A 144179-nucleotide genomic window follows, 5' to 3' on the forward strand; every position below is an offset into this window, starting at 1 on the left:
GGTTTCCTCGATGGCAACCTGTTGTTGCCCCTGGGCTGTCTCCAAGGCCGACAGTTGCACCCTGGTGGATTACTGCAGAGCCCTGGTAGATTCCTGCTGAGCTCTGGTAGATTCCTGCTGAGCTGCTGTAGCTTGGAGCAAGGCTTTAATAATGTCCTCCATTTTGTCCTGGGGTGTAGGTTGGAAGCTGAACCTTGCCTCTCTGAGCATGGGCTGACGCCTCCTCTATGGGACTCCAAGGACACAGCGTTATTTCCACACTCACAAATTGGGTGTCTGTCCCTTTAATTTTTAAACGGAAAGTTTTCCTCTTGCTGCAACTTCAGTGTGTGTGGGTTGCCCGCATTCTCCACCATATTGTGACACAGTCAGATTAGGGGTCCCTCTCCTGGGTAGCGGTCTCCTTCCTTACACACACACACAGCAGCAGGGAAGCAGCACACCAGTCTGGATGCGAGTACAAGCTGGTCGGCGTCAGTCTTTATTGTACAATGTCAGAAATAACATAAAGAAAACATAAACATAAATCCTAGCCCTGTCGGGGAACTAACTTCACAGGTGGTTCCCTCACTACCAGAACCTGGCAGGGCCTAATGCCCTCACCAGCAACAAAGGCACAGCACAACACTCACGGTTAGGTTTTCAAGTGTCTTTGAGCAAACTCCCTGCCTGCTCTCCCAGGTGAGACAATCAGCCCTCAACACACTAGGCTTATATTGGCCACTCTCAGGTGGAAACCCTAACAAGCCTTGCATTGTAGTTTAAAAAAACATATGTTGGAGGGGTATGATATATGTGTATGTATGTGTATATATATATATATATAAAATCCATCATAGATAGACGCACATGCATAACAGCGCACATTATGCACAGTTGCGCTGTTTCACTCTACAAATAAACGCACCACGCATATTAGCAACTTTATGCAATATTCTCTTACACTTACACATACACAAATTACATGAAAGGTTCCCTAGTACTAAGTGTAATATTCAAGGTTTATTCAGGGATTATTAATGTTGTGTAATAAAAGGTTATTTGATATCTAAGGTTTAGAACATGGTAAGCAGACCGTATCTGGTGTACTGATCCACTGTGTCTCCACAGATTCCCGATACCATCGGTGAGAAGATCGGAACCTGCGTCTGCAAACTATGGACTATACAGAGTTAAAACATTAAAAATGTACTCTGTAATGTTAGCAGCTTAGATTTGCATGCAGGGGGAAAAAGGAGACAAAAGGCTGTTGGAGGCTGACCTGTGTCCATTTGAAGTGACCTGTTAAATGTCCTGTAACAGAAGCACCGTGACGGAGAACCAATGGAATCATGCCAAACTTGCCTATTGTATTGCCTATCTCTGTAAGGGTATATATGTGCGCTCTGACCCCAATCGAAAGTCTTCTTGCTGATGCTGTTGACGGAGGTTTCTTGATGATGCCGGTATCTGGGCCAGAGCGCGTGCGTATATAACAACTGTACCTTGGGTCTGTATGATATATGTGCGCTAATTGTCTTTAGATCACAGTGTGTAACCTACTGTTTTTATGTTGAATAATAACCTTTTGTGCATTGGAAACACATTCAAAGTCTGAAGGCATTTATTTACTGTATGACTCATTAGGCTAATAGCGACAATTTTAGAAGGTATCGGCAGGATTTAGAAGGTATAGGCAGGATTGTACCAAGGTTTAATCATGATATTACAGATGGGACTCTGCTGAGTGAATCACACTATCTGATACATGGTAACACTCGGTCAGTTGTCTCTCAGCAAAAGGGTGGAGGCGCCATAACAGGAGACGCATTTAGCCATCGTCTGTTACCATTTTGTTGCTGAGAGCGCACTGCTGGTTATTGTGTAAAAGGAGTGCTGATTAGAATCCAGGGACGGGGAAGGAAAAAGTTTGTTTTCCTTCGTCGATAGGTTTTTTTTTCCGTTTTTGTTTTGTGTATTAAAAAAGGGGAAGTCGCATTATTGCGTACGCAGCTAAGTTGTAATATAGCGTAAGAGTCATAATGCGGTTGTGTAGTAGTCGCATTATTGTGTATGCGACTAGTCGCACAATAGCGTATACGTATTTCCGGTCTTGCTGCCACATGTTTGAAACAAAGCCTTTGAGATTACATTATCAGTTGTTGCCAATAACTGGGTTAACGTGTATTTTTCTGCGCAGGAAAAAAGTGTGTAACTGTAAGTATTTGTTTAGGGTATAACACGGGTCCTAAATGTTAAGGGTATCGTAGGACCCTTAAGTGCTAGGCGTAACGAGCGGCCTAGTGACTCGGTAGCAGCTTACCATTTACTTTACACAAGGCAGGTGTATGGGTTGTTATTTTTGTTAGGGTTCGGCTCTCAGTGTGATTACAGTATTCAGTAATCAGTTAGGCTTATTTGAGCACTGTAATTGAACCGCATAGTTTTGGGCTAAACTGTGATTGTGAACTGGTGAGAAGGTGGACGAAATCAACTGGAAAACAAAGGGTATTTATTGCCCCCTAGCAGTTGAAAGTAGATAAAAAGGGAATTCTGCGTGGGAGCAGCTTTTCTTCCATAGGTGAGTGGAGGCGTCTAGAGGTCTTCCATAGGGTTTGTGGATACGCCCTTTTTCAAAGACGTCCACAAGTAAGTGAAAGTATCTTGACTGTCTTTCACCAGTTTAAATTTTTATTGAAAAACTTAGGGGTTGTCCTAGGATGGGAGCCACGCAAACAATAGAGGTGTTAGACAATGATGTGCTGCTAATGGAAGCGCCGCTTGGATTGTCACACCGTATTATGCATACTAAGTACATTGCTTATGCAATTAGGTACTGTGATGTATGGTTTAAGATGATGATAAAGAGTGTTAGACCGTTTCTCAGACTTGGTAGCTTTGATAAGGATGTATTGAACAATGTCCGAGATCACATCAGTCTGATGCGTTCTCGAGTGAAAAAGGTAAAATATAATGAATGTTTAAAATTATGGCAGCATGAAGGGGATGTGTGGCTTAAAGGTGTGCAAGCAATGCAAACTAGCGTCGCGAACACGTTACCAGAAAGTACACCCGCAGAGCTGAATTGCAATGCGTGCGAGCCATGAAATGGTGCGCACGTACAGCAAGGTAGCATTGTGGAAGGTATTGCCAGTGGTTCACGTGCACCACCACCGCCTTATGTTGACGATGATGCAGGTACAGTTGTTGAAAAAACCCATAACAATTTAACAAGTAATTTGTACCCTCTCTTAAGTAACCATAAAGAAAATGTTTATGATGTGGATGATGAGCCTATTGTTATGTCTGCCATTTCCCATGCTGTACACATGTTAGATGCTCCACCACTGCAATCATAAGTGGTGCCACCATCTCCATCAGTGATAGTACAGGAAGTGTTAGCATCCACTGCACCCATAGAGGAAGTTGTTAACCCTATACGATGCAGTAATAGACTAAACCTCCAGCCAGGTAATAAGGCCAAATTAGCAGTGCGGCTGGTCTGCATCCCATCCGGACAATAACTGTTCCGAATGGGAATGCGGATGCGAACGGAGTAGTGCCTACAAGGGAAGTAGCAATGCATTGTTCTTGGACAAGAGCGGAGCTAAATTCCATAATGAATGATTTCCCCGATCCAAAAAAGGAATTAGCTAAATGTCAAAGATTTTTGAAAAATTTGGGTAGTTCTCACGATCCAACCAATAAAGATTTTCGAGTGGTGTTAAGGGCCTGTCTTCCATGCAATACCGACGTGACAAAATTTATCACAGATTGTGTATTGGATGGAGATGTTCCCTTAACAGACGAAGTCAATCAAGGTAACATTTCCCGCATTGTAACTCAATTGGGTGTATATTTTCCAGTAGTAGTTAACTGTAGCAAAATGTTCACCATAAAACAAAAAGAGAGTGAATCTGCAGAAGATTATTGTAACCAGGCTCTGCAGGCAATCACACAGTACACTGGGTTAGAAGATATTAAAGATAGCACTCACCACAGGGGAATGATTGTCACTGTACTCATGGATGGTCTTAAAGAGAACCTAAAGACCCGGGTTCAGACCTCACAGCCTGGCTGGAGGGGAGTCACTGTAGACACCCTCATAGAATCCGCAATTGAACATGACAAAAACATCTCTAAAAAGAGAGAGACCCAGAGCGAGAAACTAATGGCTGTTAGTATCCAAGCTCTAGAAAGAATGACTGTAACATCACAGTGAGCAGACACACCTGAACCTGAACAACTACATGCCCTCACAAATCCCACTCAGCCACAAACACAACCCTATCCCACTTATCACACACAGCCACAAAACCCACACTACCCTCAAAGTCTTTATCCACAGCCACCACATTATCCTCAAAATCTTTATCCTCAACCACAATCTTTCCCAACCTCTCAACCCACACAACAACTTTTTCACTCATCCCACTCACAAAGGTGCTATAACTGCAACCAAGTGGGACACATAAATAAGAGATGTAGAGTACAGAGGGTAGGACTCCCAAACCAGGGAGTACCTGTATATCCTCATAGAGGTTATACACAGAATACAGGAAAATCCCAACAGTCACCAGCTCCAATAGTAGCCTTAAATGCTGTATTGGAGAATGAAAGCCAGCGCTAGGGGTCAGGTCATACCTGTAGTCTTATCATACACAGCCACAAATATCTTCAGCCACCGTATTACCCTCAAAATCTTTATCTTCATCCACAATCTTTCCCTACTGCTCCAACCACACAACAGCGATTACCCCAGGGTTACATAGACAGCCCCAGTATCTTCTCTCAGGCCTTACACGACTGTTTACAATCCTTTTAACCTGCCAATGGATTTGTTCTAATACAATATGTAGATGATTTATTGCTATGTTCTGATTCATTTATGTCATGTTTAAATGATACTAAACTTTTGTTGCTTCATCTCTCACAAACAGGACACAAGGTTGCTAAGGACAAACTACAGCCATGCTGGTCCAGAGTTAAATACTTGGGACATTGCCTAACCCAGGGATTAAGACATCTGACTATTGATCAAACCCAAGCCATACAAAACATGACACTGCCACGCAACCAGCAGCAAATCTGTACCTTTTTGTATTGTATGGAAGCTGATGGGCGTGCAACAGGTGTCCTCACACAAAAAACACATGGTGATGCCAGTAGGCCTGTAGCATACTACAGTGCTCAATTGGATACTGTGGCAAGATCACTCCCAAAGTGTTTAAGAAGTGTAGCAGTGACTGCTCTATTGGTGAGTAAAAGTGGGGATGTGGTATTGGGCCATGATATGATTGTCTATACACCCCATGCTGTATCTGCTGTCGAAGCTGGTTTAGTGGCTGAGACAGAGTCAGTGTAAAATTAGCTTGGAGCAATGCCATTTTGCGAATGGCCGTCCAGCGCCATTTTAGAGAAACTCACACTTAAGTACATACAGCGATGCTATTATTAGCATCATGCGATCGCATATTTCACCATACCCCATACACACATTACAAATACGCACATTAGCGAATGCATAATATCCTGCATGCGAATGCTGTTTATTAGCTGCATGCGTACACATCTGCCCCAAGTTAAAAGTCCTCACTACATAAATCAACTAGCATCTTTTCCCAAACCCCTAATACTTACACACTGCACACTCACATAAAAGGTTCCATAGCTTCAAAGTGTAGTACTCAAAGTTTATTAATTTATTATTAACGTTGTGGAATAAAGATTATTTAATATCTAAGGTTTAGTATATGATAAGTAAACCGTGTTTAGTGTTGTACTGATCTACTCTGTCTCAAGAGCTTTCTGGTGTCATCGGTGAGAAGATCGCAACATGCATTCGCAACTTATGGACTGTAGAGAGTTAAAATACTAAAATGTACTTTGTAATGTTAGCAGCTTAGATTTGCATGCAGCCGGAAAAAGGAGACAAAAAGGCTTTTGGAGGCTGACCTGTGTCCATTTGAAGTAACCTGTTTAGCATTTGTATCACACTGTTGGGATAGGAGTTTCAAGGTGGGGGTTTGGGAGGCCCTTTTCACAGGTGAGGGGAGGAGTATGGCATTCTGAGAACACACATGCTGGCAGACACACTTGGAGCAGGGAATTGAGAGAGAGAGGTCTTCCTATCACAAGACAATCAAAAATGGGATTTTGTACCCCTGGAATATGGTTAAGTATATTGTTGTTAAACTGTACAGTAGTTAGTCTATTTGGGTCTCTGTAGCTAGTTGTGTGTTTTTATCTGTAATGTAGCTTATAAAGATTGTATATAACAAGTTTGTAGTTAAAGGAATTCATAAGTCTGTGTTAGCATACCGTGGATGATATAGCTAGCCTGTAAGATTATCATCCACGCTGCAGTGTATAATTGTTTTTGTAGTGTGTGAAACAGAACTATGGTATTTGTAATGATTGGTGTTGGTTGATAAAATTGTTTGAGATCCGCTGGTGAGCTGTGTTAGGACCTGGAACCAAGTACTTGATTCATTGGAATGGTGAATTATTAGTAGTGTGATTATGGCAATAAGACTGGCATAGGTTTGGTGTTATTTCAGTGTTATGATAGAATTGTGTATTTTGAGTACTGGTATTTTGGCCACTATATGGTACTTACTATCTGAATAAGTTTGTATAGTATCATGAATGTAATCATAGGCTGGTATCAGTGTTATATCATGGAAGTTTAATTAATAACAGCTTTGAATGGTACAAGTAATAACCATGTGTAAGGTAGTTAAAGATGGCTGCCAGCAAGTGGGTTAGACAATGGCATTACATGTGATACTCCCCTCCCCCCCCCCCATTGAAACATGTGCTTGATTCATGGAAGTTGTGAATTAATAGTCTTGTAATTATAGTTATAATTCTACTCAGTTTTGTTGTTGTATAGTAAAAAATAGGTTGTTGTAGTTATTATAATTGTGATCATTAATGGATATATGATTTACAGAGTTACAACATTATGTGAGTTTTCAAAGTGGAGTTTGTCTAGAGACCATGCGGTTTGGACAATAGGGCATGGGTTATTCCCAACCCCGACACACACAACCCCCCCCACACACACCCCCTCACCAGCCATCTTGGACATGTGCTCTCTCTCTCTCTCTTGAAGTTTAATCACTGTTTTATGCATATGTATAACTGGTACTTGGGTCAGTATAATTTCTTTGTGCTAAATTGACTTTAGATCACAGCGTGTAACCTACTGTTTTTTGTGTTGAATAATATACTTTGTGCTTTGGAAACACATTTTCAAGGTCTGAAGGCTTTTATTTTACTGTATGACTGCGTAAGCAAATAGCGTCAATTTTAGAAGGTATAGGCAGGACTTAGAAGGTATAGGAAGGATTGTACCAGAGGTTTAAGTACGATATAACAGATGGGGGCTCAGAGTGAGGTCACTTACCAATTCACACGATAAAAATACGGTTATCAATCTCTCACCAAAGGGTGGAGTGGCCACGCGCAGTTTACCTGCAACCACTTGATCCTGAGAGATCACTATCCATCATCATGTGAGTCAAGGTACGCTGACTAGAATCCAGGGACAAGAAAGGAAAAAGTTTGTTTTCCTTTGTTGATAGAATTGCATGCTAAAAGGGGGTGCCGCAGTATTGCGTACACGGCTGGGTCACATTGTTGTGTATGCAGCAGAGATGCATTTTTGCATACGCAGCTAAGGGTCATATGGATGTGTAGTAGTCGCACTATTGTGTATGCGACTAGTCGCACAATAGCGTATACGTATTTCCGGTCTTGCTGCCACATGTTTTAAACAAAGCCATTGAGATTACTTTATCAATTGTTGCCAATAACTGTGTTAACGTGTATTTTTATGCGCAGGAAAAAACTGTGTAACATTGAGTATTTGTTGGCTTAGGGTGTAACCCTGGCCCTAAATGTTACTGGTATTGTATGATCCTTAAGGGTTAGGTGCAGGAGTTAGCCTAGCTGCTCGGTAGTAGCTACCGTTCTATACACATCAGCAGGTATACATGTCGTCTTTGTTGTAGGGACCGGCTCTCAGTGTGATTGCAGTGTTTAGTAATTAGGTTGGGTTACTTGAGCATTGTAATTGTACTGCACTGGAAACTTGTGATTGTAAACTGAGAGATAATAGGTGAGTGGAGGCATCTAGAAATTTCTTCCTTAGGTGAGTTGAGGCATCTGAAAATTTCTTCCATAGGTGAGTGGGAGCATCTAGAAATTTCTTCCATAGGTGAGTGGAGGCATCTAGAAATTTCTTCCATAGGTGAGTGGGAGCATCTAGAAATTTCTTCCATAGGTGAGTGGAGGCATCTAGAAATAACTTCCATAGGTAAGTGAGAGTATTTAGACTGTCTTTCACCAGTTTAAATCTTTATTGAAAAACTTAGGGTTCTCCAAGGATGGGGCCAAACAAACGGTAGAGATGTTAGATGATTTGCTGCTGTTGGAAGAGCCGCTTGGGTCGGCAAGACATATTATGCATACTAAGTATGGTGCTAATGCAACCAGGTATTGTGATTTATGGTTTAATATGACGAGGAAAAATGTTAGACCGTTTCCCAGAATTGGTTGTTAAAAGGTGCGGTGAGATACCTGAGCTAAAGAATGTGTAGATCAGTGCTTTCAGCAATGGAGTGGTCTGCTGTGGTCATAGTAGTTCTTTTTTCCAGAGTTTCTGTCATGATGATCTGTTTGGGGATATCCAGTTTCTGTGATGGAGGACAGAGGACGGAGAGGGGAGCTGATAGTGATATCAATGAAGTGGAGTCGAGAGGAGGAGTACTATGCTAAATCAGGGGAGTGTCTGACCAATCCTAGTACCATAATTGTTATGTTATTTGGGAAGAATACTTCCAGAAATTATGACCCTTACACATGGTGAAATGCTTGGTATTCATAAAAACACACCATCACCATATGTTCACACACAGTATGAACACAGAGGCAAAAGAAATATGATACCTGGTGATGTGCATAAAGCCACACAGTTAATTAGTGAGACAACTGGCTTTCAAGTTTTAGTAGCATTGGATCCAACCAGGATCGCTCGGGGTACACTAAATTTTAGATATATCCAAGATCTTGCTAAATTGATAGATAATATCACCGAGATGTATGATGACACCTTCACATATACAGGTAGGGAATTGCAAGCGTACAAGAAAGAACTGGTACAACACAGACTAGTGCTAAATTACTTAACAGCTGTCACCGGAGGGTATTGCGTAACTTTGGCCACTCAGTTTGGAGTAAAGTGTTGCACTTATATCACAAACAATACCAGCGACCCAAAAGAGGTAATACACCACTAGATGGCTGAAATTCTGCAGTTAAAATGGGAATTTTGGAAGAACCACAATGCTTCAGTGGCTGAAGTAGAGGAGAAGGTAGAAGAATGGGTTTCATGGTTGAACCCAGCGAAGTGGTTCTCAGGTCTAGGGGAGTGGGTCCAGGAAATGATCGCAAGCATAGGTAAACTCCTGATCCTTATACTGGTTGTCATCATAGTAATTGACATATGTGTCAAGCGTGTTCCTAATGTGTTGAAGTGTGGAAAATGTAAAAATAAGGTAAACCGGAAGAATGCAATTATGATGGTGGATAGTAGTGACCATATGAATACTGAGGTAAATGTAGAACTGCATTACAACCCTGAATTAGAAAATACCATCATATAATGTATTATATTTAGAAATGCGTAAAATGTATTAATAAAATTTTATTTTTTTCTCATTTAAACATGCATCCCCAAATCTTTCCCATGATCTCCCAAGATCAGCGGTGTGCATATAATGGTAGTTTTATGTTCCCTCCTAGAGACTCATTATAGATGGATTGAAACCACCTTGTGCCATCCCATAAAAATAACGTTAAATAATATCCCATATGCAAGTCTAAAATTAATTTTAAAATCAGACTATGATAGCATGTTGTTTGCTATCAAAGGGTGGACTGTCGAAGCTGGTTTAGTGGCTGAGACAGAATCAGTGTAAAATTAGCTTGGAGCAACACCATCTTGCAAATGGCAACCAGACTCCATCTTAAAAATAAGAATCGGCATGAAGCCATTTTGTGAATGGCCGTCCAGCACCATTTTAGAGAAACTCACACTTAAGTATATACAGCGATGCTATTATTAGCATCATGCGATCGCATATTTCACCATACCCCATACACACATTACAAATATGCACATTAGTGAATGCATAATATCCTGCATGCGCATGCTGTTAATTAGCTGCATGCGTACGCATCTGCCCCAAGTTAAAAGTCCTCACTACATAAATCTAACTAGCATCTTTTCCCAACCCCTAATACTTACACACTGCACACTCACATAAAAGGTTCCATAGCTTCAAAGTGTAATATTCAAAGTTTATTCATTTATTATTAACGTTGTGGAACAAAGATTATTTAATATCTAAGGTTTAGTATATGATAAGTAAACCGTGTTTAGTGTTGTACTGATCTACTCTATCTCAACAGCTTTCCGGTGTCATCTGTGAGAAGATCGCAACATGCGTTTGCAACTTATGGACTGTAGAGAGTTAAAATACTAAAATGTACTTTATAATGTTAGCAGCTTAGATTTGCATGCAGCCGGAAAAAGGAGACAAAAAGGCTTTTGGAGGCTGACCTGTGTCCATTTGAAGTGACCTGTTTAGCATTTGTATCACACTGTTGGGATAGGAGTTTCAAGGTGGAGGTTTGGGAGGCCCTTTTCACAGGTGAGGGGAGGAGGAGTATGGCATTCTGAGAACACACATGCTGGCAGACACACTTGGAGCAGGGAATTGAGAGAGAGATATTCCTATCACAAGACAATCAAAAATGGGACTTTGTACCCCTGGAATATGGTTAAGTATATTGTTGTTAAACTGTACAGTAGTTAGTCTATTTGGGTCTCTGTAGCTAGTTGTGTGTTTTTATCTGTAATGTAGCTTAGACTGGCATAGGTTTGGTGTTATTTCAGTGTTATGATAGAACTGTGTATTGTGAGTACTGGTATTTTGGCCACTATATGGTACTTACTATCTGAATAAGTTTGTATAGTATCATGAATGTAATCATATGCTGGTATCAGTGTTATATCTTGGAAGTTTAATTAATAACAGCTTTGAATGATACAAGTAATAACCGTGTGTAAGGTAGTTAAAGATGGCTGCCAGCAAGTGGGTTAGACAATGGCATTACATGTGATACTCCCCTTCCCCCCCCCCCATTGAAACATGTGCTTGATTCATGGAAGTTGTGAATTAATAGTCTTGTAATTATAGTTATAATTCTACTCGGTTTTGTTGTTGTATAGTATAAATAGGTTGTTGTAGTTATTATAATTGTGATCATTAATGGATATATGATTTACAGAGTTACAACATTATGTGAGTTTTCAAAATGGAGTTTGTCTAGAGACCATGCGGTTTGGACAATAGGGCATGGGTCATTCCCAACCCCCCACACACACACACCCTCACCAGCCATCTTGGACATGTGCTCTCTCTCTCTCTTTCTCTCTCTCTCTCCCTCTCTCTTGAAGTTTAATCACTGTTTTATGCATATGTATAACTGTACCTTGGGTCTGTATAATTTCTTTGCGCTAAATTGTCTTTAGATCACAGCGTGTAACCTACTGTTTTTTATGCTGAATAATATACTTTGTTCTTTGGAAACACATTTTCAAGGTCTGAAGGCTTTTATTTTACTGTATGACTGCGTATGCAAATAGCGTAAATTTTAGAAGGTATAGGCAGGACTTAGAAGGTATAGGAAGGATTGTAGCAGAGGTTTAAGTACGATATAACACTGCCCTGCTGAACTCTGCCTAAACCAGACACGTCTCTTCAGCTAGGTCCACTAAGTAGGAACTAGCTCTAACAGCACCTGCAAACATCACTGTTGAACAATGCAGTACGTTAAAACCAGCAACATTTTTACCATATGTGCAACGTGATGCACAAAGGGTGGAAGGAGACGAGTGGCTGGTGGGAAGTGAGTTCAGTGGGCATATTGATGCACATGATTGTATGGATTATCTGAACCAGACCCTTACTGCAAGACCTGACATACACACTTTTAGAGAATTGACATTCGTTTTTTCACACGGACGGGAGTTGTCATAGACAAACTGACGCTGGAGAGTTGTAAATGATGAGGACATCATAGAAGGTAACCCCTTGTCCAGGGCATGTGTAAGTTGATGGGTAATAAAATTATGGCAGAGACTGGACTGGGGTCCGCAGGAAGATCTTAAAGGTAACAATGAGGTCACTGTAAAGTATCTTATAACAATGAGTAAGCAGTTAAACAGCTTGTTGTCACCTGATATGCTAGAAACAGACTGTCATGATGTCAAACCTGGAGAATTTGTTATGATCCAAAATTTCTTACGCTCAGGTTGTCTGGTACATCGGTGGGAAGGTCTGTATCAGGTGTTGCTGATGAGTACCACATCCTTGAAGGTGGTCGAGAGAGATACCTGGGTCCATTCCACTCACTGCAGAAAGGTCAACCAACCAGTGGAGATACAGGGCGGCGTAGGGGCAGATAACGAGGACCTGACGATCACGAGCCTGTTCCAGTAATGTTGAATGGTGTGGTGAGATATCTGAGCTAAAGAAATGTGTAGATCTTTGCTTCCAGCAATGGAATGGTCTGCTGTGGTCATCCTAGTCCTTTCTTCCAGAGTTTCTGTCATGATGATCTGTTTGTGGATATCCAGTTTCTGTGATGGAGGACGGATAACAGAGAGGGGAGGTGATGACAACATTTATGGAGTGGAGTCTGGAGAAGGGCGGTATCTGACCAATCTTAGTAAAGTCATTGTTAAGAGATCTGTAATGTCTGAAACTCGGCGACAGTGTGAAGGTTTATCGTCTGAAGATTCCTGTATTTGTGAACTTTGTGGGTCCCTAGTTGATGAGAAATGTATCCAACGGTGCCAGCCTAAATATAACCCATACTGGGGTGGGTATCCATTAGAGGATTATCATAGCATGGTAGGCAAAGTTATAAATCAGACTGATTTGTTGGGTGTGCTCACACGTGCTACAGGTACAGCATAATGTAGGGTTGGTGCCATTTCCGCTGAATATTACGGAAATTTTAGAATTGCAAAAAAGGAAAAACGTTGGATGGAAAATTCCTCTCATCCAAACCACCTCATTTCAAACTCCATCAATTCCAAGTAGATAGATCACTTTTGTGTTTAAACATAACCAACCCCAATAAACCAGGGAGTTGGGAAGTGATGGGGAATAACCAGACGATGACCTTCTCACTGAGAGCTGATAATGAGCCTATGAATTATCATCTGTTATGCACAATTAGATCTAATGGGAGACACTTTAGGTATCGGTATACGCTTAGTGATACCAAAGAAATGGTTGGCAGGGTACCAGAAGGGTACTGTGCCAGAGTTATACAACCGGAAACATGTATTGACCAGATGGGAGAACCTGAAATAGGATTATATGGAAGAGAAATGTGTTTAATGACTATGATGTTTTCAATCCCATATGTCCTCCCTGATGACATATACTTTATATGTGGAAGAAAAGCGTATAAGTGGCTCTCCCTGAGTTCAGAAGGTCTATGTTACCTGGGAAGAATACTCCCAGAAGTTATGACCCTTACACATGGTGAAATGCTTGGTATCCAATAATGATAAAAAAAAAAACCACTTCATCCCCACATCATTATACTCTTGTGGAGGTGAAAGAAATGTACTAGGGCGAACTGAGAAATTGAGATGGTGGTGGTAAGTGATAGAGATATGGATACCAAGGTCAAGGAAGAACTGCATTACAATCCTGAGTTAGAGTGTATTGTATGACAATGTAACCTAAATTCGTGTGGTTGTGCATAAATATATCGTTTATGTTATTTTAAGCCATCTTGGGTAACGCAGTCCCAATCCCCCTTTCAAAACTTCCTTTATAGGTGAGATGAGTTCCCACATCCTGCCAATGGTCCCATGAGGATCCGCAAATGGCGTATAAGGGTTGACTTACCCTCCTGGAGATGCATTATCTAAATGGTTCAAATGACCAAACCATGTCATACCATATATGACATTAAACGGTATATTCTCATGCATGGCTAAACAGATTCAACATAGGTTGTAATAGCGTTTGATTGGCTATCAAAGGGTGGAACTGTCAAAGGCGAATAATCGGCTGAGACAGAATCTGTTTACAATCAGAATCTGCAAGACTCCATTTTGCGACTGATCACCCAGCGCCATTTTAAGTTACAACTCACAAGCTAAGTACATATGGCGATGTTTCAATAATCCTTTCAGAAATCATACCCTGGTGTATACAAGCCCATTCTAAGGACAACCTTGCATAAAAAATACCATAACAAACAGTATTCACGCAGGGTGTAGTAAAACAGCTTCCTGAGAAAAGTAATTAGAAAAACAATCCACCAGGATACTGTGGGTGTTTTTGCATGTAAATGGAGAGACCCCACATGTGGACAGGTGTAGCTGTGGCAATTGAAATATGGCCCAGACATTGAAAAGAAATCAGCTTGAAAAGAACTGACACAGGTTTCCTAAATAGGGAGAAGAAATCCTTTGAATTCACTGTCAGACAGGATGGCAAGAGCAGTCAGCTGGGGGTCTCCATCCTGTTTGAGAGTGAAACTCACTGCTCATAACACCTTGCATTGTAGTTTAAAAAAATATATGTTGGAGTGGTATGATATATATGTGTATGTATGTGTATATATATATATATATATATATATATTAAATCCATCATAGATAGACACACATGCATAAACACCGCACATTACGCACAGTTGTGCTGTTTCACTTTACAAATAAACGCACCACGCATATTAGCAACTTTATGCAATATTCTCTTACACTTACACATACACAAATTACATGAAAGGTTCCCTTGTACTAAGTGTAATATTCAAGGTTTATTCAGGGATTATTAATGTTGTGTAATACAGGTCATTTGATATCTAAGGTTTAGAACATGGTAAGCAGACCGTATCTGGTGTTGTACTCATCCACTGTGTCTTCACAGATTCCCGGTACCATCGGTGAGAAGATCGGAACCTGTGTCTGCAAACTATGGACTATAGAGAGTTAAAACATTAAAAATGTACTCTGTAATGTTAGCAGCTTAGATTTGCATGCAGGGGGAAAAAGGAGACAAAAAGTTGTTGGAGGCTGACCTGTGTCCATTTGAAGTGACCTGTTAAATGTCCTGTAACAGAAGCACCGTGACGGAGAACCAATATAATCATGCCAAACTTGCCTATTGTATTGCCTATCTCTGTAAGGGTATATATGTGCGCTCTGAACCCAATCGGGAGTCTTCTTGCTGATGCTGTTGACGGAGGTTTCTTGCTGATGCCGGTATCTGGGCCAGAGCGCGTGCGTATATAACAACTGTACCTTGGGTCTGTATGATTTATTTGCGCCAAATTGTCTTTAGATCACAGCATGTAACCTACTGTTTTTATGTTGAATAATAACCTTTTGTGCATTGGAAACACATTCAAAGTCTGAAGGCATTTATTTACTGTATGACTCATTACACTAATAGCGACAATTTTAGAAGGTATAGGCAGGATTGTACCAAGGTTTAATCACGATATTACACTATATATATATATATATATATATATACATATTGATGAAGTCTCTGTTATGAGATGAAACGGTTTGGGACTACCTCTATGGACAGATAAGCTCACTTTTATTTTCACTTTTGTACGTGTGCTACCTACCATTTGTTTGGTTCCTGGATTAAATAAATATATTATGTTTTAAGATAATGTGGAGTCTCTTTACCCTTGGGACCTAAGTGTTCCTAGTAAATATATATATGTTTATATGCGAATATCATTTACTCCACTGGACACATCTATATGGTACATGCTATGTGTAATTTTTATGCTTTTCTTTTACATATATACTGAACTTACTTGATGGTCAGGTGACTGAAGATCATTCCTTTTTTCAAGATAGGTCTCTGGATCTGCTTGTATTCTCATGCACTTTATTTGGCATTTTATAATTGTTTTTACACTAGTAGGCGCTCTATTATCTTTATTTATTGAATTTTATGCATATGTGTTTCACCTATACATGTTTTATTGTAGAAAGCTGGCACTCATGATTTGAGGAGTGTTTTTTCTGCATATTGTATGCTTTGCTTGTTTTTTTGCACACATCCTTAGATTAAAGGTCAAATAAGTTCACTTGTATTTTTAGCACCCTTCTTCTCTTGCACTTTAAACATACATATATATGTATGTGGAGTTTGTGGAGAGCTTAAACCTTTTACCGGGTTCGATTAGATTTACGTGTAAATATAGCCCAGAAAAAATTGATTATCTTGATGTCTGCGTTAATATCAAGAATGGTTCCTTTTCGACATCTGTCTATATTAGGGGTGTGCACCGGCCACTTTTCGTGTTTTGTGTTTTGGTTTTGGATCTGGATCTTTCTTCGTGTTTTGGATCTGGATTGGTTTTGCCAAAACCACCCTTCCGTGTTTTGGGTTCTGGGTTTTGTGTTTTGGATCTGTATTTTTTTGAAAAAAAGCATAAAAACAGCTAAAATCACAGAATTTGTAGGTTTTTCTGCTCCTATGCTATTATTAACCTCAATAACCTTAATTTCCACTCATTTCCAGTCTATTCTGAACACCTCACACCTCACAATAGTGTTTTTATGTCCAAAAGGTTGCACCGAGGTAGCTGGATGACTATGCTAAGCGACACGAGTGGGCGGCACAAACACGTGACCCATCTAGGCGTGATACTGCAGTGGCAGACAGGATGGCAGTTTGAAAAACTAGGCCCCAAACTGTACATAATGCAAAGAAAAAAAAGAGGTGCAAGATGGAATTGTCCTTGGGCCCTCCCACCCACCCTTATGTTGTATAAACAGGACATGCACACTTTAACAAACCAATCATTTCAGCGCCAGGGTCTGCCACACAACTGTGGCTGAAATGATTGGTTCGTTTGGGCCCCCACAAAACAAGCTGGCAATTAATGTGTCCCTGCACAAACTGGCTCTACGGAGGCAAGATGTCATCCTCATCCTCCTCATCCACCGATTCCTCACCCTCTTCAGTGTGTACATCCTCATCCTCACAAAGTATTAACTCGTCCCCACTTGAATCCACCACCACAGGTCCCTCTGTACGTTCTGGAGGCTGGTCTCCCTGGAAGAGCTGATAATTCATTTTGATGAACATCATCTTCTCCACATTCTGTGGAAGCAACCTCCTACGCCTTTCGCTGACAAGGTTCCCGGCTGCACTAAACACTCTTTCGGAGTACACACTGGAGGGGGGGGCAACTCAGGTAAAATAGAGCCAGTTTGTACAGGGGCCTCCAAATTGCCTCTTTTTCCTGCCAGTACAGGTATGGACTGTCTGACATGCCTACTTGGATGCTGTCACCGATGTAATCCTCCACCATTCTGTCAATGGTGACAGTATCATATGCAGTGACAGTAGACATGTCAGAAATTGTTGCCAGGTCCTTCAGTCCGGACCAGATGTCCAAACTTGGTCCTGCCTGCCCTGCATCACCGCCAGCGGGTTGCTTAGGATACCTAAGTTTTTTCCTGGCAGCCCCAGTTGCGGGAGAAAATGAAGAAGGAGCTGTTGACGTGTCACGTTCCGCTTCAGCTGACAGTGTGTTCACCAGCAGGTCTTTGCACCTCTGCAGGCTTGTGTCAGCCGGAAAGAGAGACACCACATAGGCTTTAAACCTAGGATCGAGCACGGTGGCCAAAATGTAGTGGTCTGATTTCAACAGATTGACCACCCTGGAATCCTGGCAAAGCGAATGAAGGGCTTCATCCACAAGTCCCACATGCCGAGCGGAATCGCTCCGTCTTAGCTCCTCCTTCACTTTCTCCAGCTGCTTCTGCAAAAGCCTGATGAGGGGAATGACCTGACTCAAGCTGGCAGTGTCTGAACTGACTTCACGTGTGGCAAGTTCGAAGGGCTGGAGAACCTTGCACAACACGGAAATCATTCTCCACTGCGCTTGAGTCAGGTGCATACCCCCTCCTTTGCCTATGTCATAGGTGGATGTATAGGCTTGAATGGCCTTTTGCTGCTCCTCCATCCTCTGAAGCATATAGAGGGTTGAGTTCCACCGCGTCACAACCTCTTGCTTCAGGTGATGGCGGGGCAGGTTCAAGAGTGTTTGCTGGCGCTCCAGTCTTCGGCACGCAGTCGCTGAATGGCGAAAGTGGCCGGAAATTTTTCGGGCCACCCAAAGCGTCTCCTGCACGCCCCTGTCGCTTTTCAGAAAATTCTGCACCACCAAGTTTATTGTGTGAGCAAAACATGGGACGTGCTGGAATTTGCCCAGATGTAATGCCCGCACAATATTGGTGGCGTTGTCAGATATCACAAATCCCCAGGAGAGTCTAAGTGGGGTAAGCCACTGGGCGATGATTTCCCTCAGTTTCTCTAAGAGGTTGTCGGCGGTGTGCCTCTTACTGAAACCGGTGATACACAGCGTAGCCTGCCTTGGAACGAGCTGGCGTTTCTGAGATGCTGCGACTGGTGACGCTGCTGCTGTTGCTGCGTAAGGTGATACATCTACCCAGTGGGCTGTCACAGTCATATAGTCCTTAGTCTGCCTTGTTCCACTTGTCCACATGTCCGTGGTTAAGTGGACATTGGGTACAACGGCATTTTTCAGGACACTGAGGACACTTTTTCTGACGTTTCTGTACAGTCTCGGTATCGCCTGCCTAGTGAAGTGGAATCTAGACGGGATTTGAACCGGGGACACACTACCTCCAGGAATTGTCTAAATCCCACTGCACTAATGGCGGATACCGGACGCATGTCTAACACCAACATAGCAGTCAAGGCCTCAGTTATACGTTTTGCTTCAGGATGACTGCTGTCATACTTCATCCTCCTCGCTAAGGACTGTTGGAGGGTCAATTGTTTAGTAAAAGTAGTGGTGTTCCTACTTCCTCTCTGGGATGATGAACGACTCCCAGCAGCAGCAACAGCAGCAGCAGCAGCAGCAGCAGGAGGCGTAGCAATGCAGGATCCTCCGGAGGAATCCCGGATAGGAGAGTCAGTCATGCCAGTGACATGGCCTGCAGGACTACTTCTGATCCTGACTAAGGAGGAAATTGACGAGGAGGGAGTTGACGGTGTGGTTTGCAGGCGCTTGGATACAACAGGACAACGGGATTTAGGTGTCCCTGGACTGCTTACGGTCTTAGCCAAAGTTTCTGAACTTGACAGTAACTTATTATGAACGCGCTGCAGGTGCCGTATAAGGGAGGATGTTCCTAGGTGGTTAACGTCCCCTACCCCTACTTATTCCACCTTTACATAAGGTACATATGGCAAGACAGTTGTTGTCCGGATTTGGATAGAAATACTGCCAGACCAAAGAGGTGGAATGTTTGGTCTTCTGCCCAGGCATGACCGTGATGGGCTTTTTCATCCCACGGACAACAACTGTCTCCCCCGGAGCCTGATTTAAACAAACCACATCACCATCAGAATCCTCCTCGCCAACTTCCTCCTCAGCGCCAGCTACACCAGTATCCTCATCCTGTTGTACTTCAACAGTGACATCTTCAATTTGCATATCAGCAAGTGGACTGTGGGTGCTCCTTTCAGCACTTGCAGGGGGTGTGCAAATGGTGGAAAAAGCCACCTCTTCCCGTCCAGTGCTGGGAAGGTCAGGCATCGCAACCACCACCACACTTGGACTCTCCTTGGGGATTTGTGATATCTTCTTAGAAAGCACAATTCTTCACTGTGCTTTTGCCAGCTTAACTCTTTTGATTTTTTTAGTGGGAGGAGGGCTTCCATCGTCATGTGAAGCTGAACCACTAGTCATGAACATACTAGGGATCGTCCTTAGCCATTCCTTGCCACTCCGTGTCGTAAATGGCATATTGGCAAGTTTACGTTTCTCTTCAGATGATTTAAATGTCTTTTTCAAGGTCATTTTCCTGAACTTTGTCATTTGGGATTGTATGTGCCCTCTATTATGACATTGGGCATCGGCCTTGGCAGACGACGTTGATGGCATGTTATCGTCTATGTCATGACTAGTGGCAGCAGCTTCAGCACTAGTAGGAAGTGGTTCTTGATCTTTCTCTATTTTATTTTTATCGGAGAAAGTTTGGTCCTCCATTTATGTTATATCGATTTGATATATACGTGCGGCTAAACACAGAAAATATTTTTTTATTTTTGCTGGAGAGTAGTGCACTTTGTGGGTTACACCAGCCTTTAAGAAATGAGTCAGCCGGCTCTTTACTTATGGGACACAGGCGCATGCTTGGCGCTGCTCCTTTGTTGATGCACGTGCGGCTACTGCGCACACAATTCACAAACACAGAAAATAATTTTTTTTTTGGTTTGGTTTGGAGTGTACTTTGGGGGTGACAGCACCCTTTAACGGTCAAGCCAGCCGGCCCTTTACTTATGACACAGGCGCACGCTTGGCACTACTTTGTTGATGCACGTGCGGCTACTGCGCACACAATTCACAAACACAGAAAATAATTATTTTTTTGGTTTGGACTGGAGTGTACTTTGGGGGTTACAGCACCCTTTAACGGTGAAGCCAGCCGGCCCTTTACTTATGACACAGGCGCACGCTTGGCACTACTTTGTTGATGCACGTGCGGCTACTGCGCACACAATTCACAAACACAGAAAATATATATTTTTTTGGTTTGGACTGGAGTGTACTTTGGGGGTTACAGCACCCTTTAACGGTCAAGCCAGCCGGCCCTTTACTTATGACACAGGCGCACGCTTGGCACTACTTTGTTGATGCATGTGCGGCTACTGCGCACACAATTCACAAACACAGAAAATAATATTTTTTTTGGTTTGGACTGGAGTGTACTTTGGGGGTTACAGCACCCTTTAACGGTGAAGCCAGCCGGCCCTTTACTTATGACACAGGCGCACGCTTGGCACTACTTTGTTGATGCACGTGCGGCTACTGCGCACACAATTCACAAACACAGAAAATATATATTTTTTTGGTTTGGACTGGAGTGTACTTTGGGGGTTACAGCACCCTTTAACGGTCAAGCCAGCCGGCCCTTTACTTATGACACAGGCGCACGCTTGGCACTACTTTGTTGATGCACGTGCGGCTACTGCGCACACAATTCACAAACACAGAAAATAATTTTTTTTTTGGTTTGGACTGGAGTGTACTTTGGGGGTTACAGCACCCTTTAACGGTGAAGCCAGCCGGCCCTTTACTTATGACACAGGCGCACGCTTGGCACTACTTTGTTGATGCACGTGCGGCTACTGCGCACACAATTCACAAACACAGAAAATAATTTTTTTTTTGGTTTGGACTGGAGTGTACTTTGGGGGTTACAGCACCCTTTAACGGTCAAGCCAGCCGGCCCTTTACTTATGACACAGGCGCACGCTTGGCACTACTTTGTTGATGCATGTGCGGCTACTGCGCACACAATTCACAAACACACAAAAAATATTATTTTTTTAGCACTTGGGGGGAGCACCCCTGATGGACAGAGCACCCCCTGGACAACACTACAGCACCCCTTTAGGACTGGGACACTGCACAGGACTTTGGAGTGGACACAGCCCCTATGGAGAACTGACTGCACAACACAGTCCAGCCAGCCCCTATGGACTTTGAAGTAGTGGACACAGCCCCTATTAACAACAGCAGCACAGCACAACACAGCCAGCCCCTATGGACTTTGAAGTAGTGGACAACAGCAGCGCAGCGCAGCACAGCACAGCACAACACTACTCTGCACTACACTACACTACACTACACAGCCCAGCCAGCCCTAACTCCCACCCTCCCTTTTCACTGTCCACAGCCGAGTGAGAAAATGGCGCCGACGCGGGTACCTTATATAGGTTCCAAAACCCGTGAGACTCGGAAGGCGGGATGATGACGTTTTGCCTCGATTTCAGATCCGAGTCAGGCGGGAAAAGTCGAGCCTGACTCGGATCTGCCTCGGATCGGGGGGGCTCGGGGGGGTTCGGATTTCAGAAATCCAAACCCGCTCACCCCTAGTCTATACTAAACCGACAGATAAGAACACCTTGCTTGAGGCATCTAGCTTTCATCCGTCACCCCTTAAAAGGGGATTACCATTTTCACAGCTCCTAAGAGTAACTCGCATCACCTCGGATAAGGAGGATCTAGAGCAAGAATTGAGGACTGTGGGTGATACATTTATTCAGCATGGTTATTGCAGTAAGGAGGTTGAATGTTCTATACAAAAATGTCTGACGTTAAATCGACATGACCTCTTAACGACTAAATCAGTTAAAAGACATGAACATAGGATGATGTTCGCGAGTACATATTCAATCACCTCAGGGATCATAAAACAAGCTATTTTGAGGCATTGGCATATACTACAGACGGATCCTATCCTTAAAGATGCCTGTAGTCAGAGGCCGCTTTTCTGCTTCAAGAGAAGCAGAAATTTGAAAGAAAAAATATCAAGTGCCGACATTAGCTCCCGTCCCGCCAGCTCTGCAACTTGGTTAACTCCTTCTAAAGGTGCATTCAGATGTACAGGTTGTGTGAACTGTAGCTTTATGAGAATCGGCAATAGTTTCACACACCCAATTGATGGAACTATATATCATTTACAACATAGGATGTGTTGTGAAACCAAGTTTGTGACATATTTAATTATATGTCCTTGCAATAAAATATACGTAGGAAAAACAATCCGTATGTTGAAAGAACGTATATCAATGCATAGATCATCGATCAAAAAAGCCTTTAAACAACTAGAAGGCAATACCCCTCCAGTGGCGAGACATTTTGTTCAAGCAGGGCACTCTATTCTGGACTTTAGTTATATGCCCTTTGACCATATACCTCCTCTCAAAAGAGGTGGAGATAGACACAAATTGTTGTTAAAGCAAGAAAGTCGTTGGATTTACAAGCTTAGGACCATGCCCCATGGACTAAACGAGGAATTCACGTTTTCAGCCTCTCTTTGAGATAGTTAACGCAGAGATAGTTTGCACTGATTCAATTTTGATTAGTTAGGTTATGCTCTCCACTCTCTTGATGCGCTCCTATTTATTTTGAATTTTATGCTTTATTTAGAGATAATATACATTCTGTCAGTCTATTGGCTGGTACCTCATAAGGGTTTACTAGCTTTTTTTGTAAAACTCTCATATCCAGATTAGTTATTTTAAATAATGATATGCAACATGAGTGTTTGCTATATGTCATTATAGACATCTAGATTGTATATCTATATGTCAATATGGTTGTTTGTTTAATTTTACACTTATGTATTTGATTGTTTTATAGCGTTTCCCCCTGAGATCCGTTGTGCGTGCCGCGCTGTCCGCCGGATGTTGGGGCCCGTTATGGTCACGGCGTTCGCTGTTCCCTTGGTTACATGGGCTGCATCACTATTGGTGCGGCGCATGTCACGTGGGTGCGCCGCGTCTGACCGTGCGCGTGCAGCTGCATTCATGGAGGACACCGCTGTTCGCTGAACGGATCCAGGTGAGTTCACTTTAGGTGTCAGTGTGCCAATTTTGGCAGGTATTTATACTGGCTATCACACAGTAGACATTAAGGGCCTGATTCAGAGCTGAACGCTCTGACCAGATCGCTCGCTCTGAATCAGGGCCCTCCTACCTTTTTTTGGAGCGTCCTCATGGACGCTCGCATAGCTGTGGGTTACCACCCACAGCTATAGCGAGCGTCCATGATGATCCAGGGTCTCCGTCGCGACCATCGGGCTTGCGACGGAGACCCTGCTGTAGGGTCTCGCTGCCGCATGCCCGGGAGTGATTTCGGCTCTATTAGAGCCAAAATCACTCCCACTGACATCACTAGTGATGTCAGTGGGGCCGGCTTGAGACGGTAGGCGTTCCCATGGGAACGCCTCCATCTGGCAGGCACGCCCCCGGCACGCCCACCAAAGGGGGCGTGCTGTCAATCAACATCGACAGCATGCCCCCTTTGGTGCGAGACCCGGAGCGATGGAGAGCCCGTCGCTCTCCGGGTCTCGCGCATGCACACGACGGAGCTCCCTCCGTCGTGCGCATGCGCAGTGGGGGACATCGACCCGCTTGCGAGTGTACTGCCGCTCACGAGCGGGTCTGAATGACCCCCTAAGTCCCTTGATGAAGGTAGACACGAAACGGCTGTCGGGGCTACCCAGGTTCTGAGCTCCGCTCCCTGGCTTGATTCTTATTGCAATATGTGCCAAAGTTGATAAGTATTGCCTCATTATGCTGCATAGCTTGTTTATGATTCCCTTGTGAGCATTTATGAACTTTGTCCTCTTCATGCGCTATTTCAAGCATTAAAATATTTTATGGTGATTGAATATGACGATGTGTGCTGGTCTGGTCCCTTGTTAGCGTGCTATTTGGGACCTTTTTTTGATATATATATATAGATATATATATATATATATATATATATACACACACACATATCTACTTTTCTATATAGATTCTATATTATATTTTATTTTACATTATTTATATATTGTATGTAGCTATATTTACTTACAGTGGCGTAACTAGGGCAGGGCGAGCGGGGTGCGTGCCCTGGGCGCCTTTGGACCGGCGGCGCAGGGGGGGGTGCCGCCGGCCACGGTACCGGCCCGCCCTAGTTAGCCAGTGTAGCGCTGACCGCAATGAGTGCGGTCAGCGCTACACATTTACACAGGACCGGCGCTAGGCTTCCAGCGCTGGTCCTGTGCTGTACACCTGAGCCAGTTCCCTCCCCCTGAGCGCTTGCCCAATAGCGCCAGGAGGCGGGCTCAGGCTGTGCATAACACACGCATCGCCGCCAGCGCTGGCGGCGATGCGTGTGTTAAACAGCAGCCAATGAGAGCCAGATAGACTCTCATTGACTGCTGCAGCACCCACTGCAAGAGCCGGTCTTCTGTCCGGCTCCTGCAGTGGGTAATAGGACTGACATCATGACATCATGACGTCTGTCCCATAAAAATAACCGAAGTTCGGATAGATCTGAGGGCATATAAACACCTAGGCAGGGATACGTGGAGTTAATAAATTATGTAGGAAGGTTAGCTTAATGATTGACAGGTTGTCACTGTGTACGGATTGGTGAGTGCTGTTTTAAGGGGTGTGGTTAGTAGGAGTGTGGGTAGGTCTGTAGAGTTAATCTGCCTCTTTTGAACTTGATCTGCGTGTTGTTCGGACGCAGGTCGTATGGTTCTGTGTTTGAGAGCTTTTGTTTTACTTACATTCTTCTAATTCTTTCCCTCTCTATTCTCACATCTTAACTTCTTCCTTCTTCCCATCTAACCTCCTATGCTTTTCTTTCCCTGTCTAATCTAACTATGTCTCGCCCCCAGCGTGCCCAATCTGTCCCCGCCCGGCAGGCTGATGCTGCCGGGCTGGGGCTCATGCCGCTGATTCCTTCGCCTGCCCCCAACATTAGTCACCCCCGCCGGTCCTCCCGCAGATCTGGAGGTGCCGACGGGGAAGGTGCGGGTGGCACCGCTCAGACCCGCGCGCGCCGCTCTCACAGGCGTGCGCGGCGTCCACTCCATGATGCCGCCGGCCACCCCGGCTGAGTCCGGCTCTGGGGATTTAATTATCCGGGGGACGGAGGACGCCAGGCCTCGCGGGCACCACTCACACGGGTGCGCGCGACCCGCGCACAGCGCATGTGAAGTAATGGTCACCCCGGCTGCGTCCCACTCCGGGACACCGGCCAGCCGGGGGACCAAACGTAGACATGAGGGAGTGAGTCGGGAGCCTGCCGGGGCTCCGGCTCACTCCATAAAGGTGGGGGGGCGGAGCCAGTGGCCATCTTCGCAGGGCCGGGGTCATCAGCCATTTTACAGCGGGGGTGTGACTCACGGGCAGCCCCTGTACCGCCTTTGGTCAATAATGACATAAGACCAGCCAGCCAGGCTGGTCAGGCAGGCGCAGCAATGGATAACACTGCCATTGCTGGGCTGCTGGTGGCAGTGGTGTGCGCTCTCACGCCCCTGCTGTCTCAGCAGCATGGGGCTGCAGGAACGCCATCGGCCTCTTCAGGGGCTGCGTCGGACAATGTGCGGGCGCAGCTAGGTCCAATCATACAGCAGTTAGGTAATTTGTGCGGCCTCCCCCTCAAAGCATCACCTGTTTCCGCGGATTCATTTGCCCCAGTAGCCAATGCGGGTGATGTTTCACATGATTCTGCATCTGTTACAGCTGACAGCGGGGCGGACGCTCCCTTGGCTGCACCTACGGTGCTCACAGTCCACCCAGCTACCTCGGGTTCCCCCAGGGTTGGCGTCATCGCGGATCCTGGTTCCCGGAATGTGGTCGATGTACATGCTGGTGAGTGCGATAGTTCATCTGATATTATCTCCTCTTCCAGTTCTATGCCTTCTTCAGACGATAGTTCCTGCAGGGCTAGGCGCAGGTGATCCAAGCGATCATGACGCCATCATTCAAGGAGACATCGTCATTCCAGTGACAGATCATCAGGAAGTAGCACTAGCGTAGAGGGTGGGGCCGGTCCAGCCGACGTAGTACACTGCGCAAATACAGAAGTCACAAGGGGTTTACGGATGTTAGGAAGGGGTTAGGAAGCGCATTCATCTGGGACGCTATGTGGACATGTTCACCCTCATGGCTAAAGCTTAAAAAGAGTCCGCCGCAGCAAAAAAGAAAGGAGGCATAGGGGTGGAGGCTTATAAGTCCTATACTAACTGGTTGTCAGGCTTTTGTGTTTTTTCTGCCTGCTATTTAAAAACTAGACCGTCCGAATACCTTAATGTTATTCGATACCTTCACTTGATTCACGGTCTGTTCCAGTTATCTCAGGGTGCGGCCTGGCGTCACTATGACGAGGAATTTCGCAGGAAACAGTATAGGGTAGTTAATCTTGAGCTGGGTTGTAAAGATGTAGAAGTCTGGATGGAGGTTTCTCAGTCTGCGGGGGGTACGCCTGAATCGCCCCAAGGTCGTCAGGTGCAATCCGCGACCACGTTGCCCGCTAGGACTACTGGTAATAATCAGGCGAAAGGAAAGTGTTTCGCCTTTAACCACGGCAACTGCACGATGGGGGGTCGGTGTCGTTTTCGACACCTCTGCATCCGTTGCAACGCAGGCCACCCCAGCAAAGATTGCCCCAGAAACAGCGGGGGTCCCCCAGCAGCTGGCTCTGGGCCTGCACCTAAGTGGGTTACCTCTGGATCTTCTAAGTAAAGCTATGTCCCCAATTCGGTTGGATGCCATGACCAGGTGGCTTAATTGGTATCCATTACGCGATGATGCAGATTTTTTACGTTCAGGGTTTACAGAGGGGTTCCGCCTTCCAGTTTCGGGAGCAGTAAGTTCAGGATGTCCCAGGAATCTCTGTTCTGCCTACGATTTGCCACAAATAGTCAGAGCCAAGGTGATGAAGGAGGTCAGTCCAGGCCGCATGATTGTGCCCTTTGACTTACCTCCGGTCACGGGCCTGATTCTTTCCCCTGTAGGAGTGGTTCCCAAGAAAGCCCCAGGTAGTTACCGGCTTATACAACATCTGTCCCACCCCCCAGGAATGTCGGTCAACGATGCCATTGCCGAGGTCGATTGCTCCGTGCATTATCAATCATTTGACGCGGCTCTTGGGCTGGTTTGCGCCTCAGGCACGGGCTTGCTTTTAGCCAAAGTGGATATCGAATCCGCATTCAGGATGTTACCCTTGCATCCGGATTCTTTCCGTTTCATGGGTTTCAGGTTGGCAGACGGGTATTATTTGGATAAATGTCTCCCGATGGGTTGCTCAGCGTCATGTGCTTTCTTTGAGCGGTTTAGTTCCTTCCTCCATTGGTGCATTACCACGGGATCTGGCGAGGTGGGTCTGGCTCACTACTTTTTTATGTGTGGGTCCTTCCAATTCTGATCGTTGCGATCGCCTCCTTTTTTCGCTACAAGCTCTCTTCACGGAATTTGGAGTCCCAATCGCGCATGACAAAATGGAAGGTCCTTCCACTTGTTTAATCTTCTTAGGTATTGAGATCGATACTATTGCTGGGTGTTGTCGCCTGCCTCAGGACAAAATTTGTCGTTTGCAGGACGCCATACTTCTTGCGCTAGCATCAGGGAAGGTCACTCTCAGACAGGGTCAATCTTTGCTTGGTTTGCTGAACTTTGCTTGCAAGGTTATCCCTATGGGGAGGGTCTTCTGTCGCAAGCTACAGCGTGCTTTAGGAACTTTGCGTTTACCTCATCATTTCCTGCGTTTGTCCACAGAGCACAAACTTGATCTCGCAGTTTGGGACGTTTTTCTGTCAGGGTTCAATGGGGTGCGTATTTGGCCGTCAATTCCGCAAACGAACCGTGGCCTGGAGCTCTTCACAGACGCTGCGGGTTCCTCTGGTTTTGGGGCCTTCTTGGATGGGTCTTGGTGCTTCGCCACATGGCCAGAGGAGTGGGTAAGGTTGGGACTGACCTCAAACTTACTTCTCCTTGAACTCTTTCCCATCATTGTATCACTTGAACTCTGGGGTTGGCGCTTGCGCGACCAGTCAGTAGTGTTCTGGTGTGATAATTTGGGGGTTGTACAGGCCATCAACAACCAAAGATCCTCGTGCCTCCCGGTGCTGCGACTTCTAGCTTACATGGTGCTGCGCTCGTTGCAAATGAATATTAGCTTTACCGCTAGGCACGTCCCTGGGGTTGACAATGCTATTGCTGACGTTGCCGTCTAGGCAAGATTGGGTGAAGTTCAGGGCACTGGCTCCCACAGCAGCTTTAAGAGGTGAATCATGTCCATCTCATTGTTGCAGATTATCAAGCCGGCATGGAGGATCTCGCACTTCGGTCCGTGGCCCCTCGGACCTTGACTGCGTATCAGGCCTCGTGGCACCAATGGGAATGCTTCTTACAGAGTCGGAGATCAGCAGGTACTTCCAAACGTGCACTCATGATAGAATTTGTGTGGAGTCTGTTTGGTGAAGGCAGGTCGCGGGCTTATGTAGCCCAGAGGCTGGCCGGCATTTCCTTCTTTTTGCAACTGGCAGGAAGTAAGGATGGCACTAAGGGTCTTTTGATACAAAAGGCTCTTAGAGGCTGGTCGCACGCAAGCCCGGCGTCAGATGATCGTCGGCGCCCCATTGGTCCGGACCTATTATTACGGTTAATTGAGTGTTTGCCAGTTATATGTTCGTCCCCTTTCGATGCGTCGCTTTTCCGGCTCGCTTTTGCGATGGCCTTCCTTGGGGCTTTTCGCATCAGCGAGTTGGTTGCACAGTCTCGTTCCGCCCCTCCCCCGCTGCTGCGATCTCACGTTGTCCTTCGTGGCTCCATGCTTTGCCGTATTCAACAGTCTAAGACTGATCAGCTGGGTAGGGGTCGATGGGTGTCCCTGCAATCCCTCTCCGATGGAGGGAATTTGTCCGGTGCACCTTGCATCCCAATATATAATTTACCGCCCCGCGCTTGAAGGGGCTTGGCTCATGCATTTAGATGGTTCCCCTCTAACTAAATTTCAGTTTCGGTCGGTTTTTTATCGTTGCATACGGCACATCGGGCTTTCCACATCGGAGTTCGGTACTCATTCCTTTCAGATTGGCGCAGCGACTTTTGCAGCTTCTTCAGGTTCTTCTCCACAGGAGATCCAGGCCCTGGGACGGTGGAAGTCCGACACATTCAGAAGATATGTCCGTGTGGAGTCTTGATGTACTTTGTTTCAGGCTTGAGTGCTTCGGCCAACTCGTCACCTTTTAGGTGGGGGTCTCGGGGGATTTTGCCCTGTTTTTTGCCCTGCATTGGACAATGATTGGTTATCTACATAATAAAAATTATGAATATGATAGTCATAAAATTAAAAGATCCAGCAGGTTTTTTGTAGGTTTTTACCTCGGGTCAAGCCTTCCTTCCCCCTCTTCCCACCCCACCCACCATCTCCCTCTGCAATATTTTAGTCACAGTATCTCATGTATTTTTCTGTGTATTGCAGGTGGCATCCAGGATTGTAAGCCCATTTGGTTTGTCGGTCATTCCTATATGTTTTGGGCGGGGCAGTTCCGCTTTGCAACAGATGCTTCTGTTTTCCCTCGTTGGGATAGAGTGAGGTGGTTAGGCCACAGAGGTATGCGTTGGGGATCGTTATTGCCCTGTCTACAGACGGCAGCAGAGAATTTCGGTTCTCCTATAGTCTTGGTGATTCACCTGGGCGGGAATGATTTGTCCCAGCAGACGTCTCTCGAGTTGCGGCACGCTATTATCCGAGATTTGGGTGTTGCTCAGTCTGTGGCCTGATTGTGTGATTGTATGGTCCAACATTATTGCCAGGCTTTCCTGGATGTGCAGGTATAGTGTGGTAGGGCTGGACAAGGCCAGAAAGAGAGTGAATAGATGGGTGTCCGAGAGTTTTGCAAATGGGAGGTTTGGTTGTGCGTCACCCTCTAATTAGGGTACAAGATGCCCATCTTTTTCGTAGGGATGGGGTTCACCTCACGGAGGAGGGGCTATTTTTATTTCTTGAAGGTATAGGTTTAGTGTTAGGAGGTTTAGTTTGTTAAGTGGTATGGTGGCGTACATGTTTCATTGGGAACATGCGTGGCGGGAAAGAACGGCAGTCTATATAAAGCGTCCACCTTGCTGCAGTAATTGGCGGTGCGCCCCCCTTCAATGCACTGGTTAGGCTGATTTTACCCTACTGGGGTCAGCGGCACCTCTCGTCGGAGTGGGCTAATAATAGTGCATTGGGATGGGGGCTGGATACCGTCCAACTTGCCAGAGAGGGATATCAGCCCTTGCAAGTTGTTATATCACTCTGACACTTGAATTGGGATAGTGGCCCTTTTCAGTGAGTGCATTACATCCTTGCTTAAGTCAAGTGGGGCGTCAGATGACTTGCCGTTCTTTTTTATTCCACCATACTACAGTATGTTGTAAAAATAAATAAAGCTGACCATATGTTTTTATCGCATATACTTTGTCTGTCTCTTTATTTTAGTTAAGTTGTTATAACATGTTTATGGTTGCACACATTATCTGGCGATAGGTAGTTTATGCTGAGCGCGCCAGCCCGGGCGGGAGCGGCGTTGCGAGCAGGACCAGGAGCAGGAGCAGAGATTCAGGTAAGTATATTTTTATATATATATATATATATATATATTTTTTAAACCTATCTGCACAACGGGGGAGGGGGGTGGCTACTACTGGGGGGACCTCTACTGAGGGAGGGGTGGCTACTACTGGGGGCGCCATTGGGAGGACCTCTACTAGGGGGCGATACTCTACTGGGGACTACTACTTGGGGGGGAACTGCCACTGGGGGCATTATAAAAGGGTCTACTACTAGAGGCACTGCACTCGGGGGACCACTACAGGGGGCAATAATAGGAAGGGCCACTACAGGGGGCACTGGATAGGGGGGATCACTACAGGGTGCCTGCATAAGGGGACCACTACTGGGAAAACTGCATGGGGGGGACTACTGCTGGGGGCACTACTGCTGGGGGCACTATATAAAGGGCACTGCATAGGGGGGGGACTACTACTGGGGGCACCATATAAAGGGCACTGCATAAGGGGATACCGCTACTGGGCGCACTGCATTGTGGGGACTGCTACTGGGGGCAGTGCATAAGGGGGAACACTACGTAGGGCACTGCATTTGGGGGGCCACTACTGGGGGTACTGAGTAAGGGGAACTAATTGGGGGCTGTATAAGGGGGACCACTACTGGGGATACTGTATAAGGGGCACTACTATGGGCCTGCATAAGAGGGACCACAACTGCATACTGGGGGTACTGTATAAGGGGTACTACTGGGGTTAAGGTGCATATGGATAGGAATGTTCAGCGTGAAAATAAAGGGGTGTGTCATGTTGATACGCCCCATTTTTAAGTGACCACGCACATCTCGGGATGTTGGGGGGGAGGCCTCCCTTTTCAAATTTGCCCTGGGCTCCAAATACCCTAGTTACGCCACTGTTTACTTAAGCAATATACATGTGAAATTGCATGTTGTATTGTTCTCCCATGGATAATGAACTGATTATAAAAACCTGTGATGAAAACCAAGGATTAAAATAGCAAACAAAAGAGTTAAGTACTGGATGATACATGACTGGATGTTTGTAGTGTAAATGGGAGTTTGGAACACAGGGAGCTAATTCTGAGGAAACGGCCACAGGTAATTGACTGATTAACTCCTCCCCTTCACAGTGAGGATTTTGGAATCCATTTCTCCAGCACGTTGGGAGTCTTGATTGCTGCACCTCCGCTAGCATGAAATGCCCGCACCAGCTGACTGAGCTGCCGGCTAAGCTCAGCACACTAGCGAGGAACTGCATATAGGAGTGGGAGGAACCGCAGCTCATTGAAACCAAGTGCTTACTGGGGGGCACAAACTGCAGCTAACAAGTGACACTGGTAGGAGAAACCTTGTCAGATGGACACGCGTGGCATTTAAGGCACTTAGGGCTCTATTTATTAACATTATTTTTACTAAAATAAAGTGCAAAAGGTTGTTTTCACACCCTTTTCACATTATTTTAGTTTCATCTAAATTTACTGAAGGTCAATTGGAGTAGAATTTGTAAAATTCTACTCCAAGCCCTAATTATCACATATCTTTAGTAAACAGATTGCATTTACCATAATTGTAATGGGAAATGCGATATGCCTGAGATTTACTAAAAATAAAATGTGAAAAAATACCGGGGGAAGCACTGTGATAATAACGCCACCTGGAGGTGGCATTATCCAGGCTTTTCCCTGGTTACCGAACTCCTGCTCTGCTTTAATAGGCAGAGCAGAGCCCGCAGCTGGCCCCAGTGATCAGCTGTGTGGTCTAAATCACAAGCTGATCACTGCAAAAAAAAAAAGTTAAAGAAAAAAATCTTACCTGAGTCCAGGGCCAGTGATCAGTGCTCCGGTGATGTCCTCCCACTGGTCAGCTGGTCTACCGACTCCTGTACTGTGACCCTGGTCAGCTGCTGCATTAAACAGATGACTGGGTCACAGTGCAGGATGGGAGACCAGCTGAACAGAGCCTCGGAGCTGAACAGAGCAGGATGGGAGACCAGCTGAACAGAGTCTACTTACCTCCAGTCAAGTGATGACTTGACCGGAGGTAAGTAAAAGTAAGGAGGGGGGTGGGGGCACGAGGGAGGAGGGGCGGCTGGTCGGCTGATGCGCGGAACCTTGTCACTGTAAATTTTTCCAAAAAATACAGTTATAAGGCTGCAGAAGGGAATAGCAGGGACAGAGCTTTAACGCAAGCTCTCTCCCTGCAAGAGATTTTTAATAAATCCCTGTGATATTGTCTGATTTCACAATGCGAATTCAGTCGGAAATATCACACTACAATCTGCATTTTAATTAGGGGTGAGTGGGTTCGGATTTCTGAAATCCGAACCCCCCTGAACCCCCCCGATCTGAGGCCGATCCCAGTCAGGCTCGACTTTTCCCGCCTGACTCGGATCTGAAATCGAGGCAAAACGTCATCATCCCGCCTTCCGGGTCTCGCGGGTTTTGGATCCTATATAAGGTACCCGCGTCGGCGCCATTTTCTCACTCGGCTGTGGACAGTGAAGAGGGAGGGTGGGAGTTAGGGCTGGCTGGGCTGTGTAGTGTAGTGTAGTGTAGTGCAGAGTAGTGTTGTGCTGTGCTGTGCTGCGCTGTGCTGCTGTTGTCCATAGGGGCTGTGTCCACTACTTCAAAGTCCATAGGGGTTGGCTGTGTTGTGCTGTGTTGCTGTTGTCCATGGGGGCTGTGTCCACTACTTCAAAGTCCATAGGGGCTGGCTGGACTGTGTTGTGCAGTCAGTTGTCCATAGGGGCTGTGTCCACTCCAAAGTCCTGTGCAGTGTCCCAGTCCTAAAGGGGTGCTGTAGTGTTGTCCAGGGGGTGCTCTGTCCATCAGGGGTGCTCCCCCCAAGTGCTAAAAAAAAATAATTTTTTCTGTGTTTGTGAATTGTGTGCGCAGTAGCCGCACGTGCATCAACAAAGTAGTGCCAAGCATGCGCCTGTGTCATAAGTAAAGGGCCGGCTGGCTTGACCATTAAAGGGTGCTGTAACCCCCAAAGTACACTCCAAACCAAATAAAAAAATATTTTCTGTGTTTGTGAATTGTGTGCGCAGTAGCCGCACGTGCATCAACAAAGTAGTGCCAAGCGTGCGCCTGTGTCATAAGTAAAGGGCCGGCTGGCTTGACCATTAAAGGGTGCTGTAACCCCCAAATTACACTCCAAACCAAATAAAGAAATATTTCCTGTGTTTGTGAATTGTGTGCGCAGTAGCCGCATGTGCATCAACAAAGTAGTGCCAAGCGTGCGCCTGTGTCATAAGTAAAGGGCCGGCTGGCTTGACCATTAAAGGGTGCTGTAACCCCCAAAGTACACTCCAAACCAAATAAAGAAATATTTCCTGTGTTTGTGAATTGTGTGCGCAGTAGCCGCACGTGCATCAACAAAGTAGTGCCAAGCGTGCACCTGTGTCATAAGTAAAGGGCCGGCTGGCTTGACTGTTAAAGGGTGCTGTAACCCCCAAAGTACACTCCAAACCAAATAAAAAAATATTTTCTGTGTTTGTGAATTGTGTGCGCAGTAGCCGCACGTGCATCAACAAAGTAGTGCCAAGCGTGCACCTGTGTCATAAGTAAAGGGCCGGCTGGCTTGACCGTTAAAGGGTGCTGTAACCCCCAAATTACACTCCAAACCAAATAAAGAAATATTTTCTGTGTTTGTGAATTGTGTGCGCAGTAGCCGCACGTGCATCAACAAAGTAGTGCCAAGCATGCACCTGTGTCATAAGTAAAGGGCCGGCTGGCTTGACTGTTAAAGGGTGCTGTAACCCCCAAAGTACACTCCAAACCAAATAAAAAAATATATTCTGTGTTTGTGAATTGTGTGCGCAGTAGCCGCACGTGCATCAACAAAGAAGTGCCAAGCGTGCGCCTGTGTCATAAGTAAAGGGCCGGCTGGCTTGACCGTTAAAGGGTGCTGTAACCCCCAAAGTACACTCCAAACCAAATAAAAAAATATTTTCTGTTTTTGTGAATTGTGTGCGCAGTAGCCGCACGTGCATCAACAAAGTAGTGCCAAGCGTGCGCCTGTGTCATAAGTAAAGGGCCGGCTGGCTTGACCGTTAAAGGGTGCTGTAACCCCCAAAGTACACTCCAAACCAAATAAAAAAATATTTTCTGTGTTTGTGAATTGTGTGCACTGTGGCTGCACGTGCATCAACAAAGGAGCAGCGCCAAGCGTGCGCCTGTGTCCCATAAGTAAAGAGCCGGCTGGCTCATTTCTTAAAGGGTGGTGTAACCCACAAAGTGCACTACTCTCCAGCAAAAATAAAAAAATATTTTCTGTGTTTGTGTGCGCCTTAGCCGCACGTATATATCAATATAACATAAATGGAGGACCAAACTTTCTCCGATAATAATAAAATAGGGAAAGATCAAGAACCACTTCCTCCTAGTGCTGTTGCTGCTGCTGGGAGTTGTTCATCATCCCAGAGAGGAAGTAGGAACACCACTACTTTTACTAAAAAATGTACCCTCCAACAGTCCCTAGCGATGAGGATGAAGTACGACAGCAGTCATCCTGAAGCAAAACGTATAACTGAGGCCTTGACTGCTATGTTGGTGTTAGACGTGCGTCCGGTATCCGCCATTAGTGCAGTGGGATTTAGACAATTGATGGAGGTAGTGTGTCCCCGGTTCCAAATCCCGTCTAGATTCCACCTGCATCCTCAAAGCAGCAGCGACAAGCGTGCGTCTGTCTGTTAAAGAGTGGTGTAACCCTCAAAGTGCGCTCCACAAACAATAAAAAAATTATTCTTTTTTTTTCTCTTTGTGAAATGTGTGGGCTGTAGCCGCACCTGCATCCATAAAGCAGCAGCGACAAGCGTGCGTCTGTCTGTTAACGGGTGGTGTAACCCTCAAAGTGCTCCAAAATTTTTTTTATGTGTTTGTGACTTGTGTGCGATGTAGCCGTACATACATCAACACAGTAGCAGCGCCAAGCGTGCGCCTGTGTCATTAGTCAAGGGCCGGTTTGGACATCTGGTCCGGACTGAAGGACGTGCCAACAATTTCTGACAAGTCTACTGTCACTGCATATGATACTGTCCTCAAAGCAGCAACGACAAGCGTGCGTCTGTCTGTTAAAGGGTGGTGTAACCCTCAAAGTGCGCTCCACAAACAATAAAAACATTCTTTTTTTTTCTGTCTTTGTGAAATGTGTGGGCTGTAGCCGCACCTGCATCCTTAAAGCAGCAGCGACAAGCGTGCGTCTGTCTGTTAAAGGGTGTTGACATCCTCAAAGTGTGCTCCACAAACAATAAAAATATTCTTCTTTTTTTTCTGTCTTTGTGAAATGTGTGGGCTGTAGCCGCACCTGCATCCTTAAAGCAGCAGCGAGAAGCGTGCGTCTGTCTGTTAAAGGGTGGTGTAACCCTCAAAGTGCGCTCCACAAACAATAAAAAAATTCTTCTTTTTTTTTCTGTCTTTGTGAATTGTGTGGGCTGTAGCCGCACCTGCATCCTTAAAGCAGCAGCGACAAGCGTGCGTCTGTCTGTTAAAGGATTAAATCGGTGACAGCATCCAAGTAGGCATGTCAGACAGTCCGTACCTGTACTGGCAGGAAAAAGAAGCAATTTGGAGGTCCCTGTACAAACTGGCTCTATTTTACCTGAGTTGCCCCCCCCTCCAGTGTGTACTCCGAAAGAGTGTTTAGTGCAGCCGGGAACCTTGTCAGCGAAAGCCATAGGAGGTTGCTTCCACAAAATGTGGAGAAGATGATGTTCATAAAATGAATTATCAACTCTTCCAGGGAGACCAGCCTCCAGAACGTACAGAGGGACCTGTGGTTGTGGATTCCAGTGGGGACGAATTAATACTCTGTGAGGATGAGGATGTACACAACACTGAAGAGTGTGAGGAATCGGTGGATGAGGAGGATGAGGACGACATCTTGCCTCCGTAGAGCCAGTTTGTGCAGGGACAGATTAATTGCCAGCTTGTTTTGTGGGGTCCCAAACGAACCAATCATTTCAGCCACAGTCGTGTGGCAGACCCTGGCGCTGAAATGTTTGGTTTGTTAAAGTGTGCATGTCCTGTTTATACAACATAAGGGTGGGTGGGAGGGCCCAAGGACAATTCCATCTTGCATCTCTTTTTTTTCTTTGAATTATGTACAGTTTGGGGCCTAGTTTTTCAAACTGCCATCCTGTCTGCCACTGCAGTATCACGCCTAGATGGGTGACGTGTTTGTGCCGCCCACTCGTGTCGCTTAGCATAGTCATCCAGCTACCTCGGTGCAACCTTTTGGATATAAAAACACTATTGTGAGGTGTGAGGTGTTCAGAATAGACTGGAAATGAGTGGAAATTAAGGTTATTGAGGCTAATAATAGCATAGGAGCAGAAAAACCCACAAATTCTGTGATTTTAGCTGTTTTTATGCTTTTTAAAAAAAAAATACAGTTCCAAAACACAAAACCCAGAACCCAAAACACGGAAGGGTGGTTTTGGCAAAACCAATCCAGATCCAAAACACGAAGAAAGATCCAGATCCAAAACCAAAACACAAAACACGAAAAGTGGCCGGTGCACACCCCTAATTTTAATGCGGATTGTAGTAAATAGAGCCCTAAGACCTTATACGAATGTAATCTCCTGCTACCTACTAGCCTCTGCTAATGGTGAGCTGCAATTGTTTGATATATAAATAACACCCACTGAGGAAAGACTTGATTCAAAAGTCTTTGTATCTTCCTATATGCTGGCTTCTAACACTGATAACTGACACTACTGCATTGCAGATTGCAATACTAACAGGCTGTTTACTCATACTAACCAGATGGAATATTTTAACTGGTCTGTGAAAGATTGCACATATACATATTACTTTCAGCGGAGGTTTGGGGCACACCGCTGGGACCTGCTGGAAGACTCTCTGCTCTGTTGGGCACGGCTATCTTACTGGCTCTCAGCTCCGATCGGGCAGCTCAAATGGGCCTGGGAGCAGGGTTGCCGGGTAACAACAAAAATGCCCACTGGAAGAGGGCTAATGCGAATGTCCAGCCACAGCAGCTCATCCTCCCATGGGCTGTGATGGGAGAATAGTAGTGTTAATCTTCATTAAATTAATTTATATTCAAATTGGTTGGTTTTGAAAGGAAATATTAAGGAATTCATTGGAGTACAAATTTTCATATTGAATGCAACATTAAGCTTGGTGATGAGATTATCTGCTAGGAGGCACCAGCCAAAATCATGCCTAGGGCACCATATTTAGGGATCCCGCCAGCCCGGGGGCAAATCAGAGTGCTGAGGCGCGGCAGGGGATCCTGTCTTCATGACACGCCCCCAATTTGTCAAACTTGGGGGCATGCCCAGCAGTTGGAGCTGGGCTTCAAAGCTCTCCCCTTACTGTGAACAGATGCCGTGTGCATGGCGGCGATCGGTAACCACTTTTCCCACCCGTGGGATACTGCGGCCCGTGGGTGGGAACGCACAGGGCAGGCTGTTTTAGTGGGGCGCCGCTAAAAGGGCAGGCTCATTAAAATCGGGCAGGGTGCGGCGCATCGCTAAAATAGCCTAGTGGGGACACTACAAATTGTTTAGGGCCGGCTCTGTTCATGGGACTGATGTAATATGTTTCTAATAAGCTTGTTTTAACTATTGTAGGAATATGCTATATGCTTGAGGCTTCCTGAATATTTTTATTTGTTAAGATATAACACAGTCGTCATTTATTGTGTATATTATAGATTTTGTTATTGTGTGGATTATAATAAATGTTTATTTTTTTAATTAAAATTTATGATAATTTTTCCTGTGATTGGACAGTGTTCCCTTTGTTTTCTTTATCTGGTTCTGAGTTATTTTTGTTGAGGGTCAGCTCCTAAAGTTGGAGAGCAGCAGTCCTATAACAGTGAAAAAGTTTATAAACAAAGGAGTATAGAAATTCCTTATTAGCGCCTACTAGTGTGGTTTTAGATTGTCTTTTTGTTTTTATTATACTGTGATGTGGATATCTTGGGCGCAATATAAATATAAGTTAATAATAGTAATAGTAATAATAATACATTAAAAACACCTGAACAAATACAGTTACAAACCAATCGTAGATATCGCTGTATGACATTATAAGAAACCAGACTTACATATTGCCACTGTTACTGCAGAATAGAAAGAAAAGTTGTCTTTTGTTGGCACCTCAAACACAGCTGACTATACAAGTTCTTGCTGCTCAGAGCTTTATTATAACAATCACGATTGTACATATTAGTTGGGAAAGGATTTAAAGAGGAGCGTCACTGTCTACTTCAATTAAATTAAGTCCATAATTCTTTTCTGCCCCAGATACAGTCCAAAGCCAAAGAGGCCCCATAAAGTCCCAATTTCTCTGTATCAGATGGATATGAAGGGAGGGATACTGCCTTACATCTACATTGCAGGATTTAATTGTTTTTATTTTCCAGTAGTTTTGAAGGAGTATCTCCTAAATAAACTATTGTCTGAATGTTTGCTGTCCTGATAGTCATAGGATTAGCAGAAATAATCTTGTGGCCCTGAGGCTGAGGAGTCCATGAAGTGTGCTGAAGGGTCGAGGGGAAATAACCACACAGCAACAGAGTTACAGCATTGTGTAGCATATACATAACTGTACACCTTTTGTATTATTGTGTAATTTAACATGACTGTCTTTCTGTACTCTGTACAAAATAAATGCAAGGTGTGTAAGACTGATGTATGTGTGCACTGAGTGTCTTCATGCTTTAGAATGTGTGAGTAGGGTTTTCCTTTACATCTTTTCATTCTTTGCAGGTTTACACTGAGTAGGCTTATTGTTAGGTGCAACTACACATCTGTGTGAGTATACACTATGTTTACATGTTTCCTGGTACTTAAATGTTCATGTGTATTAGCTTGAACTTGTTTCTATACAAGTTTGCGTGCCCACGTGGCAGCTCTGCCTCTTTGCCTATGTATTTTAAGGCTTTCTGTCACTTTTGGATCCCTCCCAAGGCACTACTCTCCCATTACTTCTCTGGGAAAGTCTCTACGATAACTCAGGCAAAGGCTCATTAGCACAAAGGGGTGGCTGAAACATTAATGCCTGACAGATGCTTTTCTTTTTTGTTCTGGTCCCACTGATGAATAACTGGTGGGTAAATAACTCTGCCAGACAGAGACCAAGGTGATGAGTGATCTGACCTGCCACCTGGACGATAACGGGCAAGTAACCCAATCACAACAAGCAGAGAGCAGAAGGTTAATGCAGTTAGTGCTTTTTGTCCTCTATGCCTATAACTTGTGCCAGTCTCCCTAGTCCTGGCACTAGCGCAAGCCGTTCGCACTCTGCCTCCAAGAATGGCGACTCGTAGGCATACCCTACATTCCTCTCCTGGAAGTAGTCTTGTGACATTGTATGAATTTAGACCCACAGGGAGCCTTGCGCGCTCAACGCTGGCACCTGGTGTCAAGCAGCTCCAACGCAGGCTACATCCAAGTGCATTAAGAGGTGGTATCCAGGAGAGCAACAAATGACGCTCACCCACTTCTCCCACCCGCAGTTGAACGGGATCATCTCTAGCTGGGTACAGCTGGTTGACCATTAGTTGCACACTCTTGTAATCTGCTCCCACAAGATTCTGTGCTACACAGGTATATACCCCAGCATGGGCTGATGACACTACTTGTATCTCCAGTGTCCCTTCTTCTTGTACTTTATAGCCACCCCAGTCTGCAGACACTCCTAGACGCTCTCCTGAGGGTGTGACCCAATAAATTTGTGGTTCTGGTTCAGCAAGTGCTCGGCAGTGTAAAGTAATACTTTGTCCATTGGATGCCCGTACACGAGGTGAAAAACTTGGTACAGGGATAAGGGGCAGGCAGCGATCACTCATCTCACGAAAAGGAACTAATCGTAACTGTGTGCGTCTTAATTCTGGAGGTTCAGCACACAATGTGGATTGAGGCTCCATAAAACGGACATGAGGGGCAGTGGCGTTAACCCAACGGATAACACAATCACATCTTAATGGATTTCCATGCATGGCAATCTCCTGTAGGTTTGGTAGTGATTCAACAGTCTCCCTATGCAAAGAACTCAGAGCATTATTATTAAGCATTAGTGTTTCCATGCGTGGCAGTTTATGAAATGCCCTAGGGTGAATGAAAGATAGTTTTGGATTGTTGGTCACTTCTAACTTGGTCAGTTCTGGTAGGTTCACTAATGCCAGTTCATCAATAGATACTAACTCTTCCATACTGTTTAAACCTAGCTCCTTTAGCTGAGACATGTTTGCAAAGTCTTTTTGCTGGATTCTACTCAAAGGGTTCTTGTTGAGATCCAAAAACTTCAGGCTGGGAACCCTTTGCAGGGCACCCTTTGGTACTTTAATCAATTTATTGTCATACAAAGAGAGACTTTCTAAATTCAGCAATCCTTCTAGGGCAAAGTCTGATATTTCCTTCAGCCCCATACCTGCCAGAACAAGACTTCTTAAATTGAAGAGTGGCTTAAAGTTCATGTCCAGGATTGAGCTCACCTTGTTGCCACCAACCATCAACACTTCTAAGGCTGGCATTTCCTTAAACCACTGGTTATCCAGGCTTGTCAGTAAATTTGAATTCAGATGCAGTCGCAGTAAACAATGTAGTCCAGAGAAAGCTTGTGGAGATATGTCAGAAAGTTGATTGTGATTCAGGTACAATTCTTCTAGGCGCTCAAGGCCGGAAAAACTATTGTTGGGCAAGTTTTCCAGCTGGTTTTCTTCAAGGTGTAGGCTTACAAGATTTGGTAGGTGTCTAGCATCAAAATCTCTGATATGAGAGAAGCTGTTCTGAGACAAGTCCAGCTCTGTCAGATTTTCCAGGTAACCTACTTCTTGTTGCTCCAAATATGCAATATTGTTGCTCTGTAGAAGAAGTGTATGAGTGCCGGCTGGTAGAGCACTTGGAACAGCTGTGACAAAAAGGTCATTGCAGTCTACAGTATTGGCCTCTCTATAGGCCGACCTCGGAGTGTACCAAGGACGGATCTGGCAGACGCATTGTGACGGGCACTGCACCTTCCAGGGCACAGCTGGGATGCCTGCAAGAGTAGAGGATGCCCAAAATAGGATTATTTTAGTCACAAGAAGTCTCATCCTGCAGCCAGGAGAAGAATAGTTAAAGATAATCTTCCACATTGATTAATGTAGTTTACTTAGAATGATGCAGCAGATATTTCCAGAATATGTTATCATAAGCTATTTGTGTCAGCACCCCTCTTTCATCACTGTGAACACCAGCGCACTGGGCACTTTTTGTCTGTATCCCCAAAAGCATAATTTAGCCGTCCAACTGTTGATTTGATCTGTGGAGACAAAGCGTTATTGTTAGGATTGGAATGGAGAAAATCAGATTAGGTTGTATATCTTGTTTATTGTATAATTTCTCTTTTTTTATCTATTACACTGTTTCCTCTGCACATTAAGCACCTTTCTCTCTACCTGACCCTTCATTCTTTCGCTACCATTCTCCTACTCAGAACGCCTCTTTCCTTTTACTCTTTTCTCCCCCATTTCCCTTTTTCTCCATCCCTAGTGTTTTGTTTTTGAAATTAATTTCTTCATCTCCTCCTCTCTCTGCATCGCCCCCACAGGCTGAGCCTTTTCTTCCATGGCTCTTTCTTTCCAGAGAACCTCTCACTTGTCGCCATGGAAACGTACCAGCAAGCATCAGACATGTTCTATTTGGCCAGATATGCAGCTCTGGCCTCAAAAGGATAGTGTTAAGAGAAAAAAAGAGTTTGTGAGCTCTGCAAATAGCCTGGCCTTACATACTTGTTTGCTGATGAACCTCGAGTTTTAACTCCTATCACTTCACTTCAGGTTTTAATGTAATTCAGGTTGAGTCTCCCATATCCAAAATGCTTGGGAACAGAAGTATTTTGGATATCGGAATTTTCCGTATTTTGGAATATTTGCATACCATAATGAGATATCTTGGGAATGGGACCCAAATCTAAACACAGAATATTTTTTTGTTTTATATACACCTTTTACACACAGCCTGAAGGTAATTTTCTACTATATTTTTTTAAATTTTGTGCATCAAACAAATTTGTGTACATACATGAATTTCATTAATGTTTCATATGCACTTTATTCACACAGCCTGAAGATGATGTTATACAATATTTTTAATAATTTTGTGCTTTAAACAAAGTATGTTTATATTGAACCATCAAAAAGCAACAGTTTCACTATCTCAGTCATTCTCAAAAAATTCCGTATTTCGGAATATCCCGTATTTTTGAATATTTGGATATGGGAGACTCAGCCTGTATTCACAGTATAAAAATACATATACAAATTATTTGAGAAGCAATTGGACTTGCTTGGCTTCTCTTGGTTATTCTAGAAGTAGTAATAGCTATGTTGGACATGTAGTAAGTAATATATTATATAGCGATTTTCCATAGAATCACAATATAAAATACTGTGTATTTTATTTTGTGCTGTAGTATAAATAATATTGACAGTTTTACTAGTATTTATCTTCTAGTATAACAACTATTATCACTCTTCATGCCATCACTGCTCAACTTACTTTAATTAATCTCATATTGACTAAATATATACCCGCTGTGTAAAGGTCACTTTCCTTTGCAGTACAAAATCACCATCCTACATCCTTGATAAATGTGGTGAATTTATTTGAACAGACAGTTCATTTTAGAATATTTATACAGAATAATACACGGCCTGCTTGTACGTGTAAAGAAGTGGAGTACGGGCAATAGAACACGTTGAAGTAACTGCTATTCTTTCAGGATTGTATAGAAAAATAGTGGGTAATAATGATCTACTTTTGGTTATTGTCTCTGCTTTCTCATGAAAAAGTGTGTTTCAACTTTCAAGAGTAGTTAAAGTCTATTTTTTGTACAGCAATTAATAGACTACTCCATAATTAACTAGTAGAGTAGATGGACTGACAGTATATGCAAAAAAGAGTTGAAATGACATGGAAAAAGACTGCATATTTTGGATTAATATGGTTGTCTGAGGCACTAAATACTTTTTTAAAATGGTAAACTTAAGGTGCGTACACACTGGGCGATAAAGTGGACGACTGAACTATAACGATATCGTTATCGTTCAGTCGTCCACTTTATCGTCCATTTTTAACCCCAAAAAGATGAACGATGACGACGACGCACGTTCCCGCAGGTCGTTCGTCATCATCGTTCATCGGGCTGACATGCAGGCCAACCTGACGATCTCATCAGGTTGCTGCATGTCAGGGAATGGGGGAGAGAGCCTGGCGCTGAACGATATCGTTAATGATATCGTTCAGCGGCTGTGCTCAATGTCATGAACGACATTGAGCACACCCTGCCGGGGACACACTACACGATATCGCTCAGGGAGCATATCGTGTAGTGTGTACCCACCATAAGAAGGAAGTTCTCTGAATATGATAGTGTGCAGTACCCCAGTAACAGAATCTGGCATTGGTCACAATGAGAGACTGATTATAATCATACTTGCCTACTTTTGAAAGAGCATTTCAGGGAGATTGTGAAAGCAGCACCTATGAGCGCGTGTTACAGTGGGCGTGTACTGCTACATCTGAGAGGCGTGTCGTATATGTGATGGGCGTGTACTGCTACATCTGAGAGGCGTGTAGTATATGTGATGGGCGTGTACTGCTACAACTGAGAGGCGTATCCTAAACCTGACTTACATCCAAATGTAAACCAGCCCAAAAGCAGTTAGTAAGATCTGCTTGTTGATGAAAACACACTAATACTTTTCAGAAATTCATAGGGATCATTGTGCCTTATCACCAAATGCAAGGAAATGACACTAATGATCCCATTTGAATGTATATATCTCTGTTTTTTAATATAACAGCTTCATAATAGGGGTAAGGATGAAATGAGGGAGATTGCTAGACTCTTCAGGGAGACAGGGAGATTGCTACTATTTCAGGGAGTCTCCCGGACAATGAGGGAGAGCTGGCAAGTATGATTATAATGCAAATGGCGTTCAGGCAATAAGGAGTTGTTAGACAGACAGATGATTTGACTAAAATATGAATTAATATTAAAACAATATAATAAGTATTTTATTTTAAAAAGTTTGATTTTATTATAACCACAAGAAACAAGTGGTCATCACTATAAAATACACAGTACAGTGTTTACCTTTTTAAGGGAATAAAATGAATACAGCAACTGAGAAATAAGTGTAGAGGTGTGCTATAGCCTAGACAATTTTTTTTAGAATAAATATTGTGTTTTGTCTCATATAGCCAATGCTGGAGCTCTTACAATAGCATTGTCTGGTAAGAGAGCGAGGGCTCTGCATGGAAAGCCACCTCCTTCTATAGACTGAAGCATACAGCAGAGGTAATTTATAACCCCTGCAGTGTCAGCATGAGCACTTAATACCCAGAAATGAAGAGGAAGGAGAATCACCAATAAAATATGTGAGCAATAGAACAGCTGGGAGCATCAGAACGGTGTACTGGAAAGGAAAAGCGATATAGAGATATACAGGTAGAGAAAAAATTAATTCAGTAATATTGCAGAAGAGAATAATGAAAGCAACACAAGGACAGTGGAGTTTTTAAACTAATATATGAAAAGAATAGCTAGAGAAAGTAATCAGACAGGCAGAGATGCAAATGAACAAAAGAGATAGAGGACTGTGGGTTGGGATTTAGTTACAATATACTGTAGGTAAAGACATAAAAAGCTATGTAGCTATTGAAGCATTACATTCTCATTACCAAGACTTATTTATTTATTAAACTATTTACAATTTAACAAAGTAATACTCTGTTTATGACAGTTCAGAGTGTAACACATTTACAATACAATATAAGATACAGTAAACCTATGATAAGGGCAACCAAATGGGGGCATAACTATGCCTCGTTGTAATACTGGGCCCTCTTTGCATGCTGCGCCAACCTCTGAAGGGGGCATGGTCACGCCCATTCAGCTGCCTGGACTGGGTTACTATGTACCCACTACCCTGATCAGGGCTGGTGCTAGGGTGTTTCGCACCTTCCTGCAAACTATATATTTGCGCCCTTGCTCTAATTTTTCTATAAAGAGAGAGTACGCACCATAGGTGCGAGTCACAAAAAAGGGTGTGGGGGCGTGGTCACACAATAGTATCCCTAATTCAAATTATGCCACAGAGTAGCACAATCTTATTCACATTACAACACATAGTAGTGTCCCTTATTCACGTTGCGACACACAATAGTGCCCCTTATACAAAATGGCCATAGTAGTAGTGTCCCCTATACACATAATTTCCACAGTAGTAGGTCCCCTTATACAATGTCCATTGTAGTAGTGCCCCTTATGCAATGCCCACTGTAGTAGTGACCTTTATGCAATGCTTCCAGTAGTAGTGCCCCTTATGCAGTGCCCCAGTAGTGGTGACTCTTATTCAGTGCCCCCAGTAGTAGTGCTCCTTATGCAGTGCCCCCAGTAGTATTGCCCCTTATACAGTGCCCCCAGTAGTGGTGCCCCCAGTAGTAGTGCTCCTTATGCAGTGCCCACTGTAGTAGTGCCCCCAGTAGTGGTGCCCTTTACGCAGTGCTACCAGTAGTAGTGCCCCTTATGCAATGCCAGCAGTAGTGGTGTCCGTTATGCAGTGCCCCCATTAGTAGTGCCTCTTATACAGTGCCCCAGTAGTAGTGCCCCTTATGCAGTGCCAGTGCTCCCAGCAGTAGTGCCCCTTGTGCAGCGCCCACTGTAGTAGTGTCCCTTATGCAGTGCCCCAGTAGTAGTGCCCCTTATGTAGTGCCCCTTATGCAGTGCCCCTAGTAGTGGTGCCCCTTATACAGTGCCACCGGGACTAGTGCCCCTAAAACATAAAGAAACAGACAAACACTATACTTACCTGAAGCCCAGCTCCTGCGCCAGCCTCCATCCGAGGTCTGACTGCTGCTCCTCATGCAGGCACCTGCTGGTAACATCATCCATGGCGCCAGGCCAGCTGAGTGCACTGCGCCGGACCTGTGTATGATTATTATATATTATACTCTCTTTGCCCACTCTCTCTTCAGTGTTTCACCTTTCTGTTCTCTTTTTTTCTCCCCTACTTACTTCATCTCTCTCTTCCCCTTCATCTGTATATTTACTTTCTCAGCATTTGATTTTATTATGTAGATTATCCTTAGCTTTACCCTTTCTTTTAATTTTTACTATTGTACTTTTGGAGACATCCTCACTTTTTCCCCTCTATTGTGGGTTTTTCTGTATGTGACCTGTGCAGCGCTGTTTACGACATTGTAATTGTGTAGTCGTTTGTCAGTTGTGTGATGAGCCTGCACTGAACGAGCAGACGTTCAGTGCAGGGTCATCAATCATCTGGAAACATGTTGAACTTGACGATACCGTCAGGTTGACCAGCATGTTGGAGAGATCGTAGATGTCTAAACGACCAGCTGGCACGCGCATCGCTGGTCATTTTAGACATTTTTGCAAACGATTTGCAAATGATTTGCAAACGATTGAACGATCAAACGATCGTTATCGTTGAATCGTTCATAAAAATCGCTAAGTGGATACCCCCCTTTAAACATTTTTTTTTGTGGCCAATTTTGCCATTGGTTGATTTTAAGCAGTGTCTGTGTACTCATGAGGTTGTATGTGATGAGTAAATATGGGAATTAACAAGTGTATGTAGTCTGTATATGTGTGTTATGTCTGAACTCTCTAGCTGTAACATCACTGACACTGGTAGGAGGGGTCAGAGTTCATACCACCCATCGCTAAATGACAATTTGATATCATATTTATCGGCAGTCCATTTTATTATATAGATAAGGGGGGCTTGGGTTGTAATTGTCTATAAGTGTAAACAGGCTACTGGTGTCACAAAAAATAATAAAGAAAAAAGTTATCTCAGCTTACATGCAAATTTTGTCTTTGTCAGTCAACTATTAATGAAAAACAAAAAAGTGAATGATGAGGTGATATAGTTGTATGAACAATCTGGGCTCACAAATGAACACACTGTGATCACACCTCTGTTTGTAGTATAACCATATGATTGTGACCTGTTACAATTGTTTAAACCTTCTATCGGATGAGGTGTGTCATGTGTGCAAACCACTTACCCTTACTACAGTAAATAAAGACACTGAGACGTAGATTTGGCAGATAACTTGATTGCGATTTATTGGAGCAATAATTATTTACTATTTATTTAAGGCATACTTGCCTACTCTCCCGGGACTGTCGGGAGCCTCCCGAAAATCGGGTGCCACTCCCGACACCCTGCAAGAGGAGACAAGTCTCCCGCATCGTCCGCCGTCCCCCGCGACCCTCCCCGACACTGCATTTAAAAGTGGGCGGTTCGGGTGACGATGATGCGATTCACCCTAAATTGCGTCATCGTAACCCCGCCCACTGCTTTGTAATACGGGTAATATCGGCATTATAAAGCAGGGGGTGGGGCCGCGATGACTCGGACATGTTTACAGCCGCCTGCACCCTCCCTGCTGGACCGACCTGGCAGCCCCCTCCTGGAAGGGGCTGCCAGAAAGTCGGTATGTATGATTTAAGGATGTATGGTGGCAAAGAAAGTACGTCCAGAAATCAGCCAATTCTGCAATGCCCACACACAAACAACAACAGGCATAGCAGGTGTATATCGCCCAGAGTGCGTGAACATAACAACATAAACCATATAAGCAACTAAAGGTATCACTCACCCTCCACCTTGACTACCCACCTGTTTGGGTGATGATACTGCCCCCTGTTAGCTTGGTACAGCCAACTACCAGTTAACGAAGGGAGCACACCTCAACCAAATAATTGCACCCGGACTGGAGACCTGCCATTCTTTCCCGCCACCTAAGGCCAAGCCAAAACAAGAGCAGCCAAAATTTAAGGGGAGGGAGGGAGGGTGGGAAACCTGGAAACAAAGAGGCTTTGGCCCACACTTCTAGCCCCTTATATAATATCCCTTTTAAAAATCCACCCCTGCTCGCCATAGGCTACCTAAAACCAGTGATTTGCATACATGCCAGCCCCCATCCTAGAGGTATAACCCTTTATATTCACTCTTGTGAAGTCTTCTCTTGTTTGTTGACTTTGACACATATACACCTACCTCCTGGAGAGTGTTCTTGATTTGGCCAACTGTTGTGAAGGGGTTTTTCTTCACCAGGGAATTAATTCTTCTGTCATCCACCACAGTTGTTTTCCGTGGTCTTCCGGGTCTTTTGGTGATGCTGAGCTCTCCGCTGCATTCTTTCTTTTTAAGAATGTTCCAAATAGTTGATTTGGCCACACTTAATGTTTTTGCTATCTCTCTGATGGGTTTGTTTTGATTTTTCAGCCTAATGATGGCTTGCTTCACTGATAGTGACAGCTCTTTGGATCTCATATTGAGAGTCGACAGCAACTGATTCCAAATGCAAATGTCACACCTAGAATCAACTCCAGACCTTTTACCTGCTTAATTGATAATGAAATAACAAGAGAATAGCCCACACCTGTCCATGAAATAGCTTTTGAGTTGATAGTCCCATTACTTTTGGCCCCTTAAAAAGCGGGAGGCACTTATAGAAACCGTTGTAATTCCTACACCGTTCACCTGATTTGGATGTAATTACCCTCAAATTAAATCTGAAAGTCTGCAGTTAAAGCACATCTTATTTGTTAAATTTGAAAGCCATTGTGGTGGTGAATAGAGGCCAAAATATGAAAATTCTGTCAATGTCCCAATATTTATGCACCTGACTGTAGGTCCAAAACGCTGGCCGTGCATAAAGGAAAAACAGACAGACACACTTTCTCACTTATTATATAGGTTAGCGTTATTTAAAAATTATGATTAAAACTATCAATGTAATTAAAGAAAGCTTTATTTTTTATTTAACCTATATCAATTGACTCACTTATTCTTTATGGGATTTCACTATATAATATTCCAACATATGGAGGGTGGTGGCAGCTCTGAGTTACACAATATAAGATTTATGGGTCTATTTACTAAGCAGTAAATAGACCCCAATGGCAGTTGCCAGCCAATCAGCTCCCAACTGCCATTTTTCAAACACAGCCTGTGACATGCAGTTAGGAGCTGATTGGCTGGTACCTTATCACTTTTCACTCTGTCTCCTAACACTGCTTAGTAAATAGACCTCTTAACCACTTAACTGATGTGGTCATATTGGATGTGAACGTAGCCAGCTGTGCTGCAGCTGACAAGGTGCAACCGCACAGCCCCACTGTGTTTTTGTAGAGAAAATTTGCTCTGTACATGTGCAGAACAGATCTCTGCTGACTCCCCGGACTCTCCTGCGGACCCAGCAATTTCTAACCGGTTTTGCTGGAAAAATCGTCAGTTAAGTGGTTAATAGATCATTTTAAAATGGTCATTGTAAGGCATTTTTAAAGTGAACACAGACCTCTATGTGTTTCACCAAAATTGTTTAATTGCTGCCTCACACATAACAAGGCGCATGGCCACATTCTGCTTTGCAGAACTTCCCTACCAAAATCACGCTAAAGCTGAATCAGAGTTGCACCTGGATTTGGTATGGGAGGTTGACACTTACCATGTCTACATCCGGGATCCTGTGCCAGGTGTAATTCTATTTAGAGCATTTTAGACGTGCAGGTGTTATAACTTTAAACGTGTCGGTGGAGATATTGATCTGTCTGCATCCCTTGCACACATATCCATTGTGCGGTCCAATTTGTGAATTTTTGCCATGCGCATGCTTTGTATAGCTGAGCACACACAGCTTGAGGAACTATGGATGGTTTCGATTTGTACATACCTCAACCACATCTCTTGCGGCTGAGTGTGTGTAACTTAGCGCCAACTGGGCGTTCGCATGCATGTAAAGTTTAAATTTTCCTGCAAAGAGTGCTCCCCACAATATAATGATTTCCCATAAAAGAGAGGGTGTGGTGTGGTGAGAATGTAGATATGGTGAAAATGTCGACATTATCATGTCTACATGGATAGAATGTTGACCTATTGCCCTGGTGGCCCACAGTCACTTACCTGCCCCGGCAGCTGCAGCGGCTCCAGCGTCTTCTACTGGGTCCTGATGGTCACATCCCACTAGTGGCGGTTCTGGTAAGTATTATTCCCCTATCCTTGATCCCTAACCCTCCCTCTAATGCCAAATCCTAACCTCCTAATGCATCCTAACCCTAATTCCCCCCCCCCCCCCCGCATGCTTAATCCTAATCTTCCCCTGCAGCCTGGCACCTAACCCTAACCACTGACATTTCACGTGGCAACATTTCAGATGATGACGTTGTGAAAATGTAGACATTCTAAGAACGTTGACATGTTGAACCACTGCAGCAGCCAATTGTATAACAGAGACACTCCAAAACTCTGTAAGACAAATCCAATTGTAAAGCGCAACAGAATATGCTGCGCTATATAAGAAACTGTTATAATAATAACTGTTAATAATATAACGGAGGTTAGGAATAGAGCCGACGGCACATAAACTTCTAGTCAGGGATAGAGGGGTTAATAAAGTTAAAAATGTTTGTTTACAGTTATAGGCAGATGCGATAGGACGTTGGGTTAGGGGCGGAGTTAGTGAGAGTGTGTAGAGAATCTACTGTGGTAAAATCTGCCTCTTTTGAATTGATCTGCGACCAGGGAAGTGCAGTTCCTTTATTAGCAGATCTGTCTGTTGGGATAATCGTTTTTATTCATCCCTACTTTCTCTTTCCCTACTTTATATCTTTCCCTACTCTATTCTCTATACTTTCCCTATATATACACTCTTTTTTCTTATCTAACTTTTCTTTCTCTTTCTTTACCTACCTATCTTGCTTCCCTGCACTATGAGCCGCCCCCAGCGCGCGCGCTCGGTACCCGCCCGTCTGTCAGACGGTGGCGGGCCCGGCGCACTTTATTTCCCTCAGGTACTGCCCTCCCGGCGTTCGGGAGGGTCAGGTACAGCGGGCCCCTTAGCGGACAACGCTGCGGTCACGTGCACGCGGCCGCGGCGGTCCCGCGAGACGCCACAGGTGCTGCCTCCGCCTGCACCTGGTTCCCCGCGGGTCGCCAGTACTAGTGCGACTGGGGACCAGGGCGGGCGGGGATCGGGGGCGGCCAGGCATACTATAGTGCCTGCGCGAGTCGCGGGTGCGCGCTCCGGCCGCTCTCGCGGCCAGCAGCGGGCAGTCACACCGCCCGTCCCTTCTACCCCGGTGGCCGCTCAGAGGGAGCCGGCTGAAGTCCGGGGGGAAGGGCGGCGGAAGCGGCCACATAAGCGTGCAGGCCGGATGCCTGTCATGGCGCCGGCTTGCACGCAGGCCCACATTAATACAGGCGGGGGGCGGAGATGAAGGGGGCGGAGCCAACGCCTGCATAGTGACAGGCAGGTTAATCCGCCCCCTCTTCTGCTGCCCTCTGTTCATAATGATGCAGACATGGGGTCCCCCATGTCTGCAGTAGCCAGCTCCTCCAGGCCTGCGGGGGTGGCAGCTGCTCCGGCGTCTGCTATGCCTGCAGGGCCTGCGGCACCAGGGAGTGCTCCGTTGCTGGATGCTGGTGCCATAGCCGGACTGCTGGTGTTTGTGGTGGGTGCACTGACACCGCTTTTGACCCAGCAGCCTGGAAACGCTGACACTGGAGGCCCTTCTGCATCAGCGGCGTCCGCCGTGCAGACGCAGCTTGGCCCTCTGGTGCAGCATTTAGGCAGGATTTGCGGTCTTTCCCTCGCTCCCATGCCCGCAGCTCCTTCCGTTTCTTTCTCTCCCTCTGCCATCTCCCTTCCTCAGCCCAATCAGGCTACGGACACAGACAATGCGCACAATGCCGCCTCAGTCTCTTCTTTTACAGACGACAGTCTGGAGGAGTTAACAGTGGTCGCAGCCCCGACCAGAAGTGCGACGGCGGAAGTCGGAGCTAACGCGGGCGCTGGAGTTTCCAATGCCCTCGCCAGCGCTTCTGGTGAGTGTGACAGTACGTCTGACTGCGGGTCTACTTCCATTTCCTCTTCCTCTTCAAGCGATAGTTCGCGGAAGGCTAGGCGTAAAAGGGCAAGGAGGTCTCGCAGACGTCGCTCACGTCGTCACAGGCATTCTAGCGAACGGTCCTCTGGCAGTAGTACCAGTGTAGATCGCGGAGTGGGTCCGGAGGATGTTGTACACTGCGCTAATACAGCTGTCACTCGAGGTATGCGTACCAGGGTTAAGCAGCGGATCAAAAAAGGGCGCTACGTAGATATGTTCACCCTTACAGCTACGGCGAAGAAAGCTGCTGCGACCGCAAAGGCAAAAGGGGGTATTGGTCTGGAGGCCTTTAAGTCTTACACGAATTGGATATCTGGGTTCTGCGTGTTCTCAACTTGCTATCTCAAAACCAGGCCTTCCGAGTACCTTAACGTAATACGATACTTACACCTGATACATGGCCTATTCAAGGCCTCACGCAGTACGGCTTGGCGTCAATACGACGAAGAGTTTAGTCGAAAACAAGATCGGGTTAAGGTCATGGAATTGGGTTGTAAAGATGTTGAAGTGTGGATGGAGGTGACCCAGCCTACACGCGTCCTTGTTGATCAGTCCCCTGGGTGGCCAGTTCAACCCTCGTCCCCCTCGGCACCAAGGACAGCCAATGGAGGGCAAAACAAGCGGAAGTGTTACGCATACAACAATGGGAATTGTACCCTTGGTAACAGGTGTCGCTTTCGACACCAGTGCCTTCGCTGCGGCGCGGCACACCCCAGTAAGGACTGCTCCCGCGGTCCAGGAGGAGCTCAGGCCTCCTCTGCAGTACCCTCTGCCAAACGGTCAGGGGCCGGGACTTCAAAGTAAAGCGTTGACCCCCATTCATCTGGATGCCATGGCAAAATGGTTAGACTGGTATCCTGTGCGGGACGCCGCCGCCTTTTTGCGTAAGGGTTTTGCAGAAGGATTTTCGCTTCCAATAATACGGCCTGTCAGTTCCGGGTCCCCTAGGAATTTACGCTCGGCCTGCGATTTACCTCACGTACTAAAGGATAAGGTTATGAAGGAGGTAGGGCTGGGTCGCATGATTGGACCTTTCCCGCAGCCTCCGATACCCGATCTGGTCCTTTCCCCTGTGGGTGTTGTCCCCAAGAAGGCCCCCGGGAGTTACCGTTTAATTCAGCACCTGTCACATCCGTCAGGCACGTCGGTTAACGACGCCATAGATGTTGAGGTCTGCCGCGTACAGTACCAGTCATTCGAATCTGCGTTAGCCTTGGTTCGCGCAGCGGGTCCGGGTTCTTTCATGGCGAAAGTGGACATTGAGTCCGCCTTCAGATTGTTGCCCCTGCATCCTGAATCATTTCGTTTCATGGGGTTTCGGTTGACGGATGGCTATTACCTGGACAAATGTCTTCCGATGGGTTGTTCTATTTCCTGCGCGTTCTTCGAGCGTTTCAGTTCCTTTCTCCATTGGTGTGTCGCGGTGGGGTCTGGGGAGACGAGCATAGCCCATTACTTGGATGACTTCTTGTGCGTAGGTCCAGCTGGCTCGCGTCGCTGCAATCGTCTCCTTTTTTTCATTGCAAGCACTCTTCTCGGAATTTGGAGTACCTATTGCGCAAGATAAAACTGAGGGCCCAGCCACTAAGCTGGTTTTCTTGGGTATTGAAATTGATACCTTGGAGGGTCTTTGCCGGCTGCCGCCGGACAAGATTCGTCGCTTGCAGGATACTATCCTCCTAGCGTTGGCAGGAGGAAAGGTAACTCTTCGTCAAGGTCAATCCCTGCTCGGGCTGTTTAACTTCGCGTGTCGAGTTATCCCGATGGGGAAGATTTTCTGTCGGAAGCTACAGAGGGCTTTGGTAGGGCTGCGTCACCCGCACCATTTTCTGCGACTGTCGTCTGAGCTAAAGCTGGACCTGGCGGTTTGGGACGTTTTTTTGGTTGATTTTAATGGAGTGCGCGTCTGGCCTGCGGATCCTCAGCCTAATGCTTGCCTGCAGCTCTTCACGGATGCTGCTGGATCATCAGGTTTCGGATCTTTTTTGGGAGGAGATTGGTGTTTTTCAGTTTGGCCGGCGGAATGGGTGCAGGCAGGATTGACCAAGAACTTGCTCCTACTGGAGCTGTTTCCCATAGTGGTGGCATTAGAGCTATGGTGTCAGCGGTTGCGCGACCGTTCCATAGTTTTTTGGTGCGATAACCTGGGGGTAGTACATGCGATCAATAACCAAAGATCGTCGTCGCTGCCAGTGTTGCGGCTTCTTGCTTGGCTGGTTCTGCGCGCTTTGCAGTTTAACATATTGTTCACAGCTCGTCATGTGCCGGGTACTGATAATTCCATTGCTGATGCGCTCTCCAGACAGGATTGGCGACGGTTCCGCGAATTGGCCCCGTACGCGGCATTAAAAGGTGAGCTTTGTCCATTTCATTGTTGGCAGATCATCAAACCAGAATGGAAGATCTCGCACGTCGGTCCGTGGCCCCACGGACGTTGACGGCCTACCAGACATCTTGGCAACAGTGGGAGAAGTTTTTGCAAGGGCGGAGTTCGTCAGGTAAATCTAATATGGTTGCTTTTGTTTGTTTCTTGTTCGATTTCGGCAGGTCGCGGGCTTATGTTGCCCAGAGGCTTGCTGGGATTTCGTTCTTTTTGCGCCTAGCGGGGCGGAGGGACATAACTAAGGGTTTTTTAATACAAAGGGCCCTTAGGGGTTGGTCTCGCGTCAGGCCTGCCGCGGATGACCGGCGTCGTCCTATTGGTCCTGATTTGTTAGAGCGTCTAGGTGAAAGTTTGACGGGCATTTGTTCTTCGCAATTCGAGGTTCTGTTATTCCGACTCGCTTTTGCGATGGCCTTTCATGGGGCGTTTCGCATCAGCGAGCTGGTAGCGTCTTCGCGCCGCGCTCAGCCCCCTCTGCTTCGTTGTCACATTTTGCTGCGTGATACGCTGCTGTGCCGTATTCGGCGTTCCAAGACCGATCAGATGGATAGAGGTCGCTGGGTGTCCCTGAAGTCCTGTCCTGATGACGGGATTTGTCCGGTTCACTTAGCCTCCCAATATACTCTTTGCAGGCCAATGCGGCCGGGGGCTTGGCTTATGCACGAGGACGGAAGTCCTTTGACTAAATTCCAATTTAGATCGGTCTTCCATCGCTGCATGCGGCACCTCGGGCTTTCCCCTTCGGATTACGGCACCCATTCTTTTAGAATAGGTGCCGCCACTTTTGCGGCCTCCTCTGGTCCTTCTTCACAGGAGATCCAGGCTCTCGGAAGATGGAAGTCCAATGCTTACAGAAGTTATGTTCGTCTGGAATCATAAATTGTTATACTTTATTCGTTTGGACTTGAGTGCCTTGGCCAACTCGCTGCCTTTCCGGTGGGGGTCCCGAGAGATTTTGCCCTGTTTTTTGCCCTGCTTTGGACATTGATCGTTTAGCTTAAAATAATATTAATGTGAACGAATGAAATATAGAAAAGATCCAGCAGGTTTTTTGTAGGTTTTCACCTCGGGTCAAGTCTTCCTCCCCCCCTCCCACCCTCCCACTCCTCCTTCGTGATTTACATGTTGCATATATACTTATCTATTATATTTCTGTATATTTGCAGGTTTCCAGGACGCTAGGCCCATTTGGTTGATTGGTCACTCTTTTATTTTTTGGGCCGGGCAGTCGCGCTTTGCTGAAGATGCCTCCGTGTTCCCACGTTGGGAGAGTGTTAGGTGGTTGGGGCAGAGGGGCATGCTGTGGGAAGCTTTGTTGCGCAACTTGCACAGGGCAGTAGCTGAATTTGGTCCCCCTTTAGTGTTAATTATCCATCTCGGGGGCAACGATTTGGGTCAGCAAACGTCCTTAGAGTTGCGCCATGCGATTGTTCGTTACTTGAGAGAGGTGGTTCGGTTATTGCCTAACTGCCTTTTGGTGTGGTCCCCTATCATCGCCAGGCTTTCCTGGCGCTATTGCTATAATAGTGTGGCTTTGGACAGGTCCAGGAGGAAGGTTAACAAATGGGTGGCTAGGCACGTGCTGGAAATGGGAGGGCTAGTGGTGCACCATCCTTTAATTCGGATTCAGGATGCCCACCTTTTCCGCAGGGATGGAGTTCATCTTACTGAGGAGGGTAATTTTTTGTTTCTAGAAGATATTTTTGCAGTTTTTAAGGGTTTGGTTGGTTAGCATGGTGGCGGGCTGCTTCTCTCCTGAGAGCCGCTGTGGCGGGAAAGACCGGCAATATTGAAGTGTCCATCTTGCAGCAGTAATAGCGGTGCGCACCCCTTCAATGCACTGATAGGCTGATTTCACCCTATTGGGGTCAGCGGCACCTCTCGACCGAGCAGGATGAATGGTGCATTGGCATGGGTGTTAGGGCCGCATCACTTGCTCTGAAAGGGATAGTTGGCCCTTTGCAAGTTTTTAAGATCACCCTACCCTTGTCTGGGATAGTTGGCCCTCACAAGTTGTGATTTACTTCCGGCCTAAGACAAGCGGACGCGGGTTAGTTGCCGTTCTTTCTCCTGCCACCATGTCTACCTTTGTAACCAAATAAAGCTGACCAATTAATTTAAACGGCATAACTTGGTCTCCTGTGTTTATTTTAGTTAAGTTTAGTTAAGTTTATGGGTCACATCTATCATCTGACGATAGAAAGTTTAATATAACGGAGGTTAGGAATAGAGCCGACGGCACATAAACTTCTAGTCAGGGATAGAGGGGTTAATAAAGTTAAAAATGTTTGTTTACAGTTATAGGCAGATGCGATAGGACGTTGGGTTAGGGGCGGAGTTAGTGAGAGTGTGTAGAGAATCTACTGTGGTAAAATCTGCCTCTTTTGAATTGATCTCCCACCCTCCCTACCCTCTTGTGTCTTGTGTCGGCTTTATTTCATTGGCAGGGAAAGACCGGCAATATTGAAGTGTCCATCTTGCAGCAGTAATAGCGGTGCGCACCCCTTCAATGCACTGATAGGCTGATTTCACCCTATTGGGGTCAGCGGCACCTCTCGACCGAGCAGGATGAATGGTGCATTGGCATGGGTGTTGGGGCCGCATCACTTGCTCTGAAAGGGATAGTTGGCCCTTTGCAAGTTTTTAAGATCACCCTACCCTTGTCTGGGATAGTTGGCCCTCACAAGTTGTGATTTACTTCCGGCCTAAGACAAGCGGACGCGGGTTAGTTGCCGTTCTTTCTCCTGCCACCATGTCTACCTTTGTAACCAAATAAAGCTGACCAATTAATTTAAACGGCATAACTTGGTCTCCTGTGTTTATTTTAGTTAAGTTTAGTTTAAGTTTATGGGTCACATCTATCATCTGACGATAGAAAGTTTAATACAAAAAAAACAATGTATGATGATTACTGGCGATTACATACAGTTCCAAATAAGAGAATAACTTCTGTTCTTCAGTGATTCAATATTCTCAATGGGCCTTATTCAGCAAGGATCGCAACTGCTAATATGCACGCATGCAATCGGCTGATTGTTGCGTACTGCGCATTCATATGCATCGCAGTGTGCATGCACGACCCACCCACTGCGATCGGGACTGCAATTGCAGTGATTACACAGACACATCGCAGAGTGATTGACAGGAAGTGCCGTTTGTGGGTGGTGACAGGGGCGTTGCTGGAGAAACACAGGCGTGCCAGTGCGTTTGAACGCCATGGACATGCATAAATTATACACTGCGATGCTGTACACTGCCTGAGCACTCATAACGTGCGATGAAGTTAACAATTCCTGAGTAAAGTCAGGGCTTGTGCACGTGTGCGTGAGGCTGCGATGGTACTCGATTGTACCAATGGTTTTGCAGTCCTGCTAAACATTACAGATGTGTGTAATGTAAAGTGGGCGTCCTTATGTTGTGCTGCGGAGGCATAGCGATTGCAATGGATTAGCATGCTATCGCAGTGAACTGCATGTGTAAATGCTATTCCATTCGCAGTTGTGATCCATAATGAATCAGGTCCAATGTCCATAAACATGAAATGACAACAAAAACAAGAATACAACAACATAATGTACACTGTAATCAATAGATATTAACCCAATTGAAACAAAGATGGAAAACAAGGTGCATAAATATCATAATAGGAGAGATGGAGCAATGTCCCTCCTGATGAGGAAATGTGACCTCCATATTATATTTCTAAAGGTTCCTCAAAGATAGAAATCATCATCCCCAACAAGGTAATAAAATCTTATAGTATTCATGGGGCAGCAACACACTGTGACAAAGCCAATGTGGTCTAGCTTAGGTTGCCATCGACAGGCAGACATGAGCACAGAGTAAAGCTATATTAGATCTTTATATGGAATTTATACCAAGTGACTTGTTTGATTGCACTCCCCCTTACAACAATCCTGAGTATTATATACATATTTAAACATATTAGTAGTAGGGGTGAGCGGGTTCGGATTTCTGAAATCCGAACCCCCCCGAGCCCCCCCGATCCGAGTCCGATCCGAGTCAGGCTCGACTTTTCCCGCCTGACTCGGATCTGACATCGAGGCAAAACGTCATCATCCCGCCTTCCGAGTCTCGCGGGTTTTGGATCCTATATAAGGTACCCGCGTCGGCGCCATTTTCTCACTCGGCTGTGGACAGTGAAGAGGGAGGGTGGGAGTTAGTGCTGTGTAGTGTAGTGTAGTGTAGTGCTGCTGTTGTCCACTACTTCAAAGTCCATAGGGGCTGGCTGTGTTGTGCTGTGCTGCTGTTGTTAATAGGGGCTGTGTCCACTACTTCAAAGTCCATAGGGGCTGGCTGGACTGTGTTGTGCAGTCAGTTCCAAAGTCCTGTGCAGTGTCCCAGTCCTAAAGGGGTGCTGTAGTGTTGTCCAGGGGGTGCTCTGTCCATCAGGGGTGCTCCCCCCAAGTGCTAAAAAAATAATATATTTTCTGTGTTTGTGAATTGTGTGCGCAGTAGCCGCACGTGCATCAACAAAGTAGTGCCAAGCGTGCGCCTGTGTCATAAGTAAAGGGCCGGCTGGCTTGACCGTTAAGGGTGCTGTAACCCCCGAAAGTACACTCCAGTCCAAACCAAAAAAAAAATTATTTTCTGTGTTTGTGAATTGTGTGCGCAGTAGCCGCACGTGCATCAACAAAGTAGTGCCAAGCGTGCGCCTGTGTCATAAGTAAAGGGCCGGCTGGCTTGACCGTTAAGGGTGCTGTAACCCCCGAAAGTACACTCCAGTCCAAACCTAAAAAAAAATTATTTTCTGTGTTTGTGAATTGTGTGCGCAGTAGCCGCACGTGCATCAACAAAGTAGTGCCAAGCGTGCGCCTGTGTCATAAGTAAAGGGCCGGCTGGCTTGACCGTTAAAGGGTGCTGTAACCCCCGAAAGTACACTCCAGTCCAAACCAAAAAAAAATTATTTTCTGTGTTTGTGAATTGTGTGCGCAGTAGCCGCACGTGCATCAACAAAGTAGTGCCAAGCGTGCGCCTGTGTCATAAGTAAAGGGCCGGCTGGCTTGACCGTTAAAGGGTGCTGTAACCCCCGAAAGAACACTCCAGTCCAAACCTAAAAAAAAATTATTTTCTGTGTTTGTGAATTGTGTGCGCAGTAGCCGCACGTGCATCAACAAAGTAGTGCCAAGAGTGCGCCTGTGTCATAAGTAAAGGGCCGGCTGGCTTGACCGTTAAAGGGTGCTGTAACCCCCGAAAGTACACTCCAGTCCAAACCAAAAAAAAATTATTTTCTGTGTTTGTGAATTGTGTGCGCAGTAGCCGCACGTGCATCAACAAAGTAGTGCCAAGCGTGCGCCTGTGTCATAAGTAAAGGGCCGGCTGGCTTGACCGTTAAAGGGTGCTGTAACCCCTGAAAGTACACTCCAGTCCAAACCAAAAAAAAATTATTTTCTGTGTTTGTGAATTGTGTGCGCAGTAGCCGCACGTGCATCAACAAAGTAGTGCCAAGCGTGCGCCTGTGTCATAAGTAAAGGGCCGGCTGGCTTGACCGTTAAGGGTGCTGTAACTCCCGAAAGTACACTCCAGTCCAAACCAAAAAAAAAATTATTTTCTGTGTTTGTGAATTGTGTGCGCAGTAGCCGCACGTGCATCAACAAAGTAGTGCCAAGCGTGCGCCTGTGTCATAAGTAAAGGGCCGGCTGGCTTGACCGTTAAGGGTGCTGTAACCCCCGAAAGTACACTCCAGTCCAAACCAAAAAAAAAATTATTTTCTGTGTTTGTGAATTGTGTGCGCAGTAGCCGCACGTGCATCAACAAAGTAGTGCCAAGCGTGCGCCTGTGTCATAAGTAAAGGGCCGGCTGGCTTGACCGTTAAGGGTGCTGTAACCCCCGAAAGTACACTCCAGTCCAAACCTAAAAAAAAATTATTTTCTGTGTTTGTGAATTGTGTGCGCAGTAGCCGCACGTGCATCAACAAAGTAGTGCCAAGCGTGCGCCTGTGTCATAAGTAAAGGGCCGGCTGGCTTGACCGTTAAAGGGTGCTGTAACCCCCGAAAGTACACTCCAGTCCAAACCAAAAAAAAATTATTTTCTGTGTTTGTGAATTGTGTGCGCAGTAGCCGCACGTGCATCAACAAAGTAGTGCCAAGCGTGCGCCTGTGTCATAAGTAAAGGGCCGGCTGGCTTGACCGTTAAAGGGTGCTGTAACCCCCAAAGTACACTCCAGTCCAAACCAAAAAAAAATTATTTTCTGTGTTTGTGAATTGTGTGCGCAGTAGCCGCACGTGCATCAACAAAGTAGTGCCAAGAGTGCGCCTGTGTCATAAGTAAAGGGCCGGCTGGCTTGACCGTTAAAGGGTGCTGTAACCCACAAAGTACACTCCAGTCCGAACCAAAAAAAAATTTATTTTCTGTGTTTAGCCGCACGTATATATCAAATCGATATAACATAAATGGAGGACCAAACTTTCTCCGATAAAAATAAAATAGAGAAAGATCAAGAACCACTTCCTCCTAGTGCTGAAGCTGCTGCCACTAGTCATGACATAGACGATAACATGCCATCAACGTCGTCTGCCAAGGCCGATGCCCAATGTCATAGTAGAGGGCACATACAATCCCAAATGGCAAAGTTCAGGAAAATGACCTTGAAAAAGACATTTAAATCAGCTGAAGAGAAACGTAAACTTGCCAATATGCCATTTACGACACGGAGTGGCAAGGAACGGCTAAGGTCGATCCCTAGTATGTTCATGACTAGTGGTTCAGCTTCACATGACGATGGAAGCACTCCTCCCACTAAAAAAATCAAAAGAGTTAAGCTGGCAAAAGCACAGCGAAGAACTGTGCTTTCTAAGAAGATATCACAAATCCCCAAAGAGAGTCCAAGTGTGGTGGTGGTTGCGATGCCTGACCTTCCCAGCACTGGACGGGAAGAGGTGGCTCTTTCCACCATTTGCACGCCCCCTGCAAGTGCTGAAAGGAGCACCCACAGTCCACTTGCTGATATGCAAATTGAAGATGTCACTGTTGAAGTACAACAGGATGAGGATACTGGTGTAGCTGGCGCTGAGGAGGAAGTTGGCGAGGAGGATTCTGATGGTGATGTGGTTTGTTTAAATCAGGCTCCGGGGGAGACAGTTGTTGTCCGTGGGATGAAAAAGCCCATCACGGTCATGCCTGGGCAGAAGACCAAACATTCCACCTCTTTGGTCTGGCAATATTTCTATCCAAATCCGGACAACAACTGTCTTGCCATATGTACCATATGTAAAGGTGAAATAAGTAGGGGTAGGGACGTCAACCACCTAGGAACATCCTCCCTTATACGGCACCTGCAGCGCGTTCATAAAAAGTTACTGTCAAGTTCAGAAACTTTGGCTCAGACCGTAAGCAGTCCAGGGACACCTAAATCCCGTTGTCCTGTTGTATCCAAGCGCCTGCAAACCACACCGTCAACTCCCTCCTCGTCAATTTCCTCCTTAGTCAGGATCGGAAGTAGTCCTGCAGGCCATATCACTGGCATGACTGACTCTCCTATCCGGGATTCCTCCGGAGGATCCTGCATTGCTACGCCTACTGCTGCCGCTGCTGCTGTTGCTGCTGCTGCTGGGAGTCGTTCATCATCCCAGAGAGGAAGTAGGAACACCACTACTTTTACTAAACAATTGACCCTCCAACAGTCCTTAGCGAGGAGGATGAAGTACGACAGCAGTCATCCTGAAGCAAAACGTATAACTGAGGCCTTGACTGCTATGTTGGTGTTAGACGTGCGTCCGGTATCCGCCATTAGTGCAGTGGGATTTAGACAATTGATGGAGGTAGTGTGTCCCCGGTTCCAAATCCCGTCTAGATTCCACTTCACTAGGCAGGCGATACCGAGACTGTACAGAAACGTCAGAAAAAGTGTCCTCAGTGTCCTGAAAAATGCCGTTGTACACAATGTCCACTTAACCACGGACATGTGGACAAGTGGAACAGGGCAGACTAAGGACTATATGACTGTGACAGCCCACTGGGTAGATGTATCACCTTACGCAGCAACAGCAGCAGCGTCACCAGTAGCAGCATCTCAGAAACGCCAGCTCGTTACAAGGCAGGCTACGCTGTGTATCACCGGTTTCAGTAAGAGGCACACCGCCGACAACCTCTTAGAGAAACTGAGGGAAATCATCGCCCAGTGGCTTACCCCACTTAGACTCTCCTGGGGATTTGTGATATCTGACAACGCCACCAATATTGTGCGGGCATTACATCTGGGCAAATTCCAGCACGTCCCATGTTTTGCTCACACAATAAACTTGGTGGTGCAGAATTTTCTGAAAAGCGACAGGGGCGTGCAGGAGACGCTTTGGGTGGCCCGAAAAATTTCTGGCCACTTTCGCCATTCAGCGACTGCGTGCCGAAGACTGGAGCGCCAGCAAACACTCTTGAACCTGCCCCGCCATCACCTGAAGCAAGAGGTTGTGACGCGGTGGAACTCAACCCTCTATATGCTTCAGAGGATGGAGGAGCAGCAAAAGGCCATACAAGCCTATACATCCACCTATGACATAGGCAAAGGAGGGGGTATGCACCTGACTCAAGCGCAGTGGAGAATGATTTCCGTGTTGTGCAAGGTTCTTCAGCCCTTCGAACTTGCCACACGTGAAGTCAGTTCAGACACTGCCAGCTTGAGTCAGGTCATTCCCCTCATCAGGCTTTTGCAGAAGCAGCTGGAGAAAGTGAAGGAGGAGCTAAGACGGAGCGATTCCGCTCGGCATGTGGGACTTGTGGATGAAGCCCTTCATTCGCTTTGCCAGGATTCCAGGGTGGTCAATCTGTTGAAATCAGACCACTACATTTTGGCCACCGTGCTCATTCCTAGGTTTAAAGCCTATGTGGTGTCTCTCTTTCCGGCCGACACAAGCCTGCAGAGGTGCAAAGACCTGCTGGTGAACACACTGTCAGCTGAAGCGGAACGTGACACGTCAACGGCTCCTTCTTCATTTTCTCCCGCAACTGGGGCTGCCAGGAAAAAACTTAGGTATCCTAAGCAACCCGCTGGCGGTGATGCAGGGCAGGCAGGACCAAGTTTGGACATCTGGTCCGGACTGAAGGACCTGGCAACAATTTCTGACATGTCTACTGTCACTGCATATGATACTGTCACCATTGACAGAATGGTGGAGGATTACATCGGTGACAGCATCCAAGTAGGCATGTCAGACAGTCCATACCTGTACTGGCAGGAAAAAGAGGCAATTTGGAGGCCCCTGTACAAACTGGCTCTATTTTACCTGAGTTGCCCCCCCTCCAGTGTGTACTCCGAAAGAGTGTTTAGTGCAGCCGGGAACCTTGTCAGCGAAAGGCGTAGGAGGTTGCTTCCACAGAATGTGGAGAAGATGATGTTCATCAAAATGAATTATCAGCTCTTCCAGGGAGACCAGCCTCCAGAAGGTACAGAGGGACCTGTGGTGGTGGATTCAAGTGGGGACGAGTTAATACTTTGTGAGGATGAGGATGTACACACTGAAGAGGGTGAGGAATCGGTGGATGAGGAGGATGAGGATGACATCTTGCCTCCGTAGAGCCAGTTTGTGCAGGGACACATTAATTGCCAGCTTGTTTTGTGGGGGCCCAAACGAACCAATCATTTCAGCCACAGTTGTGTGGCAGACCCTGGCGCTGAAATGATTGATTTGTTAAAGTGTGCATGTCCTGTTTATACAACATAAGGGTGGGTGGGAGGGCCCAAGGACAATTCCATCTTGCACCTCTTTTTTTCTTTGCATTATGTACAGTTTGGGGCCTAGTTTTTCTAACTGCCATCCTGCCTGCCACTGCAGTGTCACTCCTAGATGGGTCACGTGTTTGTGCCGCCCACTCGTGTCGCTTAGCATAGTCATCCAGCTACCTCGGTGCAACCTTTTGGACATAAAAACACTATTGTGAGGTGTGAGGTGTTCAGAATAGACTGGAAATGAGTGGAAATTAAGGTTATTGAGGTTAATAATAGCATAGGAGCAGAAAAACCTACAAATTCTGTGATTTTAGCTGTTTTTATGCTTTTTTTCAAAAAAATACAGATCCAAAACACAAAACCCAGAACCCAAAACACGGAAGGGTGGTTTTGGCAAAACCAATCCAGATCCAAAACACGAAGAAAGATCCAGATCCAAAACCAAAACACAAAACACGAAAAGTGGCCGGTGCACACCCCTAATTAGTAGTGACCAAATTCAATAGCGCTACCCTTGCTAACTTCATCAATGCCATCTTAGTATACTGTATATTGAAACAGGGTGCAGATCAAAGAACAATCTGTGTGGTTTGCGCTCTGAAAGGAGGTTTCTAATCTAAACCTTCATTAATAGAAGTATTAAATCAGTATATATTAAACTTGTTGAATTCTCATGTAGGCAAAATAATTAAATTGCTAGTAAACACTGTAAAAAATAAAACTTAATATCATAAACAGTAGGTGTGTCATTCTGTTGACCACGTGCACAGGGGGATTGCCAGGGCTGCTGAGCAGCCCCAGTCCGTCCCTGGATGTACTGTAGGTAAAGTGGTATCTTTCAACTGTCACAAAGACAAAGTTTTAGATCATATCAAACATTCACAGTAGGCCAGCATTGATCTTACTGCGCAATAAAATGAATTCGTAACACATAGTATGTAATCCAAAGTTACTGTACATATTAACAGTGTTGTATAACTAGTATTTAACATAATTTTCTCTCTCTAAGGGGCCTATTCATCAACACTAAAATAAAGTTTTTAAGGACATTTTCCTTAATTAACATTATTTTAGTATTCATGAACACACTTAGTACAGGAGATATCACTGATATTTCCTTGCTAAGTCCCCCTGTGTTAATTTCCACACTCCCCATACATTAGTATGGGGATATGGAAATTATGTTATTCATCAAATTCTGAAAATTATGTATTTTTGGAATTTTATGGTGTTACTATCCGCCACTTTGAGGTGGCGTATAGTAGGTAACACTTACCTGCTTCCACCTGGGCATGTCCCCCGGCGTCTCCCTCCGGCGCTCTGGTCTCTCCTCTGGCTCTGTCTGCTATGCTGTCATGTGTTCTCCCCAGCAGAACACAATAAAGTTTAGAAAAAAAGTTTCAAAACAGTATTGTGCTCTGCTGGGAGAACACGTGACAGCATAGCAGACGGAGCCGGAGGCTGCTGCGCGGACAGGTAAATACTGAACGGGGGGGAGGTGAGCGGGTGGGGATGGGGGGGGGGAAGGTGAGCAGAGAGGGGGACACAAACTTACCGCATCTGTGTAGAGAGGGATAACTATCTATTTCCTGAAAAGCTGTCATCGTAAAAATGACAACTTTTCGGAATAGATAGTTATAGGGAGGAGGAATGATGAATTCCTCCGGTAATTAGGTAGAACTCCATGCGAGTTCTAAACCTAATTACCTCCAGAAAAACTTTAGGTATGATGAATATGCCCCTTAGTGAAATAACATAAAACAAATTAATCCTGGAAAGCAATTGAATTGCTGTGGATTCTAACAGTGGGCCTGATTCAGAGCCGGACGCTCTGACAGAGCGCTCGCTCTGAATCAGGGCCGGCCTTCTTGTTTTTTAGAGCGGCCTCCTGGCCGCTCGCATAGCTGTTGGTGACCACCCACAGTGTTGGTCAATGTATATATTTTTTTAACGCTTTTAAAGGTTTTTTTTAACACAGAAGCATGCACGGATCTCACTGATCTGTGCATGCCTCTGTGTAACTCACACCTGCTCAGGTTATACTCGCTAGCATGAAGCAGGTCTATTTTTTTTCGAGTTTTAAGGTAATGTGTGAGTTAAAAACTTGCACTCTATTACATTGGCTGAGTTGTATGTTTTCCATGGGAAAACATCTGGATGCGAGTTGGTGGTATGTGAGAAACATGTGAGTTTGCATGTTCTCGCACCCTATTACTTACTGCGGGTTCTAAAAATGTGCGAGTATAGAGCTGTACTCGCACATTCCCCAAACTCGGACCCTATTACATTTAGCTCATAATGGGGCCTATTCATCATAACTAGTTTCCCAGGAGGTATTTAGGTTTAGAACTCACATGGAGTTCTACCTAATTACCGGAGGAATTCATCATTCCTCCTCCCTATAACTATCTATTCCGAAAAGCCGTCATTTTTGCAATGACAGCTTTTCGGGAAATAGATAGTTATCCCTACCTGCTCTAACTATCGCAGCTGGAAGCAGTGCTGCGCATGCGCTGTTACATCTGTAAAACCAGCGCATGCGCAGCACTGCCTACAGATGCGGTAAGTTTGTGTCCCCCCCTCCGCTCACCTGCCCGCACTCCCCCCCGCTCACCTCCCCCCCGTCCAGCACTTACCTGCCCGCGCAGCAGCCTCCGGCTCCGTCTGCTATGCTGTCATGAGGTCTCCCAGGAGCACACAGTACTGTTTAGAAAAAAACAAAACCATTTTTTTTATTTTCTAAACTTTATTGTGCTCTGCTGGGGAGAACACATGACAGCATAGCAGACGGAGCCAGAGGAGAGACCAGAGTGCCGGAGGGAGATGCCTGGGGACCTGCACACGCTGACACAGGTAAGTGTTACCTGCTATTCGCCACCTCACAGTGGCGAATAGTAACTCCATCAAATACCAAAAATACATAATTTTCGGAATTTGATGAATACCATAATTTCCATATCCCCATACTAATTTATGGGGAGTCTGGAAATTAACGCAGGGGGACTTAGCAAGGAGATATCAGTGTTATCTCTTGTGCTAAGTATCTTCATGAATACTAAAATAACGTTATTTAAGGAAAATGTCCTTAAAAATGTTATTTTAGTGTTGATGAATAGGCCCCAATGTGTTTTTTTTTCTCACTTCAGACAGCTGGCTGGTTTAAGCATGCGCTGGACAATACGCCATAATACCTAATCTGCATACATAAGCCAGTGACACAGCAGAAAGAGGGCTGTGTGACATCCCAAATAGTCATAAAATACCATGTATAATTCTGAAACATTGTACAATTATTAGAAGCCAATCTGACATTGGGATTTGCTCCATCTTTTTGATTCTCATAACAGATTCATGTAAGTAACACTGTTAATTTTTTTCCTTTTTGTTTATAAGAAAATGATTTGCCTAAGACTATCTTTGTATGTTATTCTTATTGTTTTTGTATACTTTAAGAACTGTATCTTCCCCGGTGAATCTTATTGGATCCATTTTGCCTGTGGATTCGACTAATCCATGCTGCACTGCTAATTTATTTGGGTAATGTTAATTGGGACTGTAGTTGTAGGGAGGATTTAAGTCTTCCTATTTGGAGTGAGTAGCTCCTGAAACAACCTTAATTGGCGGCAGACAACTCATGGCTGTATTCAATTAGAGGCGAAAAGTCTGCATCCATGGAAAAGTATCGTGGATGACGTAATTTCGCCAGGCGGACAGTTTCCACCGTATTCAATTGCAAAGACTTTTTGCTTACGTGGAAAGTCAATGCAATGTAATAGGCGAAAAAGTTTTGCCTATGAATAGCAGATGGAAAAAAATGCAGAATTGCGGTTTTGGGGTGCAAACGTGCGGAAACCACTCTGCACCCTTGGGCCCTGATTCAGACCCGGACGCTCTGACCAGAGCGCTTGCTCTGAATCAGGGCCCTCCTCCATTAATATGGAGCATCCTCCTGGACGCTCGTATAGCTGTGGTTCACCACCCACAGCATATACGAGCGTGCAAAAAGATGGTCGCGATGGTCTTGACCATCGTGACCATCGGACTTGCGAGGGAAACCCTGCGGTCGGGTTTCCCAGCCGCAAGGCCAGGAGTGATTTTGGCTCTATCAGAGCCAAAATCACTCCCACTGACATCACTAGTGATGTCAGTGGGGCCGGCTTCAGACAGTAGGCGTTCCCATGGGAACGCCTCCATCTGGCAGGCACACCCACCAAAGGGGGCATGCTGTCAATCAACATCAACAGCACGCCCCCTTTGGTGCGAGACCCAGAGCGATGGAAAGTCCTTCGCTCGCCGGGTCTCGCGCATGCGCACGACGGAGCTCCCTCCGTCGTGCGCATGCACAGTGGGGACCATCGACCCACTTGCGAGCATACTGCCGCTCGCGACTGGGTCTGAATGACCCCCTTGGGACAGCCCCCCAAAGGATAACTGCATAAAAAAAAACACTAAAAAAAAAAGATGAACACCCCAAAATATGACTTTTAAAATGATTGCAAGTGGTTGCTGAAAGTGCGTTTTTGACGTCACTTAAAACTTCAGTTTAGCTAGTTTAAACCATGCTTGCACCCATTTTCAAGTACCCCAAATTTGACAGAAATTACTTATTTTCACGAAAAAATACTGCTTAATGCTATTCTTCACCACTTGTGCAAAGACGCTATGTAGAGGCAATTGAAAGCACTAAAGTACTCCAAATAGCTTCAGGGGGCTATTCAGGGACATCTATACTAGGGGTGTGCACCGGCCACTTTTCGCGTTTTGTGTTTTGGTTTTGGATCTGGATCTTTCTTCGTGTATTGGATCTGGATTGGTTTTGCCAAAACCACCCTTCCGTGTTTTGGGTTCTGGGTTTTGTGTTTTGGATCTGTATTTTTTTTTTAAAAAAGCATAAAAACAGCTAAAATCACAGAATTTGTGTGTTTTTCTGCTCCTATGCTATTATTCACCTCAATAATCTTAATTTCCACTCATTTCCAGTCTATTCTGAACACCTCACACCTCACAATAGTGTTTTTATATCCAAAAGGTTGCACCGAGGTAGCTGGATGACTATGCTAAGAGATACGAGTGGGCGGAACAAACACGTGGTCCATCTAGGAGTGACACTGCAGTGGCATACAGGATGGCAGTTTGAAAAACTAGGCCCCAAACTGTACATAATTCAAAGAAAAAAAAGAGGTGTAAGATGGAATTGTCCTTGGGCCCTCCCACCCACCCTTATGTTGTATAAACAGGACATGCACACTTTAACAAACCAATCATTTCAGCGCCAGGGTCTGCCACACGACTGTGGCTGAAATGATTGGTTCGTTTGGGCCCCACAAAACAAGCTGGCAATTAATCTGTCCCTGCACAAACTGGCTCTACGGAGGCAAGATGTCGTCCTCATCCTCCTCATCCACCGATTCCTCACCCTCTTCAGTGTTGTGTACATCCTCATCCTCACAGAGTATTAATTCGTCCCTGCTGGAATCCACAACCACAGGTCCCTCTGTACGTTCTGGAGGCTGGTCTCCCTGGAAGAGTTGATAATTCATTTTATGAACATCATCTTCTCCACATTTTGTGGAAGCAACCTCCTACGCCTTTCGCTGACAAGGTTCCCGGCTGCACTAAACACTCTTTCGGAGTACACACTGGAGGGGGGCAACTCAGATAAAATAGAGCCAGTTTGTACAGGGACCTCCAAATTGCTTCTTTTTCCTGCCAGTACAGGTACGGACTGTCTGACATGCCTACTTGGATGCTGTCACCGATGTAATCCTTTAACAGACAGAGGCACGCTTGTCGCTGCTGCTGTAAGGATGCAGGTGCGGCTACAGCCCACACATTTCACAAAGACAGAAAAAAAAGAAGAATTTTTTTATTGTTTGTGGAGCGCACTTTGAGGGTTACACCACCCTTTAACAGACAGACGCACGCTTGTCGCTGCTGCTTTGAGGACAGTATCATATGCAGTGACAGTAGACTTGTCAGAAATTGTTGGCACGTCCTTCAGTCAGGACCAGATGTCCAAACCGGCCCTTGACTTATGACACAGGCGCACGCTTGGCACTACTTTGTTGATGCATGTGCGGCTACTGCGCGCACAATTCACAAACACAGAAAATATTTTTTTATTTGGTTTGGAGTGTACTTTGGGGGTTACAGCACCCTTTAACGGTCAAGCCAGCCGGCCCTTTACTTATGACACAGGCGCACGCTTGGCACTACTTTGTTGATGCACGTGCGGCTACTGCACACACAATTCACAAACACAGAAAATATTTTTTTATTTGGTTTGGACTGGAGTGTACTTTGGGGGTTACAGCACCCTTTAATGGTCAAGCCAGCCGGCCCTTTACTTATGACACAGGCGCACGCTTGGCACTACTTTGTTGATTCACGTGCGGCTACTGCGCACACAATTCACAAACACAGAAAATATTTTGTTATTTGGTTTGGAGTGTACTTTGGGGGTTACAGCACCCTTTAACGGTCAAGCCAGCCGGCCCTTTACTTATGACACAAGCGCACGCTTGGCACTACTTTGTTGATGCACGTGTGGCTACTGCGCACACAATTCACAAACACAGAAAATATTTTTTTATTTGGTTTGGACTGGAGTGTACTTTGGGGGTTACAGCACCCTTTAACGGTCAAGCCAGCCGGCCCTTTACTTATGACACAGGTGCACGCTTGGCACTACTTTGTTGATGCACGTGCGGCTTCTGCGCACACAATTCACAAACACAGAAAATATTTTTTTATTTGGTTTGGACTGGAGTGTACTTTGGGGGTTACAGCACCCTTTAACGGTCAAGCCAGCCGGCCCTTTACTTATGACACAGGCGCACGCTTGGCACTACTTTGTTGATGCACGTGCGGCTACTGCGCACACAATTCACAAACACAGAAAATATTTTTTTATTTGGTTTGGACTGGAGTGTACTTTGGGGGTTACAGCACCCTTTAACGGTCAAGCCAGCCGGCCCTTTACTTACGACACAGGCGCACGCTTGGCACTACTTTGTTGATGCACGTGCGGCTACTGCGCACACAATTCACAAACACAGAAAATATTTTGTTATTTGGTTTGGAGTGTACTTTGGGGGTTACAGCACCCTTTAACGGTCAAGCCAGCCGGCCCTTTACTTATGACACAGGCGCACGCTTGGCACTACTTTGTTGATGCACGTGTGGCTACTGCGCACACAATTCGCAAACACAGAAAATATTTTTTTATTTGGTTTGGACTGGAGTGTACTTTGGGGGTTACAGCACCCTTTAACGGTCAAGCCTGCCGGCCCTTTACTTATGACACAGGCGCACGCTTGGCATTACTTTGTTGATGCATGTGCGGCTACTGCGCACACAATTCACAAAAACAGAAAATATTTTGTTATTTGGTTTGGAGTGTACTTTGGGGGTTACAGCACCCTTTAACGGTCAAGCCAGCCGGCCCTTTACTTATGACACAGGCGCACGCTTGGCACTACTTTGTTGATGCACGTGTGGCTACTGCGCACACAATTCACAAACACAGAAAATATTTTTTTATTTGGTTTGGAGTGTACTTTGGGGGTTACAGCACCCTTTAACGGTCAAGCCAGCCAGCCCTTTACTTATGACACAGGCGCACGCTTGGCACTACTTTGTTGATGCACGTGTGGCTACTGCGCACACAATTCACAAACACAGAAAATATTTTGTTATTTGGTTTGGAGTGTACTTTGGGGGTTACAGCACCCTTTAACGGTCAAGCCAGCCGGCCCTTTACTTATGACACAGGCGCACGCTTGGCACTACTTTGTTGATGCACGTGCGGCTACTGCGCACACAATTCACAAACAGAAAAAATATTATTTTTTTTAGCACTTAGGGGGAGCACCCCTGATGGACAGAGCACCCCCTGGACAACACTACAGCACCCCTTTAGGACTGGGACACTGCACAGGACTTTGGAGTGGACACAGCCCCTATGGACAACTGACTGCACAACACAGTCCAGCCAGCCCCTATGGACTTTGAAGTAGTGGACACAGCCCCTATTAACAACAGCAGCACAGCACAACACAGCCAGCCCCTATGGACTCTGAAGTAGTGGACACAGCCCCTATGGACAACAGCAGCACAGCGCAGCACAGCACAACACTACTCTGCACTACACTACACTACACAGCCCAGCCAGCCCTAACTCCCACCCTCCCTCTTCACTGTCCACAGCCGAGTGAGAAAATGGCGCAGACGCGGGTACCTTATATAGGATCCAAAACCCGCAAGACTCGGAAGGCGGGATGATGACATTTTGCCTCGATTTCAGAATCCGAGTCAGGCGGGAAAAGTCGAGCCTGACTCGGATCTGCCTCGGATCGGGGGGGCTCGGGGGGGTTCGGATTTCATAAATCCGAACCCGCTCACCCCTAATCTATACTGATCCCCAATGTTAGTGCATCTTTTGGGGGTGTTAGGCTGATTTCCCCACCTTTGACAGCAATTTTCACCAGATTGAGTTTCGCCGGGATGCGTTGTCGTGTCCTTTGGAGATGAATACGGCGAATAGCGAGGGCACGCACGAAAAGTTTTCACGTCCAAAACACGTGAAGTAGGCAAAAAGTCCGGCATGCAAAAAAGTATCACTGGTGCGAAATTAATTGAATATGGCCCTCAATATTGAGTGGGAGAGATACTGGGAAGTGTAATCATTTCTGTAGACAGACCAGGTGGTTGTATTTTGATTAACTCTGTGTCACACCCACGTAACGTAGGCTAAAGTGAGTGCTCATCTTAACAAAGTACGGACAGCGTTTAGAGATTGGAGTATCTTGGAACCAGGTCTTTGACACTATCCAAATACTTCCTTGTCTTGTGCAAAATCATTCTTTGAATATATATATAATGTATATTGCGCAGAGGTGAAATGTGTGACTTCTGTGAAGCATTGGTTAGTATTTTAAGTGAGTGCATCACCATAGTTTACAGTCTTTGTGGATAGCCTTCAGCAAACCAAGTTATTGATCTAAAGGTGCGCATATTCACTTGCAGATCTTGAAATGACAGTACGATTACAACATTGTAATCATACAGTCATTCCTCCTCCCCTGTAGTGCCTACACTGAACGATATGTCGTTCAGTGCAGGCAAAAAAAAAAATGGTCAGGGGCACAAGCAGAGATTTAAGGTTAAGTACAGCCAACTGGTATGTGCAATCCATAGGAAGGTAACAAAATACAGCAAAGTCAGGTATATGGGAAAAATAGGTAGGTAACAGCATAACGGAAAAATAAGTGTCTCTAGGAGAGAGATAAGGAACTGACCAGGAAGGGGTAGAGAAAGGAGTTTAAATAGGGTGCCTTCACCTAACATAGGCTGTAGAGATTATATGAGTGTGACTTTAATCATGTGAGACTTCACCAAGATGGAGGTACCTAGAGCAGGAGACCAAATCTGAAATAGTATGGACCACACTAAGATTGCAGTGCCCAGAGCCCAGACAAATGCCAGAGAGACGTAGAGTTTCATAGACACCAGAAGCTGGTTAACGGACCCAGTAAGAGAAATTCACACAGCAGAGTATCACAGTACCAGTCCTTTAAAGGGTGCGCTCTGAACACCCAAACAACCTCTTCAAAATTGTATGAGCATTGACAATAGATGCATTAATCTAGCATCACTCCTTCGGGCCAAAGACCTTCTAATGATGAGGAACTGTAATTTCCCACAAGACATCCTAGAATCCATGATTTGCTGGGTTTTTAACTCATAAGAATCTTGAGTCTGAATTCTTTCTGTGCAGGTGTAGACAAGCAATTTAAATTGGTTTGAGTAAGGAAATATGGAAGGTGTTTCGTACCTGGAGTTGAAGCTTGTAAGCCACTGGGTGGATGATCTTGTAGAGCCAAATTAATCTAGGGGCCAATTTCATGGTGGACACATGTAGGCCAAATAGTTTTTTTTTGTTGAAAGCCAGTCTTTATCCCCTACCCGAAGGCTGCATATGGCATGGTGTTTCAGATCTGCAAAGAATATGTAGTTTTTGCAGGCTTTTTGGAGATTCTGCTTAACTGTATTCCAGATTTCCAAGAAACCTCTGGAAAACTATTTCTGCAGTCAACACATGGAAAACTATTTCTGCAGTCAACACATGGTTACAAGGATAAATGAGGGAAAGTTGGATGGTTGCCATAAACTGTGTAGAATTGGGTTGTATTGGATGCAATTGTTAATGGTTGTTGTGGGCAAACTCAGCCCAAGGAAAAAGATCCAATATCTTGAGTGACTGAAATGTACAGCCTTTAAAAGGATTCTATTTCTTGGTATATGTGCTTGGTCTTCCCATTGGACTGAGGGTGGTAGGCTGTGGAAAAGTTTAGATAAATTTGAAGTGCCTTATATAATGCCCTTCAAAACTTGGGAAAAATTTCACAACCTGGTATGACATGATTTCTTTGGGACAACCGTATAGCGGAAAAATCTCTGTGAAATAGTTGAGTCAGGATGAGAGTCCTCTTAATGGAATGAAGGTGGAAGGAATTGAGGCAATTTAAAGGCATTTGGGATCAATAATGGGTTGGTCAGCTAGTTTTAAGTATTCTACAGTCTCAGTGAACATTCGGGAGAGTGCATCAGCCGAGGGTTTAATCATTGAACAGACTGTATGTAGAGAAGGTTCCTGTAATCCACGAATATAGTAACTGGGATCTTGGCTCCTACTAGAAGGTATCACAATTCTACCAGGGCAAGCCACATGGTTAAGAGTTCTTTGGCACCAATGAGCTGCAAGGAATTTCTTAAAGCAAAAGCCAAAAAGATTAAGCTTGCCATCTGTGGCCTTTTGTAAAAGTAATACACTGACTCCCTCTGAGGATGCATCAACTTCTAGGATAAAGAGTGAAGCCATATTAGGTTGCTGAATGATTGTGGGGGAGATGAATGTTTTCTTCAGTTTTTGGAGGTCATATAGAATCTTGGGATTTGCCTGCTTCTTGGTTAGAAAAGTGATGGGAGCCTCCAGTGAAGAGTAGCATTGAAGAAATTGCCTGCAGTAATTGGTGAATTCTAAGAATTGTTGAACTGTTTTCAAGTTCAGGGTTAATGGCCAGTTCTGGATTGTTTTCAGCTTCTCATCATTGATTTGAAGATTGGTACTGGAAACTATATATTCCAGAATGGAATCCCTGTTTGCTCAAAGAAACTTCATTTGCTTGCAGCAAAATAATATTTTAGAGCTGTGACAGTGGTGAGACTATAAATGTAGGGAAAAGATCAAGATGTCTTCTAAGTACACTACCACTGATTAGTACAGTAGATCTCTCAATACAGGCTCTGAGAAATCCATCTTTCTTTTTGATGAAAAAGAAATCTGCCCCTCGGCCAGGGATAATGACAGATGGATGAAACCTCTTTGAAATTTTTCTTTAATGTATTTGGCCATTGCTTGTGTTTCATGCAGAGTAAGATGGTACACCAACATTGGGGTGATATAATGTCTGGAACAAGATTTATAGGGGAATCCCTAAACCCATGTGGTGGAAGAGACTCTGGGCCTGATTCAGACCAGCTCGTGAGCGCTGAGCGCTCGCAAGCGGGTCGATGTTGCCCTAGTGCGCATGCGCACAAGGGAGCCGGCTCCATTGCGTGAATGCGCGAGACCCGAATAACGACGGCCAAGCCGTCATTATGGGTCTCGCAGCAAAGGGGGTGTGCTGTCAATGGTGATTGACAGCACGCCCCCTTTGGTGGGCATGCCGGGGGCGAGGCTGCCCAGACGGAGGCGTTCGCATGGGAACGCCTACCATCTGGGTTCGGCCCCACTGACATCACTAGTGATGTCAGTGGGAGTGCTTTTGGCTCTGATAGAGCCAAAAGCACTCCAGGGCTTGCGGCAGCGAGACCCTACCGCAGGGTCTCGTCGCAAACCCGATGGTCGCAATGGTCTTGACCATCGCGACCATCATTGTGGCCGCTCGCTATAGCTGTTGGTGGTCACCCACAGCTATGCGAGCGGCCAGGAGGCCGCTCCAAAAAGGAGCAGGGACGGCCCTGATTCAGAGCGAGCGCTCTGTCAGAGCATCCGGCTCTGAATCAGGGCCTCTGTTCGTCGTTTATTAAAAACATCTTGTAATGGTAGATATTGCACTGAGATGTTAACCTGACCAATGTTAGAATCCACTAAGGTCATCAATAATGCAGGGGGAAAGACCTCACTGAGGCAGTGGCCAACATAGTCTGACCCCCAGGAAACAATCCAATGAAAGTGACTGGAGGTTTTGCCAAGATAACCCCAATACAATTATAGAGGATGATCATGGCAAGCCAATGATTTAATTGTCTCGGCATGTGGAAACCCCACTCTAAGGAGTACAGGAATGATACATTGGTAGATGAAGCCCTCGTGGATTCAGCTTCTGTCAAAAGTAGTGAGAAACAAGGCATCCTCTAGTGGCTGGAGAGGTATTTTTAACCTGGTAACCAATACTGATGTAATGATATTACTTGCAGCTCTGGAATCCACTAGAGCCAGAAGGTACCGTAGACAGCTCCTGTGGGTCATTACATGGTCTCTATGATGGAGCAATCCATATTACTAGAATAACATGGAAAGGAACATCACTTCAAAGTTAGACTCTCCAGAACTACTTAAGATCTGTCTTTTCCTTGCCAAAGGTGACATTTTGTAAGCATGTGGTCAAAGGCAGCCAATAGAGAAAAAGTTACTTTTGTTTCCCCTGTCTCTTTCTTCTACATATTGCTGGGAGTGGCCCAATTGCATGGGTCCATCCGACATTTCTAATGGTGCATGTAAGTGCGGTACCAATTGAGTATATGGATGGGAGAAATTACACCTTTCTGAGGACCTCTCTTTAAGATGAAGATCTATATTATTACTCATTGAGATTACCTGGGGAAATTTCTCTCTCACAGAGGAAAGGCCCAGGCCAGTGCCTGACCAGATAGGTGGGGGATAATGTAAGTGACCTTAATTTTATAAATCATGAAATTGAGAAGTTGTAATTCGAACTGGATGCTACATTGATTCAAAAACCCTCAGAAGAGGTTGTGATCTCTATCAATTATCACTGGAGGCGGAATGTGCAGGTTAAGCACTCCAGTGGTTGACACTAGAGTAGCTGGCAGAGGATTGAACAGGTGCTGCATACATTCTTGGAGTGCATCCATATAATTCCTAGTGAAAAGCCATAACTTGGTTTTGTGTGGCCTCTTGCTTGCCCAACCAATTTGTCAGAATCTGTGCAGGGGCTTTCTTTACCACTAACCGCCCAGCAGAGTCCTTTAGGGTCAGTTCCTGCTGTCAGGATTCACATGGATATTAGGGATTCTTTTAGTTGCAATGCTTTGGCATAAAACACCTGAAGGCGCGGAGTCTAACAGGTACCTGGTTTCCATCAAGGAACCCCGCACAGGTATTTGATCTTTGCTGCAGGAGACCTGCAAGTACCTGCAGGAGACCACCCAGATGAGTACCAGTGGGTACCTCTGGGTGTAGCAGTGTAGAATCAGGTCGCAGTACAGAATCGAAAACCAAATGGAAAGTCAAGCAAGCTAGAGGTCAAGGTCACAAGCAAATCTTTGGAAATGATGAATCAAGCAAAAAACTCAGGGGCACTGGCACAGTTGCAAGGTCAAAGATAGCCAACTGGTATGTGGAAGCAATAGGAAGGTAACAATACACAGCAAGTCAGGGAGTCTTCACTCTAGGAGATAAGGAACTGACCAGGAAGGGTTGGAGAAAGGAGTTTAAATAGGGGGCCTTACATGTGATAGGCTGTAGGGATCATGTGAGTGTTCCTCTTCCCCTTTGTAATGTGGGGCTCTTCCCCTTGAGAAGTGTGTTTCTGCCCTTTTGCCATATGAGCCCCTGCCCCTTGACATGAGTTATTCTGCTTCTTACCAAGTGTTCCTGTTGCTTTCTTTCTCCACTTTCTTTTTGTCTCTGTCTCTCTGTCCTTTTCTCCATGTGTTTTTCTCTCTGCCCCCCAATAGTTTGTGTTTCTTTATCTCCACGTTATGCCTCTTTCTTTCTCCACCTTTGCATGTACATCTTCCTTTGTTCCATTATCCAGTTTATCTCTCCATCCCATCTGTTCCACTCCTTCTTCTATCTGCACCCACAACCCTCTGGCACCACACTTTCTTCCCCTTAACACCTTTCTACGGCATGGACACACAGAGGTGCGACCATGTTCAATCCCACATAACTGTAAGTATGGATGGCATGTAAGTACAAAAATTAAAAGTCATAATAAGGTTTCTGTAAGTGAACCTATGAAAAGACCATTAACAGCAGGTTCTGCAGCAAAAAAAGGTGGTCAGAGAGATGTAGGCAGAGAGATGTGAGATGCTCACTGTTCCAAGTAGGGAACTAAAGGTGACGCTTGAAAGAGTGCCAGGACATACAAGTTACCAGGAGGAAGCTGAGCCCCCTACACCTACAGTATACCTCATCCCACTGCGAGCAACTGCATTCTCTAGTGCTTATCTAAAATGGTAGCACTGAAGTACAGTGGCAGATGAGATTGGCAGGGATGGTGTATCCATCAAACCATAATGCAGGTATCCTAAAGCGGGGTCAGGAAAGACATAAGTGCCATTGGAGCAGAAGGGCAAAAGCTGGCTTGAGCTTTGGCCCTGATTCAGAGCCGGACGCTCTGACCAGAGCGCTCGCTCTGAATCAGGGCCCACCTCCATTAATATGGAGCGTCCTCCTGGACGCTCGTATAGCTGTGGGTCACCACCCACAGCATATACGAGCGTGCAGGATGATGGTTGCGATGGTCTTGACCATCGCGACCATCGAAACTGCGAGCAAAAGCCTGCGGTTGAGTTTTTCAACCGCAAGGCCAGGAGTGATTTTGGCTCTATCAGAGCCAAAATCACTCCCACTGACATCACTAGTGATGTCAGTGGGGCCGGCTTCAGACGGTAGGCGTTCCCTTGGGAACGCCTCCGTCTGGCAGGCACGCCCCCGACACGCCCACCAAAGGGGGCGTGCTGTCAGTCAACATCGACAGCACGCCCCCTTTGATGAGACACTCCGAGCGAAGGAAAGCTCCCTCCATCGTGCGCATGTGCAGTGCGGACCATCGACCCACTTGCGAGCAGACAGCTGCTCGCGAGTGGGTCTGAATGAGGGCCTTTATTCAGTATGAAAATAGACCATGAAAAGTCAGGGCCTCTTGCTCCTACTGACTTTTTGAGTTTGAAGAAGGGGAAAACAATCATATGTCCTTTGAAGATGGTTCCTCTTATAATTATGAAGTAGAATTCACTTGCATTGGATTGCTAGCTGTAACTATACTGCAGTGCTACACAGTGCAGCTTACCACAATATTGGATAAGGATGGAAGGAAGCCACCTCTTTCCTGGAGTGCATCTCATTGTTTGATGGGACCCTGATGCTGACTCTATTGAGCTTTCTCCTGATATACTGATATACAGCGTCACTTGTGTAGTATTGGGGTAGCAAGATCCAAATATCTATTTTTACTGAATGCTTAGGCAGTTTGAATTTCAGGTAAAAAGATACATTTAGGGCTAAATAGCAGATTGTCAATCTTTATCTAAATCTAATTAGAACAGAAGATGGGCATAGCAAAATCACAATGTGAAATAAAACTGCTGGTACAACTGATACAAGGAAAATAATTACAGTTACCAAAGCTATAAAAAAAGCTCTAAAATGAAATAAACCATGTCTGCAGTATGACTGATGAAGGTATCACAATCTACCATTTGCAGAAGGCTTCAGTAACATAACAATAAATGGTTTATTGCAAGTTGCAAACCTCTTATTAGCATCAAAGTTAAAAGGCTAAACATGATGATAGAAAGAACGCTTTGAAGCAAAGTATTATGGAGAGATGAGACCAATATGAACCTCGGCCAAAGTGATGACAAAAGGAAAGTGTGGAGGAAGCGAGTGAACTGCAAGCATGCCACCTCATCTGTGAAACATTGTTTTGGTGGGTTGGGTATGAAATTCCGGTGGCTCAATAGCAACCGGGATGAAATGCAGATGCCAGAAGCCTGACAGAGGAGATCCCAACGGAGCATGTAAGTACCCTAACCCTACCCTTCTCCCCCCTAACCCTCCCTTAGGGGTGCCTAACCCTAAAACTCCCGGGGTGGTGCCTAACCCTAAGTCCCCACCGGGGGTGCCTAAACTTATCCCTCCCCCCACACCCTAAATCTAACCCTCCCGGGGGGGTGCCTACCCCTAACATTCCCCCAGTGGCGCCTAACCCTAACCCCCCTTCCCATAGTGCCTTACCCTAGACCCCTAACCCTCCCCCTAACCCCAGTACTTACCTTCGGGATTCCGGGAGCTGCCATTCTTTCCACCGGAATCCAATCGGTTGTCATTTTGACTGCATCACCTTACTTCGATCAATATGTCACCCAAAACATGCAACTTGCTAACACAAAAAGGTATTGGCATCACAAGGGGGGTGCGGGAGGTATGGGCCGCACCGGGTGTCCCCAGCCGAAGGGTGACACCAAACTGCTGGCTCCCCCTCAGTGACATTACATGCAGCACCCGGCTCCTAGCACAGGAGGGAGCAGACACAATTTACACAGGCTGCTCCCCGGTGGCAGCCTGCATCTCCGACACGTCCTAGCACCTCCTGTGCTAGGAGCCGAGCAGCACTCGGCTCCTAGCACAGGAGGGAGCAGACACAATTTACACAGGCTGCTCCCCGGTGGCAGCCTGCATCTCCGACACCCCCGGTTTTACAAAAAACGGAGGTTTGGGCCGCAAGGCCACGCCCCCATTCACGAGTCCATGCCCCCTTATTTTCCAGCAAGTGGCACAGTACAGCTTTCCCCCATCCCTGCCCGCACCGGGTGCCAAGTGGTGTAGGGACGCCACTGCTTTTTACAGAAAAAAGTGGAAAGTTTTAGACTGGCCAAGTCACATCAATTAATTTTGGTTACTATGTCTGCATCAGGGCATCCTCATCAGTTTGTTGGAGGCTGTCTCATTCTCTGTCTGCCTCAGATGTGACCTTGCCCCCCCCCCCCCCGTCTAGGCTGCTGCTAAGCAACAGGGCACATTGCTATTTCTGATTGGCTCTCACTGTCTCAGAGAGCCAATCAGAGCTCAGCTCTTGGCCCTGCAGCAGCCACAGTCAGTCACTCACACAGCACAACAGTTTTTTTTCTGTGACTTGCTTCATTCCTGGAGCTGGACGCGGCTGCAGGACCACACCGAATTATACATTATATAATACAGGTGACTGACCATTTTTTATATGGAAAAGGGGAAGGGGGCTTGGACTGCACACCCTAATTTTAAACATAATAAGAGGTACTATCATGCTGAGACTTGTAGTACAATGCAGGGAGAAAGAACACAGGTGCACACTCTGAGTACTAAGATCAATGATAGTCAAAATAATCCTGATAAACTATACAATAGAGTTTATCAGGATTATTTTGACTATCATTGTTCTTAGTACTCAGAGTGTGCACCTGTGTTCTTTCTCACTTGCATTTTTTATATTGCTCTTATTTTTGAGCATGTGCAGACTTTATTATATATATAGAGATTAATTTGATCTACGTGCAGTTCTTCTGTCTTCCTTGTCCACCTACTTCCATTGTAACCAGAATTCCCACATGATAAAGAAATAAACCTGGTCTTTGGCACTTACATAAGTATCAGCCTTCTTACGTGGTTTTAGGCTGAACAGGTATTTACGTGTAAATACTTATCTCTCCCACACAGAAGAGGCCATGCAATCTATTGACTCAGTGCTCCAGAATGATCACTGGCTTGATGACTGCTTCTTGTGTTCCAGTAAAGAACCAATGTGATAAATATACCACAAAGACTCATCTAATTTTCTGGACACACATTGAGTACACAATGATTAATGAAGTCGTCCTGAGACATACAGGGAAGCAAAGTAATTGGGGAAAGTCAGATAAATGGGGATAGTGATACAGAAGTGTCTATTTTCCCAGGAGGAGCGGGAGGTTACCCGAAAAATCGTGAGCCTCTCGCAGGTTCCAGGAGGGTAGGCAAGTATGGGCTGTTGCAATATTCAATGGTGCATGCCATGGTGTGTTTTAATATGCACAGTGGAGAATTGGTGTTAAAGTTGATGGGCATCTCTGTACGAATCCTATTGGCTGTAGCATTAGCATAAAGATGTAGTCACACTGCGACAAAAGAAGCAGTCGCAGCTGCAATAGCATGTACGGTACCTCTGCATCAGGCCCTATATGTTTTGGTGGTGTAATGTGAGGTGGCATATGGCTGTGATTTTACTAAAATGTTTAAAGGAATTGTAAATTGATAGCAGTACTATATTTGCGTTTATGGCATTATTGCTGTGGGTAATATATTGGGGCATATCTAATTAGCCAATTTTTTTCACTCGTTTTTTCGACCGGTGCAAGGTTTTTAGTATTCATTCAGCTGCTAAATTTTTAGCCATGGTAATTATCAATAATAATTGCTGTAGGCGAAACCAAGCACATGGATGGGGGTGTGTGGTCACACTGATGTGTACAAGTCTGCATGCAGGAGAATATCCACATTGTTAACCATGCATGTAATGCGGATGCAATTAAGGCATACATGCCTACTCTCCCGATTGGCTGGGAGCCTCCCGAAAATCGGGTGCTGCTCCCGCCTCCCCCGGAAATGTAGGCAAGCCTCCCGGCTCCTCCAGTCCCCTCCGCAATGTGACCCCAACCCCTGCTCCATAATGCCGGAAATCTCTGCATTGTCTAGCAGGGGCGGGGCTAAAATGACGCTAGTGTGTGGCCCTGCCCCTAAATGATGTGTAATTTATCAGGACACGCCCCTTTTGCCACACTCCCCCCTCCCCTGCTAAGTCGAACTGGCTGCTCCCTCCCAGAAGGGGCAGCCAGGATATCGGCAACTATGAATTAAGGCTGAATTGCGTTCAACTCTACATCAGCCCTCATGTTTATGATTAAGGATTGATTTATATATAGGTAGTTAGGAACGGGTGTGGTTCAAAAGGTCGTCAGTATAAAGGTCTATATTCAGAAGGTCGACCCCAGAAGGTGGACTGGTTCATTAGGTTGCTCATCATTCTGTCGACCTGTATTTAGGTCGACAAGTTTAACTGGTTGACAGTCAAAAGGTTGACATTTAACATGCATTTATCTGCAGGTTCGCACTATAAACAGCACACACCACCTGCATTATCCCACTCCTGGATGGTTCTGTCTCATATTGTGTTTCGTGCTTTGTGCTGCATTAACCCTGTGTTGTCTCACATCCTGCTGCTCTACCTGGTTAGTACACCAATCCCTGGTTAAGCTATTCAGCTTGTGGACTGACCTCCATCACACTGAGGGTCTCGTTCAGACCCGCTCGCGAGCGCAGGACGCTCGCAAGCGGGTCAATGGTACCCAAATGCGCATGCGCACGACGGAGAGAGCTCCGTCGTGCGCATGCGCGAGACCCGGATAGCGCATGCTATCTGGTCTCGCACCAAAGGGGGCGTGCTGTCGATGGTGATTGACAGCACGCCCCCTTTGGTGGGCGTGCCGGGGGTGTGGCTGCCAGACGGAGGCGTTCCCATGGGAACGCCTACCGTCTGGGGCCGGCCCCCACTGACATCACTAGTGAAGTCAGTGGGAGTGATTTTGGCTCTGATAGAGCCAAAATCACTCCAGGGCTTGCGGCAGCGAGACCCTACCTCAGGGTCTCGTCGCAAGCCCGATGGTCGCGATGATCTTGACCATCGCGACCATCATCATGGACGCTCGCATAAGCTGTGGGTGGTAACCCACAGCTATGCGAGCGTCCAAAAGGCCTCTCCAAATTTAAATAGGACGGCCCTGATTCAGAGCGAGCACTCTGGTCAGAGCGACCGGCTCTGAATCAGGGCCTGAATCCTATCAACTTAGGTTCTACCAATAGGTTATGGGCCCATGCCACCAGTATGTGCAGAATAACGATTGAACAGAGGGCCTGATTCAGACCCGTTCGCTAAGCTGTGAACGCACGCTATGGGCGATTAATGCACACTGGATGCTACTTTGAGTGACAGCGCCATTTGTGGGTGGTAACATGGCAAGGTGCTTGTGAACAGGGGAGTGGGGTTGCGAACACAGGCGTGTCTGGCCATCAAAACAGAGTTTTCTGGGTGTGCATAATTCATACATGCCTACCTTCCCAGTTTTCGCGGAGGCTCCCGATTTTTCGGGTAACGCCCCGCACCCCCGGAAGGGTAGACATATCTCCCACACTCTGCCCACTTCCTAGTGAAGTGGGCAGAATGAGGAGAATTCTGGCAGCGATCGCGGGTCTCAGTGTAGGGGGCGGGGCTTAAGACGTGCTTCTACATGAATCACGTTGTTTGGTCCCGCCCCCTATGTAAATTCTAAACAATTGCGGCAATTTTACCGCGAGGGGGGGGCTTAATTATGCGAATCGTCAGACCCCGCCCCCATCACCCCCTGCTGCGTCTCTTACCCAGGCTTCTCCTGGGAAGAGCTACTGAAAGGTAGGCAACTTTGGCATAAATAGCAAAGAAGCGTCATTGTACACGTCACTTCGTTGTATTTCAATCTGCAGTGATCGCAGTGCTTGCGGTGGGGTAGGGTCTTCCTCAAGCGCTGCGTGCAGCTCTGATGGCTCTCAATGTCACCGATTAATCACACACTTCCTGGAGATGACGTGTGTTATGAAAGAAAGGTGGGCATCTTTATACTCCGGCGTGCGCTCACTGCCGTCGTTCTCTAAGCAATTTCAATAGACAGTGCGATTGCAACATTTGCATACCCGGCCCCTTTTAGCTGCGTGAGAGTGCAGCTTAGCGTCCTGGTCTGAATGAGCACCAGAGTATTTGATATCTGCTGTAGCAACACGGAATAAAATGATCTGAGGCAGTACAGCAGTGATTTTCAACCTTTTTCAACTCAAGCAACACTATTCATTGGCCTCCACAGGAATAAAACACACTACATTGGCCTCCACAGGAATAAAGCACACTACATTGGCCTCCACAGGAATAAAACGCACATACAATGGCCTCAAAGAAATAACACGTACACGAAATGGCCTCAAAGAAATAACACGAAATAACACGTACATTGGCCCCCACAGGAATAAAACACACATACATTGGCCCCCACAGAAAAAAAAATAACATTGGCCCCATAGAAAAAAAATAACATAGGCCCCCAAAGAATAATAATAACATTGGCCCCCACAGAAAAAAAATAACATTGGCCCCCACAGAAACAAAAAAAAAAACAATTGCTGGACACACAGACAAAAATAAACCACATTGCTCCCCACAAAAAAAATAAAACCATTGGCTGGACCCCAAAGGAAAAAAAAAACATTTTTACCCCCAAAATCAAACCATACTGGCTACCACCTCAAAAATAAATTTACATTTTTCTAGACCTACCTGTCTGTCATCGGCTGTGGGTTCCCACAGTGCAGAGTTGCCAGCAGTGGCTGGCTGGCCACGGGCGGCCGGGAGGAAAGGGCTGGCTTGATGACTGGCCACGGGCGGGAGAGAAGGGCAGGTTGGCCGTGGGCAGATGGGAGAGAAGGGCTGGCTGGATGAGTGGCCGCAAGTGGGAGGGAAGTACTGGCTGGTCGTGGGCGGGTGGGAGAGAAGGGCTGGCTGGATGACTTTCCGTGGGCAGGAGGGAAGTACTGGCTGGCAGTGGGCGGGTGGGAGAGAAGAGCTGGCTGGCCACGGGCGGGAAGGAAGAGCTATATGGGTGACTGGTGGGCCGCAGGAAGGGCTGGCTGAGTCTCTGTCGGAGCGGGCAGGCAGGCAGACATTGCGGCGTGCGTGACCTGTGATGTCACACCACCGTGTTTAGGCAGGTCACAGCCCATGCGCACCTGAGCCTCCCAGAGGAGGTCAGCGGCAGCGCTGCCCAGTCCGCAAATCTTTAATGTGACTGGTGATTCTAGCACCGTGGCACACTTCACAACCACCTGCGGCACACTACTGTGCCACGGCACAGCAGTTGAAAACCTCTGGAGTACAGTATAGACCTTTATTCATACCATGGATGAAATTCTGCAGTGTAAATGCAAGTATGGGATTAGCCAAGCTAATGGGTTCAAAGAACATGGAAGTTCATGTTGCTACTGCAGTTAAAGCAGGGAAAATTGTGGAAAATCACTAGTGATACCAGTGATAACCTCAACCCTGAAGAAGAGAAAAAGTCCATGGAAACCATAGGCTTAGCAGTAGAGCAGTATGTGTATTCCATTATTCATGGGAAGGTGACAACACACAAGATGTGGGTAGAATTACAGACATGAAGATTAAAACTTAGGGCCTTATTCAGACCCGGTCGCAAGCGCTGAGCGCTCGCAACCGGGTCGATGTTTGCCCACTGGGCATGCGCACGTCGGAGCCGGCTCCGAAGTGCACATGCGCGAAACCCGGCTAGCAAAGGGCGCTCCGTCACTACGGGTCTCGCACCAAAGGGGGCATCAACCTGGTCGGTCGCTAAAGCTGTGGGTGGTAACCGACAGCTTAGCTAGCGACCAGGAGGCCGCACTTGAAAAGTCAAGCGGCCGCTCTCATTCAGAGCGAGCGCTCGCTTCTTGCGACCGCCTCTGAATGAGGGCCATTGTCCCTTTCCAAAGTCAGCATCCAGAGCGAGAGTACCATTGGAACTGGTGCACACAGATGCATGTGGACCAATGGAAGTATAGTAAATGAGTGGTAACAACGCTTATAGATGATGCTACAAATATGACGCAGGAATACTTCCTGAAAGTCAAAAATTAAGTAACAAGTAAGACAGCAGAATATAAAAATCTAGTGGAAACTCAAACAGGTATAAAAATAAAAGCGTTGAGGTCTGACAATGGTGGAAAATATGAAAACAGAGATTTTGCTATCTCTCTAAAGAGGAATTGTATACAACACCAACTGATGATTGCCTACAACCCTGAGCAGAATGGCGTGAGTGAGAGGGCAAACAGAACAATCATTGAAAGAGCACAGACTATGCTAAGTAATACAGGTCTGTATAAGAGATTCTGGGCAGAAGCAGTCCTAACTGCAGTGTACCTCTAAAATTGAACACCTACAGTGGCAGTTAAAGATAAAATGCAATTGGTGGTGTAGACCTGTAAAAGGTCAAGAGTCACACATCTCTGTGTCTTTGGATGCAAAGCATATGCCATATACCTAAGGAGAAGAGGACCAAGTTAAATCCCAAGTCCAAATCATGTATTATCCTTGGATACTGTCAAGAAAGCAAAGGCAACACATAGTGTGACAATCATTAGATTTTTAAGTCAAGAGATATCATGTATTGACTACAGGTAGATCATCTCACCTTTTTTGCAAGGTGCAGTACATTACATATGGTCATATCTGATATGTTTGATTTACTGCTATACCAACTACAGTAGACTTTAACTCAGCCTTCTTAAATGATGAGCTAGCGAAAGAAATTTGACCACTGCTTATAATACAAATGGAAGAAAAAAAGAGAATTTATCATTGTTGTGTACATGGATAATTTATTGCTTGCTGGGCTTGAGAGACAGCTAGTCATAGTAAAATTGTTACTAAGTGACAGGTTCAAACTAAAAGACTTAGGCCTGCATACCAACTATTGGGTCTGAGGATTGTAAAAATTTGAATGCTGGGACCATTACTGTTGACCGATATGGACACATTGAGGCAATGCTCAACAAATTCAGTATGGTGGAAGCTAAACCTGTCAGTACACCAATTGTATACACAAATAACAAAAGCTATGTGTCCAACATCAGAGGAGGAAATGAGCAGAAGGCCTGATTCAGACCCGCTCGCTAGGATGTGTTTACACGTAGCCTGCCGATATTTGCAATCTGCGCATGCATATAAGATGCAGTGCGCGAACTAGTCCATACGAAGCTATCGCACCCTGTACATAGACACAGAGCCGGCCCTAGCCAAATTAGTGCCCTAGGCAAGATTTTGGGTGGTGCCCCACCCCCCATGGGATTCTGAAAAAGCATGTGGCCTCACAGAAGGGGATGGTCTCACTGCGCTGTAGCCCCTTCCCCCATTGTGCTGCGCTCCCAGCACCCCTCAGCCAGCACAGATCACAGCACAGCACCCATCACCCAGCACAGCTCCCTTCTCCCAGCACAGATCACAGCACAATACCCCTCATGCAGCACCCCTGTCCCAGCACTGCACAGAGCACAGCACCCCTCTCCCAGCACAGCACCCTTCACCTCTCTCCCAGCACAGCATCCGTGCTAACCACTAGCCGTCATCTAGGTGCCCCATCCCTGCAAACCGCCGCTGTCCGCTTTCTGTTTGCTGCTGCCATTCCCAATCTGAGCTGTCAGCTGACAGTAGCAGCTGCCATAGTCTCTGCCCAGCCAGCAGCAGGTGCTCCGGCCTTGCCTGCCTCAAACCTCTGCTGGCCTTGGGTGCCCCTAGGCATTTGCTTAGTTTGTCTATGCCTAGGGTCGGCTCTGCATGGACACTCCAGGGCTGCCATCAGAAAATGTGGGGCCCAGTACTGACAAACTAGGCAGGGCCCCACCCCAGGGTATGGGACAGAGGTGGGTGGAGCTGTGGATAATGTGGGTGGAGCTGCTTTTAAGAGGTATCAACATTTGGGCTGTGGGGGGCAGTTGTTATTTTAACTGTGGGGAGCGCAGGGAAGGCTGGCTGGACTGGGGCAGAACAGGGAAGACAGGGTGGCTGGTTGGACTGGGAGGCACAGGGAAGGCAGGCTGGCTATACTAGAATGCTGGCTGGACTTGGTGGGGCAGGGAAAGCAGGCTGGATTGGGGAGGGCACAGGAAATGCTAGATGGACTGGGAATGGGGAGCAGGGAAGGCTGACTGGACTGGGGCAGGGAAGACAGGGTGGGTGGGTGGGTGGCTGGCTGGACTGGTGCTGGGCGCAGGGCTGGCAGGCTGGCCGGACTAGAGGGCTGGTTGAACTGGGGGGAGGGAGGCGAGCAGCAGGGAAAGCTGGCTGGCTGGACTGGGTTAGGGGTGCAAGACAAGGGTAGCATACCTTGTTTAGAGAGAGAGAGGGGGCCTTGGTGGCAGCGGTGCATAATGCACCAGGCAGCAGGTAGTCAGAGCATCAGTGCCGCTGCATTTGGAATATGGAGCCGGCCGCAAGCCAATCACAGCTCGCAGAACGGCAGCCAATCAGGAGCGGATGGTTCAATATTTCATTCAAGCACAGCCTATGCTCTGTCTCCCGTGACTGTCAGCCACCCAGTGCTTTGCACACTGCTGCCACTTGGGCCCCATCTCTCTACGGTCCCAGGACTGCATTCCATACTTGCCTACTCTAACGGGACTGTCGGGAACCTCCCGAAAATCGGGTGCCGCTCCCGACACCCCGCAAGACTAGGCAAGTCCCAAGGAATGGATGTCGGCATCCCGCTAATCCCTGCGCCAGCCGCAAAAGTGGGCGGTGCAGGGGTGTGATGACGCGATTTGTGCTGAATTGCGTCATCGTAGCCCCGTCCCCTTCCTTATAATTACAGTAATATTGGCATTATAAAGCGGGGGGCGGGGCCACTATGACACGATCGCATCGGCACGCCCCCGCTCCGCCTATTTGACTCGCCCCCATCCTCCCTACTGGACGGACCTGCCAGCCCCCTCCCGGATTCCCCTGCCGAAATGTCGTCAAGTATGCTGCATTCACAGCAGTCCCCCCGTGATGGCGGCCCTGAGATGCTCCACTAGAATGAGTGACAGGACATGCCGTTTGTGGGTGGTGACAGGATGTGGTCGATGGAAACGGGGAGGGATGGTGGTGCGAGCGCAGACATGTCTGTGCGTCTGAACGCCATTTAGGGGCGTACATAATTAAGTTGCAGTGTCAGCAGACACGTCAGATGGCTGAATTACACACAGCAGCACTCTTAGTGTGGGCTGGTTACCACGTGGTTTGACAAAAGATATAGTCCACTGGATATCTCTGGACACTGTCTGGGATGTCCGCCGGGCTCACACACCCTGCCGCTGAGCGCCGCTACCAGGCTGCTGCAGGTCGGACCTCGTGCGTTCCCGATCAGATGCACAGAGCACCGGGGGTCTGTGTAGTGGACGTCACTGAAGCCCTGCCCTAAAGCGTTTCGTCAGAGACTTCGTCAGAGGGCGGTGCTTCATGACTTTCTAGGCTCTATATAATGGCTGACCTAGCCAATCATTGTGGGGGTGTGTATATCACTACATTAACATCCTCATGGTTTCACTTCATCCATTATCATTTATATGTGTTAAACGGACCTAGGGCCTGATTCAGAGCCGTTCGCTATTTGCGCTCGCTCGTTCAAAAACAAGGGGTGGCTATTCAAATGATCAGTTCGCAAATTGCAGTCTGTTCCCACCTCTAAGTTTGAATGAGCGAGCAAAACATACGCTCGTTTATTTGTTAAAAACGCCCCCTGGCCGCACGCACCATACGTCATGTCCGCTATTTATTAGATTAATCGAGTACATCGACCAGCGTATGAACTGCTCGCTATTCTTGTGGTTGGTTTTTGCTACCACAATTTTGCGAGCAGTTCTGGCTAGAAAATAACCCAGTGACGTGGTCAATGATGCTGCTGTATTAATTATGCACACCCATAAAACGCCCGTTTTGACCTTTAAGCACGCCTGCGTTCGGATCTCCACTCCCCATTTTCAAGCACCTTCCCCTGTTACCACCCACATACGCCTCATTCTGTCACTCAAAATAGCAGGCATTCGCTATTTTGCGAGCACATGAATTTCGGCCGCACTGACTGGTTCGCGCATGCGTATAACGATCCGTACGCATGCGCAGATGTGCGAACATCGCTCGGAACGAGCGTACTGCCGCTAGCGAGTGGCTCTGAATGAGGGCCCTAGTTTTAACACATATAAATGACGAAGTCTCTGACGAAACGCGTTAGGGCGGGGCTTCAGATATACTTCACCAGAGAAAGATATACTTCACCGGAGATATCCGGTGGAGTATATCTTTTATCAAACCACGTGGTAACCAGCCCACACTGTTTTTAATGACGTACGAGCGGTACCATGTGATGTGTATGTTATATTAGCAACAGGTACTTTATTAAATCAATGTTTACTTTGCACTATAGAGCGCTCTTCTTTTATTATATATTAACAGATCTATTGGACCCGGAATCTGGTCATTTAAAGGAGAGCTGCGGTCCTTGGACAAACAGATTAAGGACCTGGTGTTATTATATCTTTTACACTAGGAATTGTTCCAGTGTTTCTTACTTGCTGGACTCAAGTGGGACTTAAGTGTTTGTGCTACAGTGCATGGTTTATTTCAAGCACATCTTCTGATATATGTATATATATATATATATATATATATATATATACACATACATATTATATGTTAATAATATCATCTGTGATATACTGCTTTCATATTACATGTAAGGATTGAAAATCAATGTTAATGAAAATAGTAATCCTAAATGATAATCAAAATCCTAAAATTAAATTCTGTCTGTGTGCAATACTCATAATAAGTTAATGGATGTAATAAAATAGTTTCTTGTGAATGTAGAGAAGGAAAAGAGTTTCCTGATTAAAGCTGTATAGAAGGATGGCTCTTTTAAGAGGTTGGATACTGGCTGCAGCCAGGTCTGCTGGGAGTGCGGCACTGACATCACGTCACGCTCCCTGCGAAGTAAAGCCGCTAAGTAGAGCTGAAGTATAGGGGGAAAAAATGCATAACGTCCCCCTATATTTAGCACCGGACCCTAACCGACCGGGGTGTAATGCCCCAGCCAGGAGACCCTATTACCGGGTCTCCAGGGCCAAAGCATTCTCACCCATGCCAGTCAGGCCAAGCTGGGGATCTCAGGGGAGGTGGGAACCCCCACAAGAAGGGGTCCCCCCTCTCCTGAAACCCCTGGCTTGTTCTGAAGTCCAGGGCTCTTCCCCGCACCTCTGGGCTGTGGGTACAGGGGTAATAAATTGTAAAATAGAAGTGAACTATTGTATTTTACAGTGGAAATACAGGTGCCAGTATATCTGCCCTTTGGCATTTGTGGAACTACAAGTGCCAGCAGGTGGCCGGCACCCGTACCTCCACTGTAAAATAAATAGTTAAATAAAGACACAACACACACACACCGTAGATAGTATCCATTTATTACACACATACCTCAATCACACATACTTACCTGTACCAGCCGGTCTGTCCTCTGCTCCAATGTAGAAATCCGTTTGGAATGACCTGCAAAAAAGATCCTATACTCACCTACATCCTTGCGCTGCTCTCCGTAGCATCCAGGGTCTTGTTAAAACAACAAACTGACTTACCCGAACCAAACCCACCATGTGTAAGTATATGCTGTTACATATACTTACACCTCGCAAAATGACAGATGAGCAAAATCATCTATTATTTCTCACGGGCCGCTAGCTGGGGCTGGTACAATTGTGCAGCACTAAGGCTGCCGCTGCGCTCTGTAAGTATATACCAGTGACAACCGGGGAGGTTCCTGTGCCTGCCTCCCGGCTGTCAGTGTCAAGCTGTGGCAGTCAGGGCCGGCCTGACCATTGCGCAGCCGCGTAGAGAGCCGCAGTGAGGCGTGCGCCGTCAGCGCCTCAAAGTGACAGGGATGCGATGAGGCGTCAGGTGGGCGCCAGGTACTAGAGGGCCGGTAAAGAATAGATCACCTGCAGGATATATACCCCCTGATGTCATTAGGAGTTAATCAATCACATGATTAGATCATGTGACCGTCCGAGCTTATGTTACATACAGTCAGTGTCCCCTGGTCCTGCAGCTACAGCTGCATAGTTTTTGCAGGCTGCTGTCTGCTTGCAAGTTCATCACAATAAGGTAAGAAGCTGATAGGCATGTGGAACATGTCAGGGAGATGCTGGGGGCACACAGCAGAGATGTGGGGAGGATGCTGCTGGGGGATGGCAGAAGATGGGGGCATTTGGAGCACAAAGTGACTAAGGTGGAGGGGGGCATGTCAGACAATTAGGGCATAAGGAGACATGTAGGGAAAATGCTGATGGGGCAGATGCTGGGGCATTGGACATATATAGAACATGCTGTTGGGGGACATAGCTGGAGCATATTGGCCACAGGGGGGTATGTGGGGCAGATGCTGCTGGGGGGACACAGACAGACGCTGTGAGCAATTGAGACACAGGGGGCATGTGGGGAGGACGCTGCTGGGGTTATTTGGGACACAAAAGTGGGGCATGTCAGACATTTTGGGCACTTGGGGGAATGTTACAAACATTAGCTGGAGGGTGTGCATGTCTCTATATATAACCATGTGTTTGTTTTTTTTCATGTGATTCATGTGTTTTTAATTTTTTAAGTCCTGTTGGGGCCATTGTATTTATTTTTTTCCTATCTGTGCCTATGTATTTTTTTGTTGCTGTTTTTTTTCTGTGGGAGCTTATGTTTTTATTTTTATTTTTCATGTGAAACTTATAGGGAGAATTCAATTAGGTGCGAGTTTGGACCTGCGAGCCGAATTACAGCAAATTCGCATTGCACATTATATTTGCATTTCAATTCCAAACTCGCATTTCTGTTTCAAAGTAAAATCGCCTGTTTTAGTTCACACCTCCCTGAGGGTGTGAAAAGATAGGGAACATCTTTATTTTAAAGTAAAATGTCGGGGCACAGTGCAGAACCTTGGGAACCCCTTAATGACTAATTAGGCATTTGAAAGTTTTCAATTAGCTTAATTGGACCAATAATTCCATGTCATTTTTGAAGTGAAAAAAATAAATACACTCTGTGAGTAGTGCGAATTGGCATTTCTAATTAATATGTGTGTATCTCAGGTGCGCGCATGAAGGCGAAGTGTGCAAGTTGAATGGCTTTTACAAACTCGCAGCTAACTTAATTTCCCTGTATGTGTTTTATTTTTCCTGTGGGGGGCACGCATACGTGTCTATTTCCCCTCCCAGCATGTTTGCCTTAATGCGGATGTGATAAATATTTTACACCAAAATTCACAATGTGTAAATTAATATTTTCATGCAAGTGTACTAAAATTACTCTTGCCAGGAGACGGGCTCCGATAAGAGCCTGTCCTGGTGAAGAGCTGGAGGCAGTGTGATAGCGTAACGCTATCACACTGCTTTATGGTTTCCGTCCACCGTCCACTAGGGCCCTTTTCTACATACCATCGAGATAACATTACCCTATCGAGGCAAACTTCTAAATGCTTCACCATATGCTGGTAGAAAAGCCGGGGCCCTTTGCTTGTGTTTGCCCCCCAGGTTGAAAGTTGCCAGCCAGCCCCTGCGCTAGCCAATCAGCGGCCGCTTTACATTTCTCATTAGCTGGGACCCACTACCAGTTGGCTCTCACCTTGTTTTATAGTCAATCACAACTTAAGAAGAGAGTTCAAAACACACTGACTGGGCTACTACTGCTGCTGCGTGCATGCTGCTGCTGGGGATGGTGGTGTCTGGCTGCTGCAGCTATTGGTAACTGAGCAGTCAGTCTCACAGTGTCACAGTTAGCCACTCACTGCATGTACAGGACAGACCCAGCGGTGCTTAAGTGTCTAGAGTGACATCATTGATGAGGAGCTGAGCGAGAGAGTGAGTGTTTTGTGTGTGATGATATTGACAGAAGCAGCGGTTTCTGTAAGCCGCTGCTTCCAGCGGCTTGCAGGTACATACAGTATATAAAATGCCACCCGGCGTGCTTTACACTGACTCTGAGTGCCGTTTAAAATATTCGTCTGCAAGCCGCCGGGAAGCAGCGGTTTACAGAAGCCGCTGCTTCATGAATTCTGCCATAAAGCTGAGAGTGGAGAAAAGACAGAGAGAAAATAATGAAAGAGGAGGCTCAGGCTGACAGAGTAAAGTCTGGAAGAATGGACAAGAGAAATTAAATTGAGAAAGAGAAGAGAGTGAGACTGTAAGACACCTTCAACAACAAGTTTGATTTACAACAAAACATGTTTTACTTTACTTCTAAAACTGCATACATACTTATAATTTTTGCACCGTTTGTGTGTGTGTACTGTATGCATATATATATATTAGGGGTGTGCACCGGCCACTTTTCGTGTTTTGTGTTTTGGTTTTGGATCTGGATCTTTCTTCGTGTTTTGGATCTGGATTGGTTTTGCCAAAACCACCCTTCCGTGTTTTGGGTTCTGGGTTTTGTGTTTTGGATCTGTATTTTTTTGAAAAAAAGCATAAAAACAGCTAAAATCACAGAATTTGTAGGTTTTTCTGCTCCTATGCTATTATTAACCTCAATAACCTTAATTTCCACTCATTTCCAGTCTATTCTGAACACCTCACACCTCACAATAGTGTTTTTATGTCCAAAAGGTTGCACCGAGGTAGCTGGATGACTATGCTAAGCGACACGAGTGGGCGGCACAAACACGTGACCCATCTAGGAGTGACACTGCAGTGGCAGGCAGGATGGCAGTTAGAAAAACTAGGCCCCAAACTGTACATAATGCAAAGAAAAAAAGAGGTGCAAGATGGAATTGTCCTTGGGCCCTCCCACCCACCCTTATGTTGTATAAACAGGACATGCACACTTTAACAAATCAATCATTTCAGCGCCAGGGTCTGCCACACAACTGTGGCTGAAATGATTGGTTCGTTTGGGCCCCCACAAAACAAGCTGGCAATTAATGTGTCCCTGCACAAACTGGCTCTACGGAGGCAAGATGTCATCCTCATCCTCCTCATCCACCGATTCCTCACCCTCTTCAGTGTGTACATCCTCATCCTCACAAAGTATTAACTCGTCCCCACTTGAATCCACCACCACAGGTCCCTCTGTACCTTCTGGAGGCTGGTCTCCCTGGAAGAGCTGATAATTCATTTTGATGAACATCATCTTCTCCACATTCTGTGGAAGCAACCTCCTACGCCTTTCGCTGACAAGGTTCCCGGCTGCACTAAACACTCTTTCGGAGTACACACTGGAGGGGGGGCAACTCAGGTAAAATAGAGCCAGTTTGTACAGGGGCCTCCAAATTGCCTCTTTTTCCTGCCAGTACAGGTATGGACTGTCTGACATGCCTACTTGGATGCTGTCACCGATGTAATCCTCCACCATTCTGTCAATGGTGACAGTATCATATGCAGTGACAGTAGACATGTCAGAAATTGTTGCCAGGTCCTTCAGTCCGGACCAGATGTCCAAACTTGGTCCTGCCTGCCCTGCATCACCGCCAGCGGGTTGCTTAGGATACCTAAGTTTTTTCCTGGCAGCCCCAGTTGCGGGAGAAAATGAAGAAGGAGCCGTTGACGTGTCACGTTCCGCTTCAGCTGACAGTGTGTTCACCAGCAGGTCTTTGCACCTCTGCAGGCTTGTGTCGGCCGGAAAGAGAGACACCACATAGGCTTTAAACCTAGGATCGAGCACGGTGGCCAAAATGTAGTGGTCTGATTTCAACAGATTGACCACCCTGGAATCCTGGCAAAGCGAATGAAGGGCTTCATCCACAAGTCCCACATGCCGAGCGGAATCGCTCCGTCTTAGCTCCTCCTTCACTTTCTCCAGCTGCTTCTGCAAAAGCCTGATGAGGGGAATGACCTGACTCAAGCTGGCAGTGTCTGAACTGACTTCACGTGTGGCAAGTTCGAAGGGCTGAAGAACCTTGCACAACACGGAAATCATTCTCCACTGCGCTTGAGTCAGGTGCATACCCCCTCCTTTGCCTATGTCATAGGTGGATGTATAGGCTTGTATGGCCTTTTGCTGCTCCTCCATCCTCTGAAGCATATAGAGGGTTGAGTTCCACCGCGTCACAACCTCTTGCTTCAGGTGATGGCGGGGCAGGTTCAAGAGTGTTTGCTGGCGCTCCAGTCTTCGGCACGCAGTCGCTGAATGGCGAAAGTGGCCAGAAATTTTTCGGGCCACCCAAAGCGTCTCCTGCACGCCCCTGTCGCTTTTCAGAAAATTCTGCACCACCAAGTTTATTGTGTGAGCAAAACATGGGACGTGCTGGAATTTGCCCAGATGTAATGCCCGCACAATATTGGTGGCGTTGTCAGATATCACAAATCCCCAGGAGAGTCTAAGTGGGGTAAGCCACTGGGCGATGATTTCCCTCAGTTTCTCTAAGAGGTTGTCGGCGGTGTGCCTCTTACTGAAACCGGTGATACACAGCGTAGCCTGCCTTGTAACGAGCTGGCGTTTCTGAGATGCTGCTACTGGTGACGCTGCTGCTGTTGCTGCGTAAGGTGATACATCTACCCAGTGGGCTGTCACAGTCATATAGTCCTTAGTCTGCCCTGTTCCACTTGTCCACATGTCCGTGGTTAAGTGGACATTGTGTACAACGGCATTTTTCAGGACACTGAGGACACTTTTTCTGACGTTTCTGTACAGTCTCGGTATCGCCTGCCTAGTGAAGTGGAATCTAGACGGGATTTGGAACCGGGGACACACTACCTCCATCAATTGTCTAAATCCCACTGCACTAATGGCGGATACCGGACGCACGTCTAACACCAACATAGCAGTCAAGGCCTCAGTTATACGTTTTGCTTCAGGATGACTGCTGTCGTACTTCATCCTCCTCGCTAAGGACTGTTGGAGGGTCAATTGTTTAGTAAAAGTAGTGGTGTTCCTACTTCCTCTCTGGGATGATGAACGACTCCCAGCAGCAGCAGCAACAGCAGCAGCGGCAGCAGTAGGCGTAGCAATGCAGGATCCTCCGGAGGAATCCCGGATAGGAGAGTCAGTCATGCCAGTGATATGGCCTGCAGGACTACTTCCGATCCTGACTAAGGAGGAAATTGACGAGGAGGGAGTTGACGGTGTGGTTTGCAGGCGCTTGGATACAACAGGACAACGGGATTTAGGTGTCCCTGGACTGCTTACGGTCTGAGCCAAAGTTTCTGAACTTGACAGTAACTTTTTATGAACGCGCTGCAGGTGCCGTATAAGGGAGGATGTTCCTAGGTGGTTGACGTCCCTACCCCTACTTATTTCACCTTTACATATGGTACATATGGCAAGACAGTTGTTGTCCGGATTTGGATAGAAATATTGCCAGACCAAAGAGGTGGAATGTTTGGTCTTCTGCCCAGGCATGACCGTGATGGGCTTTTTCATCCCACGGACAACAACTGTCTCCCCCGGAGCCTGATTTAAACAAACCACATCACCATCAGAATCCTCCTCGCCAACTTCCTCCTCAGCGCCAGCTACACCAGTATCCTCATCCTGTTGTACTTCAACAGTGACATCTTCAATTTGCATATCAGCAAGTGGACTGTGGGTGCTCCTTTCAGCACTTGCAGGGGGCGTGCAAATGGTGGAAAGAGCCACCTCTTCCCGTCCAGTGCTGGGAAGGTCAGGCATCGCAACCACCACCACACTTGGACTCTCTTTGGGGATTTGTGATATCTTCTTAGAAAGCACAGTTCTTCGCTGTGCTTTTGCCAGCTTAACTCTTTTGATTTTTTTAGTGGGAGGAGTGCTTCCATCGTCATGTGAAGCTGAACCACTAGTCATGAACATACTAGGGATCGACCTTAGCCGTTCCTTGCCACTCCGTGTCGTAAATGGCATATTGGCAAGTTTACGTTTCTCTTCAGCTGATTTAAATGTCTTTTTCAAGGTCATTTTCCTGAACTTTGCCATTTGGGATTGTATGTGCCCTCTACTATGACATTGGGCATCGGCCTTGGCAGACGACGTTGATGGCATGTTATCGTCTATGTCATGACTAGTGGCAGCAGCTTCAGCACTAGGAGGAAGTGGTTCTTGATCTTTCTCTATTTTATTTTTATCGGAGAAAGTTTGGTCCTCCATTTATGTTATATCGATTTGATATATACGTGCGGCTAAACACAGAAAATAATTTTTTTTTTGGTTCGGACTGGAGTGTACTTTGTGGGTTACAGCACCCTTTAACGGTCAAGCCAGCCGGCCCTTTACTTATGACACAGGCGCACTCTTGGCACTACTTTGTTGATGCACGTGCGGCTACTGCGCACACAATTCACAAACACAGAAAATAATTTTTTTTTGGTTTGGACTGGAGTGTACTTTGGGGGTTACAGCACCCTTTAACGGTCAAGCCAGCCGGCCCTTTACTTATGACACAGGCGCACGCTTGGCACTACTTTGTTGATGCACGTGCGGCTACTGCGCACACAATTCACAAACACAGAAAATAATTTTTTTTTAGGTTTGGACTGGAGTGTACTTTCGGGGGTTACAGCACCCTTAACGGTCAAGCCAGCCGGCCCTTTACTTATGACACAGGCGCACGCTTGGCACTACTTTGTTGATGCACGTGCGGCTACTGCGCACACAATTCACAAACACAGAAAATAATTTTTTTTTTGGTTTGGACTGGAGTGTACTTTCGGGGGTTACAGCACCCTTAACGGTCAAGCCAGCCGGCCCTTTACTTATGACACAGGCGCACGCTTGGCACTACTTTGTTGATGCACGTGCGGCTACTGCGCACACAATTCACAAACACAGAAAATAATTTTTTTTTTGGTTTGGACTGGAGTGTACTTTCGGGGGTTACAGCACCCTTAACGGTCAAGCCAGCCGGCCCTTTACTTATGACCCAGGCGAACGCTTGACACTACTTTGTTGATGCACGTGCGGCTACTGCGCACACAATTCACAAACACAGAAAATAATTTTTTTTTGGTTTGGACTGGAGTGTACTTTCAGGGGTTACAGCACCCTTTAACGGTCAAGCCAGCCGGCCCTTTACTTATGACACAGGCGCACGCTTGGCACTACTTTGTTGATGCACGTGCGGCTACTGCGCACACAATTCACAAACACAGAAAATAATTTTTTTTTGGTTTGGACTGGAGTGTACTTTCGGGGGTTACAGCACCCTTTAACGGTCAAGCCAGCCGGCCCTTTACTTATGACACAGGGGCACTCTTGGCACTACTTTGTTGATGCACGTGCGGCTACTGCGCACACAATTCACAAACACAGAAAATAATTTTTTTTTAGGTTTGGACTGGAGTGTACTTTCGGGGGTTACAGCACCCTTAACGGTCAAGCCAGCCGGCCCTTTACTTATGACACAGGGGCACTCTTGGCACTACTTTGTTGATGCACGTGCGGCTACTGCGCACACAATTCACAAACACAGAAAATAATTTTTTTTTAGGTTTGGACTGGAGTGTACTTTCGGGGGTTACAGCACCCTTAACGGTCAAGCCAGCCGGCCCTTTACTTATGACACAGGCGCACGCTTGGCACTACTTTGTTGATGCACGTGCGGCTACTGCGCACACAATTCACAAACACAGAAAATAATTTTTTTTTGGTTTGGACTGGAGTGTACTTTCAGGGGTTACAGCACCCTTTAACGGTCAAGCCAGCCGGCCCTTTACTTATGACACAGGCGCACGCTTGGCACTACTTTGTTGATGCACGTGCGGCTACTGCGCACACAATTCACAAACACAGAAAATAATTTTTTTTTGGTTTGGACTGGAGTGTACTTTCGGGGGTTACAGCACCCTTTAACGGTCAAGCCAGCCGGCCCTTTACTTATGACACAGGGGCACTCTTGGCACTACTTTGTTGATGCACGTGCGGCTACTGCGCACACAATTCACAAACACAGAAAATAATTTTTTTTTGGTTTGGACTGGAGTGTACTTTCGGGGGTTACAGCACCCTTTAACGGTCAAGCCAGCCGGCCCTTTACTTATGACACAGGCGCACGCTTGGCACTACTTTGTTGATGCACGTGCGGCTACTGCGCACACAATTCACAAACACAGAAAATAATTTTTTTTTAGGTTTGGACTGGAGTGTACTTTCGGGGGTTACAGCACCCTTAACGGTCAAGCCAGCCGGCCCTTTACTTATGACACAGGCGCACGCTTGGCACTACTTTGTTGATGCACGTGCGGCTACTGCGCACACAATTCACAAACACAGAAAATAATTTTTTTTTTGGTTTGGACTGGAGTGTACTTTCGGGGGTTACAGCACCCTTAACGGTCAAGCCAGCCGGCCCTTTACTTATGACACAGGCGCACGCTTGGCACTACTTTGTTGATGCACGTGCGGCTACTGCGCACACAATTCACAAACACAGAAAATAATTTTTTTTTTGGTTTGGACTGGAGTGTACTTTCGGGGGTTACAGCACCCTTAACGGTCAAGCCAGCCGGCCCTTTACTTATGACACAGGCGCACGCTTGGCACTACTTTGTTGATGCACGTGCGGCTACTGCGCACACAATTCACAAACACAGAAAATATATTATTTTTTTAGCACTTGGGGGGAGCACCCCTGATGGACAGAGCACCCCCTGGACAACACTACAGCACCCCTTTAGGACTGGGACACTGCACAGGACTTTGGAGTGGACACAGCCCCTATGGAGAACTGACTGCACAACACAGTCCAGCCAGCCCCTATGGACTTTGAAGTAGTGGACACAGCCCCTATTAACAACAGCAGCACAGCACAACACAGCCAGCCCCTATGGACTTTGAAGTAGTGGACAACAGCAGCACTACACTACACTACACTACACAGCACTAACTCCCACCCTCCCTCTTCACTGTCCACAGCCGAGTGAGAAAATGGCGCCGACGCGGGTACCTTATATAGGATCCAAAACCCGCGAGACTCGGAAGGCGGGATGATGACGTTTTGCCTCGATGTCAGATCCGAGTCAGGCGGGAAAAGTCGAGCCTGACTCGGATCGGACTCGGATCGGGGGGGCTCGGGGGGGTTCGGATTTCAGAAATCCGAACCCGCTCACCCCTAATATATATATATATATATATATATATATACTGTATGTATGTGTATATATATATATATATATATACAGTCAGGTGCATAAATATTGGGACATTGACAGAATTTTCATATTTTGACCTCTATTCATCACCACAATGGCTTTGAAATGAAACAAACAAGATGTGCTTTAACTGCAGACTTTCAGATTTAATTTGAGGGTAATTAAATCCAAATCAGGTGAACGGTGTAGGAATTACAATGGTTTCTATATGTGCCTCTCACTTTTTAAGGGGCCAAAAGTAATGGGACAAACTAAACAATCCTAAATCTAACTTTCACTTTTTAATACTTTGTTGCAAATCCTTTCCAGGCAATTACAGCCTGACGTCTGGAACGCATAGACATCACCAAACGCTGGGTTTTATCCCTGGTGATGCTCTGCCAGGCCTCTACTGCAAATGTCTTCAGTTCCTGCTTGTTCTTGGGGCATTTTCCCTTCAGTTTTGTCTTCACCAAGTGAAATGCATGCTCAATCAGATTCAGGTCAGGGGATTGAATTGGCCATTGCATAACATTCCACTTTTTAGCCTTAAAAAACTCTTTGGTTGCTTTTGCAGTATGCTTCGGGTCATTGTCCATCTGCACTGTGAAGCGCCGTCCAATGAGTTCTGAAGCATTTGACTGAATATGAGCATATAATATTGCCCGAAACACTTCAGAATTAATTCTGCTGCTTTTGTCAGCAGTCACATCATCAATAAATACAAGGGAACCAGTTCCATTGGCAGCCATACATGCCCACGCCATGACACTACCACCACCATGCTTCACTGATGATGTGGTATGTTTTGGATCATGAGCAGTTCCTTTCCTTCTCCATACTCTTCTCTTCCCATCACTCTGGTACAAGTTGATCTTTGTCTCATCTGTCCATAGAATGTTGTTCCAGAACTGTAATGGCTTTTTTAGATGTTGTTTGGCAAACTCTAATCAGTTCTTCCTATTTTTGAGGCTCACCAATGGTTTACATCTTGTGGTGAACCCTCTATATATGATTTGGCCAACTGTTGTAAAGGGGTTTTACTTCACCAGGGAAATAATTCTTCTGTCATCCACCACAGTTGTTTTCCGTGGTCTTCCGGGTCTTTTGGTGTTGCTGAGCTCTCCGATGCGTTTTTTCTTTTTAAGAATGTTCCAAAAAGTTGCTTTGGCCACACTTAATGTTTTTGCTATCTCTCTGATGGGTTTGTTTTGATTTTTCAGCCTAATGATGGCTTGCTTCACTGAGTGACAGCTCTTTGGATCTCATATTGAGAGTCGACAGCAACTGATTCCAAATGCAAATGTCACACCTAGAATCAACTCCAGACCTTTTACCTGCTTAATTGATAATGAAATAACGAGGGAATAGCCCACACCTGTCCATGAAATAGCTTTTGAGTTGATAGTCCCATTACTTTTGGCCCCTTAAAAAGCGGGAGGCACATATAGAAACCGTTGTAATTCCTACACCGTTCACCTGATTTGGATGTAATTACCCTCAAATTAAATCTGAAAGTCTGCAGATAAAGCACATCTTGTTTGTTTCATTTCAAAGCCATTGTGGTGGTGAATAGAGGCCAAAATATGAAAATTCTGTCAATGTCCCAATATTTATGCACCTGACTGTATATATACAAGGGCGCCGAGAGTGGGGGGAGCGGGTACAGATTACCAGGGCCCGGGCTTCCTGAGGGGCCCAGCGCCGCTCCCTCCTCCCTTCTCTCTCTCTCAGCAACCCAGCACACAGCGTGTGTTGAGCTGCAGTGGGAGACTGCTCGTGGCTGCTGAGTAGCAGCCACAGCAGTCTCCTTTGCCTGTGGGGGGGAGTGATCACACTGATCGCGCCCCACCCCTTGCTTTGTGCCGGGCTGAGGGGCTTACAGCGCCCCCCTTTCGCTGCGCTGCAAAAGTGTTTTTTTTGCTCGGGAGGGCATGGCCACGCCTCCTGTGTTTAGGCCACACCCCCTCTGTACCTGGGCCCGCCGGGGCTCTCTACGGCCCTGTATATATATATATATATATATATATGTATACTGTTTGCCTCCATGAAGATCGACATAGTCTAATAATTATTTTAAAAGTGTATTAGTCTATTATATGTTTAAGTATAGAGTTTGCTTTAAAAAAACAGAAACATCTGAAAACATCGGTTCCAGAGAACCAATGTTTATATCTAAATAATGTTTTGTATTCAATGTTAAAAACTTGGTACTTCCAATGTTTTCATTCGATGTCCCATCCCTACGTCTCCACTGCACCTGACCTGCTGCCGAGTGGCTGAGCCTGCGCTGTTAAATTGTATGCCCCTGAGCTGTTACGGAGCTGAAGTGAGGCTCCGCTTTCTATACTCACAGCCCAGCCACTCACTGACTGCGGCTGCCTGACACTGACGCCTGTGCTGGGCACAGCTCCAGTCCTTCCCCTCCCACTAATCTGGGCCGCATGCATCGCTCCGCCAGTGAAAGGCAGCCACGGACACGCTCCCAGATGACAGCAGCAGCAGCTGGAGTAGAAGGGCTGTTCAGAAGGCTGCAGCAAGTGTGTAGAGGCAGGCAGAAATGGAACAGCAGCAGGTTAGTGCTTCTGAACACAACAGTGTTTGACCATTCTCCAACCAAGTGTTCCCCACCATTACTGACCACCCATCCCAGTGTCTCCAATACTGCAAGCCCAGTGTCTCCCTCCTTCCCTCCCCAACCAGCCCACTGCCCCTCACCTAGAACCCCCCAGCCAGTCACAGTGCTCCCCCCTCATTCAGTCTAGTGTTCCCACCTCCCACCCCTATATCACTGTCCCACCCCATCCTATCCAGTCTCTCTATCCACAAAGTGACCCCCATCCAGCCCAGTGTTCCCCACTATCTGACTGACCCCTCATCACAGTGACTCCCACTCTGCCAGCCCAGTGTCTCCTCCCTTCGTCCCCAATCAACCCACTGCCCCATCTAACTGTCCCTCAGCAAGAACACCCAGACAGTCTTGTCACAGTGTCCTTCCTCATTCAGCCCAGTGTACCCCCTTTTCCAGACAGTATTCCCCCTCCCACCACCATCTCACTGCCCCTTCCCATTTAGCCCAGTGCCCCCCTATATATCACCCACTGCCTCTCCCCATCACCCACTGCCTTTCACCCTCTACCTGACATCACCCACTACCTCTCACCGTCATACTCTAAGTCATCTACTGTCTCCTCTCTGTCATTCATTCCCTGGTGTCGCCCACTGCCTCTCCCTGGTGTCGCCCACTGCCTCTCCCTGGTGTCGCCCACTGCCTCTCCCTGGTGTCGCCCACTGTCTCTCCTTGGTGTCGCCCACTGCCTCTCCCAGGTGTCCCCGTTGCCTCTCCCTGGTGTCGCCCACTGCCTCTCCCAGTCACCCTTTGCCTCTCCCTGGCATCTACCACTGCCTCTACCCATCACTCTCTCCTGACACCCTCTGTTTCTTCCTGTCACCCACTACCTCTTTGCCTCCCATTATCTTTTCCCATCATCCACTGCCTCAGCCTCTAATTCTCCTTGGTGTCACTATCTCCCCGTCACACTCTCTCTGTCACCCACTGCCTTTCACCTTCTACTGACATTACCCACTGCCTCTCTATGTCACTCCCTCTCACCCACTGCCTGTCACCCTCACCCTGTTACCCACTACCTGTCACCCTCTCTCTCTCTCACCCTCTCCCTGTTACCCACTGCCTCTCCCTGTCATCCTCTATGTCACCCACTGCCTCTCCCTGTCAGCCACTTCCTGTCCCCAGCATTGACCACTACCTCTGCTCAGTGTCACCCACTGCCTCACCCCAGTGTCACCCACTGCCTCTCCTCAGTGTTACCCACTGCCTCTCCCCAGTGTCACCCACTGCCTTTCCCCAGTGTCACCCACTACCTCTCCCCAGTGTCACCCACTGCCTCTCTCTGTCACTCCCTCTCACCCACTGCCTGTCACCCTCTCCCTGTTACCCACTACCTGTCACCCTCTCTCTCTCACCCTCTCCCTGTTACCCACTGCCTATCCCTGTCATCCTCTATGTCACCCACTGCCTCTCCCTGTCAGCCACTTCCTGTCCCCAGCGTTGACCACTGCCTCTGCTCAGTGTCACCCACTGCCTGTCACCTATTTACAGTCACCCACTGCCTCTCCCCAGTGTCAGCCACTGCCTCTCCCCAGTGTCACCCACTGCCTCTCCTCAGTATCACCCACTGCCTCTCCTCAGTATCACCCACTGCCTCTCCTCAGTGTCACCCACTGCCTCTCCCCAGTGTCACCCACTGCCTCTCTTTGTCACTCCCTCTCACCCACTGCCTGTCACCCTCTCCCTGTTACCCACTACCTGTCACCCTCTCTCTCTCACCCTCTCCCTGTTACCCACTGCCTATCCCTGTCATCCTCTATGTCACCCACTGCCTCTCCCTGTCAGCCACTTCCTGTCCCCAGCATTGACCACTGCCTCTGCTCAGTGTCACCCACTACCTGTCACCTATTTACAGTCACCCACTGCTTCTCCCCAGTGTCACCCACTGCCTCACCCCAGTGTCACCCAGTGCCTCTCCTCAGTGTTACCCACTGCCTCTCCCCAGTGTCACCCACTGCCTTTTCCCAGTGTCACCCACTGCCTCTCCCCAGTGTCACCCACTGCCTCTCTCTGTCACTCCCTCTCACCCACTGCCTGTCACCCTCTCCCTGTTACCCACTACCTGTCACCCTCTCTCTCTCACCCTCTCCCTGTTACCCACTGCCTATCCCTGTCATCCTCTATGTCACCCACTGCCTCTCCCTGTCAGCCACTTCCTGTCACCAGCATTGACACTGACTCTGCGCAGTGTCACCCACTGCCTGTCACCTATTTACAGTCAGTCACTGCCTCTCCTCAGTGTCACCCACTGCCTCTTCCCAGTGTCACCCACTGCCTCTCCCCAGTGTCACCCACTGCCTCTCCTCAGTGTCACCCACTGCCTCTCCCCAGTGTCACCCACTGCCTCTCCCCAGTGTCACCCACTGCCTCTTCCCAGTGTCACCCACTGCCTCTCCCTGTCAGCCACTTCCTGTCCCCAGCATTGACCACTGCCTCTGCGCAGTGTCACCCACTGCCTGTCACCTATTTACAGTCACCCACTGCCTCTCCTCAGTGTCACTCACTGCCTCTCCCCAGTGTCACCCACTGCCTCTCCCCAGTGTCACCCAGTGCCTTCATCAGTGTTACCCACTGCCTCTCCCTAGTGTCACCCACTGCCTCTCCCCAGTGTCACCCACTGCCTCTCCCCAGTGTAACCCACGGCCTCTCTCTGACACTCCCTCTCACCCACTGCCTGTCACCCTCTCCCTGTTACCCACTACCTCTCCCTGTCATCCTCTATGTTACCCACTGCCTCTCCCTGTCAGCCACTTCCTGTCCACAGCATTGACCACTGCCTCTCCTCAGTGTCACCCACTGTCTGTCACCTATTTACAGTCTCCCACAGCCACTCCTCAGCATCAACCACTGCCTATCTCCCATACCTTTACCCAGTGTCACCCGCTTTGTGGTGTCCCCTACTGCCTCTCCTCAGTGTCACCCACTGCCTGTCACCTATTTACAGTCACCCACTGCCTCTTCTCAGTGTCACCCACTGCCTCTCCCCAGTGTCACCCACTGCCTCTCCCCAGTGTCACCCACTGCCTCTCCCCAGTGTCAACCACTGCCACTCCTCAGCATCAACCACTGCCTATCTCCCATTACCTTTTCCCAGTGTTACCCGCTTTGTGGTGTGCCCTACTGCCTCTGCCCAGTGTCACCCACTACCTCTCGTATTTGAAGGAGGGCGCAAATTTATAGTTTGCAGTGGGTGCCAAACACACTAGAACCAGCCCTGTCCAAAACAGTGTGTTCTCCGGCCGCAGCTTCAGACAGCTTCCTCTGAAGACACCGAACTGGGATGGCGCCTACAATTGCTAGGAGATTTAGATGCCAGGTTGATGCACACTCTCCTGTGAATACTGACTGACATGCTTTGCCTCAGCTGTTGACTATTGCTCATCTTCTAACTTGCATGCCATTGGTGCACTATCCTTTATAAGCCTGCTGCTTCAGTGTCATCTTGCCTGTTATAGTGTATCTCATACTTGCCTACTTTTGAAAAAGCATTTCTGGGAGATTTTGAAAGCAACATCTATGAGTGCGGTGCTAAAGTGGGCGTGTACTGCTACATCTGAGAGGTGTGTCATAATACTGACTTACATCCAAATGTAAATGAGCCCCAAAACACTTAATAAGATATATTTGTTGATGAAAACACACTGATACTTTTCAGAAAATACATGTAGCTATAGGGATCATTGTGCCTTATAACCAATGCAGGTAAATGATACTAATGATCCCATTTGAATGTACAGTATACATATGCTTTTTATATAGCAGCCACATAATGGGGGTAAGGTGCAATCAGGGAAATTGCTATACTCTTTAGGGAGTCAGAGAGATTGCTACTATTTCAGGGAGTCTCCCTGACAATCAAGGAGAGTTGGCAAGTATGCCATATGTATGAGCCCGGTTCCTGCCAGTGGAACTCCTGTTGGTCTGTGCCTTCGTCTGTTTGAGACCACCGTCTTCGCTGTGATACTCTCAGATCCCCACTTCACTCACTGCTGTAATCATCCAGAGCAGTGTTCCAGCAAGGAAGGTTTGCAGCAAACAGTGGTCACCTCAAGCCTGATCTTTGTTTGCGACCTCACCGCATCTGCAGTTTTACCACCTAGCAGCCTCCATTTATTTCCTGGTCACCACAGCACCAGTGCCACATCCCGACCCTCTAGGCCGCATCTTGGCTTTCAAAGACGCACCATGGCACCAGTGTTGCACCTCGGCCATCAAGGCAGTACACCGGCTCCCAAAGCCACACCTTGGCACTAGTGCCGCAGCTCGGCCCTCAATGTCGCACCTCAGCTGTCAAAGCCGCACCTCAGAACCAGTTGTGCACCTCAGCCCACAAAGTCACACCTCGACCCACAAGGCTGCAACTCGGCCTTCAAGGCTGCACCTCAGCCCCAAGGCTGCACCTCAGCCATCAAGGCTGCTCCTCAGCTCGCAAAGCTGAAACTCTGCACCAGTGCCGCAACTTGGCCCTCAAGGCTACATCCTGCGATCTAAGCCACATCTTGACTAACTAGGCTGCATCCTGCTACCAAAGCTGCACCTGAACCATCATCACCACATAACATCTTGTGGTTGTCAGGATAGCCGTGTAGGCTCCTACTGTCCCAAGTTTAAGACCAGGCTGTCACCTAAGTAACGGTGAGCATAACCAGCTCTAAGTGAAAAGCGGGTGGCTGTTATTGGCAAAAGACCTCATCTGCGTGACTCTAGGGGTCTTACACAATGATTCCTAGGAGACTGTAACATACACTTACATTCTTACAATGTTCCAAGTGATCTCTTCACAAAGCAACTCCTCCGCCAGCTCAGAGCTGGCCTGTGCTACAGGTGGTGACCTTGGAGGTCACTTAGGAGGCCAAAGATTAGAAGGCACCTAAAACAGAGACTGGGAATGAGCAACATAATGTTCACATTCAGTATTTTTATTACCCTGTGACAAACCCACACTAATCACTGGCCACTGAAATGCAGAGGTAGCAGCCATCAGCTTCTTACCTGTGAAGCTGCCACCTGCAACATGGCAGAGTTGGAGTAAGGCTCTAGGCTACGAGTCATAGCTTAGTACCACACTCACAGTCTGACAGAGCAGAAGATGCTATCCTCCTGAAACATGATGACAGGGCAGTGTCGGGCATAGTAGGGACAGTACTCAAGGAGGGGGGAGGCATCTAGGGACAGATTCTTGGAGACCTCTCTATGACTATTTAAAAGGCACAGGAGGTGTCTTACGTAAAAAGATGTCCACTGCCGACTTCTGTGATCTAAAGACGCAGCATCAGGTCAACTGCGTGAACATCGGACATCTGAGTGACCCTCAGGGATGTCCGACAAAATCACACAGCCAGGGCCAGTGAAGCTGCAACCACACAGAGCCACATGAAACCACACACTACATAGATCTGCTTAGCTGCAACGGTTTAAACTAACAAGTACAACCAGTTTCATGTACTTAGCAGGCTTCCTATGCAGGAGAAAATAGCTACATGTGTTAGGTGTCTGAGTGTAGTGCATTTTGCAACAGTAGCAATTTTGCGTATGCCCTCCAATAGTGGCTTTTTTTTTTTTTAGCAAAGTACAGTATATGTCTGTGGCTCAAGGTGCAGTCAACTCCGCATCAGCCCCAAATTGTCTATATTGTCTGTAAGAAGTTACTTATGACCAGTGAAAACTTCAGTTTGAAGACAAATGTAAACATTTTGTTGAGGCAATTCAATTACCCATAATGTGTGGCGGCTCTGCACATCACATATTAGTACAGTTGAGCAACATAGCTTCTTTTACTGTGCGTTCCTATGGGGGTGTGAGGTACAAATCGTAATGTTGTGCTTGTGATGTGCTGTCGTTCTAATGGTACATCATGGCCATTGCTTTTTATTGAACTGCCCCCTAAGACTGGAACTACCTGTCCTGAATCCATCTTTGTTTCCCCGGAAAGTTGTGATTTATATTTTTTTAACTAGAATCGTTTATTTGTCTATAATTCTGACTCATGATTCATATGAATTAATATATTAGTTGGGACAGACATCTATAATTATAGAAAGTATTTACGGCATTTAGGACCTCATTCAGAGTCGGTCGTTGCGGCCGCACGGTCGTACGCCACTGATGTTCGCTATACTGCGCATGCGTAAAGTTCGCAATGCGCGTGCGCAAACTAGCCGCTACGATCAGTGACAGATTGAGGCGTTTGTGGGTGGTAACAGGGGAAGGTGCTTGAAAACGGGGGAGTGGAGATCCGAACGCAGGCGTGCCTCATTATGCGAACGGTGTTTTATGGTAGTGCATACGGATTATGGGAGTGCATAATTAACAAAGTAGCGTCATGACACATGTGACATGGGAGGTTTTTACACTGACATGATCGTAGAGCTTAAAAGAGGGTATGGTCAACCTTAAGCTCTACGACCAGTTCCGATGGTTCCCGATGGTCTCGATTAATCCTTATATGCCCGGAGATGACGTGCAATGCGTACAAGAAGGGGGCGTATTTTTTTGTCTTCCGACCGCTTCCTCCCCTTGGTCGGCCAACTACCGATCCGAACTTAGGGACGCAACTTGCGAGGGAATCATTTGCATATCCGGCCCCTTTTTCCGTAAGACCGTGCGGCCGCTGCAACCGACTCTGAATGAGGTCCTTAGTATCCATGATTAATCAAGAAAAGGATATTAGAGCCTTAAAAAACTTTTTGTAACATTAGTGGCAGAAATAAGGTATGAGGGGGGCAGGTGTATGTGATACTCACATAATCCACTATGATTTGCTGGGCACCTCAGCTTCCTGAACTGTCAACCACAGCAGAGCATGTCAGAATAGTTGCCCAAAACTTTGGGATACCGAAATGCCCAACCAATCATGTTTGCTGCATGTCATGTGTAAATAAGTAATCTGAGTGTAAGATTCACTGAAGCAGAAGCATGCGACAGTGAAGTGGGTGACCAGCACCAAGGACAAATGTGGTCTGGCCTGCAAAAAAAAAAAAAAAACCACACAGAATGAATGCCTGGCTCCTAACTGATTAGGGCCCTGGTGTTCTGCAGTGGCAGAATCAACAATAATTCTACCATGGAATAATAATAAAGAAAACATACAAGCCTTTTCTAGAAGCAAAATGCTTTCCTCTCTTGTATGATGAGTGATGCACATCTGCCAGTGCTGCCCCCTGTAACACCCAGCGCAGGCTCCCACTGGAAATGATTGTTTACCTCATAAAGTGACTGCAAGAGGAAGCTCATAGTGATATACATGTCAATCACCCTGGGCTTCATCATGGTATCGCTGTATGAGGGGCATTGTGGCTGACAGCAAAAAACATAAGTACAATATAAGTAGAGGGGATGCAGTGGAAGGATAAAATGCTTGAGAATGGTGAGAAGAAGAATATTTACATTATTTTATTTTAGAAATGAGGCTCTGCTAAAAGACACATGTCAATATATCAATGATAGGAAAGGTTTAAACACTTTGGTAACAGTGTTGTCAAACTATTTCTATGTAAAGGGCTACATATATGTTATAAATGGATGTTGGTGGTCCAAGTATTACTGAAAAAGACATCATGCTACAGATTCTCTGGTGATGATTGTTCACCGTCTGATCTCAACTTGATGGCTTCCCAATTTGTTAAGTGAGCAATGAATAGGTTCAATTTGGTAAACAAAAAGCAAATACGGTATGTGATGAGCTTATTCTGTTAGTGCATAATCACACGCTTCACTATGTTCAACCAGTGTTGTTTGACTTTGTACACTGTGACTCTTAGCACACAGCCATATAATTGTTACTTAAATCCAATTACTATACATTTATTCCAAATATAACTAAATTATTTTATATAATTTTTAAATGTAAAAACACTTCATTGCAATCATAGTTTTCTATATTGAATATACATTACTCACAGTATTCACTGCTGCAATACACCTACTGATTTGTGAAATCACCCTTCAGATACTGTGTAGCATTGATGGAATGAGAGAGAGACTGAGAGGGAGAGAAAGTATAAATACAATAAAGACAGATGAAGAGAGGAGGCAGACACACTAATGGGAAAGAGAATGGCATAGTGTATGGCCAAGAGAATCCAAGAGGAGGGTGTCTCCATCTTGTGCTGAATGCGTCTCACATAGAAGCGAGAAACCATCAGACCTGTCACACAAACTGGAGAGAGAAAATGTGCTGTTTCTATAGAAACAGCCATCAAATGAGGCCTGCAAATATATATCAAAACTATATGCTAAAAAAACACTTTACATTTGTTTTAATTAAAAGGCAAGACAAATTATCTACAGAAAAAGATGGCAGATGTGCCAGGAAAATGATCAATTTGAAACCAGGGTGAGATGACGATGAGAAAAAGTGTAGGCTTAGAAAAGGTTAGAAAGGGGAGAATAGTCTGCAATAGAGATGAAATTATATTGGATGCTAACAGGCCAACTTTCTATTTGAGAAAAGACATTTACTGAGTACAAGACGATTCGTAGACTGGTCATAAATGCATTTAAAGACCATTCTAGGTATTAAGTAACACTATTCTCAATAAATATATTCATTCTGCTGTTAGCCTGCAATGTTCTGCTATAATTGTCTTTAACAACTGCTTGGGCCTGCAACATGTGGTATCACAACATGCCATATACACATAGTACTGGCATGGAGTGTATACAAGGTAAGGTGACTACACAAACTCTTTCAGCGTGAAAAAATACAAACAATAAATAGGAAAATGCAGTATAAATAGTCATACAGTATGTATGACTAATAAAGGGAAAGTGTTCCCACTGGTGAATGCAATTAAGAAATAGAACAAGTATGTATTGCAAATGTATATAGCTGACACACTGTAAGGATACATACAATACAATCATTTTAATCATGACTATATAAATATATACAAAATAATCTGTTATCCCAATCTTGGTTACATAACAGTTCACAGCTACATGCACATTCTGTAAGGTACATCCAGCCACACTGACTACAGACCAAGAAAAAGATGTATATGACATATAAGCAGCAGGCAGATATCCTCATAACGATAAGAGTTAAGAATACATGCACAGTAAGGAAATTAATAAAATAAATTAAGAAATACTAGAAAAAAGAACCTTCAAATGGAAATAGCATATCTCAACCCTTTATTGCAAACATGTTGTGTTGATATAATGTTGTTGAATATTGAAAGTGTAACATTTTGTTTATATATATATATATCCACAATGTTTTTTTCTTTTAGTCGCAGATACATTTTGTAGACGGTATAATATATGCTGTTAGAGAAGGGGGCCTGAATAGCATTGCATCGCTGGACCATCAGACATTAAAAAAAAAAAAAAAAAAAACACCCACTATTCTCTAATGTTCATTGATCCTTCCCTGTAGACAACCATCACAAAAAACCATCACCAATCCCTGTAGCCACCTTACTCTAACCTACCAAACCTATCTAGTATTGCTAAATATACAGAAGATATTTACCTTCAGGATACTCTCCCAACCTGCAGTTGCTTTATGCTTTTTGCTCTCGACATAGGAATGATCTGTTGCTGGGTGGATGGATGATGCTGGCATGGATGGATTAAATGCTTTTCACCATCCAACCTTACATCTCCTGATGCCAAGTCCAGTCCTCCAGTGACACCCACACTGCCCTCTTTCCTTGGCACTGCAGACTGTACCTTCCTCTCTCCTCTCTGGAAGATGTGAGTGGGATGCAGAAACAGAGAAGGGAGGGACTCGGGGGAGAAAGATGGGAGGAGGGGCAATCTCCAAACCCACTGATTTGCAATCATAGACACAAACGTAGGGTAAAGGTAGGGGGCAGTGCCAGCCAGTGTCAAAGCAACAGACACCACTGCATAACTGTTCCCGATCATGATACACCGAAAGCTTTTGATGCCAACCTGTGGCACGAATTGTGGATCCGAGGCATTCAAGTATGGCAGTATGCTGGCTAATGACAATGGAGAGATTTCATTTTCTTGTAAGGAATGTACTATATATTTTTTTATATATATATATATATATATATATATATATTATATATATATATATATATAATGTTACTTAATATAACATATTTATGATGAATGTGAATTGTGTCATAATGTATTCAAACAAACCCTTCAATTTATATCCAAGTAAGTGATTTATTTTATATACTGTATATAGTTGATTGCCATTCTGTAATAAAGGGGCCATTAACCCTGTTAGAGCCATGGGCTTGATGCCCATGCGTGCATAGTGCATAGTCCTTCGTGTAGGTAGACTTGAGGATTATTACATCAACATCAACCAATTTGCCTTCATCACGCATAAGCAGGTGGTTCCCCTTATGCACCTCACCCCCAACCTATCTGTGCAGGCTGGTTGCTAGGAAACAAAGTGATAATTTGTGGGTGAGAGATGGTAAGAAATCTGCAGAACACACAACATTGACAGACAAGATATTAACCCATTACAATCCTGCTATATATGGTCACTTTCCTGAATTGACGTTCTAATGTCCTTGTCTATACATGGTACATGTACACAGAGGTAGCAGCATGCTAGATCAGCAGATGGAGGAAAACTATATTAACATATGGACTGAATGATATATACTATTCTGTGCACATCTGCTGGGTACACAATATTTTTTTGAACAATTTGCCTGTTTCCAAAAGGATAGGAATGACAAATCGTCTAAATCGTCAAGTGTGTACGGACTATGCGAGCTCCTGCGGCGTCGTCCATCACATCTTCAGGTTGCCCCTAAATGCCGCTCAATCTGAGGATCTCGTAAATGATTTTCTGCAAATCGTGCAGTGTGTACGCACTACCGCATGACCAGGCGATATGTGAACATTATATAGTTAATGATGAAATGACCAAACGACGCACAATATATTGTTTGGTTGTTTGGAAGATTGCACAGAGTCAATGCACTATATCGTTTGTCCGGGAGATCAAGAGAAATTGGGACGACCATTGCGTTGTTTGCTGATCGTCTAATGTGTACCCAGCTTAAGAATGTAGCAGTTAATGCATGGTGAACTGATGAATGAAAAATAATCTAATGGAAAAAAGAAGCAGAGAAATATATGCATTTGTGGGATGTGACTGCCTATGTCAACATACAGCAGCAGTAATTCAGCGAACAGTGTGGTGTCAGCATGCCATGTGACAGAAACATCAATAAATATAGTATAGGCAGAAGCAACAAAAACACAGAGTAACAGATGCACATAAATATAGTAACTTTATTGATACAGTGGGCCTGATTCAGAGGCGGACGCTCTGACAAGAGCGCTCGCTCTGAATCAGGGCCCTCCTACCTAAAATTGGAGTGGCCTCCTGGCCGCTCGCATAGCTGTGGGTGACCACCCACTGCTTATGCCAGCGGCCAAAAAGATGGTCGCAATGGTCAAGACCATCGCGACCATCGGGCTTGCGACAAGACCCTGCGGTAGGGTCTCGCTGCCGCAAGCCCAGGAGTGCTTTTGGCTCTATCAGAGCACGCTCACCAAAGGGGGCGTGCTGTCACTCACCATCGACAGCACGCCCCCTTTGGTGCGAGACACATAGCGACGGCTGTCCGTTGCTATGCGGGTCTCGCACATGCGCACGACGGAGCTCCCTCCAACGTGCGCATGCGCACTAGGGCACCATCGACCCGCTTGCGAGCGCCCTCGCGAGCGGGTCTGAATCAGGCCCAGTGTCACAAAAATACATGGCCTAATTTGGAGTTGTAAACAATTCTGAATGCAGGCGCATCATGTGTGTTTTTTTTATTTTTTTAAAGTAAACTGTGCATGCATCACAGGCCGCATACGCATAACAAAGCACTTAGGACTCATATGCACCTCAGTGGCTTCTCATTTGCAGCTGGATGGCAATGGGGTGGTCACACATACAATAAATTTGCCGTGGGTGTGTACACAGAGTTGGATTGTTTCCTGAGCTGTGCATATGCAGAGATCCTTTCCATTTGTATGTGTGTGTGTTGGCTGTGTGCCCTAATAGGTCTCATTTGATGGCTGTTACTATAGAAACTACACATTTTCTATCTTCAATATGTGCATATGTAGGATTAAGTACCATGAGATTTCATTCACTTGATTGTTAGTGCCTAGTCTACAGTAACAGGTGGAAAATGTGACACGTTTGAACGATGCGCGTTCCCGAAGGTCAGATAACGATATCTGACATCAGATGTGTTTGCAGTCAGTTTTGGACGATTTCAGTCATTTTAATGCAGTCAAAAATCGTTCATAGTTCAAATCGTTCAAGTCGTTGGTCAAATCGTTCAATTGTTCATCTGACGCATCTGACAAACCTGACCATGTGTATGCACCTTAAAGCTGCATACACACACAACGATTTTGTTACCAACGATTTTCTGAACGATTTAACTGTCAGATTATCTGTCAGATTTTTTAAAGTGTAATGAACAATTTTTAGAACTACAAACGATTTTTGTAACTTCCCTTAATGAAAATCGTTCAGTTGGTCAGTCAGAATGAACTAAAAACTACAAATGAGAACGCGCATGAACGATAATCGTTCATTGATATAACTCAGAAACTGAACGATTTTTTTCAACGATTGAACGATAACGACGTCGTTATAGTTAAATCGTCCAAAAAATCGTTACGTGTGTATGCGCCGCTTGTTAACTGTAGTTACAAGAAAAACACAATTGTGTCAGTGAGGAGCCAAAGATCTTACATACAGGAGGTGGCTATCTTTAGCAATACATTACTATCCCATCTGTTCATACCAGTATACTATTGTATAGTGGAGTACTTTTACAGCTATACAATCAGGGCCGTAACTAGGGGTGTGCGCTCGGTGCAAGCCCTTGTTACGGCACTGTATACAATATACGCATATTGTTTTCTTTCTGATGCTCAGCATTAAAATGTATGCTCTACAGATAATACTAAGTTATGCAGGTTTAATAGTGAACGTAGAGCCTGATTCAGCAAGCAACGCAAGTGAGAGAACGCATGATGTGAGCCGATGTTTGCGATCTACGCATGCGAATGCATCACATTACGCATGCGCGAACAGGTTGCTGAGTACGGTAAGGGCTCTCTCAGAGTATGCAGGGAGCCCTCAGAGATCTTTGATATTGATTGACAGGAAGTGCTTTGTGGGTGGTGACAGGGGGGGGTCGGTCAAACGCAGGTGTACTGTTACAGGGGCATGCATAAATTAATCTCAGCGGCGCCGCACACAGCCAGGCGCCTCTCTGCGTGCAGGAATCTCTCAAGTCCTGCTTCAGGGTCAGGACTACCATTACCTTACATGCAGCTTTGATGGAACTCGATGTTCCCAATGTTTACTCTGTCAATCACGGCATAGGTGGACGGCTTTATGTTTTGCTGGGTGTCTGCACCTTGTGCTGCGGTCTCCGTGCGTATGCATTGATTAGCATATTCTCGCAGTGGCTGGCTGCGAGCGTCTGCTAGTGTGCAAATAAGAGCAAACAGCGCTCTGGATCTCTTGTCGGGCAGCCTGTTATGATAACCCTAGCAGCTCCACTTCATTAGAGGTATCCCACCTCTATGTGACATAAATGAAAGTATAGTAGTGGTGCGCTCTGGGTTATGCTAACTAGATGATATGTAGTGAAGTGGTTCCTTAATAGCAAACTATAAAGTCAATGTTCCTTAGTAACCAAGCAGCTAATAATGTTGCAGAAAAAACTTCCTTATCCCTAACCGGGAAATGTCTAATTATGTCCACAATGTTTCAATAAATCCCCATGGGAATCCAACATGAGGGGTCCTGGGAGAATGTCTCAATAATCTGTGGGATGTGTGTTCTTTATGAAGTAAAGTCTCACAGTAAATGTCTGTTAAATGCTGTAGGATGGGTGTTCTGCTGCAACATGCCCTCTTCTCTCTCCTCTCCACCTCAAATGCAATGTATAGGCACAGTATCAGGGACAGGGTATACACGATAATGCAGGTTAGTAAGTAATGGATGTACTTACCAAACTGGTCGGTTCCTGCTGGTATCCCTTGTCCCGATGCTTGAAGAGGTCCGCGGTAGAGAGAGGGGTGATGTATGTATAGCAATACAGGGAAGCTATGCACTCTATTCAAATCTGCTAGTGTGCGTTCCTTGCTGAATCAGGCCCTGAATGATCCTGCCCTCCATCTGTTTCATCTAGCATATCATTTTAATACAGAATGGATATTGTCCAACATTCATCTGATCATCCATAAAAGCATCAATGGCATTTGTCTGTACCAGAAACCATCCCAATTTCACCTGTAAGAATTTAGTGCCGGATTCCGCAATATATTCTAAGGCAATCACAACTGCAATCTCTTATGGATTGCAGTTGCTAAAATATGCAACTGCTTTCCATAGATTAGCCAGCGCTTAGGGACACCCACTGATGCCTTCTCATATCTGTCCGACGATGTGCAACAGCATAAACATCGGGAACATCAATGCAGAGTGGGCAGCCATGCAGCTTCTAAGTCACGTATGACCTGTCTCAAACACTGCAGCTCTCCTGACATGCCGAGAGCTCTCATGCTGTGCACGAGATTGAAATGGCTAATTTATGCATACCCATGTAACCGAGTTTAAACAGTCCCAAAACGCCTGCCTTCGCCTAGCCACCACTCCGTTACCTCCCCCAAACTCTGACTACTTGTCACTTTGCAAGTGAATCCTCTGCGTGAGCGTGTACCGATGTATACACAGGAGTGCGAGGTAGTACGGATGTGAGAAAGCACCAGGGGGCGTCTCTATGCCGGATGAGCTGTGGCAGGCATTAGCATACATCCGCAGCTGCGTTCTGTGCAAAATCAAATTTACCCTCATCACTCTTATGCCCTGTTTAGGAAATCCTGATTTTCAGTGGGGGAAGGCTTTTGTAAATATGGTAAAGAGAAGGGTTGTCTTCAATGGGTCAACTTATTGATTCTCACTCAAGGAGACCCCAGCAATTGAAGCAGTTGACAAATTTCCTTTCCTTGGGCCTTTTGGGCTAGCTTCTCTTCAGACTCAACACTATATTAATGCTGTTCTGCTGTGGACTTGGGAAACCCTCAGGACATTCTCCTTCTGAAACCTCCTCAGCAGCATACCACACATTATTAATTTTGGCAGGCTTCTTTGGGCCACTCTGTTTTAACAAAGGTATTGCTCAAATGGATAGAGGACCTCATTCAGAGTCGGTCGTTGCGGCCGCACGGTCATACGCCACCGATGTTTGCTAAACTTCGCATGCGTAAAATTCGCAATGCGTGTGCACAAACTAGCTATTACGAACAGAAATTGCTCTCTCCTTCAACTTGGCCAGGTCGTTAGTTTGAGTGACAGGATGAGGCATTTGTGGGTGGTAACAGGGGAAGGTGCTTGTGAACGGGGGAGTGGAGATCCGAACGCAGGCGTGCCTGACTATGCAAACGGCGTTTTATGGGAGTGTATAATTAACTGTGTCATGGCACATAAGACATAGGAGGTTTTTTACACTGACTTGATCGTAGTGCTTAAGAGAGGGTATGGTCAACCTTAAGGTCTACGACCAGCTCCGATGGTTCCCGATGGTCTCGATTATTCCTTATATGCCCGGAGATGATGTGTAATGGGAACGAGAAGGGGGCGTATTTTTAGTCTTATGGCCGCATCCTCCCCTCGCTCGTCCAGCTAATGATCCCATCTTAACGACGCAACTTTCGAGTGCTTCATTTGCATATCCAGCCCCTTGCGGCTGCAACGACCGACTCTGAATGAGGTCCAGAGTGCTTCCCCTCTCAGTTATGGACAGCCTCCTTAACATGCTATCCTACTCTATGTCCACTATTCCCTGCGCAATGTATTCTGAAATGTATGCTAGACAGCCCTACCGGCCCCTAATGTCCCCAGTCCCCAGCTGATTTGTACCATTGTCTATGGGCCTGGCCAATGATTCTATGTTTCTAGTTGTCTGTCTGAATATTTGCCTCTGACCATCTGGTGAATTAGGCCCCTTCTTCCACCTGGTGTTCGGGCCTCAAAGAGTGTAAAAAATGTGCTATTAGCTGTTTCCTTGGGGCTGCTGCCCTTCTTTAATAGTGGATTCAAAATTCTCCATCATCACATGACCTATATAAAGAAAAACTTTTCTTTTTATTATATATAGCTTGGTTGGACGTGTAATACCCCGAAAGGTGTAATGTGAGGTTTTCTGATCTTACCAGATTGAAATGGTTTGCTTGATTCCCCTAGGTTCAGAGAGCTATCCACATACATATAAAATTATTTAATTTGCAGGAACACTGGAACTTAGGCTTGCAGGATGATTGAATGGTTCCACACAACCCTTACTACTATGAAAACACAGTAACACTTTACAACATAACAGTTTATTGTATGGGAACACTGGATCTGGTGCTATTGTATCCCACAAAGACAACAATTACAGTGACATATTACCTGTTCTGATACTGTCACATTTTACGTAAACACTTTGAGACATTTAATACAGCTTTGTACCATCTATTCCTAGGTGTAACAGTAATTAGTCTTAACTCAATACACTATATTCCTATCAAAAGATCTTAGTCTAGACTACACTAATTCCCCAATAGAGTCTATACTTGTTGACCAATGATGCTGTAGACGGTGCACAGACAGGGAAGTCAGCAGTTTCGCTGTTCGGGGAGATTTTAGATTAAATAAACGTTGTGTTGTTTGCGAAAGATGCATCCTGACCTCTTTTACTATCATGATCTGAGGGTTATTATAGGAATTATACTTGTCTGTCCTGAGGTACCCCTTATAAGGACTTATAGGGCAGTTCTGGATGGTGTCATATGCTGAACTGGTTCTCCTTTCTATGTGAGTGCAACTTGATAGGGTAATATGCTCTGCTACCATTAGTTTGTGCAGGGTGTAAGCAGAGTACCGTATTCGGTGTACTCACTGTTCCCTTGGCAGACTCATCGGCAGCACAGTGCTCTGCAGGCTGACAGCTCCAGCTGTCAATCAGTGGCAACCGATGGACACTCCCCGGCTGGGAAGGAACAGCTTAACCCCATCAGACAGGCCCTCCTCTCCAGCAGGCTGGTCTCCACACCCTGTCACAGCTCCACCCCAGCACTATGCTCGGACTTCTCTCTCTATCGGCAGTCACCGGAATGTGACGCACACAGTGCCACACATGTTAACAGCACGGTCTGCCTCCTCTGCTGTCTCAGGTAAGTGTGCTGCATCTCTCTCTCCTCAGTCGGCACTACTGTTAGGGAGTCTATGACAGTTCAACTGTCATCTCTGCTGCACATGCCGGCTCCTGCCCACCAGAACCAGGCATCCAGAAAGTTCTGACACTGCAAACCGCATGCAATAATTAGTTGTGCTGGCCACTGAAGTGGGGTGGCAATAAACTGTCCATTAACCCCAAAACAATTAGCATAAGTGCAGAGTCCAATATTCAACATTAAATGCAAACTATCTTTTTTTAATACGATAAATATATAGCTGCTTAATACATAATGTGGGCAGCCCAAGACTACCCAACAAACTAGTGTGGTACCACAGAGGCATTTCTCCAGAAGGATACCTGTACAAAATTCTTTGATATGTGACACTCTTGTATGCTATCCTAAGGACCTTCTATGGCAAAGTTTTTGTAACACCCTATGGTTTGAGACCCTGTGTTTCCCCTAGGTCTGCCCATTTGTGCTGCCTTATGTTCCGTTCCTGTATGCCTCGGGGGAGGAAGGGCATAGTTCTTATTCTTTGTCGCCTAATATTTTGACCCCTGATTTATTATATCACATTATCTTTAATGGGTACTACCTTCCTTTTTATATGTAAACCACGCAGCTTCTTTATAATTGTGATTCACCCTGCATATATATCTTCTTTGTATTAGTGTGCATTGAAAAAAGATTATAACTAGAGTGAAAACTGATGAACACATATGCAGAGGCATATTTCTAAAATAAAATTAGTGGGATACAGGGGGTCATTCAGAGTCGGTCGCAACCGACTCGATGTTGCGCCACTGGGCATGCGCACGATGGAGCCGGCTCCATCGTGCGCATGCGCGAGACCCAGCTAGAGATGGACGCTCCATCGCTAGGGGTCTCGCAGCAGACGGGGCGAGCTGTCGATGGTGAGTGACAGCTCACCCTATTTGGGAGGCAGGCAGGGGGCGTGCCTGTCCAAATGGAGGCGTTCCCGCCAGAATGCTTGCCGTTTGGGGCGGCCCCACTGACATCATTGCAAATTACCCGGGCCCGGGCTTGCTGGAGGGGCCCAGCGGGGCCCCAGGTCTGGCACCTGTCGAAGCCGGATGATTGGCTGAGACCAGATCTCAAGTTAATATCGGGCGACGCCATCTTATGTTGCCCCTGACAATGCCATCTTGAGTCGTTAGCATGAAACCATTGTGTGTGATGCTAATATGCTATTATTAGCATCGTGCATCTGCATTGCTACCGCATATTGTTGAAAGTCCTACCATACCCCATATGCACATTAAATCATACATATAATATATAAGTCGCACAGTTAACAGTTGCGCTGGCTATCAAAGCACTTTACACATAAACGCACCACACATATTAGCGACTATACGCAATATTCTCACACTTACATATACCAAAACTTATAAAAAGGTTCCTCCACATTTATTAGCGAATGCTTATGTTGTGAATGTAATGTATACGATATTTAAGGCACATAAGCTAGTAGACATATCATGTTTGGTACCATTCTAAAGCAGTTTGTTTGCAGATTTCTGGTTCAACCCGCAAGAAAATTGCATCATGCGTTCGCAAGATATGAACAACATGAAAATAGCGGTTAGAATGTGAAAATGTATGAAGTGTTTTTACTAGTTTAAAAACCAGTTCTTTGGTGGGAAAACCACACAAAGCAACATCTGAGGAACTGGGACATACCCCTAGTGATGCTGTATAAACTGTCCAATGACCTGCATCATACCAGAATGTCCACGAGCAAGATCCAATGGAAACCCGTTAACTAGTTTCTTTGTTCTGGGAGGGTATATAGCTTGCATGCTGGTTCTAGTATACAGCCATTCTTTCTTGGATGACCACAGGCTTCTGGACTGATGACTGTATGCTGGGACCAGTGCGCACGCGTATGTATTGGGCTGTATCGTACTCTGTATTTTATTGTCTTTGCGCTAATTGTGCTAGATGAAAGCGTGTAACTTTCTTTTATTGCAATAAGAACTTTTGTGCGTTGGAACCACAATAATTGTCTGGACAGCGATTATTTCTCTCTAGCAATTTAAGGGTATGCATAGACAGGGGCTCGCAGTTGATATCACGCCACCAGGATTTGCACGATAGCAAACGTACCTCGATTCCGCAACATTGGGTGGAAGGCACCATAAGCAGGCAAGAACGCACTGTGTTCGAAACCCTGCTACCATTCAGTGTTGTGGAATCGATGTCCTTTATTGTGTGATCTAAAGGGGCGCTGATTAGGAACTTGGGTACAAGAGAGAAAGGTTTGTTTATTTTATTGTCTTTTCATGCTTTGTGTGTTAGTTGCATTATTGTGTATGTGACTAGTTGCAAAATAGCGTAATTAGATGATAAATGTATATGTATGGTGAGAATAGGGGTACTGTGTGTTCCCTATTTACTAGGGGTACTGTGTGTTCCCTAGACCTAGGAGTACTGTGTGTTTCCTAGGGTACACAAAAGCAGGTGTATTGCATAAAGGAGTACTGTGTGTTTCCTACTGATAGGGGTACTGTGTGTTCCCTAGAGGTGAAATCGGCTCTCAGTGTGATCGCAGAATCCATTGATCAGTTAGGTTCTTTGGGCATTGTGATTGAACCACACAGTTGGGGCAGACTGTGATTGTGAACTGAGTTGTGGTGGAGAAAATCACTGCTAGCAGTGGAGAGTTCTCGAAAAGGGATTTGTTTTTTCTGTGTTCATATGGGGTACTGTGTGTTCCCGTTGGTGTGGGGTACTGTGTGTTCCCACTGGTTAGGGGTACTGTGTGTTCGCTATCCGAAAGGCAGGATATTGTATAGGCAGCATTATGCTGCTTTTTGTGTAGGTTGACTGCAACGATTAGCGAGTTGGTTGTACACAGCGGGTAAAGGTGAGTGGACGCAGCTTGTGAATTCGTCTACTGGTCCACATACTAGCGAAAAGTGCCTAGCATTTTCCCAGATGGGTGCCAGGCTAACGCTAGGTATGGTAGACGATGTGCTGCACAGCATATAATGCATACTAAGTACGGAACATATGCAACTACGCACTGTAATGTATGGGTTAGAATGATGAGAAAGTGTGTGAAACCTTTTCTGAAGATTGGCAGTTTTGATGAGGAAATATTGAACATTGAATGTTAGAGATAGCATCTGTGTGTTGAAATCTCTGTAGAAAAGAGTAGAATATAACGATTGCTTGAAACTGTGGCAGCATGAGGGAAACATGTGGCATAGCGGTGTGCACACGGCGCAAAATAGCGTCGCGCGCATGATGCAAGGGAGCGTGCATGCAACGCAAAATAGCGTTGTGTGCGCGCCACAAGGGAATGCGTATGTACGGCATGGTAGCATTGCCAAAAGTAGCGCAGGTGCACCTCCAGTGCCCTACGCGGTGGGAGGTGAAGATACAGCCCATACCAAAAATGATAAAAATGTAACAAGGAAAATGTTCATGAAGCAGATGATGAACCTGTTGTAATGTCAGCCATTTCTCATGCAGTTCAAATGATAATGTTCATTCAAAGCAGGTACAGGAAGTGGCCTCACCAATGGTAGTAGCAGAAGTGCTACCACCCGCAGAAGCCGTAGCGGAAGCTGGTGTAAATAATATTATACATTGCAGTAATAGACTGAACCCCCCAAGTACCAAGGCCAAAGGTAACGGTATGGTAGGCATGCATCCAGTCCGGACAATAACAGTTCCCAATGGGAATCCGGACGCACATGGTGTAGTGCCTACAAGGGAGGTAGCAGTGCATTGTCTATGGACGAGAGCGGAGCTATATTCCATAATAACAGATTTCCCTGACCCTAGAAAAGAGTTAGCAAAGTGTCAGAGATTTATAAAAGATTTAGGTAATGCTCATGAGCCAACCAACAAAGATTGGCGAGTGATATTACGGGCATGTCTTCCACACAATACCGACGTGAAAAAGTTTATCACGGCTTGAGTATTGGATGGAGATAGTCCCTTAACTGACAAAAGTAATCAGGATAACATAACCCGTATAATCACCCAATTGGCCGTATATTTTCCAGTGGTAGTTAACTGGAGTAAAATGTTTACAATTAAACAGAAGGAGAGTGAGTCTGCAGAAGATTATTTCACCAGAGAGCTGCAGACTATTACCCAGTACACTGGGATAGAGGACATAAAAGATAGCACACACCACAGGGAAATGGTCATCACGGTACTTATGGATGGTCTTAAAGACAATCTAAAGATCAGGGTTCGGACCTCACATCCTGGATGGAGGGGAATTACGATAGACACCCTCAGGGAAACTGCTATTGAACATGACAAAAACATCCTCAGGAAGCGTGAAACACAGAGTGAGAAGCTAATGGCTGTTAGCATTCAAGCTCTTGAAACAAGGCATCTGCAGCCACCAGACACCTACTCACCTGCGCAGCTACAAGTTCTCAATACTCATCATCATCCTGCGCAGTCACAAATTACACAGCCATACCACACATATCAACACTCGGCAACAAAACACATACCAACATACCTTGCCTCAGAACACATTCCATACACAGCCACAACCCCCATATCCACTTCCCCAGCCATTATCTTTCCACACTCCCCAACCTACACAACAACAACCTTTCAAACCATTCTTACCACGAAGGTATTATAGCTGCAACCAGAAGGGACACCTAATTAGGGACTGTAAAGGAAACAGGGACCACTTAACCAGGGAACTCCAAAACACCCCCAGAATGCAGGAAACTTTCAGCAATCACCTGCTTACATAGTGGCAGTAAATGCTTTATTGGAGCAGGACAGTCAGCTCTAGGGGTCAGGTCACACCTGTAGTCTACAGCCAGTCAGGTTAACTGGGAGTACTAGGGAAGAACCTGTAATGACAGTTGATGTAGCTGGTACTAAACATACTTTTCTTGCAGACACAGGGGCGACTAGATCAGTGACAGGTGACCTGCAAGACAGTACCAGCAATGGGTGTAACAGGTAAAGTGCAACATTATCCTTTAACCAAATCTGCAGAGGTTACTATGGGGCCATTGCATACCAGGCATTCCTTTCTCCTGGCAGCAGCGGCCCCTACTAACCTACTGGGAAGGGATTTGTTGTGTAAAATGGGATGTGTCATTTATTGTACTCCTGATATATTTTTAGATATACCAGAGAGAGTTGCGCATGAGGTAAGGGATATTTTGGACACTCCACAAAGGTTAATGCTTCACTCTACCATCCTAGAGCAAAGTCCATCACAGGTGAAGGAAATGTTATCTCAAATACTGGGTTCCCTTTGGACCAAAGATGGACAGGACACTGGTTTAATGGCAAATGTAGCTCCTGTAATGATCAACTTAAAGGTGGGAAGACAGGCTCCAAAAATCCCTCATGACCCTTTAAAACCAGAGGAGGAATTAGGGGTGTATCCCATAATTGAGAGATTGCTCCAGCAGGGGATTATAGTCCATACAGCTAGTGTAGCCAACAGTCCCATCTTTCCTGCGAAGAAGAGTGGTGGGAGGGGTTATAGGCTACTACAGGACCTTAGAGGGGTTAATAAGGTAGTTGAGAGCCAATTCCCTGTACTGCCAAACCCAGCAGTCATTCTCATGCAGATCCCACCAAATGCAACCCATTTTACTGTCATTGACCTCTGTTCTGCCTTCTTCTCTGACCCTCTTCATCCTGACTGTCAGTATTTATTAAGCCTTCACATACAAGGGGGTACAATACACATGGACACGGTTGCCCCAGGGCTTCATAGACAGCCTCAGTATCTTCTCCCGGGCCTTACACGACTGTTTACAATCTTTTTAACCGGTCAATGGATCTGTTCTAATACAATATGTAGATGATTTGTTGTTGTGTTCTGATTCGTTTATGTCATGTTTAAATGATACTAAACTACTGTTGCTTTATCTCTCACAGACAGGACACAAGGTTGCTAAGGACAAATTACAGCTGTGCCAGACTAAGTTTAAATACTTGGGACACTGCCTAACACAGGGGCTATGACATCTGACTACTGACAGAATCCAGGCCATACAGACCATGACACTGCTGCAAAACCAACAGCAAATCCGTATCTTCTTGGGCATGTGGGGATACTGCAGATCATGGATCCCAGGTTTTTCTATTTCGGCTTTACCATTGCAGGATTTAGTTTCTTCTTCAAAACCTGACCGAGTCACACACACTGAGGAAACAGAGTAGGCTTTCCTTAACCTTAAGGACAGTCTGATGAGAGCACCTGCATTGGGAATACCAGATTATGAAAAACCTTTTGATTTATATTGTACAGAGGCTAATGGTTGTGCAGAAGGTGTCCTCACACAAAAACATGGAGATGCTAGTAGACCCGTAGCATACTACAGTGCACAATTGGACACTGTGGCAAGATCACTCCCAACGTGTTTAAGAAGTGTAGCAGCAACTGCTCTATTGGTCAGTAAGAGTGAGGATGTAGTATTAGGCCATGATATGATTGTTTATACACCCCATGCTGTATCTGCTTTTCTGAATTCTGCCCAAACCAGACATGTTTCCTCAGCTAGATTCACGAAATGGGAACTAACTCTAATAGCATCTGCAAATATCACCATTAAACGGTGCAATACGTTAAACCCAGAAACGTATTTACCATATGTGCCTCAGGATGCACAAAGGGTGGAGAGAGGTGAGTCGCTGGTGGAAGGTGAGTTCTGCAGGTATATTGATGCACATGATTGTATGGAATATTTGAATCAGACCTTTACTGCAAGACCTGACATACGTGATACACCTTTAGAAAATGTAGATGTGACATTTTACACGGATGGGCGTTGTCATAGACAAACTGACACTGGAGAGTTATGTACAGGTTATGCTGTTGTAAATGACAAGGACATTATAGAAGCCGAACCCCTTGGTCCACCTCATTCGGCCCAAGTGGCTGAACTGGTGGCATTATGGAGAGCGTGTGAACTGGCAGAATGTAAGTCAGCTAATATCTACACTGACTCCAGGTATGCCTTCGGAGTAGTCCACGATTTTGGAGCTCTTTGACGTCTGAGAAATTTTATGACAGCAGCAGGCACACCAGTCGCACACTCATACCACACAAAGGACTTTTGACAGCAATTCAAAAACCAAAGGCAGTGGCCGTCATTAAGTGTAAAGCCCATTCATGTGAGGATGATCCGGTGTCACTGGGCAATAATAGAGCAGACGAAGCTGCCAAATGGGCAGCAGGGTTAAGAGTGAACATGCCAATTAATCAAGTGATGGTTTTTCAAATGATTGATATGCAGAAAAGGCAGTCTGGAGATCCAAGGGATGTGGTCAAGAGTCCTCTGGACTCTGGAAAGGTGGACAAGGTTGTCTGACAGATCGGTGAGAAGGTCCATATCAAGTGTTGCTGACAAGTATGACATCCTTGAAAGTGGCAGAGAGAGATACCTGGGTCCATTCCACTCACTGCAGAAAGGTCAACTATCCGGTGGAGATACAAGGAGAGTCGAGGCAGATAACGTGGACCTGTCGATTGCGAGCTTCTTCTGGGAGAGTTAAAGGCTGCAGTGATGTACTTGAGCTAGGAGAATTTGCAGCTCACTATTCAAGCAATGGAATGGCGGGCTGGGTTTGCGTTGCTATTTTCTTCCAGATTTCTCATCATCCTTGTTTGGTTCGGGATATCCTGTTTCTGTAATGGTGGGCAGATGATGGAGGTAGAGGTCGATGATGATATCGATGGAGTGGAGTCGGGAGAAGGAGCAATACAGTCACAAGGGCGGTATCTGACCAAACTCAGTACAGTAATTGCTAAGAGATCTGTTAGCCTGGAAACTTGGAGACAGTGTGAAGGTTTATCGTCTGAGGAATATTGTATTTGTGAATTTTGTGGGTCCCTAGTTGATGAGAGATGCACCCAATGGTGCAACCTAAGTATAACCAGTATTGGGGTGGGTATCCTTTAGATGATTATCATACCATGGTGGGCAAGGTTTTAAACCAGACTGACTGTTCGGTGTGCTCTCACATGCCTTAGGGACAACATGATGTAGGGTTAGTGCCATTTTCATTAAATGTCTCTGAGGTTTTAGAATTGCAACAAGGGGAGACGCTGGATGGAAAATTTCTTATGTCTAAACCTCCTCATTTTAAACTCCACCAGTACCAAGTAGATAGATCACTTTTGTGTTTGAACATCACCAACTTCAACATACCAGGAAGTTGAGAAGTGACTGGGAATAACCAGACGATGACCTTCTCTGTAAGGGCCGTATTCAATTTGAGGCATTAAGTCCGGATCCGTGGTAATTTACCGCCGATGACGTCATTATTGCCTATTTTGGTTTTACCCCGTATTCAATTTCAAAGACTTTCCACCTAGGCGGAAAGTCAATGCAATGTAATAGGCGGTAAAGTATCGCCTATGAATGACAGGCGGTAAAAAGTGCAGAATTCGTGTTTTGGGGTGAAACGTTTTGGGGTGAAATGTTTCGGGAACCCCCATGCAGCCTTCAGTCAGTCCCCAAAGGTAATCTGTATTTTTAATAAAAAAAACTTAAGGACACCCCAAAAATTGACTTTGAAAAAGAGGGTGAAAAAAAAAGTTGGGATACAAACTTAAAAACTAGCGAACTTGACTCTGGGGGGGTCCCCAAGTATGCCCCAAGTGTTTTTTTGATTGCAGGTGTTTGCGCCAGGTGTATTTTCCATGATTTCTTTAAGTTACTTTAGCAAGTTTAAAATATGCTGAACCCCATTTTCAAGTACCCCAAATTTGATGGGCATAGTTGTTTTGCCCTTAAAAAACTTCTAAATGCTCTTCTGCATCACTTATTCAAAGCCGCATTTATGCACCTGTCGCGGCTAGTAGAAACCCCGACTTCCTTCAGGAGTTAAAAATGTGGGTACCCTTTGTCATCCTCTATGTCTACACATCTTTAGGGGGGCCCTAGAATATTTCCTGAAAATTCCTGTTTAGTTTCACCTGTAAAAAAACGGGGTCAAAATTTACAAAAAAATTACATAAGGTCTCCCCCCCAAAAAAGTCAAACCAGCCCCAGGCTTGCCAGCCAGTGGTGGTTTCTAAAAATATGGGGAACAAAATGTGTAGGGTACCACCGTATTTTAGAAACCAACCCAAGGCTGTAGGGACCAGTTCTGGTTTTAAATATAGGTGGAAAAAAAAACGTGGGGATCCCCCTATATTTAAGACCATCACCAGACCCAACCGACTGGGGTGTAATGCTGACTGTAGAGTGGCCACTGATTGGCTCCGGGTATTGACAGTTCCCACGTGGTGTGACTTGCCCACATGGGAACTGTCAGTAGCCGGAGCCTATCAGAGGCTGCTCTACAGTCAGCGTGGCCGCTGATTGGCTCTTGGGATGTGCCAGCTCTGTGCATGTTCCGTCAGCTGGTATTCAGGAGCTAACAGTATGTGTGGCAACACAGATACTGATAGCTGTTGCGTGGGTCGTGTAAACTCATTTTTTTGTTTTGACAAGTTCCTGGATTACTGCTGAGACCAGCACCAGGATATAGGTGAGTATGAATTTTTCTTTGCAGAGCCATTCATTAAGGATATTCTACTGGACAAGGGGACAGACACATCTGGTATAGGTAAGTTTTTGTGAATGGGTAGGTGTGTGTAATAAAGTTATACCGTCACGGTGTGTGTGTTTTGTCTTTTTTTAACAATTTATTTTACAGTGAAATTATAGGTGCTGCATGTCTGCTGGCACTTATTGTTCCACAAGTGCAAAATGGCAGGCATGCTGGCACATGTAGTTCCACGGTAAAACACAACAGTTTTACATTATTTGGCCCCCCATTAACTCCATACCCACCAAACCAGGGGTATGGGGAAGAGCCCCGGGCATCAGCATAAGCCTGTGGTGCTCGGGAGGGGGGGGACTCTTCTTTTGGGGGTCCCCGACTCATCCGAGATCACCAGCTTGCGCTGACTGATTTGGGGTGCTCATGCTTTGGACCTGAAGCCCCGGTGATTGGGTCTCTGGGCTGTGGCATTACACCCTAGTCAGTTGGGTCTGGTGCTGGTCTTAAATATAGGGGGATCCCCACGTTTTTTTTTACCCCTATATTTAAAACAAGATCTGGTCCCTGCAGCCTTGGGATTGGTTTCTAAAATACGGTGGAACCCTACACATTTTGTTCCCCATATTTTTAGAAACCACCACTGGCTGGCAAGCCTGGGGCTGGTTTGGCTTTGGGGTGGGGGCCCTATGTAATTTTTTTAAAATTTTTACTTCTTTTTTTTACAGGTACAACACAATGGGAATTTTTGGCAAATATTCCAGGGAACCCCCTAAACATGTGTAGATATGGGGGATCACTATGGGTACCCCCATTTTTAACTCCAGAAGGAAGTCGGGGTTTCAAATAGCTTCTGCAAGTGCATTTTTGCAGAATTTAAAAAAAAATGTGTTTTGGGACTTAAAAATATACTAGTACCCATTTTCATGTACCCCAAATTTGATGGGACCATTTTTAAAAATGAAAAAAATAAGCTGTGCTCTTCTGCATCACTTCTTCAAAGTTGGGAAAAAAAACACCTGCCGCTATTTAAAAACCCGACTTTCTTTTGCAGCCAAAAACGGGGGTACCCATAGTGATCCCCCATGTCTGGACATCTTTAGGGGGGTCCTAGGATTATTTCCCAAAAATTCCCGTTTTTTTAACGCCAAGCCAAATATGGTCGGGTCCCGTTTTCACCTACTTTCAAATTGAATACGGGGATACGCGGGCATGCGCACAATACTCTTAATGCCTACAAAACAGGCAAAGGCAGCGTTAAGTCCGGGCCACGTAAAATTATCACAGCTCGGCTCAAATTGAATACGGGCCTAAGAGCTTGTAATGAACCTATACATTTTTAACTTTTACGCACAATAAGATTAAGTGGGAGACACTTCCAGTATCGGTATACACGTAGTGACACCAAAGAAATGGTTGGTAGGGTACCAGAAGGGTACTGTGCCAGGGTTATACAACCAGAAACATGTGTTAGTCAAATGGGAGAACCTGAGATAGGATAATTTGCTAGGGAGATGTGTTTAATGATTATGATGCATTCTATTCCTTATGTTCTCCCCGATGATGTGTATTTTATATGTGGAAGGAAAGCGTATAAGTGGCTCTCTCCGAGTTCAGAAGGTTTATGTTACCTGGGAAGGGTAGTCCCAGAGGTTATGATCCTTACACATGGTGAAATGCTTGGTATTCATAAAAACACACCATCACCATATCTTCACACACAGTATGAACACAGAGACAAAAGAAACATGATACCTGGTGATGTACATAAAGCCACAGAGTTGATTAGTGAAACAACTGGCTTTCAAGTTTTGGTAGCATTAGATCCCACCAGGATCGCTCGGGGTACTTTAAATTTTAGATACATCCAAGACCTTGCTAAATTAATAGATAATATCACCGAGATGTATGATGACACGTTTAGGTACACAGGTAAGGAGTTACAGGCCTACAAGAAAGAACTTGTGCAACATAGGCTAGTGTTAAATTATTTAACAGCTGTCACTGGAGGGTCCTGTGTGACTTTAGCCACCCAATTTGGTGTAAAGTGTTGCACGTACATCACAAATAACACTATTGACCCCAAGGAGGTGAAAGACCGGAAAATGGACGAAATTCTACAGCTAAAATGGGAATTTCTGAAGAACCATAATGCTTCTGTGGCTGAAGTAGAGGAAAAGGTAGAAGAGTGGTTCTCTTGGTTGAACCCAGTGAAATTGTTCTCCGGTCTAGGAGAGTGGGTCCAGGAAATGGTTGCTAGTGTAGGTAAACTCCTGATCCTCATATTGGTTGTCATCTTAGTAATTTGCTTATGTGTCAGGTGTGTTCCTAATGTGTTGAAGTGTGGAAAATGTAATGCCAAGGCAAACCGGGAGAATTAAATCATGATGGTGGTAAGCAATGATAGTATGAATACCAAGGTAAATGAAGAACTGTATTACAATCCTGAACTAGAATGTATCATCAGATGATGTATAGATTTAGCCATGCATGAAATGTATTATTAAATATTATTTTAAACATCCTAAATAATGTAAGTCCCTATCCCCTTCAAGACTTCCTTTATAGGTTAGATGCATCCCACATCTTTCCCATGATCTTCCAAGATCCGCAGTGTGCGTATAAGGGTAGTTTTATGTCCCTCCCAGGGACACATTAATGATGGTTTAATGACCACATTGTGCCATCCATAATATAACATTAAATAATATTTCATAGTGTAAGCCAGAATAAACTTTAAGACCAGAGTGTGATAGCATGTTGTTTGCTATCAAAGGATGGACTGTTGAAGCCGGATGATTGGCTGAGACCAGATCTCAAGTTAATATCGGGCGACGCCATCTTATGTTGCCCCTGACGATGCCATCTTGCATCGTCAGCATGAAACCATTGTGTGCGATGCTAATATGCTATTATTAGCGTTGTGCGTCTGCATTGCTACCGCATATTGGCCCTCATTCAGAACCGGACGCTCTGAGCAGAGCGCACGCTCTGAATGAGGGCCGCCCTCCATAATTATGGAGCGTCCTCCTGGACGCTCGTATAGCTGTGGGTCACCACCCACAGCCTATACGAGCGTGCAGTTTGATGGCCGCGATGGGTGCCTAAACCTAACCCCCCCTCCCCGCACCCTAGACCTAACCCACCCGGGGGGTGCCTAACCCTAACATCCCCCTGGGGGTGCTTAACCCTAACCCCCCCTTCACCTAGCCTAACCCTAACCCTCCCCATGGGGGGACCTAACCCTATGTCCCCCTGTGGTGGCCTAAACCTCCCCCCCACGGCTAAGAGGACAGGCGCCCCGGACTTACCTCGTTCGGGCCCACATCGTCCTGGATTCCGGCGTCGGGATTATGAAAGGCGTCGGTATCTTGACGTCTATCATGAATCCCTAGCCGGCATTCTGCCGTTGGGATTGTGACTAACTAACTACATACCCTATATACTGTCCTTCAGTTTCCAAACTCTGATGCGCTAATACATTGCTGTAAATCTAGGCATGAAGCTGTACTGATGTGAATCCACAGGCTACAATTTATGTATAGAGGAAAGCGAACAACAACAACTCTGCACCCAAACACTATGGGGCATTTTGTGAGTTGTGAGTAAAGCAAAACAAAAAACAAGTAACTTTGCACCTGGACTACCCATGATGCAATACGAGAGGTGCACATACATTTATTATTTTTGCATGCAAGGTAAATGCAGGCTGTTTTTGCATGTAAGTCACAAATATTGTACAGCTTTCTTTTTCACTGCAATTTAGATTGTGTATGTGTCACCATGATACACATCATTGTTGCTCTGGTCCTTGATGATTTACTATAGGATATGATACAAATTTATTGTCATCAGCAAACTAATTTGACAGTCGTAATTTCATTTGTACAAGACCCACCAAAAAGGACATCAATCCATGGGAAAAATACAACAGTTAATAAATAAGATAAAAATCTCATCACTAAACGCTCACTAAGAAGATACATTCACATTGTTCAACATGATTTCTCAGTATTCCTGGCTTTGTGTGAGCGGGACATGCGGTGGAGCAAAACAAATCAAATCATTGCGGCCCCTACAATGGTTTGACGGCATTACCAGCTTTTTGATGCTGGGAGTGGGGCTGTGAAGATGCAATTCATAGTAAATCACATCATCAACACCTGCATCACTCCCACTTCAGCCCCTGTGTTTACCCTGCACAAATGAGCAAGGATGTGAAGAATAGCCCTGAAAAGTGGGCTGGTAAAATGTTTGCTACTCCACATTATTTAGATCACTGGTATTTCCTGAAGGACTCCTGTTCCTCTGCTATGATGATTGATCCTTCTCAGCCGTCTTCTACTGCCACTTCAACTGCATCTGAAACGTTGTGCCTTGCTGAGGCCCAGCACTGTATTTGTGCTCTGCTGCATCATCTGACTGGCTAAAGTGTTGCAGCTTCTTCATACATTGCCTACCAAACAAGATCTACCCTCTAAAAAGAACTGTAAACTTGTAAATAAATAATAAGAGCAAGTAAATCTGTCAAGTCTGAATAACGCAGGGCTTGAATAAGCCAGGAGTGACTTAAACCAGGAGGCTGGGCTTTGGCCTGGGGTAGTGATCATGGGGTTGGTCCCAACCTATTAAATCCTTAGTGGGAGGAGTAGGGATAGAGCTTATTTAAGGCCAGGCCTACAAGCCTGAGGCCTCTTTCCTGTATCATTTGGTCAGGTACTGTGTGCACAAACATTACCTTACTCTAACTTTTATTCCTCCTTAAGCCTTTTTTCCTAATTTATTCTCTAACTTACTCATTGCCCCTATCTTCTCTATCTCTCTCTGTGCTGCTATCCTCTCCCTCTGTCCCTGCGACTGAGCTGCTTCCCTGGGCCACGTGTATTGCCCTAAGCAGGCACAATGGACCACCTGCGCCGCTCCGTACTTCCCCCTGCCCGCTTCTCAACTGTCCCAGCAGCTGCTGGAACGGTGCCTGTTGTAGTGCCTCAGGGCCCGGCAGTGTTGGTGAGCCCTGTGGCTGCTCCCGCCAGTGAGCGCGTTGCGGAGCTCACAGCATCGCGCCCCATGTGTGCGGGTCACGCGGCGCTGACTCCCCTGCGAGCGGCTGCCATTTTAGATCCCGGCAAGGGACGGGGCCTGTTGTTTCTATGGATGCGCCCTCTCCTGTGCTGCTAGGGGCTGCGTCTGTGGTTGCTGGGCACCCTATGTCTGCCACTGTACCTGGTCCTCTGCCTTCTATGGCAGGCATGGTAGCTCCCTCCCCCACGCTGTTAGGTGGCCAAAATGGGTCCCTTGCCCTTGACCCTACTGCTATAATGGGGTTGTTTGTAAACATGGCCATTACCTTGGCCCCCATGTTTGCGGCCATCCTGCCTCCTACTGCACAAGCAGCGTCAGGCACCCTGGTCGCTCCCCTGTCTGTTGCCTCCGCGTCGTCGGCTGCGCTGCTGCAGATTCCTGACACTGCAGCTCCCCACATGTCAGATGGTGTTGCAGTGTTGGGTCCACCTGGCGGACTTCTTGACGCGGTGGCCTCACAACCTGCCCTGGCCCCGGAGGGTCCTTCATCTTTTGCAGGTTCGGTCGATCCCTCTTGGGTTGTGGGTGATCCAGCAGCTCATGGTGATCATCAATCCAGTAACCAAGGTGATTTACCAGCAGAGACGTTTGGTGAGTGTTCGTCTACTTCTTGTTCTGCATTTAGTGATGCTAGTTATTCCACCTCTGATGACTCCAGCGACACTAGCCCCTCCCAGAAAGCTCACAAGGCGCGCAAGCGGGCTGCTACGTTTGCTAGGATTGAGGCTGACAGGCGCTCGCGGAGGCCTCAGCGTTCTCGCCATGCTTCACGTGATGACAAGTCACCTGCTGACAGTGCTGACGTGGGGGTGGTTCGTTGCGCTAACACCATGGTTCTGAGGGGCCTCCGCCCTAGCTTTAAGGACAAAATACGGAAAGGGTGTTATGTTGATGTATTCTCCCTTATGGATAACATGCGCAAGGAATTGCGAGCCGCTAAGCACAAAGTCGGTATTGGTTTGGAAGCTTTCCAGACTTATTCTATTTGGCAGGCAGGGATATTTGTCTTCTCGGCCTGCTGTTTGGAAACTAGCCCTGCAGAGCACCCCAATATCATTTGGTACTTTCACCTTATTCATAGTATGCAAAGGTCTGGCCGAGGGGTTGCGTGGCGTGTTTACGACGAAGAATTTTATCGTAAGCAGGACAGGCTCCCTATTATTGATTTTGGGTGCAAGGTTGGCTCGACATCACTCAAGGTTCCAAATTCTCCCCTGCTGCAGTTAGCCAGTGGAAAAAATTAGGCGCTAGCCGGCTGGGACCATCCAACAGTAGTAAGGGTAAGTACTTCGCATTTAACGCAACACAGTGTTCGTTTGGCCAGCGGTGTCGTTTTTGTTACCTCTGTAGCAAATGCAGTGATGCCCACCCAGCTTCTGGATGCTCGAAGCCTGGTTCTTCCCCGACCCCCAGAAAGCCTGCCGGCCTCGGGCTTGCTAGCTAAAGCTTTATCCCCCATTAAGCTCGATGCCATGGCCAAATGGCTCACTTGGTATCCTGACACAGTTGCGGCGCAGTTTTTGAGTGAAGGTTTTCAGTTTGGTTTTCATTTGCCTGCGGGTTTGCCCCGGAACCTGCGATCTACAATAGAGCTGCTGCACATCGCTGGGGACAAAGGGCCTCATTCAGAGGCGGTCGTAAGATGCAAGCGGTCGCTCTGAATCAGGGCGGCCGCTTGCATCCTGAATGGCCACCTCCTTGTCGATCGTTAAGCTGTGGGTTAACACCCACAGCTCTAACGACCAACATGGGTGATGGTCGTGATGGTCAAGAGGGTAGGGTCTGGGCACTCATAAGCCCCAGGGAGCTTCCTGCTCTATTCGAGCATGAAGTTCCCCACTGACATCAGCAATGATGTCAGTGGGGCCGCCCCCAAATGGCAAGCCTTCCGTCTGGAACGCCTACGTTTGGCCGAGCACACCCTCGGCCTGCCCAGCAAATGAGCTGTCACTCAACATCGACAGCTTGCCCCGTCTGCTACGAGACCCCTAACAACAGAGCACCCGTCGTTAGCCGGGTCTCGCGCATGTGCACGACGAAGCCGGCTCCATCATGCGCATGCTCTGTGGGAGCAACATCGAGTCGGTTGTGAGCGCTTAACGCTCACGACCGACTCTGAATGAGCTCCAAAGTCCTTAAGGAGGTGCTGCTCAGTTGGATTATTGGTCCTTTTCTCCGGCCGCCGGTAGCAGACTTGGTGTTGTCCCCCATCAGGGTGGTCCCTAAGAAGACGACGGGTGCTTTTAGGCTCATTCAGCGCCTGTCTTGCCCATCTGGCCGTTCAGTTAATGATGCCATTCTGCAGGAGCTTTGCTCGGTGTCTTATCAGTCTTTTGATGAAGCGTTGGGGCTAGTCCGGGCGCACGGACCCGGCGCATTGATGGGTAAGGTAGATGTTGAATCAGCTTTTTGCTTGTTGCGCTGCACCCGGACTCGTTCAGGTACATGGGTTTTTGCTTGGACGATGGATACTACATAGACAAGTGCTTGCCTATGGGGTGTTCCGTGTCCTGTGCCTATTTTGAGTGGTTCAGCACCTTTCTGCATTGGTGCATCGAGGCTGGCACCGGTGGGCCGGGCATAGCCCATTACCTGGACGACTTTCTGTGCGTCGGTCCTGTGGATTCTCCACATTGCAGTGTTTTGTTAGAGTCCATTCAGGCCCTTTATTTCTATTTTGGTGTTCCTATTGCCAGCGATAAAACCTTGGGCCCCATCTCCCGGCTGTCCTATTTGGGTATAGAAATCGATACCTCGGATGGCTGCTGCAGGCTTCCAGCTGATAAAATTCTCAAATTAAAACATGCCACTCAGGATTGCCTGGCTGAGGGTAAGGTGACACTGCGGCAAGCCCAATCTATACTGGGTTTGCTTAATTTCTCATGCCGAGTGATCCCCATGGGTAGGGTTTTTCCCCGAAAGCTGCAGCGAGCCACCGCAGGGGTTCGCAGGGCGCACCATTTTATTCAGCTCTTTGCTGAAATAAAGAGGGATCTAGCCATTTGGCTCTCCTTTTTAGCCGACTTTAATGGTGTTCTCTTGTGGTTACCTCCCCCGGTTCCCAGCTATCAGTTACAGTTGTTCACTGACACTGCCGGCTCATTGGGCTTTGGGTGTTACCTCCAAGGGTCATGGTGCACTGCCCCCTGGCCGGCGGATTGGTTTTCCAGAGGTTTAACTAAAGACCTAATCCTCCTGGAATTGTTTCCCATCATGGTGGTGCTTGAACTGTGGGCTCCTGAGTTGCACGATAGGAGTATTGTTTTTCAATACGACAACCTAGGAGTTGTTCACGCTGTTAATGGACAGCGCGCTTCTTCCTTGCTGGTCTTGCACTTGCTTGCGCAGCTAGTGCTGCGTTGTTTACAGTTTAACATCATGTGCAAGGCAATTCACATTCCGGGCTCGGACAATAACATTGCTGACGCGCTCTCCCATTTTCAGTGGGATAGTTTTAGGTTGCTTGCTCCTGAGGCTTGTTTAGTTGGTGAGCCTTGCCCCCCCTATGTTTGGCAGGTCATCGAGCTGGCATGGATGGCCTAGCCGAGCAATCCCTTGCTCCAACTACGTTGCGGGCCTTTCAGAAGGCTTGGTCCGAATGGGAAAGCTATCTCCATCACCGTGGGAACAGAGGTGAGAGCACGCATGGCTCAATGCTTTCTTTTGTTTGGAGCCTGTTTGTCTCTGGTCGGTCCTGCGCAGTAGTTTTGCGCATGCTGGCTGGCATTTCTTTCTTTTCGAGACTGAAAGGGTGCCCAGACCTTACAAAGAGCTTTGCGGTTATCAATGCCCTTAAGGGTTGGGCTCGCGCCTCACCTCGGCCAGTTGATAAGCGAAGGCCGATTGATATTCCCCTTTTGATTAAGTTGCTAGCTGCAGTTCCTGATGTTGTGATTTCTCATTTTGAGGCTAATCTTTTTTGTTTAGCATTTTCGATGGCATTTCATGGTGCCTTCAGAATTTTGGAACTAGTTGCCCCTTCTAAATTAGCAGTTTCATCCATGTCCCGTTCCGATGTCAGAATTGAGGAGGGGGCTTTGTTGTGTAAAATATGGCGTTCTAAAACTGATCGAATGGGTCACGGCTGTTGGGTCTCCATAAAGGCCTGCATGGATGACCGTGTTTGCCCAGTACATCAGGCAAAGCTTTACATGGCATTACGGCCTGTAGTTGGCGGCGCATGGTTGCTTCATGCTGACGGTTTGCCTCTTACTAAATATCAGTTCCAATTCATTTTTGGACGCTGTTTGCTTCACATTGGCCTCTCCCCTGTGGATTTCGGTACCCATTCCTTTAGAATTGGCGCAGCTACTTCTGCCGTGGCGGCTGGCTTGTCGGTTCCGCAGATCATGGCTCTGGGGCATTGGAAATCGGCTTGCTATAAGCGCTATGTTAGGCCGGTGGCCACTGGCTAATTGCTGTTGCGTTTTCCTAGATGTTATGTCTGCCTATGTCTCATGTGTTTGTTCATGTTCTCTTGTTCGTTATGTTTGTTGTTTGTCTTGTTATGTCTCCCCTGTCCATCCTACTCGGGTAATACTTGCCACTTGATTGTTTGTAACAAGTGGGGGTCTTGAGGGATTTTATTTTACCTGACTAGATGGACTAATTCGGCCAAACATACCATCAGCAAGTTTTTGGTTTACCTCTCACCGAGTTGTTTTGTTTTTTCCTGTCTCCACCCAACATCCCCCCTCCCCTACCCTTAAACTTTGTTTGTTCAATGTTTTATTAGGCAGCCAAAATTAAAATGGTTATAAAATATAAATTAATGTAAGTTTAAAGTTTGTTATTTTTGATTAGTCCATTTAAACTAAACATTAATTGCTGCTTAGTTTAGGATCTAGTTATAATTAGTTTCTCATGGCTGCTAAAACAGTTTGAGTTATGTTCCTGTCTGTTTCTTTCTTGTTACTCTATTTTAAATTACTAATTTTTCTTTTACATTCCTTCCCCGGCTGTTATAGGTCCGATATATGATGTTAGGGATGTTTGGATTGTGGGCCACTCATTTGTGTTTTGGGCTGCTAGGGCCTCCCATGCCAAGGACCAACTGTTATGGCCTGGGTCCGCGAGGATTCACTGGTTATGTTTTAGGGGTTTGCAGTGGGAGTCTCTTAAGCCCAGATTGATAGCCGCAGTACGGCAGTTTGGTGTCCCCAAAGTGCTGGTAATACATCTCGGTGGAAACAATATTGGTTCCAGGATTGCCCTGTTTAAGGCTTGCTATAGTGTCAGACCTCCTCCTCATTATGGGTGCTTGGCCTTTCTGTAAGGTGATTTGGTCCTGCATCATCCCTAGGCAGCTGTGGCATGGCGCTCGTTCACCTAAAGGTTTGGATGAGGCTGGTAAGAAAATCAATGGTGCTTTAGGGAAATTTATGCTGTCTCAGGGAGGTTTTGTAATTCAATATCCTTTAATAAGGTACCGTGATAAGCATCTCTATAGGCCTGATGGGGTGCATTTGACGGAGGCCGGTTTGGTCTTGTTTGTGGGAAGTTTGTTTGTTGGTATAGGTCAGGTGGTCAGGTGGTCTAGTGTGTATGGTGGCGGACTGCGGTTCTGAGGTAGATTGCATTGGCGAGAAGTACGGCTTATCATCAGCCCGGGTGTAGTGTGTGTGTGCATTGGGTGTGCTTACCTTCTATTAAGTGTTGAGAAGTACTGTACCACGTCTACGGGGGCAGTACAGCCATCTTAGGATGATATTGTGGTTGGTAGAAGGTCTGTGCTTAATACTCATGTGCAGGTTTTGACATCCACAGGGCAGATTCCGCCCGCAATGCTGTTTTTGTTGTTGAGTTGCATTGTTGGGCTGCTCTGTGTATGTGCCATCCTTCCAGCCACCATACAATATTTAAAATATTTAAATAATTAAATTAACTTTCTTAAATAAATAGCTGACCTGTTTTTAAATCCATTTCTGTCTCCGTGTGTTTATTCTTAGATAAGTTTGAAGTGTTTATATTGTTATGGTTAAATGATCACATACACTGGGTACACACCAGCCGTTACTAGGTTTATGCCACCAGGCTCTCAGTCTTAGAGGACCAGAGTGAATCTATTGTTTAGTAGCAAAATAAGTTATAAGGTGCAAAGCCTCTTCTTATTGCAGAACATAATATATGACCTAGACAACCATAGTGGGATTGGGTCAGGGGCGTTTCTAGAGAGGAGGGTACCCATGAGCAGTCTCCGACACGGGCCCCCCCTCTCCACCCGGCGGCCGGCAGTGCACTGAGCTGTGCATGGCCAGCGCCGGAGTTATAGACTCTGGGCGCGGCGGCCATTTTTCCTGTACTGCGCACGTGCAAATGACAGGAAAATGGCAGCCGCGCCCATTTTCCAGTCGTTTTACAGCGCTGGACCCCCGCGCCAACGTGTGACTCCGGAGAGGTAAGTAACATTATGGGTGCAGGGTGTGCGGTGAGGGCCCCCATGGACCCAGTGGCCCGTGTTCCCCGCACACTCTGCATCCATTATAGATACGCCCCTGGATTGGGTACGGTAGAAACCTCCTCAGGCACACTCAGCAGGTGTCTATGGTTACACTCATAGATGGCACCCTCAGCTTGTATCTCATTACTGTTGGGACGAGCAGATTCCTAGAGGACGGGAGCAGGTCTATCATATCCACAAGAAGTTCACTTTCGGACAGCTTGACCTGGAACAAGATGTGAAGGAGAAATTCTGCTCAGTTATAACTTCTTGTTTAGGACAGCTGCTTTGAGGTAAACTTTGCTTGTACTCATGTTTGTACTTGCTGTTGTAATTGTTACATTGTAACAGGAATGAGGCTACTGTTGCGGTGTAACAATAACCGCTGGGCAGTGGATGGTAAACTATCTTGTGGCATATTTCTTAAATTAAGCAATATTGCAAAGATATCAGTGTTATCGTGCATTTTTCCAACAGGTGTTTGGCTGAGCAGACAGCTCTTTCTGCTAGCCCATTGGATAGCGGATAGAGGGGACTGCCAGTAGTGTGTTTAAA

At 46.1% G+C, this 144179-nt stretch overlaps 1 protein-coding gene across 1 annotated transcript; it reads right to left on the reverse strand.

The window, feature by feature from the left end:
* Positions 1-39176: 39176 nt before the first annotated feature.
* LRRN2 (leucine rich repeat neuronal 2) lies at positions 39177-115079 on the reverse strand. The gene is made up of 2 exons (XM_088458190.1): positions 114864-115079; positions 39177-42300 (listed from the first exon to the last, which is right to left on the reverse strand). Exon 2 carries the CDS (start codon positions 42131-42133, stop codon positions 40025-40027), a length of 2109 nt encoding a protein of 702 aa, XP_088314316.1. The 5' UTR covers positions 42134-42300; positions 114864-115079; the 3' UTR covers positions 39177-40024.
* Between the last annotated feature and the right edge of the window lie 29100 nt (positions 115080-144179).

This window comes from Taudactylus pleione, unplaced genomic scaffold, assembly GCF_031769625.1.
Source record: "Taudactylus pleione unplaced genomic scaffold, aTauple2 ptg000814l, whole genome shotgun sequence".
Lineage (NCBI taxonomy): Eukaryota > Metazoa > Chordata > Amphibia > Anura > Myobatrachidae > Taudactylus > Taudactylus pleione.

Bases quoted from the DNA above. Each gene is read 5' to 3' on its own strand.
- LRRN2 (XM_088458190.1), bottom strand. From the start codon at position 42,133: ATGTGGAAGATTATCTTTAACTATTCTTCTCCTGGCTGCAGGATGAGA.